The 144,179-nt window shown below is 35.7% G+C and overlaps 1 non-coding gene across 1 annotated transcript; it reads right to left on the bottom strand.

Annotated features, from left to right (window-relative positions):
• Positions 1-35,029: 35,029 nt before the first annotated feature.
• Positions 35,030-35,103, bottom strand: Trnaq-cug (transfer RNA glutamine (anticodon CUG)). Its single transcript has one exon. It is a non-coding gene; the product is annotated as a tRNA-Gln (tRNA).
• Positions 35,104-144,179: the final 109,076 nt, after the last annotated feature.

The following is a 144,179-nucleotide window of genomic DNA, read 5'->3' on the forward strand; positions in this document are numbered from 1 at the left end:
GTCAGGATGTTTTCATCGTCAGGTGGTACTCGTCGTTAAAACATGATACATTCTTGGCATCCGTCCGTCTACGGGAGACGATGGCGTAGCTCCAAAGTAAGCTTTTGTTTATCCTTCTTTCTAGCTCCCTTTTCAGCTTTTTAATTTTTCTCTCTTCCTCTGCGTTTTGAACTCCCTGCCTGACAGCTAGACGCCAGCTGGAACGGTTGTTTGCACAGTTCTCCCATTCGTTGACATTGATGTTTGCCGTCTTCATATCCTTCTTGCAAACATCTTTGTAGCGCAGATGTGGTCGTCCAGCTGGTCGTGCACCTTCTGCTAACTCCCCATATAAGAGGTCCTTGGGAATGCGCCCTGGGTCCATACTCTTGACATGGCCAAGCCAGCGAAGGCGCCTCTCGCTGAGAATGGAGAACATGCTGTTCAGGTTGGTGCGTTCTAGAACCTCTGTGTTGGGTACTTTGTCCTGCCACTGGATGTGCAGAATGCGCCACAGACATCTCAGGTGGAAGCTGTTGAGTTTCCTCTCGTGTCTTGCATAGGTGGTCCATGTTTCGCTGCTGTAGAGAAGTGAGCTGAGCACGCAGGCTTAGTAGACACGCAGTTTGGTCTTCTCGGTGAGGTTGGGGTTGTTCCAGACTCTCTGGTTAAGTCTGGCCATCACTGCTGCTGCCTTGGCAATCCTGCCGTTTACTTCAGAATCAATGGAGAGTGAGCTAGAGATGTTAGACCCGAGGTATGTGAAGTTCTCGACAACTTCCAAGTTGTACCCATCGATGGTGACAGAGGGAGGGGAGTCTGCGTCCTGCGCCATGCGCCATGGCGTTCGTTTTCTTCAAACTGATGGTCAGTCCAAATTCCTTACAAGCATGGGAGAGGCGGCATACCAGCTTCTGCAGTCCATCTTCCGTGTGTGATGTCAAGGCTGCATCGTCGGCGAAGAGCAATTCACGGATGAGTACCTCTGTGACTTTAGTCTTAGCACGGAGACAGGCGATGTTGATCAGCTTGCCGTCAGTCCTGGCATGGATGTACACTCCCTCGCTGCAGTCCTTGAATGCGTACTGGAGAAGCATGGAGAAGAAGATGGCAAAGAGCGTCGGCGCAAAGACACAGCGATGTTTGACTCCGCTGATGACTGGGAATGCTTCAGGGTGGGCTGTGTGTCTAGCTCCTCCATGACAGGCAGGTCTGGAATGGCGTCCAGGGCAGTTCCAGTGACATTGTTTTGGGTTGCATATAGCTCGAGATAGTGCTCAACCTATAGTTGCAGTTGTTTCCCCTGGTCTGTGATGACTTCGCCTGTCTTGGACTTGAGGGGGACGGTCTTGTAGCTGGGGGCCTGTCGCCTTTTTGATACCCTCGTACATTCCTCTTGCATACCCGGTGTCGGCAGCTGTATGTATACTGTTGCAAAGGTTGAGCCAGTAGGTGTTGGCAGAGCGGGCGGTCTTCTGGGCGTTGTTCCTTGCAATCCTGAGGGCTTGTAGTGTTCTGGGGCTAGGTGCAGCTTTGTATGCCAGGAGGGCTTTCCTCTTTGCCTCAGTCACGGGCTCCATCTCCTCCCAGTTTGCCCCATACCAGTCGACATTCTTTCACTCCCTCCTCCCGTAAGCTGTGATGGCTGAATTGTACACAGAGTCACGGATATGGAACCACTTGGAGTCAATGGTGTCATCAGGTGTCACTTTGGTGAGGGCTTCCTTCAGTTTGCTGATGAACTGCTGTGTTTTCTCTGGGGTGCTTGCACAGCAGGTGTTGATGCGTGGGTGACCCTTCTTCTTGGCGTGGTGCAGCTTCTTGGGTAATATTCTCACCTTGCTGGCCACGAGGGAATGGTCCGTGTCGCAATCGGCATCGTGGTAGCTCCGGGTGAGGAGGACACTGGCCAGTTCTGCACGCCTGGTGATGACGAGGTCTAGCTGGTGCCAGTGGCGTGAACGTGGGTATCTCCACGACACCTGGTGGATCTCCTTGCATTTGAAGAAAGTGTTGGTCACACATAGGCTGTGGGAGCATCACATCTCCAGCAGTCGCTAACCATTCTCGTTGATCTTGCCCCTTCCGTAAAAGCCGAGACAGGTGGACCAGGCCTCATGGTCAGCACCCACTCTAGTATTGAAGTCTCCTAGTAAGTAAAGGCTTTCATTGTTGGGGATACTGGATATTGCCTGATCCAGAGCCTCATAAAACTTGTCTTTCTCCTCATAGGTGGAGCAGAGGGTTGGGGCATACACGCTGAAGATGTTGACCTGGCCTAAGGATGTTGACAGCCGGAGGGCAAGGATTCTCTCAGTACCTGATGATGGAGGTTTAATGAAGGCGATTAGCGTTTTCTTTACGGCAAAGGCTACACCATGCTGCCTAGGTTCATCCGAAGGCTTCCCCTGCCAAAAGCACGTGTAATTGGCTTCCCTGATGGTGTCACTGTCAGCCAGTCGGGTCTCCTGGAGGCAGGCAATGTCAATATTCAGTCGGGAGAGTTCTCTGTCAATGACGGCAGTCTTTCGTGCATCGTCGATCTGCTGTAGGTCAGCGGTCAATCCAGGACAAATAGTCCTAATATTCCAGGTTGCAAAACGAAGAGTTGGAGTCTTCTTATTTCTTCTTTTAGTCTTTCCTGGTGCGGAGTTTTGTGGCCCACTTGTCGAGATGTTTCTCTAAGCTCCACGCACCCAGTGAAGCAGGCCTGCCATGGCGGGCAGCACCTTACTGACTGGGGGCTGCCCAGCTTGAGGCGGGCGGTAGGTGTCCAGTGAGACCTGGTGATCTCTCCCACCGTCAGAAGTAACCCCTGGCGCCAAGCTCTACGCCAATCGAGCTTTGACTTAGAACCGGTAAACTGCTACTTCTCGTGTTGTGCCGACGCCGTACGACGACGCTGGAGTGTCCTCTCCAGTGGAGTTATGAAGCCTGGGCAGGGTGGTATGGAGAATCAGCTGTTGTCCATGCAGCAGATCCCCCCTCTCCACGCAGCTGGTGTTCCCCGAGGGAACGACGAATGCCGATACAGTTTGGCACCAACGGCGTCGCAGGAGTTGCCGGAATGACGTTGAATTCAATGCCAGACCGCCTTAGGGACTCCATCTCCGGATTTTCTGTCGGGGTTTACTCCCTTAGCCTTTCCCATGAGTGGGTATAGCCACAAGGCAGCAGAGGTTTGGAATCGGAGTTTTCCTTCTCCTAGATGAGCTACCATCCAAGGTTTACGAGTCCCATCTATCCGAAGCAACTGGTTTTAAGGCGCCAGTGCCCGCCTTCACCCCTTCTCCTGTTAGTGGAAAACGTGGTCTGCCGGATTTCAAATCTAAGCCACTCACGAAGGCCAGGAGCTGGAGTTTAGTTGACAGAGGCAATCAGAGACGCAAGCCGTATGGGGCATTTTTGGAGGATTGGGGCGCTTTTCTGCCACTCCCACCCCGGGCAAGTCAGCCTTAGACCACAAAACATGATATATGATACATTATGTAGATATGTAGATAAAACACGATACATTATGTAGGCTAATTAACAACGACAGGGAGAGAACTTTATTAGGACCCCATGTATGATACCAATCGAGTATCACAACGACAGAGAGTCTTTTGTTAGGAATCTACGACTGTGTATCATGGAAGTATCACAACGACATAGACATTTATTGAGATCCCATGTTTCGATATCAAGGAAGTATCACAGCGACATAGACTTGTATTAGAACCCCATGTATGGATACCAATTAAGTATCACAACGACTGAGAGACCTTTATTAGGAATCTACGGCTGCGTATCATGGAAGTATTACAACGATAGAGAGACCTTTATCAGGACTCTATGTCTCTATATCAAGGAAGTATCACAAAGAGAGAGAGAGAGAGAGAGACCTTTATTAGGTATCCATGATTGGATATCGTGTAAGTAACACGAGAGAGAGAGAGAGAGAGAGAGAGAGAGAGAGAGAGACCTTTAATAGAACTCCATGACTGGGTGTCATGGAAGTATCGCAACGAGAGAGAGAGAGAAAGAAAGAGAGAGAACTTTATTAGGACTCCATGTCTGAATATTATGGAAGTAACACAACGATAGAGACCTTTATTAGGACTATATGACTGGACATCATCGAAGTAAATGATTATACTCAGTTGATTTTTGTTCAGCTACCAGCATATTAACCTGCTATGCAAACTGTTCAAGTGTATATGCTGTGTTACTTCGTTTATTAATTTCAAATAAACTATATCCCTCTTCTTTTTAATATTTCTCAGCATCCTAATTCCATAATTATTTGTATGTAATAAAATTTGAATTTTGTTTCTGATAAAGTTATGTCCTACGATTCCTTTATTACTATTGATGGTTACAAACTTTTAAAATGAAAAATATGAAAACCAGGAAAATAACATTTGCAATAATATTGTATGTGCCATCATGACAGTAACTACGTAGAATTATTTTTATATAAACTCGCACCTTAAATCATGTATGAGAGAGTCAAATTCAGTAGATGCATATTTCTATAATGACTCACGTTTCGTAAGCAATAGAGTAGGTCAGCGGTCTGAAAGAATTTTCAATCTGTTAACACTCGACTGGAAGGTGAGCTCATGTGGAGAATGGTCAATAACACATTTCTGAGCGGGGCCTAGATGACTATATGCATTTGCCCATAACTTATCAATACATGATCTATGAGCAGCGAACAAAAACGAAATACAGATGTGTAGGGTATTATCACATTGTTGCTTAAAGAACAAAACAAAAAATTAAAACAGCAAAAAGGAAAGTATGGAAAATGACTCAGAATTATGTGGGAGTCTCTGCTACTCGTATGAACGATACACTTATCACCTTATCGGTATTCTACGAAATTTTGAGATAACCAAAGAAAAGTGATTTCTTACGTCTGCATGTCACAAAATACGTCACATTTTAAAGGCCAAAAATCACATATTTGCATAATATAATCAGAATAAACTGCTTAAAGGAAGTCTAGTTCGTTCAAGACTGAATTAAAAATGGGTTGTTATTTAAATGAGCAAGGTAAATAACATTTTAAAATGGTTGTTAATGATACAATATCAAGATATATATATGTATATGTGTATGTATTTGACGATGATCAGCTATCTGATTTATAATTGGCAAACATTACTACTGTATTTCAAACCTTTTTTGCATCGGTGATAAATGGAACTGAGTATTCGTTCCATAGGTCTAATAACATGCAAACATATGTGGTATTTCTTAGACTGGGTCACTGTGTCGTCAGTTTGCAGTAGTTATCTCCAAATAATATGCAAAAGACGATAAGTTGAAAAATCGTCAATTTTGTTGTTGTTTTCATTTTTAATTTAATAACATAAGGATAAATTTTCATAAAATGGTGGAATGATTTATAATTAACCATGTTACCTAGTTTTCACGCGAATCGTCATGGTGACGCGGTGCATAAAGGTGGGTTTTCGAATCCTACCATTGAATCAACCTTGATCAGTTTCTACAGTTTGGTACTACTGTCAAAAGAGCATTGCTTAGTTCAACAACGAGAGAGAGAGAGAGTAAGGAAATATATCAATTCGTGAATTGGACGTTTTTTGTATTGTCACTTGTGATTTCGCAAATAAGGACAATACAGTGGGTCATTATATCTACTCAAAAGAGTGGATTCTGGTATTATTATATATTTTAAAGGCCAAGGCCTTCGATAGCCATGGATTCCTTACTACATTCTGTGTAATTGCGACTAACAGCGAAGTTCATTCATTTTACAATAATTTGTGGGCAACAACGTTTTGCAAATTTTGATTGTACATATAATGCTTGAAATTATGTATATTGTAAAATTAGTGATTGTTACCAGATCTTGTGTGCGGACTGAACATTGCTTTGGTGCAACTGTTATAGAAACATGACAGAACGTTCAAACAGATATATCATTATATTACTAAACAAGATGTTTTAAAGTCTCTGAATTGACTTGCAAGGATATTGGCTACTATCTTTGTTTATTTTCGCCTTCCAACGTGAATTTCGCGTGTTGGCTGACTTGCAGTGTATTTTGGGAACAGACGGTACACCCCATCCTGCCCCTACTTTTCTCTCTCTCTCTCTCTCTCTCTCTCTCTCTCTCTCTCTCTCTCTCTCTCTCTCTCTATATATATATATATATATATATATATATATATATATATATATATATATATTCTTTGCCTAACTGTATTTTGACCTTCTCTGTATGATCTATTTAACAACACTTCAGACTTACTAATGAGTAAGGTTCTAGCACCAATTATCTCTAAACTTTGTTGTGAGCCCGTAACTTGATTCCACGTTTTTCGCTACTGATTAGAAAAAATTACCCCCACCATTGTAGACGTACTTTTAACACTTTCGATGTAGGTGTGTAACGTATGGAAAATCTTTCTACATCTAAGTCCCAGATATCAAAATAAGCAACAAAATCTGTATTTGTGTGTGTGTTTTGGATTTTTAACGTAGCTTTATCTATTTGTTAGTCATATCGCTACGATTTCTGCAGCGTGACCGTTTATAGTGATGTCCGAAATCTATTTAACCTAAGATGTATATTTGCCATCCCCCGGACTAGTTCATTTTATTTCCTCACGGCATTCGCTTTATTGGTTAATTTCGTTTACATTCCGAAAACCTTAAGTATGCCATATTAAAAATTTCACTATGAAATTAATTGAATTGAAAGAGTGATAGTGTATATATTGACAAACAATTGACTGATGTGAATCTTTGTAGGTTTAATACAAATAAAACAAATTATTAGTCAACATTTATCAACATATTTATATCAGGTTGTTTCCTTAACTTCAAAAAATACAGATTGTTGGGGAAGGTATTCAATATTTTGAACGTTTGTTTTCTCACTATTATTTGGATGACGAGCATGAAAAGCCATTCTGATCATTACAATTATTTCACTATTATCATTTTTACACGTGTAAAAGCAATGCATCCTGATAAATAAATATTAGAAAAACAAAATGGCAAACCTCGGAAAACATTATTACTCCCAAAGAAAGTAAAGTGGCTGAATTACAGTTATGGGACAGCTTGATTTGAACAAACCTTCATCATGTAAATTAAAAACAAAATTGCATTCCATCATCACATTACACTATAATCCAATAGTGTCCCTGTATATGAACGCAACTATTAGAGGCATTGTATTACATAGTGATTCAGTACACAGATTTAAAATATTTGAATCTCCAGAGCAATTCTTGAGGTTTATTGGATTCGGTGTCAATAACAGAAACATTGTGTACATGTGTTGATAAATGTCTCCGAAAAGAAAAGAAGGAAAAACGCCATACTAGGCTTGACATTGTCCCAGCATTTCATGCTTTACACATTATGAGATCTTTGTACTGTCTCAGCATTAAATTTTGTAGCGTAGAATCTAAAGTCATTTTGAAAAATGGTCCATCTCTCAATTAGATTGTGTAACAGATTAAACGGAGAACCACACGTCACCATGAAACCAGACGGTTAGATGTTTTAAGCTGACTTATCGTGAAACTCAAGTATTTTAGTTTAAAGAAGACAAATCGTCTCTCAGGTAAAATGTGTAATACATGTCATTTGGAAGGAAACGAGGTAAATGCATCTTTATTCCTTCCATGACCCAAGGCAAGATGATTTGTTGTTTTATTGGGTTTAAAGCCATATTTAACACACGACACAAAAGTTATACATAGCGGCCAGTATAACTGGTTGAGAAAATAAAACCCGGATAACCCAGGTAACGAAAGCTGGCCCTTTAAAAGGAAAAGGAAAGTTTCTCACGTACCCACATTGGCCGAGCGCGAGTATTCAAACCCACATGGACACAGGTGAGATGGCAGTGATCCGTAAACGCGAGCTATTTAGACCACTCAGCCACCCAGATCTCCAAGGCAGGATGAAGAAAAACTGATAATACCATACTCGTATGCACCAACCTAATATTTAAACACTTTTTGCTTTAAACGATCTCTGGAAAAGTAAACTCTTGAATGTTTTGATAAATACATACATACATACATACATACATACATACATACATACATACATACATACACACACACACACACACATACATACATACATACATACTGTCACGTTTGCCTGAGTGCGATTACGAAAAGTCAGGAACAAAGGAATGGGTTAGCGCCATGAGTATGTCGACCCTGCACTGTCGTGGCGATTCGTGTTTGTACAAGAGTTCTCTTCGTTGGGTGTCAAAACTAACATGTAGACGTTAGAAGCTTTGTTCTAGAACAAATGACTCTCGATGCTATTATAAATCTCCCCGCGTTGACAGATGGCCTGAGGCTAGTCTGCTAATCTGAACCGACTGGGGTAGAATTGATATCCAGTCAGAACTGAGAAAGGGTGGGCCATCAATTCGAACCAGAATTTAACAGTCATTTGGGCTGAGAACGAATTAGTGATTGTAAGCCATCGTACTGGTCAAGCAGAAATATACTCACTCCGGGAGCCACTCGTGATTTGGCGGGAAAACACTTAGTACATTCAAGGACAGAAAGCTTCGTAAAGGAAGCGTTTAAGGACAGAACTAAGTCCCCACTCTCAGAGAGGGAGACAGGATAGAGCAAGGCCGTAGGAAGAGAACAAGCCTAGTTGTGAGAGAGAGAGAGAGACAGAGAGAGAGAGAGAGAGAGAGAGAAGGTGGAGGAGAAAAAGGAACAAGAAGGGGAAGCGTACAGGAAGAACGTAGTACGGAGAACGCCGGAAGGAGGAAATGAATTAGCGGAGTAAACACAGATGAATAGAACCCAAGTACAGGGGAAAGCTATCTCACACTATAATCACGTAATGAAATAGGGTTACATTGTCGAGAGGAAGAAGATTGGTTGAGAAATTAATATCGTTTAATTTGTATTAAATTGTTAGTCTTTTGAATTTCACCTTTGTGTTCTTCATAATTTAATTGTCGGTATTGCTGACTGGGGGCTCGGAACTTTACCTCTCTCTATCACTAATTTCACTTCCTACAAAAACGAGCCAGGGTGGGAATTCCACAGTAATTCAAATAAATATTGGGAGTATCCCACCCCAACGCATAACAGTGGGTCACATAGAACTTCACACATACATACATACATACATACAGAGAGACAGATAGACATACATATAGACCGACAGACATACTGTGAAACAAGGAAAGAGACCGACACAAAGTCCATAATAAAGTAAGTTCAGATGACCTTTCCAAGAACGCTATTTTACTGAAGGAAACGTATGCGGGTGTAATATTTAGCGGATAAAGGTCGACGGCATGACGCGCTTGATTTGCTTAGGCACAATTCGAAAGTAAGGTTTTATTTCCTGAGGAAGATCTGGGCGAAAAAGGAGAGGCGCCACAGTTAATCTAAATAATATATCGTGCTTTTCGGCAACCAATCTAGTGGCCACTTTATTAGAATCATAAATCAACTCAACATATGCCTAGGCACTTAAAACGTGCGTTGCGCTGATAAAGTGAAGAGCACATGCTGCTGCCAGCAGTTAACGTAATAAAAATAGATCACCATTCACGCCATTTAATTGCTTATATTTAATGCATTATTGAGATACTATTAAATATGTATCGATTTTACAGTCCTCTAATTGTGTGGCTTGAACCATTCTCTTGTTCCGAATGTCAGAGCACAATGTAAATGTACATCTTCCGGCCGAGAAAGCTAAACGAATAAGATGGCTGTATACTGTTGTATACAACTGATGTTTCTGCTTTTATATCCTTAGGTAAAATGTGCATTTAGCTTAATTTTTCTTTTCTGTTTCGCGTGGGGGGGGGGGGACTTGTATATAAGAGTCGATATTTCTTGCTGTCTTTTGTAGGTATGATGTATAACTTAAATTATAAAGGCCTTAAACTAACTGCACATTTTTTGGGCATCCATTTCCTTGTTCTTTTGACTGGCCTGATATACATACATGCATGTATGTGTGCGGTTTCCTCTACTGCCTACAAATTTAACACGGTATGGCTTGAAATAAAGGCTTGTTTCAGAATCTACAGGAAGAGTTTCGTTTATTTTTCTTGCAGTTGTCATGCCACTTGTAAACATTTTCTGTATAACCCGAAAAATGCAGACGCGAGATGTTCATCCTTTTGTCTGCGTTTCGTGAATATCCCGCTGTTCTCTCCTAGGAAAATGTAAATTAAGTGGTAGAAAATGAAATAGCTTAACTAAAACATAATATGCTGATAATCAAGTAATACTTTTGGGTGATTGTAGTGCATATACGTGTACAGATCCAGATTTTAGCAAATAGTATAGTGTTGTTGACCTACTTCAAGATCTTAATTTTACAAAAGACGAAGACATGCATGGCCAGGTTAATCAAGACGTAAGGGAGATAGCTTACCATGGAGGAAAAAAGTTATACAAGATGACGATTAAGAATTGATCAATGTAGCTGTGGATCAAATAATAATCTTGGCATCCGTGCGTCTACGGGAGACGATGGCGTAGCTCCAAAGTAAGCTTTTGTCTATCCTTCTTTCTAGCTCCCTTTTCAGCTTTTCTTATTTTTCTCTCTTCCTCTGCGTTTTGAACTCCCTGCCTGACAGCTAGACGCCAGATGGAACGGTTGTTTGCACAGCTCTCCCAGTCGTTGACATTGATGTTTGCCGTCTTCATATCCTTCTTGCAGACATCTTTGTAGCAGAGATGTGGTCGTGCACCTTCTGCTAACTCCCCATATAAGAGGTCCTTGGGAATGCGCCCTGGGTCCATTCTTTTGACATGGCCAAGCCAGCGTAGGCGCCTCTCGCTCAGAATGGAGAACATGCTGTTCATGTTGGCGCGTTCTAGAACCTCTGTGTTGGGTACTTTGTCCTGCCACTGGATGTGCAGAATGCGCCGCAGACATCTCTCGTGTCTTGCATAGGTGTTCCATGTTTCGCTGCTGTAGAGAAGTGAGCTGAGTACGCAGGCTTGGTAGACACGCAGTTTGGTCTTCTCTGTGAGGTTGGGGTTGTTCCAGACTCTGGTTAAGTCTGGCCATCACTGCTGCTGCCTTGGCAATCCTGCCGTTCACCTCAGAATCAATGGAGAGTGAGCTGGAGATGTTAGACCCGAGGTATGTGAAGTTCTCGACAACTTCCAAGTTGTACCCATCGATGGTGACAGAGGGAGGGGAGTCTGCGTCCTGCGCCATGACGTTCGTTTTCTTCAAACTGATGGTCAGTCCAGATTCCTTACAAGCATGGGAGAGGCGGCATACCAGCTGCTGAAGTCCATCTTCCGTGTGTGATGTCAAGGCTGCATCGTCGTCGAAGAGCAATTCACGGATGAGTACCTCTGTGACTTTAGTCTTAGCACGGAGACGGGCGATGTTGATCAGCTTGCCATCAGCCCTGGTATGGATGTTCACTCCCTCGCTGCAGTCCTTGAATGCATACTGGAGAAGCATGGAGAAGAAGATGGCAAAGAGCGTCTGCGCAAGGACACAGCCTTGTTTGACTCCGCTGATGACTGGGAATGCTTCAGATGTTGCGCCATTGAAGCACACTGTGCTGTGCATTTTCTCGTGGAACGACATGATGACAGCAAGCAGACGTGGGGGGCAGCCGATCTTCTGCAGGAGTCTGAAGAGTCCACTCCGACTAACCAGGTCAAACGCCTTCGTCAGGTCTATGAAGGCAATGTAGTGGGGCATCTGCTGCTCGCGACACTTCTCCTGCAGCTGACGTAGTGAGAAGATCATGTCTACAGTTGACCTGCAGGCTCGAAATCCACACTGGGACTCTGGGTAGACGCGGGAGGCTAGGATCTACAAGCGCGCCAAGGCAACACGGGCGAAAGCCTTTCCAACGATGCTGAGGAGGGAGATGCCCCGATAGTTGTTGCAGTCGCTACGGTCTCCTTTGTTTTTGTACAAAGTGAGGATGTTGGCGTCACGCATGTCCTGTGGGATGTATCCCTGTTTCCAGCAAAGGCAGAGGAGTGTGTGTGTAGGGGCTGGAACAGTGCTGGTTTTCCGCTCCTGAGGACTTCAGGCGGAATGCCGTCGCTTCCAGGAGCCTTCCCACAGGCAAGGCAATCGATGGCTTTTCCGAGCTCTTCCAGGGTGGGCTGTGTGTCTAGCTCCTCCATGACAGGCAGGTCTGGAATGGCGTCCAGGGCAGTTCCAGTGACATTGTTTTGGGTTGCATATAGCTCGAGATAGTGCTCAACCCATCGCTGCAGTTGTTTCCCCTGATCTGTGATGACTTCGCCCGTCTTGGACTAGAGGGGGGCGGTCTTGTAGTTGGGGGGGGGGAGGGGCCTGTCGCCTTTTTGATACCCTCATACATTCCTCTTGTATACCCGGTGTCAGCAACTGTCTGTATACTATTGCAAAGGTTCAGCCAGTAGGTGTTGGCACAGCGGCGGACAGTCTTCTGGGCATTGTTCCTTGCAATCCTGAGGGCTTGTAGTGTTTTGGGGTTAGGTGCAGCTTTGTATGCCAGGAGGGCTTTCCTCTTTGCCTCAGTCACGGGCTCTATCTCCTCCCAGTCTGCCTCATACCAGTCGACATGCTTTCGCTCCCTCTTCCCGTAAGCTGTGATGGCTGAATTGTACACAGAGTCACGGATATGGGACCACTTGGAGTCAATGGTGTCATCAGGTGTCACTTTGGTGAGGGCTTCCTTCAGTTTGCTGATGAACTGCTGTGTTTTCTCTGGGGTGCTTGCACAGCAGGTGTTGATGCGTGGGTGACCCTTCTTCTTGGCGTGGTGCAGCTTCTTGGGTAATATTCTCACCTTGCTGGCCACGAGGGAATCGTCCGTGTCACAATCGGCACCGTGGTAGCTGCGGGTGAGGAGGACTCTGGCCAGTTCTGCACGCCTGGTGATGACGAGGTCTAGCTGGTGCCAGTGGCGTGAACGTGGGTGTCTCCACGACACCTGGTGGATCTCCTTGCATTTGAAGAAAGTGTTGGTCACACATAGGCTGTGGGAGCATCACATCTCCAGCAGTCGCTAACCATTCTCGTTGATCTTGCCCCTTCCGTAAAAGCCGAGACAGGTGGTCCAGGCCTCATGGTCAGCTCCCACTCTAGGATTGAAGTCTCCTAGTAAGTAAAGGCTTTCATTGTTGGGGATACTGGATATTGCCTGATCCAGAGCCTCATAAAACCTGTCTTTCTCCTCGTAGGTGGAGCGCCTTCACCCCTTCTCCTGTTAGTAGGAAACATGGTCTGCCGGGCTTCAAAACTAAGCCACTCGCGAAGGCCAGGAGCTGGATTTTAGTTGACAGAGGCAATGAGAGACGCAACCGTATGGGGCATTTTTTGGAGGATTGCGGCGCTTTTCTCCCACTCCCACGCCGGGAAATGTCAACCTTAGACTATAATCAAATAAAGACATGGAAATGAATATGTATCAACGGCAACTAGGCTCCAGCTGTAGATTATATTGTAGCTGACGTATTTGTTTTAAAAAATGTTTCGTCCTTTGCCATGGATCATAGATTCGAATCGATGTATCTTCCCCATTATGTTTTCCCTTGAATTCATGGTAAAATTAGGACAGAGATCTTTAAGTGACTCTGAAGGTAATCAAATAGATAAATACATATGGAACAAAAAAGAAAGTCTATCTTTTATCAAAATTATAAGGATCTATTTTCTCAAAATATGGATGCGATTTTAAGTTATATCAACAATAACAAACTCAGTGAATCCGTGGAAACAATTACTACTATTCACAATGATGCAGCCAACTTAATGAAGACAGTCAGGAGAAAACGAACCCTAACTGTGATATCTCCAAGAAAACTCCCTAATGGTTAATATTGGGTTTACAGAGATTGCGTAACCGCTCGACGTCTGCAACTTGGTATGCCTATTTTCCAGAATTATTGAATTTTATAGTACTGTTGATATGAAACAGGGAATGAAAATATTTAACATGCTCATGAGCCTCAAGACATAATAATCACTGAAGAGGAGTTTCTTCTATCATTGAACGGACTGAAACATGACACAACTGGGGGAGAAGATGCTTATCCAGCGATTTCTTTATTTGTACGGAAAATATAATTTCACCAATCCTTATAGTATCATTTAAAAAACTATTCGATGTTAGATATTATCAGAATATTTGTCAAGGGCTATCATAATGCCAGTTCTGAAGAAATGGAATGCTGATTAACCCTCCAATTATAGAAGTCTAAGTCTACACATGTATTAAGCAAAGGGTTAACATCTATTTTAAGTAACATGATAAATGAATCGGTGGTCTAAAACAAATTATTGGGCGAGGAACAAGCCGGATTTAGTTTGGGTTAGTCTACTGCAATAATATATTTTTATTATGTACATTAACTTTTAAATATTTAAGTAAACGTATGGGTAGATTCTATACAGTATTTAAAGACTATGAAATAGTCTTGTACAGTGTAGAGACGTTTGCTATAACAAAACGCTAGTTAGTGAAAATATAAGTGGAACAATTTTAAGAATTATTACGGTAATTCATAATGATGTAAAAGCATATGTTAAGTACAACATTTTTATTATCGATATGTTTAATTATCCTCTGAGCGTACACCAAGGTTGTGTTTTATCGTCTTTTTCTTTCTTTATTTTTGAACCGTCTGAGACCCTTTTTATGGGAGTTTCGGTATAAACATTAGAACTATTTTACTGTTGTATGCTGACCATTTAATGGTCTTTGCTGCCACTGTCCACCAGATGCAAAAATGTTCAAAAGACTCAAACCATCTTGCATAAAGTGGAACTTAAAAGTGAATACGGAAAAGAAAAACAAAAGATATTGTATTTCGCTGAGGTGGCTATCTCAAAAGGTACGAAAAATGGTACTATGGCCATATTAGGTAAGAGTGAATAATATTACAAGTATCTAGGATGCATATTTTCGTGAACAAATTCCTGGTATATATATATATATATATATATATATATATATATATATATATATATATATATATATATATGCCAGGAACATCTGCCTTTGCAAGCGCTGAAGGATGAGCATATTTTGGAAGAAAGTCTTTCATAATTTGGTACAAATGCATGTAAGTGGATTGCTTAGCTGGCTGACACAATAATAGCTCCCGCTCTTAATTATGGAGCTCACGTTTGTGTTTTTTTTTTTTCTTAAGCAAACGATATTGTAAAAGTTCATTTGCCAGTTTGTAAGTATATTCTTAATACGTCTCAGTCTACACCAAATGCATTTTTATATAATGAATTACTAAGCATTAGAATGAAAAGTAGAATATATAGAAGTATTTTGAAATATTGGCTTAGAATTAAAAAATGACAGAAGACAGGTATCTTAAACAATGTCAAAATTTACAGCTAAAGTTTGGATTGTTCGACCTGTGCTAGCTATCTTAGAAAGCTTCTATTTACGCATGCATTTGACAAATATTTTGGTATAATCGGGGCGTAAATGATGAAACCATATTTCTTAAATTGTTTAGTCAGATATAAAGACATACATACACGCATGCATGCATGTATGTATGTATGTATGTATGTATGCCTGCCTGCCTGCCTGCCTGCCTGCATGCATGCATGCATGTATGTATGTATGTATGTATGTATGTATGTATGTATGTATGTATGTATGTATGTATGTACGTATGTATGTATCTATGTATGTATGTATACATGTATGTATGTATGTATGTATGTATGTATGTATGTATGTATGTAGTGTATGTATGTATGTGATTTGGATTTTTAACCTAGCTTTAACAATTTTTCAGTCATATCGTAACGATGTATGCATTGTGACAGTTTATAGTGATGACAAGCACTGGGGCATGATGCTGCAGACATCTAGCATGATGTCCCACCCAGTCACATTATCCTGATAGCAGGCCGACCAGTCCTAACACTAACCTCTTAATGCTGAACGCCAAGAGAGGCAGCTGTTAGTACCATTTTTGTAAATCTTTGGTATGACTCGGCCGGGGATCGAGCCTCCGAGGTGGACGCTGTAACCGCTAGGCCACCAGAGTGGTCCGTATGTATGTATGTATGTATGTATGTATGTATGTATGTATGTATGTGTGTGTGTATGTGTATGTGTGTGGGTGTGTATATATGTATGTATGTATGTATGTATGTTTGTGTGTGTATGTATATGTATGTATGTGTGTGTGTGTGGGTATGTATGTATGTGTGTGTATGTATGTATGTGTTTGTATGTATGTGTATGTTTGTGTGTGTATGTATGTATGTGTGTGTGTATGTATGTATGTATGTGTGTGGGGGGGTGGGTGTGGGTATGTATATATGTATGTATGTATGTATGTATGTATGTATGTATGTATGTATTTATCTATGTATGTATGTATGTTCGATTCTAGAAGAGCAACCAGTCTAACAACCTTATCTTTTGGATACAACAAAAACAAATAAGAAGAAATCAGTACATTCTTTCAACACAAAGGGGATTTAAATCCACCTGTATTTGCAAGGAAGAATAAAACATTTAAAGAGAGTCTCTGCAAAGTTCAAAGTGCAAAACCACCTGAATAACTAAATTAATGTATGTTGGAAGACAGTCTAATAAGAATTTGTCAGAAAACAATGAATGCATGTGAACTGAAGATAATTTATGCAGATATCTGAATGAGATTTGGTTTGATTTTTTAGAAAGTGGACATGATAATGCTTTGAAAATTTTGAATGATATGTTTCTTCAGTTGATAGATCTTGCACTGTGAAACATCCGCTGAATTAGCTTCAAACATTCTCAAGCAACCACCTCTACTACAGTTTGCGGCATACTCTACTTTTCCTATATATTTGCATGTACATAGCGACCACCTGCCAAAAGGAGCCACTGACCCCATGCCATATACTGTACAACGTATAGTGACCTACCTCCTTGAAAATTTATCATGTCTTTGCCAATTTTAAAACCTTTCTCTCTCCCCCACCTTCCAAGCTGTCTTTATGACTCGTGTATGTATATAATAGATCACCTATGTATAAAGATCACTCATAGCTGTTACTCGAGTTGTCCTGATATGCAGGTTTGACTTTACTTATGTTCACAAAGATACTGGTTCGACGCTCATAACAAAATATAAAATTATGACAAAGAATAGTAGCTACAATGAGACGGGTAAAGCGATGAAACTTTTTGACGCACCTTAACCTTACTGGTACGATTCATAATGTTCGGCTTTGTTGAAAATGTATTTATTCTGTCAAACAAAAGCAATGAGGACAAAAGCATGCCAAATGGTTAACTATTTAAAGGCATACATATTTTTAAAGTATCTGGATTTAAGGTTTTGTTTTAGGTGTGATGGGGTGACGACTCTGACACATACAAGTAATCTAAAAGAAAACATTATGTTTTCCATGTTTTAACATCAGAACTCGGTAATTTTTTAAACAATCAGTCAATAAACAATGTTTTTTTTTTAAGTCAAAGCTTATTTAAATATTTAATAGTGTTAATATATGAGTTCGCGACACGCTTATGAATTTGATATGTAGAGTTAAATTGATTCAGCTCTGAATAAAAAAGAGTCAATCGAACGATTTAAACAATAATTTAATCAAAGTTGCAAAAACTAGTGGTGATTATTACTTGTGCCTCATTATGTTGTCACATGCTATTTTGTTTTCGTCATTTCATAAGTTAGGATGAATCAGAGTTGTACATTAACGAAGTCAGTATTCTATCCTGTTAATGCCATCTCATAGACGTTCTGCAGCGATAGTGGTTTGATGGGAAATGATTATTTTGAAATTACGCGGATGCACGAGTCTATAAGCGTCCAACAATGCTTTTATCTCACCCCAGTACATGTCAATCACACGGAGTTAATATGATCTTTTCAACTGATTAAGCATTGAATGAATTAAGTAACACGCTGATTCTCGAATACCTCATTATTTAGAACCGTTAGTGTCATCGTTTTTGTGGGGGGCGGGATTTTTTGGAGCTTTTATAAGGAAATTATTAAAGATTACCGGTTGAATTGAAAAAAACTCAGAGAATTATGGATTATCTGTCCTGACAGACATGCGTTAAATGGGTTGCGATTTATGTTATGTTTGAACAATTAAACCCAGCTTATAGAAAGAATTTTCGGTTGAAAAATAGTGAAAATAATATTTTAAATATATTATATGTTATGACATTCATCATCAACTTACGATTGTGCACAATGCCAAGTTAATATCGGAATAGATTAGGTCTGTAAGTATGTGATCTTATTCTTTAGTTGTTTATTTTAAGACAACAAGTGGTTAAGTTCCATTAGAAAATGAAATATATTATTAAATAATAGAAATGATCGTGAGAGTTGATGATAAGAATGAAGAATTATAGACAAAATTAAACATGACTTGGAAATTCATTATGATATCACAATTTAATACTTACATCCACTTGTTATCTTAATATGGCCAACGTGTGTTAAATTTCTTGAAAGCTTTCATTGTTCTTCGTATCAAACTTAAGTGATCTATTAGGTTTAAATTACTAGCGGGCTAAAGCAACCAATACCTTATAGTCTGTTAGTTCTGTTTTTACTGGCAGTTAGCCAGAAGTATTAGTTTGTTAGCCCTAACTTACTGGCAGTAAAGTTACAGTAACGTAATAATCATAAAACTATTATAAAATCTTTCAATATGATTCGAGTTAAAATATGGGTACGAACTCTGGCATATTAAATTTGCTATATTTACTATTTAAATTGAAACATTTTGTTCTTTGTTGTCATCACTTGCAGTTGCACCTATCACAACCGGTTGTCCATACAAAAGAAACAGTCGATAAAAAGAATTGTCCACATGAGGTAGTCATATCCTTACGGTTCCTGTATGTGTAAAAAAGGTACAGTGGTTGCTGCCAACATTTCAGTCCCAAGCACACGAGTTTACCTTGGGCAGCAGCTAATGGCATCTTGTCCCACGTATTGTACTGCACCAAGCGAAAGTCGCGTGGAAATTCCTGGAACTATTCACGACAAGGCAAAATTTTAATCACCAGCCACAATAACATAATGTGAAAACAGTTTTACGGGATATGAGAATGGTTACTTAAAATGTTATGTTGGAATAAAAATACTCTGGAAATTTTAAAACCGACGAAAATTAAAATGTATTGCCAGTCAAGGAACAGCTAAAAACCTAAACAAACTATATTTATGGGCTTCTAAAAGAAGGAAAAAGTATGTGCCTCTAATGTACGCTTTCGGATCTGTAGAAAGTTTGAAGAAAAAAATGTCACTTGTGAAGTGTTTTCTTTTATCCCAAAGATTTGATTGCTTTGGAATTATAACTTGATGAAAAACATTTACCACAGCCAATACAATAAATTTCCCTATTACGTTAACGTATCTAATGCCCTGATAGAAAAGTACTTGACACATCATTCATTTGACTTCCAAGGTCATGTAAGAAGATTTATAACTCAAATTTTCTGGATCAGTTTGGTCAGCAGCATGTAAAATTTACGAATCGGCCCAATAAAATGAAGCGCTAATGACATGCAGTCAGATCTCCCCATCAGTGCTGCTAAATACATAGCAAGAAAGACCCTACAAAGTGTTTGTGATGATGCTAATAATATGTGATCTGGTAATAATTGGCGATATACATTGACGAGCTTTGTAACGCCAAATTATGTTAAATAGAAATTAAATGTATCTGTCACGTTTCAAACCGAGGAAGAGAAGACTAAATACTATTAAGAAATAGCATTTGGATGAGAAAAACTGTATCTTTAATATGTAAAATTTCAGTTATTGCAATCTCGGTAATTAAATAATTGTCTAATATAAAGGTATTCTTAATTTGACATGTCAACGTTTGTGGTTACATTCAAATTGCAAAAGAAAGCTAGAATTTGGCTACCACAAAAATCTACCAGTTTTATGTATATTGTTTCCACGTTTTTCTCGATTGAACAACAACAGCTTTTACAGTGTAACTGGTTTTTTCGCAGATCCAGTATGCCGTTATTACTGTCGTAGAAACAATCATTTTGCGTAAGCATGTAAATTTTGTATAAGTAATTAATAACTAAACTATCGGCAAACAATGAGTTATTAATTTTCTGTCGAAATAAATGGATAAAGATACATTATTTCATTCACTTTCATTGTGTGTTCTTCATGATTTGAATTGTCTGATGGACTGGGTAATAGTTTAGAGATATTCGGAAGAATCTTTATTCACTCCCTGAGATGCACTTAAGCCTTAAATAGTTGAAATCTTGACGAGCAGATATAATGCTTTGAATATTCGATACATAATCCTGTCAGTTTCACTTCGCAAGGCATATTCTCGGTTTCATTTAGTCTCAAGTGTTAATCGATATCCAAGTAAATCATTATAAAATAATGTTCTGTGAAAAGACGCAAAAGCACGTCATACCTCATACATAGTACAAAAGTACATAGAACAAAAGCATGTCGTCCCTCATACATATTATAAAAGTACTTCAAACCTTATACATAGTATACAAGCATGTAATACTTCATACATAGTATCAAAATAAAAACACGCCATATATCATATATGGTACAAAAACATCCCATACCTCACACATAATATAATAGCACGCCATATGACATACATGGTATAAAAGCACGTCATAGAGTATACATAGTATAAAATCATGTCATACCTCACACGTAGTATAATAGCACGCCAAACTTCATACATAGTATAAAAGCATGTCATACCTCACACGTAGTATAATAGCACGCCAAACTTCATACATAGTATAAAAGCATGCCATACCTCGCGCATATTTTAATAGCACACCATACCTCACACGTATGATAAAAGTACATCATATCAAATACATATTGTATTAGCATATCATACTTCCAACATTGTAAACCAGCACGCCTTACATCATACATAGTATAAAATCACGTCAAACCTCATACATTGTATAAAAGCATGTCATACCTTATACATAGTAGGAAAGACAAACATTAACCTTTGTGAGATATTGTCTGTCAAGAAAGATAAAATATGACAAATGTTTGGATGAGCCTTTAAGGAAAAAAAAAACCGGAAAACTATTGAACATATTTTGGTCGAAAGGTTCTTATAGTATTTCTGATGCACTCACTCAGGCATAGATCTGGCAAAATAGTGAGGAAGTAATGACGAGATAATCTAAGAATGTTTAATCAAAATGGTTTTTATCCTGGATCGTGCTGCCTTATCAGTTTTCGCCTTTTTGTCATTCTTTATCATGGTCGTTTTATTTCCCATTCAATGTACGCTTGAGACTACACATAACGCGATGAAGGAAGGGAGATAATGAATCAGTGACAGTTTTGAATTCCAACCAGATCACTGGTTCAGTAAACTGGGAGACTTTAACAATGATTAAGCAATCAGTTCTTCAGACAATGATACAAGTCCTATTTTTAGCTTTCATTAAGAACACGTTTACCTTCTTATTAAGTCAATCAGCAGCATTTCACTGTACCATTGTAATCCAGGTGTACAACTAAATGTTCCGATATATGGCATCTGCATTGACGGAAGTCCTAACAATAAGATATGTTATTGTATATCTATTTAATCTTATACGGTTGATTTTTTGTTCCACACGGATGCTCAGTCCGTACTTGTGTATTGCACTCCCATCTAGTTACATGTCTTCACTGACGTCCGCGTTGATATTCCTATATGCACTGAATTGAGCTTTCGATAAAAGCTCTATCACCACAACCCTAACTCAATCCTTTGTATACCACCATCAAAAGTGAAAACCGAAAGTAAACACAGCGTGACCCAAACATATATAGGGTACCTGACACCGAGCTGATTGAGAACATTTCGGAAAATCAAAAGTACACCATGTACACCAAATTCCAACTTTAATTAAAAATAGTAATGAAATTACACAACTCAAAGGATTAGGAAAATTACACGAGTGGCGTACACACCATTGATTTGATCTTACGCGCTTTGCCGTTTCTGGGCGTACAGATTTCCTGTGGCGTTTCGCGTCCCGCGGGTCCCTTGCCTCTTTACCTCAGCCGGACATGTTCATGAATTAAAAAGTGCAACATACGCAAATAAAAGCGGAACTGTATTGGCTCCATTCCTACAGTCTCGATCAATTGAAAACCTCGACCTTCGAGACTTAACCAGTCGCAAAAGCATTAGTTGCGTAGGACACTTAAATCCTTTAATTGATTGATTGCTTGATTTTAAAAAAGTCCTGCTTGTTTTAAAATCTTACTTAGTAGATTAACACTATTTGGAAAATGTGGACCAAGTTGTTATGTAAAAAATAATAAAAGGCATTTGTGTTTTTCTGAGTCAGGGGAAACAACTCTTCTTATGGTACAGCAATACTTCCTGGTCTGACGACCTAGACATATCCATATCCCACATCAAGCTCGATCTTTCGCAGTCTCGGAACATGTCGTATATATCATTTTATTTATTATCTTTTGAGCTTCGCCTTTGATAACTTTGCTTTGTTATGGTTATCTGGATTTTATTATGTACACGTACTTCACATATGATGTAGGATTTTAAAAAATGCGACTGCTACAGAGGTCTAAGAGGTTAGAGCGTCCGCCTCAGATGTGGGAGATCGCAGGTTCGAACCCCGACCGAGTCAACCAAAGACTTATAAAAGATAGTAGTAACAGCTGCCTCGCTAGACGCTCAGCATAAACATATGAGTATTAGGACTGGAAGGTCGGGTGTCAGGATAATGTGACTGGATGGGACGTGATGCCACATGTCTGCGGCATGATGACCATGTGCTAAACATCACATGAAACTACCACACATCGTAGCGATATGACTCAAATTGTTAAAACTACGTTAAAAATCCACACATACACACACACGTTTTTTGCACAAATATATGAGATCCATTCAAAACACTATCCCAGGTACATTATCAGAGTATTTTTAACGAATTAGAATATATCTTTTGTTTTAAGAAGCACCATTTTCTGTCTTAAACAAAGCTTTTCTCCGCATATCTTACGCCAGTTGCCCAGCTTTAATATGTGCACAGACAACTATAGAGCATAGACCACGTTGTAAACTACCTGAAAAGCTAAATGGAATATATTGACCGTAATCCTGTCATTTTTAACTACTTCACTGCGTAAAGACAATTGTCTTAGATCACATATTAGGTGTCACTTTTCACTTGGACTTTTTTCATCGTTTTATTATAATGAGACAGATATATATCTTTTAATTTGATCGGTAAAATTATTGTAGTATTGTATTTTATATAGACTTTACGCTATTATCACAACTACAAGAAACACTTAATCTAGAATTAAAAAAATTAAAACTAAAGCATATATATATATATAATTATTGTAAACTGAAGTTAAGCTGAAATAAATAATTTGATTCGAAATAAGTATGATAGCGGAGAGAAAGAGATGTTTCATTTTACAGTTATAATCACATGTTCTGTGTATATCAAGATTGCTGAGAATAAATCGAAAATTTGAAAGGCTGAGACTGTTGTAAATATGTTAGCACTTGCCTCGTCATTGCTAGACTAATAACTGATTGAAGAAAGTCTTCCTCTGTAACGAATTCAGGATTGAAACATTTTAGATAAGAATTCTTATTAAAATTCTTCACAGAAAATTAAGATATATTTTACAATCCATCTCCCCTCCAAAAATTAAATTAATACATTCTGATAAAAGTATTGTTAGAGTATGGATGTATTTGCAAACATTTTGATGAGTTTATGTAATCTTATTAGCTTTAGTCAAAATAGATTTCTTCTATGATGTAACTAAATGATTTTACATTAATTATGAAGCTGATCACATTAAAGATGTCGATGTATGCAACAACAGCGATTAGTTGTAGCTAATTTCAAATGATTGTCAAATTTAAAATCATTCATGGGGCGTTTTGTTTACTACAGCGATCAACTTTGGAAAATATGTGAAATTAAATGATTTCATCTGCTTTTTAAATTCAGTCGTAAGGATTTTGAATAATTTTGTCGAATGAGTATCAGTTTGTAATTTGTCTAAATTGTGCATCGATTTCACTTTTGTTTATTGCTCTGCTTCATTCTTTCTGGTAGAAAGAAAGACTCCCGAATATATCGATTGGAATTTGTTAACGAAGGAGATCAAATCAAGGATTCTCCGCCATCAATCAAAATTGACGTTCTATTTAGCTGGAGAGATTGTCATATCGACTTAGTTTAATTTGGCGCGGCATGTCTTTCGTTCCAAAGGACACTTTCTAACGCAACTTTTGCTCTAACGTCAGATGGTCAATTTAGAATCCGATGGATTGTGATACATTTTCAATCAATGGAAGGATAAGCATCCTTACAAAATATATTTCCGCATATTCGTATAAGTTTTTATTTAGTTTCTTACTTATTTCATTGTAATATGCAAATATTTTCTAAGTTAATTAAGCGTTTGACTCATAGTAATGTCCTGAGAGAATCAAAATAATACGAATGAAGTACTGACAATTGGTCTGTTGTATATAATAATTATTTTCTTTTAAATTTAAATATGTGTTTAAACTTAGTTGAAGCATGCCCAGATTGAACATCTTCGTTACAGCTTTCGCAAAATTGATTATATCCCAGATCAAGAGCGTACATGATGTATTATTAGAGATGATGCGTTTGTGACTTAGCTCTTTTCCAGTTGTCATATTGATGGCTAGAACACACGGTAGGTGTCGTGCTTGTTTGGAACCAAAGTATATGGGAACAATCACGCCGAAAAATACCCTACTAGAACAAAGAAAATTGAATGGTATTATAAACTAGATTTTAAAGACGTCAAAGCAAGAATAAAGTGTACTAACTGAATACATTTTGTTCCCAATCGTATTAGATAGCGTATTATTACATCATTGTAAACTATTGTCCTGAGCGGATTCTCAATCAGGCGTATTTCTTTCTGTGTAAATAAGAAAATTGCTTGATAACATCAGAGCATTAGTCAATCAACTACAATGCATCCTCTCTGACGTTTCCTCAAACATTATCAACTGATGAAAACATAATTATTAAGTAAGTGAAACGAAAGTTCCGCTGAATATATTTTCCAGCTGAAAATGTCTGATAATTACGGACTTAACCATTTTGAAGAAAAAAAGTACGAGATTCCGTCATTGTTGTTCCTATGTTCTTTATTCTCTCGGTTAGTCTAATCTCTGATGAAAAACTCAGTAACCAAATTATTAAATCTAGTAACCAATCAACCTACATTTAAAAGAAATGTAATCATATCAACCGCTGCATGTTTGTCTGTTAAGTCATACAATTGGAAATAAATCAGAAATGTTCACTAGCGAACATATTAAAGATGACCTTTGTTTAGGGTAGGTCATAAATATATTTAATATATTTAACTGTTGAAAACATTTTCTAGCAACGCCGGATAAACTGAATCTTAGTTGAGTAATCAACACTCTCTATCCCACAATGCGATACAAGAAACAGCAGCCAAACGACATATCGAGTGACTTGGCTAGGAAGGGCGTGAGGGGGATGGATAACATATACCAAAAATAAAATATAATTGAAGTAGGGTACATTACTTCTGATGTTTGACTGTGTGTAGCTTTAACCTGAAGAAAACCTTCTCGATGTGCTTATAATGTAATTTGCTTGGATAAGTACAAAATCTGCAATATGTTCCTTATTCTTCAATTCAAAAGGCTATCTAATGAAGGTGGCGGTTAGCACAATCCATAGAAAGGCTGTGAAACAGTTTTAATAGGAAAACTTTAAATACGTCTGAATTTTCCCAAGCTGAGCACGAAGACAAAATCTGAAAGCTGATGATCCTGGAAGAAAGTTTGGTTTAAAAAGGAAACACATCATCGTATTTGATCAGCGTCATGAGGTGAATGAGTGATGACTCTTTGCTTCGTGCGTAAGTGTAAATTAATTGATTAGATACTGAGAGGTTACGCCATTTAGACGGACTTGCTAGCGATATATAGAAAATATAGACAAATTATAGCAGCATTAGGTAGACTCTCAAAGATTATGTAAATCTTAAAACGGCTTTGATATTATGATAGATGACGATTTCACTACCTATTTGAGATGAGGTATGTCTTTATTTAAATCAGTGAGGCATTGGGTCACTTAAGTGAGAGATAATCTAACAATAATAGCAACAGAGAAAGCAACAATATCAACATTCTGCCATAAACCCTACGGCGGACATATCCACCAGCAGTAGATGCCAAACGTTCTCGAAGAGATATTTAGGTATAGCAAATATCGTTTCACATGTCTTAGTCAGTCATAATGAACGGTATAAATTGCATACGAGCCAAACCACAAAACTAATTATTAAGCTATTTAAAAACAGACAGAAACATAAAAAAATATTTTTAAAAAACATTTTATCAACCTATTTATAAAGTTTGGTCTTATGGATGCCAATTGCTGAATGCTTGCCACGATATTGCTAACATTTGTGCGTACATGGTCAGTGTCTCTTGCAAATCAAGCAATGCAAGATCAGTTAGAGCACGTGTTGTTTCCAAACTGTTGATAAGACCACATATTCTTGTCAGCATCTAAATCTGCGCAAAACACTATTACAAAATTATTATTATTATTATTATTATTATTATTAAATCTTAAACTACCGCTAAAGTGGCCTAGTGGTTAGAGCGTCCGTATCGGAAGCGAGAGGTTGTGGGTTCGATCCCCGGCCTAATCATACCAAAGACTTACAAAAATGGTACTAACAATTGCCTCGCTCAGCATTAAGAGGTTAGTGTTAAGACTGGTCGGCCTGGTGTCTGGATAATGTGACTGGGTGGGACATCATAATACATGTCTGCGGCATGATGCCCCAGTGCTGGACATCACTATAAACTGCCACACAGCAGATATCGTAGCGATATGACTGAAATGTTTTTAAAGCTATGTTAAAAATCACAATCACCCCACCCCACCCCACAAAATAATCTTAAACTATGTAATATAAATGAAACGAAACAAACAATTTAAGTAAAATTCAACAAACAATAGATTTTCTAGAAATACAAGGTGAAAATTCAAAGAATACTAATAATATTGTGAAAACGATACAAATAAACTTAAATGTGCTATCGCAGATCGAAAAGGATATATCGTTTCAAATGAACGCCAACACAGTCTTGATGCCATGTTGTACAGTCTTGAATGTCCTGATGAACCAAAAGTTTTGAATGTAATGATATAATATGATATGAAACACAATATAGATGTACATAACAATATTAAGTAACTAATTATTATAGGGTTATAATTTTACTTATTGTACTTTATTCTATGAATTAAATGTATATGATTCATTTAAAATACGTAGTAAATTGTCAGTTCTGTACAGACATCGTTGGCCATGATGAATGCTATAGCAGTCGTTTAAGCTGCCTTGTTTAGTCACATATGACTCATAATTTCCTTTCGATTAATAAACGTGCCTTTCCTATCACACATAGGGTAAAGATGAACTACCGACTAAGGCCTGAGTCAACATTTGTGTCTTATTATTGTTGGTGTCATATTGTTTCCTTGCTAAACCCTCCAATGCGTGCAGAACTTTAGTATTAGTCTCTTGAATAATGTCATTTATTCCATAAATATGGCATACAAAACCAAACAAATTAAAACAAAATAAAAGCTAAACATTTCCATAACGATACTGATATCGATATATCTCTCAAAAGACAAATCTTAGAACATATCCAGGCCACAGTCTGATATGTATCTTCCAAAGATTCGAAGCAATAAATAAATCATGCGATGAGCTGGTGATTATTGAGCGGCCCGATATTTTGTAGCCTCCGTTTTGTATGAGTTTTCATGATCTAAGTAGAAAGAATCCAATGGTTGCAACTTTAATACTCCGTAATTGACGTAGAAGATGCCGTATTTAAAGACAACGTATAGGCATATGGTAGCCGCCCCAAACTGAGGGTGGCAAAATGATACGATTTTGTAACCATATCAACCTGCTTAGTATTTCGCAAATGCTACTCTATCCATATGCATTGGGTCCATATTATGATGGAGTTTTCTTATTAATGATTCAAATAAACTGACAACAATGTAGCATTATTTTCAAAGAGGCATAGGTTCTTTTGGTTCCTAATGACCCGTTTCTCCACGGCGAACAAAAAACAAGTGATTAAGTAACAAAAGAGTGCACATAGATTCAAATGAACATATTGAGCTCTGCATAATGTTTTTCCTACGTACATTTATTTACAGAACAAATTTAAATAAATGAGAGAAATAGAAAGGAAAATTTGAAACAAAAATAAACAAATTTTTAATGTTTCTTTATTCTTGTGTAAACGAGTACAGCTCGATGGTCCATAGTATACTTTAGAATAGTTTGGAGCCTCCATTTGAATACTAATAAACATGTTCAACTGTAGCTGAAAAGTATACTTTTGGAAAACATTGTCCGGTAATGAATGAGTCAAAGGAAATTTATCTCAAGCTAACCATCGATTTCTTTGAGGCAGTATAAAAATATAATGGACTCACTATTAAGTAGTTCAAAATTAAAACGTTTCATGCAAAATGTTCCTATCAGCATCATCACCTCTTTATAGGAGGGGTCTTATGAATTTGCTTCAGGATAAAACACAGCATATAGATGCTAAACATTGTTGCTTCATCCAGCGCCAGGGTTAGATATGCTATCTTTGACAGGCTTAAGAATCACACGGTATGTAAGATTCACGTAATTCTGCATATGTTTCTTCTTAGTTTTTGCAATACGAATTAAAAAAATGTCAGGATCAGGCCCACACATTCGGCTTAACATTGCTACAAAATGTATAAGTCGAATAAGGTCATTGTGTTGTTTTCAATTATAGAATGGTGGGTTAGTCCGTCACAATCACCTCTCAGTTACCTTATTTAAAACATTATTCAAATATATAATGAAGCATTCAAAGCTCAAATGTCATCCGACTGGAATAGAGAAGATATCGCTCCAAAACTGTAATCAGTGTTATTTTATAGTTGTTGGCAAGAAACGGAAGGGGTACCACTGAAGTAGTTAATTGAAACCTTTGGAGAAGAGATTGCGATTGAAAGCGTCCTAAATCCGCTAATATAATTGATCCAGCTAATTGGACTGTCCAATACGTGACCCGAGATTTACGGATGGTTATCAAGACTTCGGTACGTCATATCCGGCAATTTTTTTTTCATGATTTGCTAAACAGGCCGATGTTTGTACTGACAGAAGGTCTCCCTTGATACAGTTTATAAGTTTCTCTATTTTTCTGTGGCAGGAAATACTTTTCTGTCATCACGAAGTCTATACTTGTTTACGGTATATATTGGAAGAAGATATCGTTAATTGCTATAAAAAGAATCTTAATAAAATAACCATACAAGCCTGCATACTTTTGTGCCAGCACTCCACCATTTCATTTCTCATTTGTTTAGGAATTAGGAGACATATGAACAGTGGAAAATCATCGTTCATAATAGCCGAAATAATAAAACATTAGGTAATTTTTGTTATCATTAAGGAATTCAGTCACAACTGAATTCATAATAGATTTTTTCCGGTTAATGCACGGTCTCATAAATATCACTTGACAAAGGTACGTATAATGTGCTGGACATTCGTACCATTATGACTATATGATAAAATATTATATGTGTGCATGAATAATATTATTGAATATTATTTACACACAAATGATACAGGTATACATCGTTGAAATATATATGTAAACATGCCAGGACATGATATTAAACAGCTGTGTGGGGTTTTCTTTGCATTTTTCTTTTACCTAAAACTAGTTTCGAAACATTTCATCTCTCGCCAGAAGTCTTACACTCACTTTCTGAGATCACATTTTTGTTTCCTATATAATCGCTACATTCATTTGTGAATACTGAACTATCCATTCCATGCCAATCCTTACAAACCACATGTCAATCTAAGACATCTTCAAAACTGAACTAAGAGTATAACTCTTGTTATATGTTAAGCGGCATTTTTTGAAAGTCTTGACAGTAAACAAAACGTTCAGTGTGCCACATATTTCACTTCCGGACAAGTAACAATGCCGGATTATTCATGGTGTACTGTTGCCAAATATGAACAGACATACGCATTATAATGCTCATATTCTAAAGAATCAACAATTTCCTTTAAATCAATACCAAAAGTTCTTAAATCTAATAGCCACAGAAATAGGAGATGCAAAATACTCTTAAATAGAAGGGACTACATTTGCGGTTACTGAACCTCGTGGGAACAAAATATTTCTGTTTCTTGGCCACAGCGAAAGAAACATTTTTTCCCCTCATCGTTCCAAAATCGTGTCCGACCTGTACGAGGATCTTGTATCCAGTAGTATGTCAGAGGTTTTGTCTTCTTCTACCTCAGACTACTTTCGTCTGTAACGTTCACGCTTGAGTATGTGCATATATATGGAAAAATGCCGGGGATAATCTAGATCAGTAATGAAAATCCAGATCCGTTATTATAATACTATTTATACATTTATGATATGTGCATGTAATTCTGTATTTCGTTATGATAGTATAGCCCTGTACTTTTTATGCCGATGAAACTGGTTGATTGATTAACTGAGTGACATCATTGTCAAGCGAATTAAAGATGGAATTGGTCCTTGCTTACTTTCGCTCCGCAATGCATCTTCCATATTAAAACTGAATATACAGAGCGTACTTGTAACCATTTTGACATACTGTGTATGCATCAAGCTCGAAATCATCTTTAAACGACATTCTTTCTTAAACTGTTACATGCTAAGACAAATAGTATTGGGAGTAAAGTAATTAACATAAATCACACTTGTTTAAATTTAAATGAAGGAAGAATCGTCGAAACTTGTAACGATGCATCTCGATATCATATCCATTTAAACCGTTTGTGCTTGTCTTGAATTACACTTTTAGCACGATTCAGTGACATTGTTCAGTTTCATTTAAGGAAACGTCGTGTACGATAGTAATGTATTGGTTTTTATTAAAAAATGTTTTTTGATGCATTATTTTCTAAAATGAGGGAATAAATAAAACGCAGATGTAGCCTTACACATCACATTGTGTATGGGCGGCTCCCTGGTTGCAAATATAACACTTCTACATTTTATATCAACAAAATGCAAACCAGTCATCGAATAGATTATCCGCTCTTTTGCATAAATTTATTTTTAAAGATGGATATATCATAGAAGCAGATTTAATTGATTTGATGTGCAGTTCCCTATTACTGATTAGATAATTAGCCTGCACTTGTAGCTGCAGAAAACATTCTGGAACAATACGCACTCAATTGTTTTGTAGCCTGTATTAAAGACCAGTTTTCCGGGTACAGTTGATTCATTTTATCGGTCAAACTAGCACGTCTAAACAAATATTTACTTCGAGAAACAAAATAGTTCTCATTTTAAATCAAAATGCAATCTGTTTTACAAAATTTTATAAATTTTGGGATTGAAAACTATAATTTTTCTTGAAGACTTCCACTGAAAATCACCTGTTCAACTGACTTAATTATTATGAGCACATGAATTCAGAGTTCTGACTTACGGTTATAATTAATGAGTAGTTTTTAACCCCTGCTTCAGTTTTAACAGAAGATAAAGAACTGTATTTCGTGACACTATTTCCTGGGCACTAAACATGATAATTTTAAAAAGAATTACATAGTAGTGGCCGATGAAATGACCTCCACAACTGTACAGTAGTGGCCGTTGTCTTGAAGGAAAAAAAAACAGGTTCTAATATACAGTAAAATAGTTTTTGTTTGTATAGGTGTCATGTAATTCACCAAGCGTAACTACCTACCCACTCCTTGAAAATCACTTTTTCGGGGCAAGGCTTTTGTACTCGGATCAATCGATCTTAGTGTATACTTAGAAAATTGACCGCTACTTTTGATTCATTTTAATCTCACATAGTCCTCAGCCTACGAATAAAGTATTACAACTGAGACATTTTCATTAGACTCTCAGTTCGTTTTAATTTTTGCTTAATATACGCATGCAAGACATATGCCAGCCATTTTTATGTATAACTTTTGAGTATTTCTCCATCGTCTCTGAGCCGTTGGCATGCTTTTTCTTTACATTTTAAAGCTTTACACACACGCACTCGCATATATATATATATATATATATATATATATATATATATATATATATATATATATATATATATATATTATAATGGAAAATTAAAATCGTTTCCCTAAAATACAGAGTGTAAAAGTAAAGAGAACACACAGTATTGTGAATAATGTTCTAACGTACTAAATGTTTTATCAATTCCAAAAGTATCGAGTAATCCAAATGATTTCCAGATTTACTCGGAATGATACTAATATATTAACAGTACAGAAGAATCACTATGATAAAACAAGAACAATTCTTTAAATGAATTCACAGTAATCCCGTTAAAGCTATAAAACCAAATAATCTTTATTGAATTCACAGTAATTCGATACAGCTCTAAATCCAGATGTCCTTACATGAATTCACGGTATTTCCGTGATAGATATTAAATATGCAAATGTCTTTGAATGAATACACAATATTTCCGTTTCAGCTATTATTCCAATTAATCTGAAATATCTCGAGCTCCGTAATTCCAACGATTGTATAAACTAGAGCAAATAATCAATCCTTTCAATATAAGTCTTCCAAGACTGGTAATAATACTAGCAATGCCAATTCCATGAAGTAAATCTCTTTTATAGATAACTAACTCGTAATTTAATTAAGAGAAACAAATTCCTTCCAGAATTATATGAACAGGTAGACAAGGTCACTTGGGCTACATTAGCTAATAAAATAAACAAGTAAGCATAGCCTTTTTACATGACCTCCATTGAGATCACATGATGTTTACGTGAATTACAGTACCTATCAACAGTGGAACTTTAGGAATGGACCTACGCACTTGATACATGTATCGCCTTACAGTACAAACCAATTCATAAGAATAATAATGCTTAGAATGTTATCAATTAAATAACCTTTACAACTTTTAATCATAAATGATCATACATATAACACCTTCAAAAACTAACATATCACTATTTTAATCTATACAATTGATGTTTTCCAATAAAGTTAATGGGAAAGAAAGCTGATCTGTACTTCTAAATTTCTCATCATAAAGCAAAGCGGGCCATCTTAGCGTATACTATTTTACAACACATTCATTTTGTTAGAAGGGATACGTTTTTCCAAATTGTTTTGGTTTGTGGTAAACTCTTAATTCGTTCGAGACTGAGCGAACTGTTTGGATGCTATAAGCTGCAGGGCTTGCTGCCTGAAAAGAATATTTATAGTTATTGACTGATTCGAAGGAATACCCATCTTATAATATGAAATAGCTAGCCTGAAACTCATTACAACATAATGTGACATTCGTTATTGGAAGTTTTATAGAATATATAGCACGGTTGTTCCATTTACAGAAGTATGTAGGATTCTTTATAATCAGTCGAGAGCAGAGGCAGGTCAGGACACTTCTAACGTCGCGGTTGTAAATGTAGCGGTATATTCATCATACTGGTGGTACTTTCGACTTTTTCAGAGATCTCGGTGTACCAGGGTTCACTTCATCTTTCGGAACGGTGCAAATTGGGCACTGCCTGGTCCTTATTTCAATCAATCGTAATCGACTAAGCATCATTTTTATCCTTGTTAATCCGGCTTGGAATGTGAAGCTATTCTAGCGATCACTTTATAGTCATCAACTTTCTCAAGCATGATCGATTCTTTTATCGTCAGTTGAAGTAGTGGAAGGAAAAATTATTCCTACATGTTTGCAATATTTTTGAGTAGATTTAAGTAATCATTTTCTTCCATCGAAGTTTTGCGAATTTACTAAACGTTTGATCTATCTCACGACCAGCAATGCAATATGTGTCGTTTAACAGAAAATGTTAAAACATTTAAAGATTATCTTTTTCGACTTTAGTATAAAAAGATCACACAATATTTTAAAAAGACACCACCTGCTTGCAAAAAATCTGGTTAGGAATGGAAAAGTATTCAACCTATGAATGTACATAGCTTTCTCGAACTTAATGCGACTTTATTAACCTATAGAATAATATGCGCATAGATCACGTGCAACATGCTGAGGCATGAAAATGACCAAATGAAAATGTCATATCAAGTTTACATAATCAATCATCTTCTTGTCAAAACTACATATATTTGACACACCTTCATACTTGAATGTGTTTTGGTGAATGGGGACTTATTTTGTAACAAAGACAAATAATATGGAATTAGTACGTTTTAAAGTTAAACCTGTGTCAGTAATATTTGATTCGTGTTTCCTAATGTTTGCTGCTGTTAAATGCTTTTCACAATGACCCTAGTTTAATATAAACGCCACAACTTATAAAACATTCTCACGAGCTCTGATGTATTCTTAAAAAATATCAGGTCTAAAATATTTTATCCAGGTGATAATTAGAGAGTCAGAAATTTAATACGAAGTTTCCATTTTATATCATCTTTAGTTTACATCACGAGCCCCCTCATCGGGGGTAAATCAAATATTTGAATTTCACATTTTGTACGTACTTAAATTGACGATGAAAATATGTTGTACTTGTTTACATCTAAAAGTGCAAATGATGTACTCAAGGATGTGGAAGTAATGGTTTATGCCGACAGTTGTGCTACAAGACTGGTTGACCGACACAGAGACAAAGAGACAGACCAATAAACATGTAGTTATAAATAAATTGGAACGGAGATAGTGTGTGTGTGTGTGTGTGTGTGTGTGTATTTGTGTGTGATTTGAATATTTAACGTAGCTTTAAAAAAATTCAGTCATATCGCTGCGATGTCTACACTGTGACAGTTTATAGTGATGTTCAGCACTGGGGCATCATGCCGCAGACATGTAGCATGATGTCCCACCCAGTCACATTATCCTGACATCAGGCCGACCAGTCCTAACACTAACCTCGTAATGCTGAGCGCCAAGCGAGGCAAATGTTAGAATCATTTTTGTAAGCATTTGGTATGACTCGGCCGGGGATCGAACCCACGACCTTCTGCATCAGAGGCTGACGCTCTAACCACTAGGCCACCGGAGCCACACTGATTACGTTGTACTTCAATTACATGGAGGCTGATGATGCTCTAAAAGACACATTACTTGCGGCGTGTGATAATGGAGAGAAAAGATGTAAATAAATGCCGCTAGGTCGGCTTGAGCAATATATTGAAGAATATAAACACGTATGCGTCAACAAGGGGTTTATTTTTGTTTGAATGGTTTTAAAGGAATTTATAAACAATTGGCTATATTCTGCAGAGAAAAGTGGTACTAAGCACTTTTCCCAAGGACAACCGACCAGGGCATGCCAGGACTGAGAGGGTAACGAATCCGCAACCCTTTGAGTACGATTCAGGCGCTCTACCAATTAAAGTTCAGCCACTTCCCATGAACGAGGGCTACATTAAGTCAGAGATCCAGTCAAGGACATAACAGAGATTGAACATATAACAGTACAAAATCAATATGATTGTAGAGAGTTAATTCTTTACAAAAATAACAAAAATAAATGGGGAGGTTTGAATCTGCTTTCTCTTAGCAGTGCTGCTATCTCAGCTCACTGACGTCGGTCCGAGGAATTGTTTAGCATATATTTTGCTAATTATTTCGTGACAAACAGTTTGCGTTCATGATTATATTGTTTGAGAGCTCAAAAATATTTGGATGTTTCTTTAAAGACTGCTTTTCCCAACATAGAAATCCGGTCATAAAATTGAGAGCAAATAGCAAACTTCTGAAAGTAGCACGATGTTTCCTCTTCATCGGTTTTAAAACACATGTTGGCAGTAATATCTGTGTATAAATGAGCTCACGGGCAAGCCACATATGTGTTGTGGAAACAAAACATTGGTGATATTCCATCCTCTGAAGCCTTTTCCTATTCGCTTTAAAGATACTGATTCCGTAGATTTGGCTCGCTATCTTTAGACCTTTCTCAAATCTGTTTTTCATGATTGCAGCTTCAAAGACGAAAAAAGGTGACCATCTTTCATATAAGAAGTGTTCCACTGACGAGCTTTGGTTATAAAACACTTTTTTTTTATATAGAAGAGCGTCTTCACTTTTCAGTACAGTGTGTTTAAACTCTATATTCTTACATCGGTACTGTCCAGTTCATGGTTGAATGTTTCACATCATATGAAACAATCACATTTACATAATTTTAGTTCCATTAAATCATTACCTAATTCGTTTTTTCTCAGTGACCTCATCAAACTTTTAATCATCAATGCTTACCATTATCTGAATAATAATCATTCCATGTATGATTCACTGAGTGTTTTTGTCAACATTGTGGTTTCTCCTGTGGTGAACATACACATCTTTTTCTCACCCATGAGACAGAGAAATAAAGCTGTTTTGCTACCCTTACTTTTCTCATCTCCGTCTGGTTTTCTAAGTCCGCTCGTCTCATTCATGGTGTCCAAGCGATAGAAACCACTTTGAAAACGAAGAAACACCTGTTGTCTTCTGCTGTGCCTGACATAGTTATTATAAAATCAAACAACAACAAAAAGAACACATGTATAACAAAACCAAATTTAGCTCATAAATCAACTTAAGGTCTCTCCAACTTTGATAACATACCATACCATTCTGAGAGAGATAGACATATAGAATCTATGTTGGGGATTGGGCCGAGACAAGGAAATCACAGTCAAGGGTTTATATTATTTGTCTCCCCACGAGGCTTGCCTCAACGTAGATTATTTTTCTCACCCAATATTTTCCTTTAAAGTAAAAAGAATTCTGCACTAGTGTTCACGTCCAATGTTTACATGCGGCGCAATAATATAAATATGTTAATGAGGGCTTTGGTGTGACCGTTGCGTCCGAAGTACACAGCTTATACGCGAGAGCAAAGAAAAATAACAACATTAAACGTCGCATAATAATGAGGTATTATCACATTTAATATATGGTTGTTATATGAAATCAACAATAAATTGACAATAAATAATTAATATTTATTACAAGAAACTGTTTTATTTTCATCAGTTCCAATTTTGAAAAGTTATATTGTAAATAATAAAAACATATTGGCTACTCAGCTCTACTGTAGTTATACTTAGTATAAGCTGTAACGAAGAGTAACATCTTTCTTTAGATTATTCATGGGTAATTTGAGATCTGTGTCATTATCGTATATAACTATTCTTTTCTTTGGAGGAGGTGAATCTGTGTCTGACATACTTGTATTGTCCTTAATATTGATTGTAAAATTACCCCCGTGTATAATAGACCCTCCAAAAACGGACTCTAGCGGATAACCATGTGCTAAACTTTAAAGTTCACGGATTCTTTGAACATTTGTTTTTCTGTCCTGGAAATATGGCAAGTGCTACAGTGAAATTTGCTTATGGATTAATGTGCTGACGGATAAATTATTCCTTCTGGCTGGTAAGTGTATTATTTGTCATTAAATATTTTTGATTCAACCGGGGCACATTGGAGATACTTAACAAAATTAGAAAAAAGCATGTTTTATATAACACTTTTCTGGCTGTTACTAAGTTTTCCGTAGTTGTTATGAGAGTAGGGAGGCTATGAAGTGTATAGTTCTATAGTATATATGCATGGATAAGTGTTTTCTGTTATATTGTTCATTTCACACAGCATTGAGAATTTTATCCTATCTGTAGCACAGTTATTTTCAGGTCAGCGTCATTAAATGTAGCTAACAGTATATAACTTGTTTCACACGAAGTATTTAAAACTAGTTAGGTAGCTTTAGCTACGTTTAATGACGCGGAGTTAAAAATGTATTGAGCTAGGCCTGCATATTGATAAAATTGACCATGCTGTGTGGAACGAAAAAGCATAATACCAAAAAGCTCGACATCATATGCGTTTGTCTTTGTCTTTCTCGAATTGTTTTTGTATGGTGTGTTCTCAAAGATGGATTTAACTTAAGTTACTATGTTTTTGTTATATATTTGTTGCTGTTGTTGTTGTTTGATTTTAGTACAACTACGTCAGGCACAGCAGAAGACAACAAGGGTTTCATTTTTTAAAAGTAGTTCTGAGCGCGTGGACACCTTGACTGAGACGACTGGTCTGGGATGACTACACTGAGACAAGAAAAGTAAGGTTAGCAAAACAAGTAGATTTCTCTGTCCCATGGGTGAGGAAAACAACGCAGAGCCTCACGGGGACACAAATAACGTAACCCCATGACTGGGATTTCCTTGTCTCAGTGTAAATCCCAATATATGTTTTCTTATTATATGTCGAGAAGAAGCGTACTGTTGGATGCTTTTCTGAGAGCCTGATCTAAACGTGCTACACTTTAACCAAGTTCGCGTTGAAAATACAGCTCGAAAGGTACTTATTTTATCTCTGCAACTGCATGAATTCTACAGAATAATTCTAGATCAGCATTCCGTGCTGTAATCTTCATATTTTTCGTTGTCCTTTTTCTTAGATGAAGCTTGAATGGAGAACAGGGTCCTTTTTATTTAGGCAGTGGATCAAATAATTCAATACTACTCTCATCAGCGGGAATCTCAAAACAAAAAGGGTATCCATATTTACCAGTATCCATTATATTTAGCATTCCATTTGTTTTTGTTTCGTTTTTACAATCAAGCTATTTATAATGTTAATAATATCAAAGTTTTGATCACGGAAATGACTTGCCATTTTCCCCACTATTGTTAGCATGATCGTTTGGATATCATCCACATTTCCTTGTTCCTTTTTTTCGTCCAGCAGGTTTGAACGTGTCACCAGTCTACGTTGAACGTACCGTATCGACTCATTCTAGTAGGTACAGTGCAAATGTATTGGCGGTCATGAACCATACATTCAAAGTTCCAGGCTTCTGGCTAAAACTATATTTGCATTTTGTTCCATTGTCGCCTCAAGTCTCACTTGAGAAAATCTTTCCCTGGAATCTTTACGTGAATAATCATTAAAGACCACATGGGCTGTTTAAGGCAATCTTCGTATGTCATCAGAGTAATCGATGACTCATGGCAAAATGCATCCTTTCAAAGTCAAGGACTTTTTGGATCATTTTAGGCTGAGAGTTTAACGCTGTATTTTCCAAAGTTCTCCTCTCTCTCTCTGCTGGGTTGTAGGATGTGTGTGTGTGTGCGTGCGCGCGCATGTGTGTGTGTGTGTGTGTGTGTGTGTGTAGGTGATTTGGATTTTTAACGTAGCTTTAACAATTTTCCCGTCATATCGCTACGATGTCTGTAGTGTGGCAGTTCACAGTGAAGTCTAGCACTGGGGCGTCATGTCGCAGACATGGAGCATGATGTCTCACCGGTCATTTTATCCTGACACCAGGCCCACCAGTCCTAACACTAACCTCCTAATGCTCAAAGCCAAGTGAGGCACCTGTTAGTACCATTTATAGAAGTCTTTGGTATGACTCAGCCAGGGTTTCTATCCCACGACATTCCGCATCCGTGGCGGACGCATTGTTGTAGGAAAGAAGAATCTAAGCAATATATAGGTATCTTGGCCAGAATCTACCTTTAAGTGACTTTTTGCTCATTTATTCTTTCAAAACGGTTATGGTTGTAAAGAACAGTTGATATGTTTCAGAGCTTCTGTATCGCTAAATGTCACACACACACACACACAGATTATATATATATATATATATATATATATATATATATATATATATATATATATATATATAAACATCATGCTTGCTGACCTTTTAATAAACCATTCAACATTGTCTTTGCTGGTATAGGCTGTCAAGATTTTTGCTATAAAACTCTAATATATATGACTCAACTATACGATATATTTCTTCATCACTGAACTGACCCGCCATTCTCTGAACTGTCTGAATATCTATAATAATATTAATAATAATAATAATAATAATAATGAGGACTTTGTATAGCCCCTATTCTTTAGAAGCTCTAAGCGCTTTACAACATTAGACAACACTTATAAGATTAAAAAAAAAACATATAATGATATGATTACAAAAACAAACACCATGAAATTAAAACAAAAAAACAAAACAAAAGCAAACAAAAAAGAAACAAACATGCTGAGAATATTTAAGGTAGGAAACATTATTAGGTCTTTAAGTTTGTTCTTGCAGTCGAAATAAGTGTTTTCAGAGAACTCTTCAATGTGATCACTGTGTCTTTGTGTTTAAGTTCAGTGGGCAATTCATTCCACGTTGCTGGGCCCTGGTATGCAAAAGAACGCTGTCCATATGACTTTGTTTTCATAGTGGGAATAATGAGTATACGATTGTCTGAAGAGGAGCGTAAGTATCTTGCTGGTGTATACACGTGGGTGAGGTCGGATAGGTATGATGGAGTAGAGTCCGTCAGTGAAACGTAACACAGAGAACAGATTTTGTGTTTGATTCTGGATCGAATGGATAGCCAGTGTAGGGTACAGAACAGCGGGGAGGTGTGCTCTGATTGTGGTACTCTAAGGATGATCCGATCAGCTGTGTTTTGAACTTTTTGAAGTTTCTGGAGCAGATATTGAGATGAACCAGACATAACTGAGTTACACTAGTCCAGCCTTGAAAGTACTAATGAACACACAAGTGTTTTAGGGGCATCAACTGAAAGATATTTGCGAATTGAGCTGATGCGTCTCAACTCAAGCTATGCAATCTTGCATATGTTCATGACATGTTGGTGCATTGTGAGAGTACTGTCCACAGTAACAACTAGGTTTCGTGCTGATTGAGTGAATTTAATGTTGGTGTTACTGATATTTATTGTTTGAGGTAAAGGGTGTGAATGAGAAAGTCTTTGTGTTGTGATCAGAATGGCCTCAGTTGTATCATCATTCATCTGCAGCTTGTTACATGTCATCCATGATTTCACATCAGAAATGCACCTCTCTACACCTTGGATGGTAGCATAAACTTCAGTTGGGTGGCTAGATTTTTATTTGTGGGTGGCATCAGCGTACAATTGGTGAGATACTGCATGATGATCTATGACACTTGAGAGCGGCTGAGTGTATAGAATGAAGAAAAAAGGTCCAAGAACAGACCCCTGTGGAACACCACAACATAGATCAACTGGGCTAGAGTTTATTCCATTTGCAGATACAATTTGTGTCCTGTTGACCAAGTAGGCCTTGAACCACAGTAAGGCTGTATCATGAATGCCAAATACACTGGTGTAGACGGTGAAGTAATATATTATGATCTGTTGTGTCAAATGCTGCAGACAAATCAAACGCAGAGAGAATGTCATTAACTACTTTTAGAAGAGTAGTTTCAGTACTGTGGCAAGGGAGATATACAGATTGTACATTGCTAAAAAGATTGTTTGAATTCAGATGCGATACAAACTGGGATAGAACAACTTTTTCTAAGATTTTGTATATGAATGGGAGATTAGAAACTGGGCATTAGTTCTTTAAATCGTTATGGTTTAGTGTTGGTTTCTTCAGCAGAGGCTTTACAATGGCAGATCTGAAAAAAAGATGGGAATTCCCCTGATGAGAAAGAGGTATTAATAACATCAGTTAGTGAAGGCAATACTGGATCTATGCACTCAAGCAGCAGTGATGTTGGAATTGGTTCAAGTTCACATCACTTTGGTGTGCTCCTCATCAGGATTGTACGTACGAAATCCATAGAGACAATTTCAAATGCTGCTAATAGTTGCCGTTCAAATTCTGTATCCCAACTGTATGGTGACGACGAGTCAATTGAAATTGTGGTGTCAAGCTTATCTCTAATGGTTTGTACTTTGTCACGGAAGAAATTTGCAAACATGTCCGGAAGGTCGACTGAAGAGATGGTAGTTGGAAGTGGTGTAGATTTGTTCCTTGACATTAGCTTGTTAGTAATCTCGAAGAGCTCTTTGCAGCTGGAACTTTCCATGATCTTAGTAGTGTAGTGGGCTGATTTCGCTGCATGGACTATATTTGTGACATTCTTCTTAGCGGCTTCATAGATTTGCTTATGAATAGTGAGTCTGGTGGAAAGCGAAAGACTCTCAGCTTTACGGCGGTCTCTTTTAGCAGTGCGAAGCCGGTCCCTAACACTGCTATACCATGGAGAACACATTTGAATTGATACTCTGCACTTGGTAGCTGGGGCATGTTTTTCGTGCAATGAACGCAGGCAGTTATCGAGTTGTTCTGCTATAGGAGGTAAGCAAGTTGTTAGGTTTGCTTAGATGTCGTGCTTTAGTTTGGTTCTATTGATCATACGGAGGTTTCTCTTAGTAGCATATAAAGGTGGAGGGTTATGGACTGATACGTCAAGATGGCATATAATGCAGAGGTGATCTGATGCAAGGTCATGGGATACCAGGGAGGACCGTAGAATATTATCATCAGGTCTATAAAGAATCCAGTCTAAAATGTGACCATGTTTATGGGTGGGTTGGTTAACTGACTGTTGGAGGTTGAAACCATTAATGGAATCTATGAGTTTTGATATTTTTGGGTTTCCTGGACAGTCAAAGTGAAAGTTGAAATCTCCAAGAATAATCAGGTTGCCACCTATCGAATTTCCATATTCCAGGAGTTTCGGAAACTGCTTCAAAAGAGAGATTCAGCCAGCTTGTTTTTTCTACTAGGAGGAGGGCGGTACAGGCAGAAAAAATGGACTGACCTTTGCTCCAGAGTGAGTGTGGTTTGGACTAGTTCAAACGTTGTGTGGTCGAAATTGAATGTTGTGGTGTGGTTAAGACGCTTGATAATGGAGTTCTTTGTGATGATAGCAATTCCACCTCCGCGAGAGTTACGGGTGAACGACTTGATAGAGTAACCAGAGGGTGTTAGATCCGCACACTTGGGCTCATCGCCTGATGTTTTTAGCCATGTTTCTGTCAGGAAAAAGACGTCAATATTCTGGTCGTTGATAAAATAACTATTTCTGTGTGCTTTTCCGATGGTCCTACTGACTGGGCATTGAATAATGCAATACGCAGAGGTATATCTTGAATAGTTGATACAAAGGTTGACGAATTAATAGGGATTTGAATTAGGTTATCTAAATTAACGGTCGAATTTGTTTTAAATGTTGAGTCGAAATAAGGGAGATAACTGGAATTCTTCTTCCTGTTCTACGCCGGCCAGCTTTGAAACAACGTTTCTTTTTTCGCTTCTGTTTACATTTAGGTATTGATTATTGATGATTGTAGTCCCAGTTCGTTTAGTCTAGAGCAGAATGTAATTTGGAGAGCCAAGGAGTGATCATTTAAAGCAATTAATGAGGGTTCATCATAGCATAAACGGGTGGATTGGCGAGTATCACATGATGACGGTTTGTTCAAAAATAGTGGAGCAAGACAGCTGAGAAGAAGTCTAATTGTTCTCATTTCCAAAACAAGGAGATGAAGAAACACAAACGAATTGAACAGCCAATACATAAGGAACACAATAACGTAGGTGAAGACAGGCAACAAGCACAAATATCATGAAAACGGCACTAAAAAAAAACGGAACAGCTGCTTCAAGCCGGTTAAGCGATAGCGGTCATCTTGTTTCTTCTTATTACCGTGCATAACGTTTCGTTCCATTTCGTTTGACAGATGTTGCAATTTTTTAGTATGTTGGTTGTTTGACTTCCTTGACATGTGCATATTTGACTCTGAGATGTTACTTTCTGTACCTTGCATTTAATATTGTATGGAAGTCACTTACTTTCAGCAAGATTTTCTCTCTCTCTCTCTCTCTACCAATCCGTATATATCAAACAATACAATATCCCACTAAGGTCATGCGCTTAAGATACGGATTGCATACATAAAAGGAATGAGAATCGATGCATGCTATAATGATCACTTTCGTACCATAGAAATGCTGCCTCCCTACGGGTTAAAACCGATTTTATGTACATATCCTTTCTCTGGCCCTTGAACATACATTAATAATGAAAATCCACATTCTACTTTTGATGGAATGAAGATCGGAAAAATTAAGTTTATTTTCACGGGCTGATAGAAAGGATTCCATATGTTAGGATCTTAAAGGATTGATTAAAATTCGAACTAATTAGTCAGCAGAACAGAAACTTCGGAAAATGTCCTGCAGATTCTTGATAATCAAGCAGATTTGTTAAAGCTAATTAGGAATACAAATTATCTACGCTATTTATAACTGAAAACTTTCGATGGCTGACATTACATGTAAAGCAGGAATTTTACCAATCTTCAAGAATACGTTGTATGCTGCAAGTCCTTGTCTGTCCTAATTGAATTCATTTTCGTCGGATACATTAAATTGCCTGCACGGATACATTCAACTACCTGCAATCAGATAAGTAACATTTTACCAAAATATAACTGGCATGAACGTGTTAACGCGGAAAAAGTCTTCGATGATAAATCACATTATTATGCTTCAGAACCAGCTTTTGTTTTCGTGTGTAATCTCATCAGCTCAAATATATCTAATTTGGAGAAAACGTGGAAAAGCAGATGTTAAAGGAAATAACCACCATTAAATTCGATTTCAGGTTTCTGAGTGCATAGCAAAATATAAAACAAGCTTGAATCTGGTCATCAGAAAATAATACGTAATCAATATGGTCTAAGTCTGTACACTGTGGCATCAAATATTAAAAATAAGATTTTTTTGTCGAAGTATCTATTTCTCATAACATCTTTAATTTAAATTTCTTTCTATTTGGATTTCATATATGTATGTATGTGTGTATATATATATATATATATATATATATATATATATATATATATATATATATATATATATATATATATATATATATATATGTGTGTGTGTGTGTGTGTGTGTGTGTGTGTGTATAAAGAATACAACTCGTATGGTAAAGAGCATTCCTTTCAACTGCACTGGAACCAGCAAGAGATCACGTGTGTCAGAGATTAATGAAGATAAATGCAATAAACTGACAACAAATAGTGCAAAACTAGTATCTAACTAGCCTGAGAGCTTTCGACTGTCAAAGGGTCTTTTTCAAAGGCAGATACAAAACATGGACAAGACAAATAAAACAGAAAATTTGTTGTGTTAGCTAAACTTTATATGACCATTTCTACAGGAATAAAACCGTTCAAGTTATTATGTTTCATTTAGTTTACTTCAACGTGATGCCGGTGTTAGAAAATATTTTAAATCGATTAGCCATAATGACATCTGCTATTTTAAGTAAATGTATGTAAGCGCAAATTATATCCCGGATATTGCATTGGTGTAGTGGTAATTATAGGCCATTGGGTGACTAATAAGCAAATTTATAGAATTATTTAAAACAAAATGTGTCGGCTGCAAAAAGATTTTACAAAAATTGTGCATGGCTAGTCTTCTTGGTTTAAACCGCTTGGTTTCAGTGTTCTAAGGCGACGTATCCAGTAAGATTCCTTTTCTTTCCAGTTTTCGGAACTCCAGTTGGGGTTGTTAACAATTGCAATAAGTGTTTTATCACTGAACATGTGGCCAAGGGATGAGATGTGTTCTGCGACTAGGCGTCTGTGCAGCTTCTGTGTCATCCAATCAGATCTATGAAGGTTGATCCTTCTGTACGCTTTTCAGTTTCGCAGACATACGGAAGGCTACAGATCTTACATGTGATGAGATAAATTACATTCTCTGTTTTGCACGTTTTGTTTGGACCATGCATGTCCTCATTTTCTCTAGTCACTGCACTAGAAATGGTGCTGGTCTCTATTCTATGTGGACAGGTTTTGCACCTTTTATTAACACAGATGCCATATTTACTAGGATGGTCTAGGTAAGTGATTGGCTTTCGTTTCTCCGTGACTATGATGTACTTGAGGTTTTTTTGCCTCCGGAAGGCTACTACAGGTTTGTTCGGGTAGATTGACTTTATTGTGTCACACGATTCCACGATGGGCCAGTGTTTCTCGATGATTTTACCTACTTTGGGGTTGTCTGAGTAGTAGGTCAGGATAAATGGTATGCTATCGGCCTTTTCTTTTTCTCCATATGTATGTAGGTCATTATGGTTTGTTTGTTTAGCCCTCTGTGTTGCCTCTGCTATCAGGTCTTTGTCGTAGCCTCGGTAAATCAAATGTTCATACAACTCTTTAGACCATTTTCTGAATGTTTCATCGTTGAAGCAAATTCTGCGTATCCTCAGTGCCTGGATGTTATGTGATGTTCCGAATGCAGTGTTTTGGATGACAGCTGGTTGGGAGGAGATACTGGTGTTTGTCGGATGGTTTTGAGTAGATAGATTTTGCTTTCTACCAGTCTGGTTGTTGTGTCCAGGATAACGCGGTTTGAGTTGAAGAGTACTGCCGTTAATTGCTTTGAAGGATGGAAGATGTTTGCCTTTGATTTGAAATCATCCAGATTTTATCTTCCATGTTGCCACTTCATTTCTCATCGATGAAGTGTACCCACTGGTATGGTAGAAAGTTCACCGATGCTAAAAGTTGACCCTCCAGATTTTCCATAAAAATATTAGCATACAAAGTGTCATTTTTGTACCCATTGCGGTTCCATTGATTTGGAGGTAGTTTTCTTTAATAAGTTCAAAGCTATTGAGTTTTACGACACGCTTCAGGAGCTGGACTCGGAAGTGAGCGAGTGGATTGTCTGTAGGTTTTGTTTTCCGTGCTTCTCTACACGCCTTTATCCCTTCGTTGTGCGGTATATTAGTATACAAAATTGTGACGTCTAAAACAACACGCAATGTATCTGGCAGTATAGTTAGCTTGCTTTGCTTTTTATGGGGTAATCTGTCGTGTCCTGAAGATATGCTGGGAAATTTATGGACACGTGGTCTCATAAAATGAACCAAATATTCTACACAAACACACACACTTGTATATATATATATATATATATATATATATATATATATATATATATATATATATATATATAATTCCTTCGTGGTATCATAAGAATGTGTAGTCAATTCCCTTCGATTCTGAATTTAAAAAAATAACTAATACAATAATCAGTACACACAAGGTTGAAATATAAATACCAAAATATGATAACACATATGGACTAATGCACACAAACAAATCCTCGCAAATAAGTACTGTAAATATATGGTTGTACGTGCTATTTATATAATTTTCGAATTGTCCTGTCAGGTTAATTAGTCTTTATAGGCGGCGAATCTATGATGAGAGAGTGGTAAGTGCTTAAGTTATATCAGCATCATTCACATACGTGATATTTGTAGCCAAAATGTAACACTTATTTTGTTAACTGCTCAACTCTGCTGAAAATGGATATGTGGTTATCTGTTAATCTCATTATATGCTCGCGTACAGATGGGCTCCAACTGTCAAAAGCATATACTTGCATGACACTTCGACCAGTCAGTGTTTCATTTTGATTGTTTAACTTTAGTAGTCTTAACACACTGCACAGACGCATTATGCGACAGCAAATCTGGATCTGTGTGGTGTGCATTGGGATCCGATTTGAATTTGGGCACGTACCAAACTACATGAATCCATACATCTCATGTTTGGACCGAATAACACGCGAGTTCTGCAAAGCTGAGAAATATAACTGTCTTCAGAGAAAAATGCAGATTTTGCAACAGTTCAAACTTTCATCACTGGTTTAAATTTTGTTTGAATTGCTCACAGTTTGATGAAAGTGGCTGTCAATATTCTGGAGTTTTGTACACTCCACTCAAAATCAACTGACCTTTCTCAATCAGAGAATACTTTCGTATTAGACGCAGTGTTTGAAGGAATGACATGTAGTTCATATTTACGCAAGGATGAAAGTAAAACTGACTATGGGTAGGTAAGCAGATACGTTGCTATATGCGGCAAACACAAACATAGATCCTCACTCTTACAGGGTATCTTTTTCAACTTCATAAAAACTATAATGTTAAAGTTCAATGCTGTTTCTCTGCGTTTATCGTCATAGAGGCTCTCATTTACAAAATGGAAAAGGAAATAACACCCGTAGGTTGATATGAAAGCATATTTGCGATTCTAAATAATTTTAACCATGCAATTCTTTATGATTATATTAAATAGTTAATTAAATGTTTTCATTTTGATTTCTATAAACATTTTGTATCAATTTTAAAAACTTATTTCAGCTTATGAATACATGTTGAGGACTTCTGGAAAGTAGCTATTTATAGAACATGGATTATCTATCAACAACGTTATAGATGCATTAGCATCAAACAAGTAATTCTACCAATGATATCCGATTTAAGATTTTGAATATTCAACTGCATGATCTCAATATTTTATCTAGAGAGTCGTATGTATTTTGAGTATACGTTCATTATTTCAAGCAAAGTATGTGGGGTTTTTATTTGTTGAATACAAAAAAGCTTATATGATTTTATACCTTCAACGTAATTTGGCTGATCAATTTTTGTCCAAAACTGCTAGTAACCAATTTCTTTTTCTTTAAACTAGTTTTCCTGATCATTAACATGTATATTAACTACACAGGCTCCTTAAAATGAAATTAAGATTATAGGTAAATGGTTATATCAGTTGGGTCCTTTATGGTCATATGAAGTAAGACATCAACCTTGACATTTACGGTGGTGGAGGGGTTGGATATATTGTACACCTCCACCCCCATCGAAGCTACAGAATAGGTGTCTTACATTGTAGGACTAGGGGTCCAAAAATCATAAATTTAGTATTTGGTCTTCACCTACCCCAATTACTATATCGATGTACAAACAAAACCCGGCGAAAGTGGTGTAGTCATAAAGTTTTTTCTTGGTATTCTCGCTTGCTGATAAATTATTTAAGACCAGCGTTATCAATGCACTCTGAACAAACTTCTGAGTTTTCCAGCTCCGAGATAAGGGGTCCATATAAGATATCTTTCTCTTTTAGAGATTTAAGCTCATTTTGGATTTCTGGTCATCCATCCTCTTTGTGAGATATAAACTGTTTTGGGTAGTAGTCATCCTGGAGATCCTGCTGTTTAAATGGCAAGTGACTGAAGTTTAGCTGACTCATTCGGAATCTTCAACTGGCAAGTGGCTGAAGTTTAATTGACCCATTCGGAATGATCTTCAACCGGCAAGTGACTGAAGTTTAGTTGATTCATTTAGAAAGCTTGATAATTCAGCCAGTGAAATATCGTCCACTTCAGAATGCACGTCAGATAGTGATGGGTCAATGTTTAGTGAATGCATGTATGAAATCTATTTCATATGGCAAATTTATCGAACATCCTAATTCCGACATTTTGGATATAGCAGCTGCAGGCAGAATACCAGTGACACAGGAGTTCTTGACCTAACTGCAACATTATTATCTAGTCCTATATCAATTGTAGTCAAACGAAATAATCATTTTAAAGAAAAATGTACAAAGATTTGTTTTTAATTTCAGAAGAAAACAAGCCACTAATTTTTTTTTTCGTTTTGAGCTGATGCAGTAGATATGCATTCTCTTTCAGTGCTTAAATTGTTGTTTTTATTTTAATTTGCGCGTAAGTTTATTACAGAAGTTAGTATAAAGTAGTTCACCGTGCATATTATATGGAAATAAACGCAGCTCAGCTAGAACACATGGTTGCGTTCTAAGTAACGTAATCTTCATTACTTTTGCTAACTCAAAGACAAATACAATTATGTTTAATTTCAGAATGTTTTATGGATTTACTTCATGGGGCGGCGCAGTGTTCGTTTAAAAAAATCGATTCCATGGTTGTGATATAATTCAGATACAGCCTTTTTCCTATGTTTTGTTCACTCCATTAGAAAAGATGTAAATCGATGAAGATATATAATTTGGCCCAGTTCTACAAGTGAAATATTAAAATCCGCGAAAATTTAGTATTAGATTCATCCCTAAAACTCTTCATCCATGAGTGTACTGGATGGGTCTGTATATGTGCTTGTGAAATAAACCAAAAATATTAGAGAATTTGATTTTTTCAGTCTCTCCAATTTATTCAACGCTTCATATTTCTTGCTTTCTTTTAACCTGGCCCCGCTAATTCACAAGAATCATTTTAAAATGGTTGTAGTAAGTTAAGTAATTTTGAAGTCTTCGATAAGTTATTACAAATCAAAACATTTAACCTTTCTGAATCAGTAATAACGTTTCAGAACAGACACTGTTCAAGTATCCGTTAATAAACACTTCCTCAATACCTGAAATTAATTACCTTCAAAGGTGAATTTGACATCATAAAGCGGCTTCAAAATACTGATGCAGAATTACGGCGTCTTAGCAGATTCACAAATCATGGCCCTTTTTGGCACTCTGACTTAAAGATTATCGAATTATTGAACAGTCACTGTCTTTGAATGATCTATTGTCCCTGACTGGCTCGACCATTAATCTCTCCCTAGACAAATTTGGAACGTAGACGGATATGAAAAGTCGGTAAAATTAACTTACAACTCATCACTGATGACTCAACGAGATAAAAATGTCAATGTTGCCTTATATTTTGTCAGCTTCTTTTCTTTACGTAAGACAATACGTTGTTAAGTAGATGTAAGTGAGGTTTACATGCAAGCACGTCCATTCGACTGACATGCATTTTTCTATCATATTTTGATAACGTTTAAGATCGATTTTCTTTGGTATATTGAGAAGATTCTAAATGTACATTGCTTGCAAATAGCTTATAATTCTTAGTTAACATTGGAATTTGATCTATATATGTGATGTAAATATAAAGCCATTTATTCCCGTATATTCAGAAAGAAACTTTCACTACATAGGACGTTTTAAAACTATTAATTCCCAGGCAAATTTCCCCAACTCGCACTAATGCTGTAAATATACCGCTGACAAATTTCAGTTCCTTTTCTTTCATTGCACTCTGTTGGTATTTCCTTGCGAATTTAAATTGCGCTGTAGACTCACCAGTAACTTTTTCATTGGAATATGTGCAAAAGACAAAACTTCGCTCCACCACTGACCCCTGTTTGTCTCATTTACTCCACGAGGGTCATGACGCGAATGTGTGTCAGAATGGAATATATCCAGAAACCCATTTTTAGCTGCACATATGAATGCGTCGTTATGTGTTCATTATGTTTAAATATGGCTATAGTAAAAGTTATGATCGCAGTACTTTAGAAGTTATGACTCAGGGACAAAGTCCCTGGAGGGCGGGGATTCACTTTAGAGCCCTTGTCTGTTGCAAGTTGACTTGTTGCAGATGCTGGAAGATATTTTAAAGCTATGAGCCATAGCGACATCTGTTATTTTATTTAAATTTATGTACCCACAAATTATATCCCTGATATTTCATTGTTATAGTAGTAATTATATGCTATTCGGTGATGATAAGCAAATTTCAGAGAATTATTTAAAAGATAAAATGTATCGGCTTCAAAAAGATAATTTTATCTTTGGCTCATCGATTTCTAGGTCAATATAAAATATCTTCCAGCATCCGCAACAAGTCATAGTTACGTAAAGGTTTGAAAACACTACGGTTTTTCTGTTTTATTTATTGTATTGTCTATGTTTTGTTTTTGCCTTTGAAAAAGACTCATTAAGAGTCGAAAGCGCACAGGCTAGCTAAATACTAGTTTTGCACTGTTCGTAGTCAGTTCATTGCCGTTATCTTAATCAATCCCTGACAAACATAACCCCTTGCTGGATCCAGTGCACTTGAAAGGACTCTCTCTTTCTACCCCCCCCCCCCCTTTCTCTGTCTCTCACGTCGTAAGGGACAACTTTCTCTGGAGGGAAAGAGGTAAAGTAATCTGAGCTGGATTAAAACCTTAAATTTGAACTTACACCAAATAACCTAGAGGAGCTCAGGTCCTTATAATGACTTGTGTACACTTTCTGTGGATTGTTCTACAGTGTTACACGATGCCAACAATACAAAATTGCAATAGCCATAGGAGATGAGTAGATCGAACGGTAAATTCATTGCCATGCGCATACTATAATCTATTTAATACTTTAATTTGCTCATTTCATATATTAAACATTAAAGCTCTGAATATTTATATCCTTCTGATTGTTTGGTTTTGGCCTGATTCTGTGTTGGTTGCTCAGTCAATATGTGAATTTTACCTCAGTTAAGCCAGATTTCTCTTCATCGTTCGATTGATCGATCGATTTATGATGGCAAAGTGACTAACCAACCAACAGAGAAATAGAAAGACAGGCGATAAAACAGCCTTAGAATAAGCCCACTGTACCCCCACCTCTTCTGTCGATTGATCAATCAGTATATGGCTGGGTTATAACGTCCTCTAAACAACGATCTCGTACACTGTACATTCGCTATTGTGGAGGTATGGCAGTGTGTCCTTTATATACAGATTCAGCAATACATTATAAAAGATATGATGAAGTTTAGCACTAGTCATAATCCAAACACATTGTATCAAATTTCTTATCTGGTGGAAGATATGGTTGACTTTACGGGGGACTGTTGATCCTACCCACAGCAAGGACAATTATTCTATACTACTGTTGATTTGATTAAAATTATGATGTTTATTTCTTAACGGATCATGAAACGAAGTTGCCAACTATGCACCTTTTTTAATTAAAAAAATATAGTTTCAGTTTTATTTGTATGACCGGCTAATTCAGATATAATCTCTGAAGTAGAATAAAATGCACTAAATAGAACAGGTTTTTAACTTCACATATGGATTTCTAGTGCAATAAATTCACGGTTGAACGAAAACGTCTGCTTCTGAAAACACATCTGGATTTTAAAGCAAGAGGAGCTGGGGGGGGGGGGGAATAAATGCATTTCATTTATGGACATTATTATAGCGATGATAAAATAGTCGGCAACATTAGAAATATTAAACATTAATTATCACTATAATCGTTGATAAAAGCAGCTGACATCCTTATCCTTTACACAGAATATCGTGAAAACAAATTTATACATTGGAAACGGAAATAATCGTTATGAAAAATATTCCGTAAATCTAGTATTGCTAGGGCGTATAAAGATCAGATAAAAACAATCAAGCACCTTAATTAAGATCACATTTCCTGTATCGATTGCTTGGCTGTAATTATTGCTCTTCAACCAGAATATGAGATGAAACATGTTGCTACAACAGGAGTCGTCTTTTACGATTTTGGAGATCTCTCTATTCCTCTTGTTTCAAGCCACGGGCAACAATCCGCTACGCTCCTTGAAAGTGCTTTTTTATTGCTTGTTAAGTGACTGCTTACGGAAGAGAAATTTTCATTGGATTATTTACAACAGCTTGAAAGATCAAGATGGGTCAACACCGCGAGAAAAGTTTACTCGTGCTCGCAGGTGATTGTTTAAGTAGGCTTATGCACATTCGCTAGAAACAAGAACATATTATCGCAGCCAGTCACCTGTATAATTTATGCGTGACTTTGCTGTGTACGCCAAAAATGTTAAAGAGCTAATACCGAAGGCCCCTTGCATGCATGGCGTTGCAGGAGTATGTAAATAGCTTAACCATTCAAGGTCGTTAAACGATGATGATAATCTTATTAAATGGATATATCGTATATATAGAAACAAAAAAAAAACCAAACAAGCCAGAGATGATGATTTAGAATACAGAAGTCTTTTTGAAGAAATACAGAGACTTTATAAAGAGAGTGTGAAACAAATAGAACAACAGCAGTAACAGATAGAACAACAACAATCTTCTCCACCGCAGCAAAAGCTGATGTCGGAACTTAAAAAGTCTGAGGAGCTACTTAAAAAAGCAAAGAAGAAAGATCACCCTTAAGACTATTTAAGAAAAGCACGGAAACAACAGAAGAGGGAGCAACCGGAAGTGGTTTGGGAAGTGGTCTTATTGCCTGTCCTAACAACGTCCTTTCTGACGTGCAACGGTTAGAAGTTCTCATAGGAAGAGTACGTGCTGGAAATAATTCTCCGGAAATAATTAAAGAAGCAGCTGATATTTGCCAAGGATTAATTCAAGGTGGAATCATGGATATCAATACTTACCGAAGACTTGTTGATGAAATCGTGGATGAATACTATAGTGACTAATTGTTAGACTAATAACTATCAAATAAGATGTTTGTTCACGACTCTCATCGTAAAGTCCGAAGGGTTAGAGTAATAAGCTCACGATACCCCGTTTACACAACGTATTACGGGGATGGATTCGGTTATGTCATTCAGGAATTGTTTAAAAGGATAGCTCCAAAGGTAGGCCCAATTGCAAAACAATTATCAATGAAAGCCATTAATATTATTCGTGAAAAACTTCCTAGTACAATCAGTGACATTGCTGGTAAGGCTCTCTCGTCAGTCAAAGATAGATTAGTACGATTAATACGCAGACCGAAAGCGGTTCAACCAATGAAAATGTCAAGCACTGAAGTTATACCGGCAAATGTTAGTAAAATAAGATATCAAACCGCATAAATTAGCAGCACTGGCTGGTGAAGAAATATAAAAAAATATAACTTCGAGTTTGATAGCAGGAAGTGGTCTTCATATTAAACCATGGTAACTAATAACAAAATGTTTAATCGGATATATGATACAGCATTTGACATGGACGCACCAGTCAAAGAAGATGAGTCTGTACGTGATATTCAGCAATATTCTTATACCGAGCCTGATCATAACAAGACAGGAAAAATCGAATTACAAGTTCATGGTACAAGTAGATATTTTTTGTCTTGTGAAGCGTTTATTGATGTCGTGGGCCGAATCGTAAAGACGGATGCTACTAATTACGCAGATGATAAAATTGGTTTTGTTAACAACGGTGTGATGGCGTTATTTTCCAAAGCTGCATCTTCTGTTGATGGAAGGGAGATTGAATCATGTCATGATGATGTGGAAGTTGCCACGACAATCCTTGGTCTTGCATGATATTCCGATGACTACACGAGATCGTCTGGGTTAACGTTAATGTTAGCAAAAGACACAACTGATTATCCAGATCACAAATTTGCAACCATGGGTAATGTGAGAAACGCAGCTGGTGCCGCGGAGACATCTGCATTAACAGCAATACATTCTAATTATAATTTAGGTTTTGCAGCACGTAAATCAATGTTAAAATGTAACGAGAGAAAGTTTTCATGCGTAATTCCATTGTCTCATATTTTTGGATTTTGTAGAGATATCAGAAAGGTTATATTTGGTGCTAGGCACGAGGTATCACTTGTTAGGAAAGGTAGTGATAATGATGCACTATGGCGAGATAATGCAGTTGCTGCTGGTAAAGTAGTGATTGCAAAAAATATCCTTGTGGATGCCAGTCTTAACTCCATCAATCATTGAAGAACAGAAAGTACTTGCTTTTATGCAGCGAGATGGCAAATCATCATTATCATGGCTGTCAATGGATACAAATAGTGTAGCTTGTAATACTGAACATTTTATGTGGCAATTATCAGCACAACGAGGAATTTCAGCACCACGACATATATCTGTCGCGTTTCAATCTGATAACAGAAGAGATAATCAAGAAACAAATTCAATGGCATTTGACACATTTGGTGCTACTGAGGTCTCGCTAAGAGTAAACGGACATCAAGAACCTACTGAAGACATAATGCTAAGTTTTGCAGATAATGATGTTTCACGTGTATACAATCGACTGATGTCTTATTTGGGCCGTGATCAAAATATTGACACTGGGTTGCAGATATCTCAACTTGATTTTACAAAGTCGTATCCGATCTATTACTTTTCATTGGAACATTTGGATTTATTCAGACAATCTATCATTGATATAACCTTTCGAGTTCGCGTAACCGCCCCCAACGGCAGGGCAATCGCAGTCATACTTAGTGACCGAGTAATGATACTTGAAGGTGTTGGCGGGCGAATGAAGGTTGTTGACGCGCCGGTGGAAGACATGTAATGTTTTTAAAAACATGTCGACAGTTAGACCAACCGTGTTATTATAAAAATCTCATATTGTCACGTTAGTGTCACTCTGACTCCAGGTCAGGTGAAAAAATTACAATAAAAAAACGCGAGCGCATGCGGGACGAAAATAACATTGAAGCGAGATCAAATTGCTAATGTTGGTCCAAACAAGTTATCGTTAACTAAAACTCATCCAAAACATTTCAATAAAGCGCAAAAAGCAAAAACCGGAGTTCAACTTGATTTCGCTCCAGGTGCCAGCAAAGACATGATTAAAACCGGTGGTATATTTCCACTTCTCGCAGCAATACCAGCATTAATTGCTGCTGCTGACCCAGCTGTTGCAAAAGCAGCCGCGTTAGGTGCTGTTGGAACCGCTGCTGGAATGGCTTTAAAAAAAGCAAGTGGAAAAGGATATGAAAAAAATGAGCGGGTCTAAGACTTCCAGGAACTTCGCCCTCATGGTACCCAAAACGTTTTTAACAGACGCAGCGCGTCTCACACCGATGTCAAATTTTGATTTACTCGATGCTGCTAAGCAACTTAAAATAAAAAAAATTCAGAGGTGTTTTTATGAGGGATCAGTTAGCGAGCCAACCGAATACCAGCGAGACTGGAATTATTAATCTTGATAACAGCGATGGTCCAGGAATTCATTGGGTTGCCTACGCGATGGATCGACGTGGAATTGTTTATTTCGATTCATATGGGTTAGCACCACCAGTTGAATTTCTAAAATACGTGCAAAGTACTCCATTTCAAATTCCAGTTTGGTACTCAACGCTACCAACACAAATATGTGGCCGTGAAGTAATTAATGTACTCGAAACGTTATCAAAATCAACCAAACCACCTCACAAAGTCGTGCACGAGTATACCGAGGATAAATTTAACATTTGAAACAATCCCTAGGATAATAATGGTTGATATTTACGGAAGATCTCTCAGCACAAGTAAAAGTAAAAAACCCGACGACGTAGATTTATCAAAATATGCGACCAAAGATGAAATCGATAATCTTTTAACTCTGTCCGGGATAGACCCAGATGAGGTTGTTATTTTCAGGACCGATATGGCAAGCTAAAAACCAGCAATATCAAATGGAATGACATAATTCGCAGGGTTCTTGGAGCTACCTCATATAACATCCCTGTGTTTACAGACAGCGGAAAAATCAGAGACTCAAGTATATCGTTAACAACCATAGAGATGAAATTGCAAGAAGTGTTGCTAATCGTTTAAAAAATACCGGTGACACAATGACAGGTGAACTCAACATGAACGGAAATAAAATAGTGGTGTTAAGAGATCCAACATCCGACGAAGATGCCGCAACAAAAAATATGTTGACGTTAACTACAGCACCGTTGATGGTAAATTATCCACGTTGCGGGCCGAGTATGATGTTCACGTCAGTATATTTACAAATCACCGTAGAAACTTTAGAAAAATTAATGGAGTCTTTATGAGTTCTTATATCCTTATTGATGACCTTGACAGAGTTGTTATTTTGTATGTCATAATAACGTTATAACTCTCTATACCGTTTAGCACCACAACGCGCGCACATCTGTGTTTTACTTCTAACTCCGACACCACATCTTAAACACGGATGTGGACCAAGACTGCCTCTCTTTACACTTTGAGAATGTTGTCAGCAAAATTCATTTACACAGGATTTGTTACAAGGAGTTGAAGAGCCTACCTTAAACCATTTACACCGATTCATTATATATAATATTTTTTATTTAAATACTTGTCTTAATTATAACATGGATGAGTTTGAGAGATTGTCCATGATCCAGGCTTGGAAAGCTTTAAGATTCGATCTTGATAGACTAACCCCTGACTCGCGGAGACGAGCTCTGACTGATCTGATTAATATTATCAGGGATGCTAAAAAGAATTTTGTGATGATGGTGCATCTCACACGTGGTCGACATTTACAATTATATGCGACGACGTCAGTGATGCTACAATGAACATACACGAGCGAAAACGATTATCGATTACCTCTTTGATAATCAGAAATTTTTTTCAGAATAAAGTTTATTGTATTAGCAGAAGATTCCGATACGTGGATTATCCGTGACAAACATGACCCTGTCCTTGCTGGTGGAAAAACCGTTTTGTTAAGTAAAAATTCCAAGCCAGGAACGCTGAGTGGTATTGACAGACCATATTACTCGCGAGCATATCCTGTAACCGCGGTTATTTATGGAATTTATCAGCTAAATGATAAACGCAACATTAATGATCTTGCACCAATGAAATTTTCAAAGTTGAATTGTGTAGCCGAACGAGTGATGGAACATTTTACAAATGCGAAACGTGGAAATGGTCTGACTGATCAGCGACGTGAAAAAATAGTGAAGTGGGCTGAATCGTTCAAGGATACCGGAGCTACAATAAATGATGTTGCCGAGTTATCAGGTAAATTAAAATGTCCAATGGTAGTAAAAACGTTAACCGGAGAGATTATATATGAATCGCAGAATAAATCGAGAGGAGCTCCTGTTGAAATTATTGATCATAATGCGCACGCGTGGACTAGCGCAGTAACAATATTTTCACGAGATCGAACTGTAAGATTTTACTCGTCGGAAAATTCCGAAAAAAACCATGTTTGATTTTATTCACGCGTTAAGTAAAAACGATCCTGTGTCAATATGGTTATTTAAAAGTCTTCCCGATGGAGAGTATAATCAATTTTTAAGACCCAACGATGATTTATATCGTCAAGAATCTCTTCACGAGGAAATGAAAAACCCGCGCATAAATTTTCAACAGAAAACACCGAGCAATTATTAAAAAATTGTTTCACAGTTCCGTCAGTCGCGCCTCATTTTGCCAGAGAGAAACATTCGTGGAAACCAACACGAACTCGATTTCTCGAGGATGTTCAATCTAGTTGTGTCGAATACGGGCATGGCGGTTTGTGGAATACCAAGTATGATCGTGACGGTATGATATCTGTTGACATAAACGCGTGTTATCCTGGAAGTTTTCTTGGTTACGGAGAATGCGCTAGGTATGTTAAAAGATTTGGACATCCCATGAATATAAATTCGTGGTCACTGATGCAACAGCGAAAGATATACTTTGTGATCGACAAGATGTTTACTTGTCTAATGGAAAAAAGTTAGGCACAATTGTTAGTTACACTGATAGAGAATCTCCTCAGTATACTCATTTAAGATCTTCAATGCTTGCTTATGTTTCTATAAATTTATTGACGATGATAAATAGATTCCCCGACACCGCGGTCAGAGTTGCCACGGATTCATTTTACTTGAATACAAAATATTTAGAATTACTAGATCGTTTTACGAGTACCGATGCATCATGGGGTTCGTGGAGAATAAAAGAAGAAAGGTTACATGATTATGATTTATCCACGGATGTTACGATTAAAGATAGATATCAGAATTGTCGTTGGCGCCATCCGTGTATGATCCAGTATCCTTGCACAAGACAATCTATTTGAACGGACCGGGATGTTCTGGTAAGACGACTCGAGTGATCGAATTATTTCGGCAGAAACACGATGACATGATTGTGTTAACACCAACACATAGACTCACCACGGAGATGAAACAACGAGGAGTTAATTCTTGTACTTATCACAGCTTTTTCAAATACAGCGGTGGCATATGAGCTCCTGACCGAATGGGAGAGAAATATATGCCTGGCATCATTATTTGGGACGAGATATGCACGGTGTCGTTGGAAATATTAAAAACATTTCTTGATTGGTTATTAACAAAAAATACAACTGTGATAATGTGCGGCGATCACGGTCAACCACCTCCGTTTGTTGGATCATCTCCACATCATTGGCTAAAGGATTTTGTAGATTATTACTCGGAGATAACTGATGATCACATATCTCTTGATGAAGAATTAAACAAGTTTAAAAAATTAATCAGACAACAACCGAATAAAATTCAGTGTGAAATAGCGCGTAAAATAATTCCAGAAACTTCTTTGAACGAATTTTGGGAAAGGTGGAGACCAAACGATTTGTTTGTGGCAAGTAGAAAGATAGTCAGAGACACACTTTAACGGGAGTTGTTTGAAATGCATAAAGAAAACTTCTCAGCGTTACGTGTACCGTTGTGTTATAGACCAGCTAATACACGACTACAGAATATCGACGCTGATATACCAGGACAACCCGAGAAACAGAATATTGTATTAAATGATATTGTTTTGGTTCCTGTCAATGTGTTGAGGATGCGATACGCGCTGACGAATCTCCGTGGACGCTAGGATACGCGATGACGATTCACTCTTCTTAAGGATTAACCATCACTGACACAATTGTTTGTATCGTTGATGATTATATCGAATGGTCGAACTTGGTTTATCTTGAAGTATCCCGAGTCAGAAAAATATCGCAGCTACGAAGAATTGTCATAGACGCTTCAGAAACCATTAATAATGATATTGACAACGATATAATAAGAAAAAAGTTAGCCGGTTATAAACAAAGTGACAAAAAAAATAAACGCGATTTTGACCTCGATGTTTAATTTATCAACGCGCTGACACAAAAGCAGAATAATTGCTGTGCGAGCTGTAATTGTGTAATGTTGTGGCGATATTCAAATATAATCCAAGACAATTTACCGTGGATAGAAAAGATAACCGTCGCGATTATACACAAGAAAATGTGATGCTGACCTGTCTTGAATGTAATCGACGTAGGGGTGCTGACACCCTTGGTGCTAGTTAAGTGACCGCGGTGGTAATTGAGTATTCTCGGGAATTACTTGTAACTGTTCACGTGTAAATCCACGTTGAGGAGCAGTTGAATAAAGTCTGTAGATTGCGGGTCTGCCAGTAAATCTTGTTATGTTAGATATCTTGTGCGTCGTGATACTCCAAATAGGATCAGTTGCAATTTTTTTACCACCTTCAAGTTCCCCGGGTTCATATAAATATGTTACAGTCACATTGCCCAGCAATGGTTGTTTTGAAAAATCACGTCTTTGTATTGTTATACGCGCGCTTTTGATTGCATTAATTGATTTCAACGCAGTTGTTCGAGTTATTTCATTATTTAGCGCAGCTATCACACCTGGTAATCTTGCAACCCACTCGCGTTATCTCTTGTCTTGAATGAATTCCTTCGCGTACTGATATCCAAATAACCGCTCAGCAAGTGTTCGATTAAATCGTTCAACAGTTGCCTGATCACGATGAACTGCAGTATGTCCTCGTCGTATTTTGACATTATGTTGCTTCATCAACGATGATACTGCACCCGGAAATTCTTTGCCAGGATCAACTTGTAGCAGCTGTGGCCATTGCAAGGGTCCAATTCGTTTAAACGCAGAAGCAACTTCAGCGGCTGTCTTTGTTGACAACGGCTCTGCTTCTTTGTATCTACTTGCAACATCAAAGACAGTTAACGTGTATTTGTACGTGCTACGACGTATAGTATCGTGTGGTAAAATTAAAATATCAGCTTGATGAACTTCATTAGGAACTCCAACATCACCATGTGCAAAGTGAATTCATTTAGGTGGTGGCAGATAAATTTACCATATTGCTTGTCGTGCAAACCATTTATCAGCAGTGGCACGTGTAACTTTTGCTGCTTCGGCGAGTTTACTAATCGCTGCTCTACCTTTCCAACATCCTCTTGGGGAAGAATAAATAGATTCCATTTATAATTAATTACCAGCACCTAGCGCTAATTTACCTTTCACTGCGGATCTTGCTAAACAATTAGCCAATGATTCCTTGAAAGATTTATTTGTAATGGAATTTAGCGCGTGAATTAATTTTACATCTGCGATATGCCTGTGCTGTAGATCTTTACTTTTGTAAGCTACATCATGAGCATGGCACGCGCTTTCAATAGCGTTTATTGGATACTCACCTGGTTTTGGTTGATCTTGGTTGTTAAGTCTGATATCAAGTCGGGTTCCAGGGCCACAGTAATTATATCCTGTGAGATGTTTTTCTCCTGGGTATTTAGCCCAAGGAGTTCCGGGTAACTTTGTTAATTTTGCTGCAATATCACCTCCTCGTTTTTTTTATATAAATATTATCTGACTTTGACTGTGCGGGAATAAATTTAAATTTCTTTGTACCACACCGCGTACATTTACCCGTAAACGCTGATCTGTTATTTTTTGTTGTAATAGTTGTTAGATCACTTGTTGGGGTACGCGTCCTGCATTTCATACAATATAGATCCATAATTATTTTATATATAACATGGATATAATTGATTTCTCAGCGACAGGAAAACAAGAGCCGGTCAAGCATTATGCAGCGCTACCAAATTCTATCAGAATGATTATCATAGGTCCATCTGGAAGTGGTAAGACTCAAGTGTTACTTAATTTGATAATGAGATGGTTAAAATGGGATGAGTTTTATTTGGTAGCACCATCAGTTGATGATCAACGATAATATGATGTACTCAAGGATTTTAATGAAAACGCAAGATTGTTGGATGACGACATCATTGAATTTATAACCGATATTGATGAAGCGCCGAATGTTGATGATTTAGACGGATTTATTAATAATTTGGTTGTATATGATGATGTGATGCTGGACAAACAATCAAATCCAGCTAGGAATTTTTCTCGAGGTAGGCATAAAAACACTGAAGTGATTTATGTTACTCAGCGATACACACAAATACCAAAAGTGATCAGAGATAACTGTAATATTTTAGTTGTGTTTAATGAAGTCGATACTCATACGTTGCGAAATATTCATCAAACGTGGTGTGGCGGTGACATGGATATAAATAAAGTTAGAAACTTTTTTCACGAGCGCAAGCTACTGCACACGGATTTATAACAATAGATTTACATGATCCCAGGACAAGATATCGAAGCGGACTTGATACAATTTTTGGATAAATTAATAGCAGCAGAGAGGGCGATGCCTTCAACTTGACACCGACGCAATCGCTGCGATTTTTCGCGAACAGAAAAACTTATCAGCGATAGGCTGGGTAAGTGAATTAGAGTTTATTAAGTTCGTTGACAGGGTTGTCTCATACCGGGTACTGAGCCAATTGCGATTTTTTTGCGATTTTCCAGGAAGGCATATTTTGCGAAACGGAGAGTCAACCAATTAGAGTCTGTTCGCCCTCACTGCTGCTATTTAGAACCGATGGATTGGCCTTTTATTTCTTCCAATTCAACCAATAAACATCCCTCTGTCTACATGCTAAGACCATGCTTTTTTATTATCTTTGCGCTGCAGTAAGTATATCGTTTAAGCACGACATCAAACCGCTCTATTTTGTCATATCTGCAGATATGGAGATGTATGGTCTAAGCGTTAACCATTCTTCCCAAACGTTAGAGCTTCAGCTCGAAACATTCTACCAAGAAACGCTCATTGTGTGCACACGGGTTAATTTGAATATTATATACATTTATATCGAATGCAGTAAATGAAGCGGACCATATCGTCATACAGCAGAGAATAGACTACTTAAATGTGATTAATTTCAACCCATAAATTGAATAAAGTTGACTTTTTAAAAAAATTCCGACATTTTCATATCAGTAGTAGATCATCTAGATGAATGGCATAAGTAATTATTACTGTCTCCATAAAGATGGCAGTATATGGCATATATTGTTTGATTACACCTTCTTGTTGGTGTGCTTGTTTGAATTTGTCTTTAATTGTTTTGTGTTGTTTTGTGGGGGGTTGCGGGGGTGTATTTTTATTCATTTTGTTTGTATTTATTTTGTTTGGTTTTCGTTTTGAAATGGTTGTGCTTGATGTTGGTTTTGATGCGACCGGTGCATGAAGAAAACGTAGAATGTAAATAAATCAAGTCGAAGAAAATCAGCATAACACGAAGAATTCTAAAGTTTTAATATGTAAGTCATTCTATAATTGACCGAAGACAAAACAAAATAATAACATAATTTCACACCAAAAGTTTTGGTAAAGACCCCGATTCTAGAGCTAAGTATGTATAAGTTCTATTAAATTCATTTACAAGATGGAATACCAAAAGAAAACATCGTCTTCGCTTTAAAGTAAACACCTATATATCAATACTTTAAAGTGATTTCCTTATTTAATAACCTTCAAAGAACTTTTCTTGTAAGACAAATGATAAGAACACACACTTTAAAATCATTTGGGTTACTTAGGATACTTCGTCAAATTCAATATACAAATAAGAATAAAGTTACATTTACATTAAATTTAAATACATCTAGTTCACCACTAACTTGACCATTACAAGCTCCATTTACTTTAAGACGTCTCTAGAGGACTGCGGAGCAATTACGTATAGTTTTTGTCAAGTGTATATCAATATAGTGGTTGCTGTTTTCATTATACATCAAATCTAAGAATGAATGTGAAGTGAAAGTAGACAGAGATGAGGTTATATATGTATTCGGCCATAAAATCATTTCAATTTCATAAGACAATGTGTTATACTTTTGAAGTGGAGTTGAATTTGAATTGAAAGTACGAAACATTTTTGTAAGTCTGGTAAACAGTGCACATGAGCAGTCGTGATTTACGATTCTCCTAGAATATTATTCTAATAATCAATACCAATGTAAAGCCCGAATTTATCATAAGACTGCATCAAGCCAGTATCGATAGCTATTCACCAAGCTAGTCTGTTATGTTGCCACCCAAATCATTATGATGTTTCTGTTTAATATATTGGTAGACAGTTCGTGAGGCAGCTTTGTCCACTCAGATTAATTCAATCAATATTCCTATTCTGACATCTAAGTAATTAGTTATGGTTTCTAAATAATCGATGACGAGGAAAACAAATGAACTCTGCCATACGTATCATCATGCGCTGTAGCTTAACATCGCTGTTGAGAATCAGAAGACGCTCATTCAGTACATGATTGAAATCTTTTGCAGACGACTGTTTCATTAAATGTATTCAAACATTGTTATTATTAGTTTTACCCAAGACTGGCTTGACCAATACATAGCCACAGGCTTATTCATGTTTATATAGACTTGCGAACTTCATCTCCGGCCAATCAACCCCGTTTCAGGCCATCCCCGATGGAACCTTTCCCGGAAATTTGGTGCGTTTCCTTCGGTTCGGGTAGGAAAGGTTTCCCTTCCTTCTGTAAGATAAAACTATTTGTCTCCATAAATGCCATTTCGTTGTCAGGCATCTGGCTATTTACCATTAAATCGCCGGCAGTAGAATCTGCTTTACGACACTACACTGATGAAAGGCACATCATTTGCTTTACAGGAAATAGCGATAAAAGCTAAGTAGGCATCTGACTCCGTTTTAAAACATGGTTTCTGGGTCTTTGAAACACTTTTTTAGCGATATATTGAGACTTCAGAGTTGTGATCTGCTGAATTAGCTGTCAAACGCCAGACAAACAAAGCAAATATTTGGTACTGGGTACATACTGTTTAATAGAGTGTTTGTGTTTAGTACATAATCTCACGCATAAATTGTACAATTTTTATTGTATCTTTATTTCTTAAGAAGACATGTCAGGCATTTGTTTTTACTTATTGTTTATGATTTAAAAATTAACAAATACATATTTGTATTAACATTTCAATCGATGTCAAAAGCTTGAGCAAACTAAAATCTGGTCACATTACCAAGGTGTCTATAATTTAATTGAAAGACCCATTAAAACACTCAGGTATTGAAGAGATTGGTGGATTGCCCTTATTTGAAATACATACATTAACAAATAGTAGCTTTAAACATTGATCTATATAAATGTAACAAAAAGTTAACTTCTGTTAATTAATGAATTATTAAAATACAAGAACACTGGTTATTGCGCAAAAACAATCAAGGTTAACTATATGTAAATATAATGGACGTGATTATGTTGCAAACATCAGTAAGCAGGCCGATGAACAAAATTACCTGTATAGATAGTGGATCTATTAGATTGATTTCATACAGTTTATTAGTTCTCAGGAAACATAATGGCATCTTGATCTCAGATCGTAGATCGATCTCAACTAGCACACTATTCTAAATCAATCACTGCTAAAGCTTTTTTCTTCTTCAAATAAGCTCAACGTCAGCAAATTATAACGGCCTATGGGGAACAACTAACCTGTCGTATTCAACAAATTGCGATGCCCTGAAAAGACATGGGGTAATTGTAATCTGTAGTTGTAATTATTATTAATTATTATTGTGTAAGTAATATAAAGTAAGTACTGTTTGATACGTTTTTATTAGGTATATTGTAATCAATTGAAGTAAACAAAAATATTTTGTAGTCAAGATTTTCTTTTATCACTACATGACTACGTATTTATGAATATATATGCTTACAAGTTAAACTGAGATTAAGTTCTGTCAAAATTAAAATAAAAGACTCATGTAGATAACGTTTGGTTTATAAAAGAACATTTATAGAGTTATTTTGTGACTAAAACTGTGAGATGATCCGTATTTGTCATTTTTATTCCCGTATCATTTGTGGCTGCGAAGAAAATATTATATGACAATGCGGATCCAGTTTGTGATTTTGACCTTAGTACAGAAACGGAAACTATTATTTACAGATATATGATACATTATCACATGTACCTTGAATGGATTATAATCAATATATATTATTATCAAATTAATGCGATCTTGATTGCTGGACCACATCGTGTTGTCAACAGAAAATCCAAATCATTTTACGTGACGAGAAGCGCCGATTCACATTCCGGACTTTCTGATGCTGGGAAGAAGATGCTATTTAGCAATCCAGATAGAGTTTCTATGATAATTATATTTTTGTTATTTACCGAATCATTTTCAGATAAATTAATAAAGTCGCAAAACGTCCTGAAAAGTAAATTGCTTAACCTTTCATTCTTTCTAGTGTGAACTATTTTTTAAATCGTAAACTGAATTTCCTTGTATTGAGCAGCTGTTATGCGCATGAATATCAGTTGTATGTGCTTAGCGTGTGTAATAAACGTCATTCAGTTTCACTGCTGTCATAGACGTATTTGACGCACAAGGGCAATGGACCCACATATGCGATTTCCAGTTCTTGTTCAACTGTCATAATTTCATTCTGAGGTCGGCATGCTAGGGTCTGAAATGTTTCTAGCGGAACATTGTGAGAGGTCTCAGTGGGGGATCGGCATGGGAATGTCAACATTATTTGATCAATTATTTACAGCGGGAATGGACACATTGTTAGAACACAAAGATACAAATATGCTAAAGAGAAAGTTAGTCATTGCCATTTGTATGTCAACTGAGGCTATGGCATAGTTATTCGCACGTATCGCACTTATTCAGTTGTAACCATGAAGCAACGAGGAAAAGCTAGTTCCAGCCACAATTGAGAGTATAGTAATTCGGAATCAGAAAACAACGGCATCGTTTTCCTATTTGGGTGATTTCACGGCAAATTCTGACTAATTCTTGAGGTATATAATAAAATTCGATATGTGCGAGGTTTAAATTTAATTGTATGAAAGTGATCAATGCCGATTACTAATTGCTTTCAGCTACCTTATTCCTAGCTTAGTTCCACAAAAGGTTTGAAAGTAACAAGTGGTTTTAATCAGGTCTACTCCTATTGGAATAAAAATACTTTCTTAATGCATATTTTCGTCCAATTGTGAAATAGTTTTTGCTAGCAAAAACCTACTGTGGGCATTACTCTCATTATACTAAAGATGTATAATGCTGAGAAATGTCGGCATTTTTATAAAGATATTCTATCAAAATTGATCAAAATGTAAGTGATTACAGTCAGAAAGATAATTACACTACCAAATTTTAATTGAATAGATTACATATTAATGTAATGAAAGACTGAACACATCAATAAGAATTATTTTGGTTTGGGTGTTAAGGCAAGAATTAATCATTCTTAAGTAAACAGGATTATATACCCCTCTACTTGCCTTAGGTCGCAATTACCATTTTCTGACAATACTGTCAACTTGATGAAAATTTCATCTAGAAATTTCTCTGGTCAGAGTCAAGGCAATACACATGTTAGCTATAAAAACTGATCTGAATATTTTGTCCACAATAATAGAGAAATATTTAGATATGCATTATGTTGTTTAAAAGAATATTACTGGTCAAGTACACCATTAATTTGATTTTGGACAAGGACAAACAGAAAATACAGATGTACATAATATATAATTATTGCGAAAAATCAGTAAACGGTACAAATGAAGTACACATAACGTCATACAAATTTACGATTTATGCAATAAAACTATTATTCATATATATATATATATATATATATATATATATATATATATATATATATATATATATATATATATGCATATATGTGTGTGTGTCTGTGTGTGTGTGTGTGTTTTAAATTAAATATGAATGAAGTCTTATGTTTGAACAAAATGTACTTGAAACAGTATGTTACTTCTATACACGTTGAAGTGCATCTGCAACAAGGTTATATTTACTTTTGGTGTTACTGATGTCCGTATTGTATTCCTGCAAAATCACACTCTATCATGATAATCTCTGATATTTGTTTTTCTTCTTGCTAATGAAAGTAATGAGGCTGTGATTACTACAAAAAATCGGAGAAAGAGCTAAACTATTAAACACTTAAAAGTGTTGCAATGCCATTATGAAAGTAAAAAATTCCATCTCAATTGTGGAATAATTTATCTGGTGTATATTGAGTTGTTTTAGAAAAATAGCACGCTGGATGATGTACACCACGTTTCTTCGCTGTGTCAAACTGAACACAACGTCTGCATCACTTTCATCACCAGACACGTTAAATGACTGACTGAAATTTAGAGCTGCCAAAACGAGTGGTCTTCAGTTTCTCACAAGTCTACTGACAATTGTCTGACAAATGAAGCTTGGGTTTCCTACTCAACTAATTGGTCAGGGGTTAAGCAGTTATGGAAATATTGGAACAAAAGTTTCGATAATATACAGGCATACGCGAAAATTGCATCGGATGCACTTTACTGATAGGCACAGATAATTCAGAGATAACATTAACCTTCAGTTCTGTAGGTTTAATTTATGCGTGCCACACGATATATCATATAAATGTAACACAAGCAAGGTACAACTCATGTTTGTTACAATTAATTGCAAATTTGCATCACTGAATCTACCAAGTAATTTTTGTATGGTTTCCATTTGATCTTTCCAGGTGTCGTTGTAGATGGTGTCATCATCTATGTAAGCTAACAATTATCTAGACCAGATGCAATCATGTTCATTAACCTTTGGAAAGTACAGGGCGAACATTTCAGGCAAAACATTGTCAAAGTCTGTCTGGAGTTACGTATGCCGGAAATTCCCTTGAACCTTTGCTAGAATCTTTGCATAAGGTCTTGCTTAGTGACATATTTTGAATTTCCAATTATGCCAATGCATCCATGGACTCTATGCAATGACAATGCTATCTGGTTGTGTCACATATTTCATGTTTCTAATGTTGTTGCACATTCCGAATGTTGTAGTACAAGAATACACAGTTACTTTTAATTTGCTATATGTAATCATTCTCCAGTAATGCTGAATGTCTTTATTCAAACATTCCTGTTTGATACAGTTCATACTGCACCGATGCTGTTTCAACTTCATGGTCTAATTATTTTGTTTGTGTTGGAACATCTGGAAACAAGTGCTCATATTCAAATACTAGTTGTTTTAGTTCATACTTTTCTCGTAATTGCAGATGAAAAGTTTCTGGCACAGATTATTCATACTTTCTGAATTCCGAAGATTGGTTTCACCAAAGACTGTACAGTCCGATTGCTTTTCATCACATAAATCCTCACAGTGTGTGACAGGTAAAACTATATTGACATGATGATTAACAAGGCTACATCTATTAACATATCCCTTTACCGTATTAACATCCCAGGAATATTAATAATGTAATTTAAGTCACTTGTTTTCTTTCAAACTTTATAAGGACAAAGTACTTAGCTTGAAGAGGAATTTTAGTATTGGCAAGATAACCAAAAACAATAAAATTCGTTGGAAACTTGTTTCGTTTATATTTATGCCATAACGTTATTTAATTTTTGACTCGAGTTTAGGTGAAGGACCTACTCAGTCTACCCCTGTTTAGCTAACTGGTTTGTCAAAGGCATCAATATGGTGCAGATGAGCCTTATGCATCTTCTGATTGGGATTTTCACATTTGACAAAAGTGACAATATCTACAGTATTGAGAAACATCACTTTTGCTTTGCGGCTACTGTAAATGATACAAGATCTTTTGATAAGTATTATTGAACCCTAAATGACGAGCTAAGGAGTTACATGTGCTAAACTAAGAATTTCCTGTATATACGTGTTAGGAACGACATTTTGAGAGTTCGCTGACCATTTGTCACCAGTAGATACCTCAGGTGGTCTCCAGTTTCTAACAAGGATCTCATTTATAACAAAATAACAAACATGATCTTGTGTGGTTACAGTTTCGCTAATAACCCTCTTTAGGAAACATGTGTCTTCTGTCACCCTGATTAGAATAAAGGGAATTGTTAGGAAAAAGAGGATCACTGTGATCAATGCCATTGTATAGTTCTATACCAGGAACAAAAGTGACCTCATCAATAGCTTGACCGGGAAATGTGTTAGTTAAAGTAATAATGTCTTAATCAACATCATTATCAAGTGTTTTCCTTCCATAGCTCTAATAACTGCACAAACTAAGTATAAATCAGGGATTTATGTTTCAATAGGATGGATTTTCTGATCTGAACAATGCTTCTCAGCTATAAATGGATTGACCACAACCTTCTATCCAGCTAGCTCATTGTACTGTAAATAATAAATAGCCTGAATACGTAAGGAAATCACTGTTCCGACTGTTACGGGTCGATAAGTCTGTTGACAAATTTACACAATGGAGATAAAAATTAACGAAGTCACACTCTACTCCTTGAATATATTGGAAAGAAAAGATGTACCTCACTTTCTGCTTAAAACAAAATAAAAATAGTCCATAGTTACTACTATAGTTTAAGAAGTCGGTGTCTCATTTTCGGCCATTTGTTTTACTCGGGGATTTTAATGCCCATAACATTTTATGGGGATCAAATCACATAAGTGACAGAGGCCACAAAGTAGAATACTTCATTTCTTGACACGATTTGTGTCTATATAACAATTTGTTCCCCATCGCTGCTTTTGGGTTATGAATGGAAGGTCGCTGATGACCTTCGCTGCAGTGATCACTTTCCAACTGACTAAGCAAATCCACAATGGAATTTAAAGAAGGCCGACTGGGCCAAATTTCAAACACTTTGCACAGCTAGGCCTAACAGGGATACCGTTTTAAACGACAATTACCCTTTTCAATATTGTACTTCTGTTGCAGAAGAATTCTCAAGTCCTCACCAAATTGTAAAAGAACCCAAAAGAATGTAAAGAGGCTATTAGAAAACACTGAGAAGGACTGAACAAATTTAATAATCGTCCAACGCCCGAACATTTAACTAGGTACTGTATTGTTCGAACGAAAGCCCGCCGCACGATTAAAGAAAGTAAAAGGGCATCGTGGAAAAAATATGCTTCAAGTTTAAATTCTCGTTCTTTATAAAGAAAGTTTGAGGCACTATGTACAAAATAAATGGAAAGGAAAAACAATTTATTTCGACATCTCGAACTAAACAACAAGAATTTCAATTTTAAACTTGACATAGTTAATATACTTGATGACAGTTTCCCAAAAAATCCCTCATCGTATAATTATTCAGAAGCCTTCCGAAGATTAAAACCTCAGAAAGAAAAGGCATGGTTTAAATTCACATCGAATAACTCAGAAAATTATAATCAACCGTTTTCACTATTTGAGCTGATAGAATCTCTGAATAAAGCCCACCATACAAGCAATGGGCCTGAAGAAATACGTTACCAGTTTTTAAAACGCCTTCCAGAACCATTATTAACAGTTCTTTTGGAAATCTTCAATGATTTATGGATTACTGGTAATGTTCCAAAACTTTGGAAGGAAGCAACATTAATACCAGTTCCCATACCAGGTAAAGACAGCGCAGATCCTAGCAGCTATCAACCCATTTCTCTGACGAGCTGCATATGTAAAACAATGGAACGAATGATCAATTCCCGGTTTGTATGGTACTTGGAAACTAACAATTTAATATCTCATTTCCAAAGCTGCTTTCGTTATGGCCGTAGCACCAATGATCATCTGGTTAGACTGGAAACATTTATTCGCGACGCATTTATCAAGAAGGAACATTTAGAACCGATTTACAAAAGGCATATGGCACGACATGCAAGTACCGGATACTAAATGACATGCACGATCCGGATCTAAAAGGCCGTCTGCCCTTTTTCATATAAAACTTTCTCTCAGACAGAGAATTCAAGGTACGATTAGGCTTTACCCTCTCAGATCTGCACGAGCAAGAAATGGGTGTTCCCCATGGCAGTATTTTATCTGTGTCGCTTTTCAACATAAAAATCAATAGCATCACCAAGCGTTTGGCTCCTGGTGTAGATTGCATGTTATACGATGATGATTTTCTAATATGTTATCGATCAAAGCACATGCATACGATTGAAAGACAACTACAGCAAAATATAAACAGGATTCAAAATCGGTCTAGTACTAACGGTTTCAGATTATAGAAATCCAAAACGGTATGTATGCATTTCTGTCAGTTACGAAGAGATTATGATGAACCTAAACCCACGCTGGACGGAACACATATTCCAGTTGTTGAGGAAACAAAGTTCTTAGGTATTATCCACACCTAAAGAAATTGAAAGCTAAATGCTTACAATCTCTAGATCTAATTAAAGTGGTAGCACACACTGATTGGGGTCCTGATAGAAAAGTCATCCTCAATTTGTAATGAACGTTTATTCGATCCAAACTAGACTATGGTTGCGTTGTTTATGGTTTCGCCAGAAAGTCATATTTGAAAATGCTTGATCCAATCCATCATCAAGGAATGCGACTCGCTCTGGGAGCCTTTAAGACAACCCTGTGGGACAGCCTCCTCGCTGAAGCGAATGAACCACCTTTATCACATCGTAGAAAAATGATGTCCGCACAGTATGCTCTGAAATTAAGATCAAACCCTCTGAATCCTGCTTTTTTGTCGTTTTTTCAACCTAATTACAAAACCCTATACGAAAATAAACCAAACGCCATGCCTTCACTTGGAATTAGAATATCAACCATCCTTGACAGTACCAAATTTGATCTTTCTAAAATTCAGAAAATGTCCATCTCCGAAACGCCTCCGTGGGCACTTAAAATTTGAAAATTACACAAGAATTTATACTGGTGGATCAAAGGATGAGGAAAAGGCTGCTGCAGCCTTCGTGTGTAGAAAACACAGGACACAAGCGCGCTTGCCAAATGGTACATCAATTTTTTTCTGCCGAAATCAGAACAATAGACATTGCTCTGCATTATATCGAAAACAAACGTATTTTAAACAGCATCATCTTCTCCGACTCACTATCATTATTTCAGTAACTACACAATAAAAAAACTGGAGAACCCATTATTGACCAATATTCTCGTAAAAAATATCGAGCTGAGTATTTGCCACAATATTATATAATGTTATACAGTTGGTTATCTAACCATATTGATATTAAAGGTAATAAAAAAGCAGATCGCGCTGCTAAAATGGCCCTATTATGCGAACCATCTGATTTATAAATACCGTATACTGATCTTAAACCTAGCCAATATGGGTTTTACGTCAGAAGTGGCAGGCATCATGGATTGAGGCAGTGAATAAAAAACTTCATGCAATCAAGCCAACCCTAGGATAATGGACTCCTTCCTACAGAACCATCCGTAAAAAGGAGGTTGTCCTTGCAAGAATTCGAGTAGGTCATACTTATATAACCCACTCCCACATACTGAAAGGTGAAGACCCACCAGAGTGCGTTCCTTGCTATGAACCATTCACTCTTAAGCATATTATGACGGAATGTTTCGACTTGCAACCTACGCTCGTTCAGTACTACAATGTGCATGACATGAAGGAACGTTTTCATACAATAAACGTAAGTTGTATTCTAGAATTCTTAAAAGAAGTAAACATTTATTCTAAACTATAACTGTTATGCCATCACGTTGAGAAGTTTTATGTAATGTATATTCCGTCCATTACATTCAATACCTTTTCATCTGGCATCATTAAGATACACCATTTACATTTCCTGTTGATCGGAAAGCTTTCTTTATTACCATTTCCATCTTGTCGTTTTACATTCAACGTTTTGGTTTTATATCGCTTGTCGATAGGAAACCTTTAACCACTTTTAAATAACCTTACATATAACCTGTTGTATAGCGCTAAATAGCCTAATCGTGTTGATGCGCCGTAAAAACAAAATCAATCAACAAATCAATCAATCTCGTGGAAAAGCGTGTGGAGAAATGAAAGGAGCACTCTTGTTTGTAAATGCAGGAGATTTCATTTGCAATCGCATTATTATATTTGAGTCACCTGTGGCAGATTGTAGGTGTTCGACAAAGTTACAAGAAACCAACTGGAGAACGTCACACATTTCCGAGTTTTTTGCCGTCTTTGCATTAGTACTTGAGAGAGTTTGGTTTGTATGGCCGGTGATGTGTATTGTCTGTGTCTCTGGAGCTCTACCAAATAGTTGGACGTGTGTGTGTGTGTGTGTGTGTGTGTGTGAAATTTTTTTTATATGCGAGATCAAAGTTGGAGAGAACTTAAATTGCTTGCTGAGTGAATTGTTTCCTGTTATATATCTGTTGTTATTGTTGGACAACTGTTTGTTTATGTTCATGACCAGGGACCATATATAACTTCCACAGTAAATAGATTAAATTGCTGTCTTTGGGTAAATATGATAACTTTGAAATTTACAAATGGAATAAAATGTTTTTTATTACTACAAGCTTTGTGTTCTCGACAACTGCGTGAATTGTCAAAAGGTATGAATTTAAAATAATAAAAGTTGAATAAATTGATAGCACTGATAATGCAAAGGATTCTCTTCGAATTAAAATGTCTCAACCAAAAAGTAACTTCAGTTGAAGAAAAAGCTTGCGCAATCTCATTTGAAATATTAAACAGCTTTAATCGTGAGAAACCTTATACTGTATTAGCAAATGAATATTTACGCTTGACGTAAATAATGCTAGAGAATTTCTTTTCCTATATAGTATAACTGTATCACATTAGATCATTATGAACGCTTGTCACATTTTCCTGATATTTTACTATTAAACAGCTGTGATACATTTAAAATTATCGTCTTATGTTTGCGGAAAATATTGTATTGGTCATTTAGCAAACACACGGGAATAAACATTGCGTCGCTAGATGTTCTTTATTACATCCTAATTCAGTAACATTTAACACTCACGGGCGGCCCTAAAATATTTGCTAGCAAATGGCGTTCTACGCGAACTTTCCATTCAGTGCCTCCACCCCCCACCCCCCAATATAATTTTGATACTTTATACTCATATATGGCGCTCCATTTAACTTGGTGCCCTAGGCAACCGCTTTGTTTCTCCTACTTGGACGGACCGTCCCTGTTAACACAAACTACACATTTAAGTCTTTCCATCGTAAAGGATGTCATAATATGAACTCCGTACAACAGATAATAGGACTTATGCGTTGCCTTGGCAATGCCTTAATAAATAAATTCTAGTTTGCCCAGGAACAATCTTCTCGTATGCAATCTTCCTCAACAGTACCTTTTTCAATTTACTTTAAGAAATATTGGAAAATTAAATTTTAGACATAGTAATCATTCCTCAGTGACGCTTTAAACTCATTTCGTACATTGAGCAAACAAACCTTTTCAGAATGTCACTGGTCATTAAATTTAAAATTGCATGACAATATTTTAAGATTGATGTACATGTATGCGCCGTTGCATCGATAATTATATTTTAGATTTTGTAAACATTACATAGCCGAATTCTCTTACGGATTATTATCCCGAGTTAGTATTTTCTTGACGTGTCTATTAATTTGATACAAGGAGAACCGGACTAATTTGTTTGTATTCATCAGGATCCGGAATGTAGCTTAGTGTTTTGGCCAAGAACCGTACATTAATTTAGTTGTATTCACCAAGAACCGTACATTAGTTCAGTTGTATTCACCAAGAACCGTACATTATTATAGTTGTATTCACCAAGAGCCGTACATTAGTATAGTTGTATTTAACAAGAACCGCACATTAGTATAGTTGTGCTCAACAAGAACAGTACATTAGTATAGTTGTATTCACCAAGAACCCTACATTAATTTAGTTGTATTCACCAAGAATAGTACATTAGTATAGCAGTAATCACCAAGAATAGTACAGTAGTTTGGTTGTATTTACCAAGAACCGTACATTAGTATAGTTGTATTCAACAAGAATAGTATATTAGTATAGTTTTATTCACCAAGAATAGTACAGTAGTATAGTTGTATTCACCAAGAACCGTACATTAATTTAATTATATTCACCAAGAATAGTACATTAGTATAGCAGTAGTCACCAATAATAGTACAGTAGTTTAGTTATATTCACCAAGAATAGTACATTAATATAGCAGTAGTCACCAAGAGTAGTACAGTAGTTTGGTTGTATTTACTAAGAACCGTACATTAGTATAGTTGTATTCAACAAGAATAGTATATTAGTATAGTTGTATTCACCAAGAATAGTACAGTAGTTTAGCTGCATTTACAAAGAATGCATGTGATTCATGTTTAGATATAAGCTACATTAAGAAATGTCATATAAAAATTGTTTATAGACGTCTTAAACGTGGATTTCCAAGATACCTCAACTGAAGAAACATACCCACCCACTCCGAATCAACCTAAGTAATCTTTAAATACTTATAATTATTTTAAATATAGCTAAGTTGTAAAATAAATAATTTGCAACATTATATCAAAAACAAAAAAAAACCCAACAAAATGACCAATATATGGACCTTAGTGACGAAAATGTGAGAAATCAATGATCCCTTTTATAATTTGCCAATATTTAACTTTCAAAACTTAATATTTTTTACATAACTTAATATCTTATCAATCCAGTAACACTAAATTTATAAGTTGGTACTCGCATTTTATTGCGCTATTCTTAGTTAAACAGCTTTCCACAAGCAAGGGTCATTGCGTGGAAAAGTCCTTTCGCTAACCGTCCATAACATGTATGCAAAATTTGCACATGATTCAGATCCTCTTGTTCAATACATAAAAAACACCTCAATATCGTGCTACCTTTAACAAATTATGCATTAATTTAAATCATCTAAATGAGGGTCTTGATGCAACATGCTGTTTGTCTAGATGAAATTTCTCTTACAGAGCTATACTTCATTTTTTTATTATTTCACATTGTACATGGCTATCAAACAACGCTATTTTGACAAGTTATTTACATAAAATATCGTGATTTCTAATGAATTTCATTTTTCACCAAATATTATTACATATTCTACTTTATACATGCATGTCATTACGCTGCCTTCCATTGATTTGCAAATGATGATCGTTTCGTACACAGCATTTTTTTTAAAATCAGGCATATTTTATTTATCATAACCGCATAGACGGGATAATCCATTTTCGACTTTCTTTGTATGATTGCATCAGTGGAATATTTTAGAACCATTATATTGTATGAAACGGAATAGGAAAAAGGAAACATCGTTCTAGGTCATCGGAAATTAAAATTTAGAACGTTTATGATTTTATTCTACTGTAGACACAACGTAGACACAGAGCAAACACACGTGACTTAACTGACAAATCGAAATGGAAAACAGCAATATTAACAGCAATAATAATACAACTGCTGCTGCTGCTACTACTAATGATACTGCTGCTATAACTACCACTACTATTACTACTACTACAACAACTAATAATAATAATAATAATAATCATAATAATATAATAATAATAACAGTAATAAAAAACAATAATAAAAAGAGAAGAAGAGACAGAAGAAAAGCAACATCTGGCCCGACATCCTATGCAAGAGTATCAATTGTAAAATTGACGCGCAATCCAGTAATGGCATTACTTGGTTCAAAATAATCTGCAAAAGGTAATTATAGAGTGAACATTTGTCTTTATTAATTTTCTGTGAAATATTACACGGAACATAGGAATCTAATTTCTTCCAATAGAAACGTACTTTATCGCAAAGGAGACAATACCATGAAATTTTTACTAAGACACGTTGGTACTTCTCGAATGTTCAGGGAGGTAACGAAAGGCATATATGTGAATGGAGGCTCGCCAAGAAATAGGTGTGTGTGTGTGTGTGTGTGTGTGTGTTATTTCGATTATCAACGTAGCTTTAACAATCTGAGTCATATCACTACGATGTCTGTAGTGTGAAAGTTTATAGTATGTACAGCAGTGAGGCATCATGCCACAGACATGTACCATCATGTCCCATATATATATATATATATATATATATATATATATATATATATATATATATATATATATATATATATATATATATATATATATATTCCCGATCATGGCCTTGAAATGATTGTAACTCGAACAGATAACCAGTTTCACTACAAAACATGCTTCTAACTCTCAATGTCCACATGTCTACGCGCTTTAAGTCTTTGTACTAGTTCGTTTTGTACGGAAACCCCACGTATATACAAGTCATTGTATCAGTTCCTTTGTCGTTTGGTACGGAAACCCCGAAAACACAAAAGTTATTGTACGAGTGTCCTTGTCATTTTGTGCACGAGTGCACAGCGCGTATTGGACTCTAGACTATTACTTTTCTTCAGCAGTGGATCTTGACAAGTATGTAATATTTCGGAAGAGGCATCGCATAATAATTAAAGAAAAGTAAGAAAGTAGATGAATACTTTTATTGGAAAGAACAAGGTATAGTTTTATTATAAGACACATATCGTTTCACCAAAGACAGACAGACAGATATTACACATGCAATAATAGTTTGTATATCGTTTTATATAGCATAACGGTAGAACGCGACGGAATAAATAGTTGAGATTCTATTCCAGACCACACCATTGTTTACAAAAGCAGGAGTGGCAGCAAGGCACCAAAGCTATAGTACTGGATATGCATAATCAGACAAACGTCAACGTGATAAACGTATATGTCTTCTACTTTCTATTTTTCGGTGGCGCTGTCATTTATTCATGATTTCTTTTATTCATTGTCTTGGACACTCTAGACCTCACTCCCGTCGACATTGAGGAGGTCGGTGTCTTTCTTGCTCAAAAGAAGGACGAAGTTATGACATCCGCGCAGTGACTAACGGGGCATAGGAAATCCATTATGGTGTATTCGTTTGATTGTAATCGCTATTGCACCGTATAATGCGCTGGTCATTCACAATGTTAGGTTTTGCCTGGATCGGCGAATCAGCAATTGTCGACGAAGTCTAGTAGCGTCAGCCATCTTGTCGAAGGAGCAGTTTTGCAATTGCGTGAAAACAGCATGTATATAAGGACGCGATTTCTGGATGCTTCGTTTGAGTGCTGCGAGGAAGTCATCCACCCTGTTGTTTGTACAGTTCGTGAATACAGCAACCAGAATGAGAGGCAGGCCCATTGACGACTTTATTCGTTGTTTTCATCACTTATCTTACCTACTTACCATTAAGTTCAACTTGGGGTTCGGAACGACTGAACCTTGCTGCTCAAGGTCGGACATGGTATTGACGATCTCAAGAGCCACTTATGTACGTTTGCATACTATGTCGTTGTGACGGAATCCACTTGAGAGCCCCAATGAACGTCAATTCTTCATCAGAGCTAGGGCAAAGTGAAACCATTAGCCCTTTGATTTACTCAATCTCAATCCAGATTATGGATTTTACGGACGCTACCTCGTAATCGGCCATTATTGCATATGGAGAAAAATCTAGGAGTATGTGCTTCACCTTTCCGAATAATGCCTCATTAAGACCCACTTTTTCCGGGTCATTAATATGCAGCAGATTGGAAAGGGGTAACCATGAAATATGAGAAACATTGAGAGGAGTTGATAACATGGACGAGAAGCCGTTTGAAATGTCGCATTACTATAAACATCATTAGCTTCCTTCAGCAAAATCAGAATGTATCCATCTTATTCTTTTCTAAAGTAAATTTTAATTGTATAATGTATCATAAGTAAGTTAATTCTGCTTAATCATTCGGTACTGATTTATGGTAATCAGTCGCACCGAAAAGTGTCTAAAAGGTGGTCTGAATTTTCCATCTAAATGCTAATGTGTACATAGATGGATAAGGCGAGCCACGAACACGAATTGGTGGTACCGGTACATGTTACCGTTCGTGTCAAATTTCCCCTAAAATATACAGAGATTAAAAACAAATATAACATTCAGATGTAAAGAATTTCATCCATTAATCTATAATATTTAGAAATGATGTGCAGCCGAGACGAGTGTAAAGTTTTTAAGAAACACGAGTACTTCCTTTGGGTGATCTGAAAGCGTACTTCATGGTCAAAAGGTCACAAAGTTTAGGCAGTGTATACTTTTGTTCTCTCCTAATGACAGTAACAGGTGTAACAAAACAGACAACGTCTATGTAGAAAAGATGAAACCACCGAGAAAATTCTCGGAACAAATCCACGCTGATTTTACAGACAATAGCTTATTTGAAAGTTATAGGCACGGTACCCTGTGTTTTTCCACTTTAAGACTGTGACCAATAAATAATTATAGCTCTGAGTCGATTAATGATGTTCTGTTTCATTTGCTACAGGGTTTATCCTTTGCCATTTTTACGCCTGACTTACAAATATTCTGAGAAGAAATACATTTATCAAATAATGAGCTTAAGAATCGTGTATAAGATATCAGTTTCTTTCTCATGCACAACTTGAGTGTCCACGTCGTCAACAATTAGTGTTATATCGTCAAGCTCAAAAGTTCTCACATATTTTACATTCTGAAAATACATGTTTCATTGTCTGAACTTCTCTGAAGTTCTTCCAAATCTAAGAGTATTCACATGATCAATCTGCGAAAGACAAGCTCTTATTAAAGCGACTTGCACCGTAACATTGATCACTAGAATCAGTCGTTAATCACGTGATCAATGATATTAAATTGTAGGGACTTATGTCGTATTTTAGACATTACACAGGATTTTCCTTTCATATCACCCCATGAAGTACCGAATGATTTCGTGATGCGATGCAAACGAAACGCGTGCTACTGATACACCAGGTTTTACTGTAGGGAATTCCAATACATTTGCATATTATAAAGGTGTGTGTGTGTGATTTGGATTTGTAACTTTGCTTTAACAATTTTCCAGTCATATCGCAACGTTTATATTGATGTCTAGCACTACAGCATCATGCCGCAGACACGTAGCATCATGTCCCACCCAGTCACATTATTCTATCAGCAAGTCGACCAGTCCTAACACTAACCTCTTAATGCGGAGCGTCTAGCAAGGGAGCTGTTAGTACAATTTTTATAAATCTTTGGTATGACTCAACCGGAGTCCGAACCCGTTACCCCCCCCCCCCCATCCGTGGCGTATTATCAAGGTAAAATCAGCTATTCTGGCATCTGTTGAACTGAATTTATATATGTGTCTATTTTAAATGAAGCTCGTTTAATAATTCTAAACTTGCTGATCACGATAATATTAAACTTTGAAACGTCCCTAACTCATGACATAAATTTTATTTGTAATGAGCACTCGTGGAAGATCCTCTATCTCTGTTTTACATCAGATATTACGACATTCTTCTTAGTGGTGATAATCGACAATTGTGACTTTTTACACTGATTCCTTCATTAGGCACTTCTCAGTAGCAGGCCAACCTGGAAACAACAATCTTCTGTAAAAGCATCCGTAGCATCACGCGCCCAAATTCTGTCAAAATACGTATTGATTTCTTTGGCATACTGATGATAAACCGAAACCTATCTAGCTTCCACACACGGTTTGTAAACACAGTTCGTCGTATTTATTATTGATTGCTCCAATTACGCCAAATTGTCGACTAGCTCAGATGCTCACAAGGATTTATATACTCTGTAATTGTTGTCTGGATCTGTTTGTATAAGTACCAATAAACTGGGCCTCACAGAACCCTCCCTGGTACTGGATATGTTGCAGACCATTTTCAATCATTAGTAATAAGAAACAGATATATACCATTACAAACTTATTAACTTGAATTTAAAGGTCTGGATACTTTGACGAAAATCGCTGTCTTAAAAACAAAACAATATGCTAATTCTCATGTATTCGGTCTTATTTCTTAAATTCCTTATTTAGGAAAGGCTAAATAAAAAACAACAAATAAATAAATTAAAAAACAGGACGAATGAATGATTCGCGTTAAAATAAATTATATGTCGCAACCTGTCATGGTGCATTCGTTGCCTTACTCCAAATGGCTTTATATGTATGTATGTATGTATGTATGTATGTATGTATGTATGTATGTATGTATGCCTATATGGATATAGATAGATAAAGGTTTTGTATTCTTTTAAAAGCTATGTTATGGTAGACACAAGAGAGCATTATTTTATTTTCATGTCCTAATTGTTAAACTCCAAAACATATAGTGTTGCAACGACTGGTCGTGCCCAATAGGCAATATTGATTCCACGGAATTGGAATTTGTTCCTCGAGTTTTCCTTAAGGTATTATCTTTACATTACTTGTGAGGAAGAATACGCACGCTTGTAAATTCCAAAGAGCATATCAAGTCTTTTGGTACCAGTAATCACCCAAGGATGCTGATGGTAGGACTCGACCAGTCACACGTCCAGCACGCTAGCTACACACACACAGAGAGAGAGAGAGAGAGAGAGAGAGAGAGAGAGAGAGAACATTCACCTGATAGGCAAAATAAATTATAGCAGAAAATCTATTCACGGGCGGAACAAAATACTGTATTGGTAAAATAATATAAAACTGTTTGTTTCGCAAGCATACAGTGTTCTTAATGTTACTTGTGCATATGCGCAATTAAGATAAAGAGGATATGTTTTTAAAAAAATGTAAATTAAAAAATGTCTGTTAGCAGAGTATTGCTGACAAGATGAAGTTTCGCCTTCAACGGCAACGTAAAAGGAGCAAAACTACGTGAAATAAAACTTGCAAAATGTTACCTGAGTTAATTTATGTGTAATTTAAATACTTGACCTTAGCAGGAAACATTATTGCTGCCCTACTTGAAATATGATTCAAGAGACCTAACAACTTAGGCACTTCTTATCGACACGAATTATTTACTTTTTGTTATCATCACAGTTCGAATCAGCTTAGGTGGTCTAAAGCGTTCGCCTTTACCGATCACTGGCATTTCATATATATCTTCGTAGGTTGGAGTCACAGCTTTAGCCCATGTGAGAAAGCGTGCTTCGGTGCTTCGTGTCAGTGTTCTTCCTCCACCAGTTATACTAGCCGCCATATATAGCCTATCTAGAACTGGGCAATAGCGTTAAACCCCAAAACAACAACAACAACAACATTCCCTTTAACATGGAAAGTATGAAAATAATTGTTAAAATGTGGAGCTTTGTGGAATATGCATCATTTATATAAGCAATATGGATAAACATAAACAAACAAATTAATCTTTTTTATAAAATAAAAAATAACCAAAAGCAGAGTATTTAAAATTTAAAGCTTCTGGCTCTTAGCTCATTTATATTTTGCCAACTGTAATTAAGTTCACGCATTGATAGAAAGCAAATATGCAGTTGCATAGGATGCATTGGATGCCCGTCAAGAGGCTCAAGTGTGGTCTATCTAAATAGGTTTGATTCGAGTTCATTTTCTTTTTCCCTTGATAACATACATTATATTACAGTTGATAACATTGACTTACAGCTCTTGCATAAGTTAAATACTCTTCTTGAACATTCTTTGTACATGAATCGAGACTTATTCTACTCAGTGAATGGTGATATAAGGTCCGATTTATTATACTCGATGAATAGTGTTATACGATACCACTCTATTCTACTCTAGGAATAATGCTATACGGTACCATTTATTCTACTCGATGATTATTGTTATATGGTACTATATACTTTACTCAGTAAATGGTGTCATACGGCTCTATTTATTCTACTCGATAAATGGTGTTATATGGTACCATTTATTCTACTTGAATAGTGTTATATGGCACTCTATATTTTACTAAATAAATAGTGTTATAAGGCTATATATATATATATATATATATATATATATATATATATATATATATATATATATATATATATATTACTGATTAAATTGTGGTATACGGCACTTTATTCTACTCAAAGAATTGTGTTATACGGCATTTTATTTTACTCGAAGAATGGCGTTATACCGCACTACTTCATTCCACTTAGTGAATTGTGTTATATGTCGAAATTTACTTTCTAAATTAATGGTGTTATACGGTGCGATTTATTCTACTAAATGAATGGTGTTATTCGGCGCTATTCATCCCACTCAGTCATGTTATTCAGCGCTATTTATTCTATCTGATAAACGTTATTATTTTGTAATGTTTATTCTACTCGACGAATGGTGCTATTAGTCCCTACTTTATGGATGATTAGACTTTTAATCTGATTAAAATCAGATCCCCATTGTCCTAAGTGATGATCTGACAACGACCACTTAGGGGTTATGTTCTGGTGACCTTTGAATTAGCCAACGGAAATGCAGCTTTCAAACGTCTGGAAAGGAATTGTATCGATCTGTAAACATTCATCATCTTCATCCACACTGCTCAGTTTCCAAAGATATAAGACTTCATCTGATTGGCTGATAAAATTAGCTATTATGGTAATAACATTACCAGAACATTACCCTTAAGCGGTTTCTGTACGATCTTCATGTATTACAGTGGAGATCTGATTTTAATCAGATTGTTTAGACTTTTACAATATTTTAATTTCCACTATCACTAGTCATTATGTTATGATTTGGTAACTTTAATATGACAAAAATTGCATTCGGTTATCGCGGTTATCAGCATCAACATAGACAAATATAATTGATTTTCTTTACAATTTGAATTCATGATATGTAGTGAAAGTGTTCAGAGTTAAGCCTAGGTCTTTCTCGCTTCGGGTGAGGGATTAAGGCGTAAAAATAAGAAATAGTTGACAGGCTAACTTACTGAATAAAATTCCTTGATTTCGCTTAATATGGAGTGTTCTCAAATTTAAGTACGCTGAGTCTGGTTTGGAATCGGCATTAGAAGAAAGGCAATAGAGTGTATAGAGTCGAACCATCCATCCATCCATCCATCCATTGAGTGAAGAAAATTGAGAGAAGGAGAGACTTATATATACATGATGTATGGCAGTGTTGTTGCTGTGCTATATGAAAATAAAAAGATTATTGTAAGTACATTTTTACCCTTGTAATTAACAAATATTCAAAGAGTATTTTTCTGAATTCTTTCTGAGATAGTGAGGGAGAGAGATAAATACTAATGACAATGAAACAGTCCAGAAAGAAAATGAATACAGGCAGTCATATATGTATAATTCCAGATATACAATCAGATTCGTGAGAGAGAGAGAGAGAGAGAGAGAGAGAGTTGTACGTTCATAATATACTTGATGTATCAGTCTTCCATAAATTTTCATATTTGCCACAAACTAAAATTTAGCTCAACTTCTTTTTTAGTATGGAACATATTGGGTTATTCCTTTAACAGTCTGGCTTAGATTGTTACACTGAATTGGGTTATTCCTTTGACAGTCTGGATTACAATGAAACAGTTTATTAAATGATCAGCTTGTCTTGTTCTTTTAAGTCCAGATAATAAACAAATGTCGGAAATATTGTTTTGTCTCCCCTTGCTTAGTTGGATTAGGTTTTTTTTATCGCTCAGTAACACATATAGTTTTGTGTTTTTTTTCGTTATGTAGTTTCGAGGCAGCTTGGGTAAAGGGCATTGAATTGTCGAAAGATACACCAAGGTATCGATCCTGAGCTGGTCCAATTATAGGATTCGAACCCATAGTCTTTCGGTAGCGAGTTTAACACGCTAACCATTGAGCCAGCGCGGTTCCTTCCTTTCCTTTGTTAAAAATCATATATTGCTTTTTAATAACCACGACAAATCCTTTGGACTGAATAAAAAATATCAGAAAGAGAAGAGTGACTGGAAGTATGAAATGAACATTTGGTTTATAGTAAAAGTGAAGGATAACAATATCATTTACCATTCCCGTCATCCTGTAGCAAACACTTTTGCCTCCGGACAAAAAGGGAGTGTCATGGGAGTGTTGGTCTTATTAACTGTGTGCCTTGCCAGCAAGTTTGTGGCGAGAATGAGCGCAGATTCCTCTCAGTCAGATTAGATTAGGAGTGCAAACTCACTACATATCAAATGAGGTTACATCGTCTTGTCGCAAATAAGCTTATGATAAACGGATTACTAAAGCCTTTGTACACATACTTGAGCAAAACCCACAAGATCGATAACTCAATCGTTGCAGATTAGGATTTATATATACTTATAGAGCCTGATTGATTTATTTATTTCTGAAATTGTGCAAACATTCACTTTCAAGGTTAAAACAAGTCAAACTTTGAACAAACTAGTGTGTATATTATAAGGATTAACGTTTGAAATCATGGGGGGGGGGTGAATGGAAAGAAGATAATAATTGCAAGCAAGCAAAATCATGCATCGAAACATTTGTAGAAAATGGGTGAGCTATATGTCTCTGGTGCCATATTATATTGCGAATATTTACGCTACCTTCGTGTTTCCAGAAAGTCGGTCCAGGTTGGTGGCTCCAAAAATGTAGCAAACGATAGTTTCTAAAATAATTCATGTGTAGAACTGGGATTTCTGTAAACGAACAAAACCTACATTCTAATCTTCTTCTGTAGATAGAGTTGAACGCCTTCGTCTATTCTGTTCATAAATTAAAGATTGTATTCATGAACATACCTGAAAAACAAATATGATTTAAACATAATAATTATTACATTATCAATTCCTCTGACTTAGTAATAAAAAAAAACAACTTTTAAAATCCAAGAAACTAGTTTTGTTTAAAATTATGTTGTTACATGTTGCTGTTGATTTACCATTTATACTTGTTAATAAGACGAGACCGACTGCACACTGCACAAAACCAGATCTGCCGTCTCATAACACGTCGGCGTATCTGGTTCTGTGCAGTTTGTTTGGATGAATCAGTAAAACAAACAACATAGACCCTGATCTGCAGGTACATCATGCTATGACAGATCAGGATCTTTGTTGCCTACAATTTGACTCGACTTAAAAGCGAGTATGTATTGTAAGTATTAGTGGTTGCTAAGAGATTTAAAGTAAATGCAGATGCACTGTATGCATTCTTCTACATGTTTGACCATGTTAACGTGTCGTCTTTGATTAGATCTCAAGGAATAAATTGTTAATTTAACTACTATTTTGCTGATTCGAATTCCTCCTGCCTTTAAAGATAGAAATGGCATTGGCATTGAATTCCATGAAATATAATGCCCTTCTTATGTTGCCTAAAACAGTTTCCTTTTTGTGATCAAATTATGTCAGCGGTTTATCTCATTTTACACGTTAAGTAAGTGCCCGTTGTTATTATTGATCTAACTGTAAAAAGACATCAATTTTGGAAGATATAAAGAACTTCCATTCCATTAGTTTGGAAACGTCCTTTGGATGTGTGAGCAGCAAGTCACTGAAGTCAGAAGCACATTACGTGCAGGGTGGAGACTTGATCTACTGAAACTGAATCCCTATTTTGTGCAGAATTATGAGGTCCGTATTTAGCTGTATTAAATTATCAATCAACCTGACTGAATATATTTTGCAGGACGATCAGTTTGCCTGTAATAATGACAAGAACTTTATCTACCAATCACGTATTGCCCCTTTTCGATTGTAAACATAGCAGAGAGATATTTCAAAGAAAATTCGGCTCAGTGTTATCGTTGTCCGAGTTGCTATGTATCTGAATGCACCCATTGCATCCATTTTCAATTACATACAGCTCTCACTATTATGATTTAGATATTGTTCAAAATGCAGACACATTTATTAGTCTAGATAAACCGAATTATTGACAGTCATGACGTGCAAACTGTGGGGAAAATATGGATTCATCAGCAGGAAAAGACAAATGATTTCACAGAAACAATTTTCCTCTACTACGAAATGCTCACAGAGATGTACCCTCGATTTGAGACATATTTGCAATAAAATGCTTATTGAGATCATTGTATATCAGTTAGAGTTTCAAGATGATCATTTTTATGATTCTTGATGAAGGACCTTACCTAGTCCGGGACATGGCGACTAAGGTCAGACAAAGAAGATAACGCTATGTTCAATCATGTAATGAAAGAGGGATGAAAACTATATGCAAAACTATCTAAAGATGTAACTCACAATTCCTTCAAACAACCTTAACTTACAGTAGTGCTATACATACTAGAAACTGACGTTGTTTATTAAACATTATTGTCTATTTAAGGGAAAATGAAATGACCATTTCGAAACGGTTTGTAACACGAAAGCATTTGATATTATATTTTGAATGCAGACAATAACACATATGTACACAAAATGATAAGGGGACCTTGTATTCCCAATGCACAGGTGGGAACAATTAATGCTCCCTCTAAAACATAAAATGTTAAATATTGCATGCATACAAGATCAACATGTACATACATACTCAAGATAACATAACAGAATCAAGAAAGAATGGTGAATTTGCGATTAAGGTTACACTAGAGTAAAAAGTGTCAGAAGTTGAAAACATGCATACAGACGTGACATCTTTCATCAAGAAGGTTTACAATATCTTTAATCGGCAATGTAACTCAAGACACAACTTCACGCAATAAAAGGTTTTCAGTATAATCAATATGCCTTTAACATAGCCGCTCTATGTCTAATACTAACGATTACCGCAAGCGTTGCGACTACTTTTTAGAGATATACGAAAACTGAACAGGTCAGCATCACTCTCTCTCTCTCTCTCACACACACTCACACACACACACACACACACACACACAAAAGAGGAAAATGTATGATACAAAAGTACATAAGTTTGATGCACGCTACAAATGCTGGCATAACGTTGACTGACTCATCTTCAGGAAAAGAACGAAGGTCATCAAAAGTGCTGAATGCTGGACTGACCACATACTCATTGTCTCCAAGTTCAGTATCAAGATTCAGCCTATCAGACGACCGCAAGGCAAAATAAAATACCTAACAAGGTTCATATCTCCTAACTGAAACAAGAGACTATGAAACAGGCATTTGTCAAAGAACTGCGCAGTCAACTAGAAACAATCGATACAAACTCTGAGAAAGTCGAGGAAAACTGAGAATCATTAAGAGACTATATGTACTCACCTGCACTCAACACCACCACACGTGAACATCAAGACTGCTTTTCTGGGAACAATGCTGCCAGTCAAAGACTTCTGATTGAGAAACATCGGTTAAAGAAGGCTTGATTATAAAACAGCACCTCATTAACTAGGAAGACAGCCTTAAGCAACAACAAGAGGCATGTATAATGCAAACTCATAGTGTTAATAGAGTTATGACATGCTTCGGAGACAATTTACTGGTAACGGTAATAAGGAGCTTATTAAATACTAGTACTGACAATACCAAAAATGCTCAATGACAAAGAAAAAATACTAAGCAAAATTGGCATAACACTTGAACAATGTCCTCAAACAACAATCATATATCAGTGAGAAATCAACCGATTTACTGGACCAAGTGAAAAGTAACATATCACTTGCCCATCAGTCAACGGCGACAGAAAGTGGCAAAGTAACTGACCTGTTGTCAAAGGACAAAGCAATGGCGCAGATGCTGTACCAGCAGAAGTCTACAAAGCTGTAGGATCGCAAATGGCAAAGAAACTGACTAAACTGTTCCAGCTCACGTGTGCTTGAGGAGCTATAACCTAGATTGCAAATATGCATCTATTGTCAACTAGTGCAAACGAATAAGCCACAATCAAGCGCTAACCATCGAGGCAGCTCCTTGCTAAAATCCTCGAACAAATTGTGCTGAATTGTCATTTGCATCCTGTCATGGTGGCTTCAGAAAAGGTCGAGAGACCACACACAAGGTGTTGGCAGCTCGCTAACTCCAGGATAAATGCAACGAACAGAATTCCAACCTGCACACGGCATTCGTCGAAATAAGAAAAAGACTTTGACACAAGTGTCATAGGAGCCTTTTGAAGATCATTGCATACTTTGGCTACCCAAGGGAAATTCCTCGTGATGCCTCGGCATTTCAATGATGGCATGCTTGGAGGACAGCGAGTCATCTGTAATATTCACAGTCACTTTTAAGCTGAAGCAAGGCTGTGTGTTTGTCCTGACCATATTCAGTATGACATACTTAATGGTGCCTTTCGTGACTATGACACAGGCATCGATATCAGATACCGGACTAAGAAACTATTCACTTTTAGTAGATTAAGGGTGAAGACGAAATTACAAGAACTGATTATTCCTAATCTTCTTAAGACTGTTTCCTGAATTCAAAATCTGAGTCCAAGATATGGACAGTATATACGTTTGATCTTCAAGTTGTAACAATGTAGGTCTCACAATTAGCATTAAGTTGGCACCGACCTGTGTCGGGAAAGCCCTACGTACAGTGTACTAGCTCAGTAAATGGACAAAACCTCCAGGTAGTGGACAAGTTTACCTATCTCGGCAGCATACGATTACGTGCAATCGACATTGATGATGAAACCACAGTCAGAATAGCTCAAGCAAGTGTTGTTTTGGCAAAATAAGTGTAAAATGTATTTGAACGCATATGCATAAAACTACAGATGTAAATTAAAGGTCTACAAATTCACTTTTATGCGGACGCCACGTCAAGAAACTGAACCAGCTTCATATGGTCTGCCCAATGAAACTGATGACGAGAAGATAGCAGGACAGCGTCCCAAACAAAGAAGTTCTCTCACAAGAAGGCATTTCAAACATCTAAACTCTGCTGATGTAATCACAGATGAAATTGACAGGCCACATCACTGGGATATCAAAAGGTCGACTACCAAAGAAGACCTTCGATAGCGAGCTGAAGAAGTGAATGCGATCTCAGGGTTGTCGAAGAAACGCTTCAAACAGCCCTTCAAGTCATCTTTGACACACTTTGACATTAACCCTGAATCCTGGGAAGATCCCTTGCAAAATGGCTCCACCTGGTGCAGTCTCATTCATACTGGAGCAACAGACCTTGAACTAAAATGAATTGCGGAGGTCGTGCTGAAGCTCTAGCAGTGTAAATCTCAGAACTGCAGCACGTCCCGTATTGATAAAAATAAACAAGTGGCATATCCTGTCAAGTCTAGCTCGGACAGTTCAGAGCATCAGTTGGTCTGATCACCCACTCACATCGTCATATAAACCAAAACAGTTAGTGATGTTGCGGTCATCTTCAAACTCGAAGGACAAAAAATAAATAATGCTCACCCGTAGTACAGAAAGAAGTATAACAGCATTATTTAATGACTCACACAACCCTTTCCTGTTAATATGGAAGACGCACAGTTTTATGAATGATCGTGTAATGAAACCGGTATTACAAACTGACTAAAATGTAACTTAAAACTCCTTGAAAAAGTGGGGTAAATAAAACAAAACGTATAGAGACTTAAAGTCATTTATTATAAATAGTTGTTACATTTAATCAGATAATATACTCTTGTAATGAACTATTTAAAATATGTATTCAAGTAGAGAATTTAGGTGAGATCGTGTAGTCTAATAAACTTTGCTCTCATTACTGAATAAATATTATTGTATGCTGCTATATATTCATATTTAGGCAGACAATTTTTAGGTAGATCGGAAAGTAACAGTATCCCAAGAATGAGCCTTCTCTGTTTCTTAGTTTGCATTAATCTGAAGCTAAAACTGAAACTATGATGATATCGGGCTGATAAAACATGTCATCCACGTTGAAATATAATATAACCGAAAGTAAAAATATAGAAATCACTTGTCATGAGATGCTGCTGAAAATACAGCATTTCTAGTAAATCATTATAATTAGTTCTCGTTAATTTAGCCTGGCAGATATAAAATGTACAATTATAATCATTTTAAATGAAAGCAGTTCTTGAAAATTCCATTCTGTTATAAAAAATCTGGTTGGTGGATGATCAACTCAAATGCATAGTGACTAGCTACAAAATAAGGATTAGTAGTATCTTACAACACACCTTAAGGAATAGTCATGTGTGTGTATAACACAAGATGCTAAAAGAAAACAACAATACAAGCACAGATCTTGCTGCAATCATGTGAACAAAAAACAAAGAACATTAAAATCAAAACTATCAACACATGTAAAGACAAAGAAATGCATGAAAAAGTCCTAGAACATTTCTTTAGAATTGGAATCACACCATACACTCTTTAACAAATATAACTTAAATTTTGTTGGAATCCTCTATTGTTTTGGTGGATAAGTCGCTTATCTGCTATCCACCATCAAATGGTATTTAGCACATGAGAAAAGTCATTCGCAATTATAAATATATTTTTGTAAAAAACACTAACTATAGTGAAAAACACTTGCAATTACAAAGATAATATAATAAATTAACATTAACATTGGATAGGAAATCACTATCAATCATACAAATAATTTTGCAAATAAAATCGCTTTCGAAAAACAAACATATTCACAATTATAATATTGTTGATAAACAATAATTGTAAGAAAAGAACATTCGCAATGATACAAATACTGTTGTAAACACATACAGAAAGTAAAGAAAAGAACAACCTCAGTCAGTTATATGGATTCTATTGTAAAAAACAACAACTGTGTATTAAGTAATGACATCAAACATGGTAGTCTTGGATCTATCATCTAATGAGTTCTCATCTTGGAAATATAGACAACACTATGTAAATAGCAACTAATAAGTAACCAGACTAAAACATTTTACTCTTTTATTTTTCGTAGAAATCTTCATATGCAGACCATGCATTTATCATCACTGTAATTCGAATTGGTTTTCTGCCAAGTAGTATCTAATGCATCCTCCAGTTATACAACTAACCTGATGTATCATCCAGTTATACGACATACCTAATGTATCCCTCAATTATACGACAGACCTAATGTATCCTCGAGCTATACGAGATACCTAATGTATCATCCACGACAGACCTAATGTATCCTCCAGTTATACGACATACATAATGTATCCTCCAGTTAAACGACATACATAATGTATCCTCCAGTTATACGACAGACCTAGTGTATCATCCCGCTATACGACATACCTAATGTATCCTCCAGTTATACGACAGACCTAATGTATCCTCAAATTATACGACATACCTCATGAATATTCTGCGGAAGGGTGGAACAATAAGCACATCCTCCTCCTCCCGAAAACAAATTATCTCGGCAGAACGGGAACGTTTCCATGAGTAAAATAAATTTACACTTACATGGTTCAAAATTATACCCCATGATCGCTTAAAATAAAAAGCATCAGGATAATTTGTTCCCCTGGGCCTCCTCCAAGGTTCAGCGCCACTGACTCCTTGCCTATACGTGTGTGCTCTCCTTTTAAACAACACTTAACCACATTTTTCTGTCATCCTCCAACGTTAATGCAAAGATGAACACCATTGTTAAACTGCATCTTGCAATCATATCCTGGTTCTGTCCTCCAACCCGGCAATACTACAATACAAACTAAGATGAACACACTAGTCTAAATGCATCTTGCAATCTCATCCTAGTGCTTTTTTTGGTAATAATTCACCTTAAATATGGACAAATTCGAAGCAACCTTCTACATTTCATGATTCTGCTCAGCGTGAGCGCTGAGTGATCAATAGTGACCCAATTTTTGTGCGACTGACTTTGTTCCAAAACTTCATTTTTTAAATAATTCGTACATGGAATTAACTTTTTAGGATTTATTTCGATATTCAAGTCCTTATAACTGTAACTGTTTAAAACCTCCATGCAAACTAAATTCACAATGCACGAATCATTTTATTCTATATTTGTGTTTTTCGCTCTATTTTGATTTAATCCATTAAATGCAAATCTTCTATTCTTATTCCGTGTAATGAAAAAGTTTCGGTCAAATTTTGAAGATGACTACAACAATATAGTAGCAATCATATTAGCTAGTAGAATTGATACCCACATGCCTGAAGTGTCTAATACAATACAATATTTATTTATAGGTTTGTGACAAATGAGGATGTAAAAAGTAAATGAAACATTTATAAACACTATTGTAAAATTAATATCATATTCCTACAGATGGCTGACCATCCCAGTGTGATATTAATGTGTCTTAGAAACAGTTTTAAAATCGTGCCAAGTTTTCCTTGGCCCACAACGTTACTCAGGGCATTCAAGTTTAAGATTTTAACTGGTATATTACACAAGATAGAGGCATCTTAAATGTTATATATATATATATATATATATATATATATATATATATATATATATATATATATATATATATATATATATATATATATATCTTGATTAAACTAAAAGCTCAGTGGTGCACACTTTACAAGTCAGCACTTTACATTTTGACAGACAATATCATACTGGTAAAGTATTGTGCTTTTGATGTAGTTTCTAATCAAGTACTCCTACTAAAGAACTTTTTAAGCAAAAAGTTCATTGAGGGGAAGTTTTCATACCGTTGAAAAGTGATTAACTTTCTAAACAATACAATTGATGTTTTATTGTGTTTAGAAAGATCTTTGTAAAGTAGCAATGGTGCGAATGAGTAGTTCTCCGAACATATATTTCGGGAAATACGCGTGTGCTACACTATCGGTGAGGTACAGATTTTTACAAATTGGTATTTTGCACATCAGATCAAACTCACAGGCAAATCGTACTGCATTCCGATCTTAAATAGAATGCCTTCCTACTCTATTCATTCTATGTGACAAATATTAAAGTTCTTGTGAGCATATCGTGTACTCTTATAACTTAGCATTGCCTGACATTTGGTTTTGAATTTCAATACTTTCAATAATTTTTAGAATTGAAAATGAACAATATTAAACAGAATGAACAGATCCATTAATAATGATGCGATTAGTAATTAGCATACCGACTAAAATAAATACCACCTATCGGACTGCAACAAAAATTCAACATTTCTTGTTAATCAGTCAACAACTTTGCAATATTTATCATTAATATTTTTCTAATTGACTTGCTTAATAATTGTTTTTACTGATACACAAGGTTTCACAATAGGCATTAGTATTGATGCATAACATAAAAACCATCATTGGGACTAAAGTAAAGCATTTAACATACTACATTTCCGAAAAACTCACGTGCATCAAATTCCTTTATATTGAAGCAACAAGGATACGAAAAAAATCCAGAAAGTTTATTTCATATATTTTTTTGAGAAAGAGACAATGCAGTCACATGTCAGTCTTTGAAGAACTGAAATATCGGTTTGTTGTTAGTATATACAGAACAAACCCCAATGGTCCAGTTATATAAAAACAAAACAAATCTTGACAAGTTAAGGCTATGTTAAGGAGAAAGTGTTTGAAAATTCAGTGTCTCATCATGCATGTTAAACAAGCCACGCATAACGCAGGAAAGGAATATACTTGTCTATGTATATATGAAGCCTAAGTTGGGGTTATTGGATGATGTTATATTCGTTAAAAAATATTCCATTATTGGTATTCACTTTTCTATGCATAGGTTTGCCTTTTGGCTCAGTAACACACAATGTTATTTTTGATGTTGGTTTCTTTAGCTCTTTTTAGCGGGAAGCCAGAGATATGGCAGTAACATTTCTGACAACAGCTGCGACATCAGTTTGATAAGGTTTTCGTCTTAGTTTCGCATTTGCTATATAGTTCCTAATCACCATGATATATTTTGATACCAAGACTTCATAAGCATGCTAGCGGCTCATCGGTGATATCACGTAAGAGAAAAAACTATTTGCATATTCTATCCTAAATGGAGAGGAAAATAGAAAACAGACGTTTGCTATGAGGATTCTTTTAAGACGTTAAACTTACTCATGTAATTCAGAGAATAGTTCAATATTTATAAACCAACATAAAGCTTATTGCAAAGAGTTTGTTACATATGGACATGGTGGATTAGAGAAAAAATAACAACTATATATATTATGGAGGGTGTAGAAGATACTGATATTGATGTCTTGAGGTCGCCTATTGTTGTTCAAGGAATTTTTGAATTGATATCATTAAATATATAAAATATCTTAATTCCAGTTCCCAATTGTCTTGATGTAATTTTCACAAATTGTCTTTTCCATCGTCCATTTTTATAACGAGTTTATAAGTAAGATATTTGATTATGTTATGGTTCATTGGGGTGGTCGGGGCCCCGAGTGGCCGAGTGGTCTAAAGCGCTCTCCGTTACGGATCACTGCCATCTCACCTCTATCTGCGTAGGTTCGAGTCTTGGATTCGGCCAATGTGGGTATGTGAGAAAGCTTGCTAGTAGCTTCTCGAGGGTCGCTGGTTCTTTCCGGGGTTTTCCCGGGTTCTTCCTTCACCATTAATACTGGCCTCCATGTATAGCCTATCGTGTGCTGAAAAATGGCGTTAAACCCTACAACAACAACAACATCATCATCATAGGGGTGGTCAAGGAGTGTCATATGTCGAACATATCAATGGAAACAGAAAATATCAACTAAATATATCACTGTAAAAAAAGCAACCTAGTAGAACGAATAGCACGGGTTGGACGTTGTATTAAAACTTACAGTACATCTAACCATTTTCTTCACTTTAATTCAAAGTATATTAATGGTTTTCTTTGTTTAAGAAATTAGTACATGGAAAAGTACTCAAAGTTTTGTAAACATGGATGCAAAGTATAAAATGTCGTCTGTGATATCAAAATAGGCCAATTTATCATATTAGATGTGCTATCAGTACTAGGCAAAGATGCATCCTAAGTCAGATTTATTTTCTCTGCTTATAAATCAGGGGTGCACACACACACACACACACACACACACACACCGCTGCGGCTCGCGAACGAGTTCTGTCCGGCCCTCAGGGCAAATTAAAATCACACATAAATTTGGCCCTTGAACAGTAATTATATTAACGAAATGTGTTTTGCGGCCCTCGAGTGGTCTTAGAAAATACAATCTGGCCCTTCGCCGATAAAGGTTTTTCACCCCTGCTATAAATGATTTAGTGACTGTGAAAAAGTTATATTGATTATAGATGATATTTATTATAGATGCTACAGATAATTTAGGTTTTGCCATGTTCTAAACGGATGACGTAGCTAACTGTATAAAAAAATGGACTCATGAGTAGCAGATAAATACAATTGCTACTTTTGATGAATCGTCTGGCATAACAATCAATCTTTGAAAAACATTTTCTAAAGAAGGAAATACTTCTCAACAAAGTAAGAAATTGTATTATCAAGAAGAACCTATTGAAATTGTTACACTGTGTATATACATGGGACTATTTTACATCCTGAAGCTTGTGTTTGGATCATAACTAAGCGATTGTGGCTGTACAAGACAAAATGTCCTTTGCACGAACTTTTAAGTATTACAAGTCAAATGTTGCCATGAAGAATTACTTAAAATTTCGCATGCAGTGATTAAACCAGTACTATGCATTCCGAACTGCGGAAAATAGATATTCGGATTACTTATACGGAAGCTGTGCAAAACAAGTTTTGTAAGAAATATTTAAATGCTTTATTATACTAAAAAACGCAATTGCCTTAGATATTTACAACGTATTACCTCCCTTGTGTTAAATTATGGACTTGATTTATTCAAATTTATCCTGAAACACCTCCTCGTTAATGTTATATATCACGAAAATATTAGAGGAAGTCAATCTAACCATGTGGGAAATGAAACGTAAGAAAATCTACATTTTATTCGTGAATTATGATATGTATGAATATATGAAGTTGTTGATTGTATATTTTACCAGTCCTACTACAACGTGTAAAAGATGCAGCATATTAAAGTACGTCGGGAAAAAGTCGGACACTTATAAAACTAATACAGCCATTACATAATTGAAAAGGGACCTGAGAAATATCTCTCGTCTGATTTATGATATATATTTTTGGTAAGATACTCGCAAATTTCGATTGCTGAAATCATGGTCTTGTGACTGAAATTAAGAGAAAGAGAAGAAACTTGAAAGAAAGATTCGAATATGTCCATAAAATGTTCAAATGATATATTATGCATTTCAGTGTATATTCATTTGCCGTAGTTACCACGAAATATGACCTATATACTCCACCAGTCAACTACTACGATATGCTAACACATACACACACACACACACACACACACACATATATATATATATATATATATATATATATATATATATATATATATATATATATATTCCTTTTTTTTTTTTCCTTTAAAGATATATTAATTGTATAACAACCTGAAGGGCATGCACTGCAATACAGTATTTACGTCTTGTAATGTATGTAACGGTGTACAACATATTAGTGATACGAGAGTTACCTATGGAAATTGTGTACAAATGTAATATATAATATGATTCGATTCGACTGACTAATTTATATTAATCACACATATTATCAGGCGCTTTTGTAAGAGATACCACTGTTTATAATGTTTATTATGTTATTTTATTATGGGCCAGTGCCCTAAATTAGAAATAATTATTTTACAATTGCATGATTATGAAACCTAGACGACTCGTTTCAAAAAAACGCTTTTTAGTCATTTTGACCGCATGTTTAAAGTCATCACAGTCATACACGATTTGCGTTATGGTTTTATTTACAGTTTTTTCACTTGTATTTATTTCCTAAAATATATTATGGATTTTTTCTTACTTTGCATTCAATGTAATAAATGAGCTAATTCATTCAGGATCATATACGCTTGCCATTCAGACCACGGGTCAAGGACACCGCCATAATTTGCTTGAAGGTTTTGGCTAATGTTTTCATATTTTCTTATAATTTCTTCCTCGTTGAAATGATAATTTCTACCATTGTTGAGTTTTGTTCATACTTTGTATGAATCGATATAAAATTAAGAAAAGTGTTTCTGCTATATGATTTTCTCTCCCACTTTATACTTGGGGTCAATGTCAAGTTCTGCACAATTGTTTTTTGTGGATTCGATTGGCAGGCCCTGACGTTTCTCCATTATAATGTGGACTTTAGGATTTGTAATTATTATTTTACATGATAAGAAAAATGCATAGGTTAGATATTATTTACACAAACCTTTTGATGTACATGTTGTGCATTTATTATCAATAATTAACTTCTTATTTTTATATTTTTCATTACAAGAGTTTCCTCATCAAGAAGGCTATCGAAAAATTTGTAAAAAAAAGTCAAATTATCACTTACAATGGTCTTTTACAAATTAGTTTGCACGTGCATGAAAGTTTTTATCTGCAAAGGTACAAGAACTGTAAATAGTGCATCAAATAGGATAAGCACAATGTTGGTATATCAAAATTCAAATGACGAGGGAAATTTAAGTATGCCGCTTAAAAAGGTCATGTTGTATTATATGTTCAAGGTCCTGATCTTGGTTGCCTTAATAATAACGATATAAAACTAATGATGCAATCGTATTTCGTAAGTTAATTGATGCGTTTTGCGTCAACATGCTTGTTCTCAGAGCATTCTAAATGTGCTGGTCTCTGTTTGAATTGGATTATCCTTAAATAATGTTAGTATTTGCTGGTACATTTTATTTGTCAGTGTTTTGCCCATATTCTTTCACACAGTTTACCTCCACATTGCAACATAAATATTCCTATACTTGTTACTCAGAGAAAATTGCTAACACCTTATGTAATATATGGTGGTACTTTTCTGATGTAAAATATATTTGCATTAGTTTCTGCTTTACGTTGTTCTTTTGTATTGAAGATTATATGTTTTTTGCGTCTGATCGCAATGAATCATATCATCCATTACAGATTAAATCCAAAGCACAAAATGAAACGAAAGCCTGATAAACAAAAGATCCGATTATTAATACTGTTTCCTCGGGTTGTTAATAAGAAAAGAATAACTGAAGTGTTACTTTTGCTATTTGCTATTTTATGTATTATATCCTAAAAGAATGGAAAAAGCTTGCATTGCGTGCTGAAATTATGAAATATCTGGCTCTAAAATATCTCGAGTATTATCCAAAACCATCACGTAAGGTATGTGTATGTTATATATATATATATATATATATATATATATATATATATATATATATATATACATTAAAACCATTCTATATCATATTTCGTACATGAACCTAACGTGAAATGTCAAAATATCACGCTGTCATACAAGAAAGATTGAAATATAAAATGTCCCCTGACATATTGCCGCCTGAAGATTGACTTCTCATCTGGAGCCTGGACATAGCCATATATAATTTTATTATCTGCCAATTTATCATAATATAACAGAAGGCCGGTCAATATAGTAATTTAGAAATCTCGATATGGACTGACGATACACTCCAGATCATTACCGACCTGTCTTGGGAAAACCGTAATTCTGCACCCAACTTTTCGCCCTTATCTGTTTCCAGGAATCATTGCAGTTGTGTGAATACATAGTGTCAAATGCAGGATCTTGTAACAGTTTGATATACATGACCCATAATGTTGATGGGGGTGGCAAGTGTGGATACAGAGGACGGGGGACACACGTTTACCTTCCTCCTCTCCCAAACGTTATTTCTGAATCAGACTCAATGAGCTGCTAGTATTGATCTTTCACCGCGTGAAAAGTATTTTATTCATGAGGAAATACAGAATAATTAAATGGACGATAAACTAATAATACCTCATATAAATGGTTTTAAAATCATGCTTAACAGGTTTTGGCTTTAACTAAAAAATGACTCAATAAAGCAATTGCCTTTTCGAAATTTATTATCGTCAATTATTAAATTCTGTCCAAAATCCTTAATACTAGCAAACGTAAAATTTGTATATTTGAATAAATAGTAATGCTGATCAATGAAGTGTATTATCATTCAAAATAATCAAATATCAGTCATTATTAGAAATAATACTTCCTAGAGTCTAGTTTACAATATTACCATATACACACATCCAGCTGAGAAAAAAATACGAAGATCCAGCTCTGTCCTTAAATAATGAGCCGTTAAATATCGCTCTATGCAGGATTAATAATTAGAGCAAACATCAGGTTTGCGGTAGGTCGTAGGTTTGAATCCCGGCCGAGTGATATTAAAGACTTAAAAAAGTGGTACTAACTGCTGCCTCGCTAGTCGCTCAGCATTAAAATGTTAGTGTTAGGACTCGTCGGCCTGACGTCAGGATAGTGTGACTGAGTGGAGCATCATGCTACATGTCTGCGACATGATGCCTAAGTGCTAGACATCACTATAAACTGCCACATTGCAGACATCGTAGCGATACTGAAATTTTGGTAAAGCTAAGTTAAACATTCAAATCACACACACACACACACACACACACACACACACACACACACACATAACAAAGCAGAATCTAGATATTAAACCGATGACTGTAATGTGTGCGATGGCCGTTCAATCTATTCTTAGCCAATACATTTAAGCATATAATAAAATAGTAAATGTTCCGAGTGAATCATGGATATATTTGATATCGTGGGTTAAAAACTCAAGGATTTTCACCCAATCGAAGTGAAATCCCCGGTGGCCGAGTGATCTTAAGCGCTCGACTTGACGGTTCTATAAGTATGTCCTTCCATAGCAGGGCTTTGTCTAATCTGGTCAAATTCGACTAGCTGTTGCTAAATCATTTACAAAACTCTAACGACGTTAATCGCAATCACTAAAATAAAAGATGATCTATTCATATTTTTTCATGAAACATGTGGATCCGTGAAACCCTATCATTTGTTGTCGTCTGCTAATAGTAATGTACTTGATGTAAATCAATGAAAAAACAGCTAGAATAAAAAGAGATCAATCTACTGCGATTTTTATGTGATGTTCCGGATGCGTTTTTGGTAGCAAGATGTACCCACATTAAAATTAATTGACATTTTACAGCTTTCACACATCAGACAACACACTAGGTACCATTTACACAAAAGTGCACAAAATCTAGATGTGATGAAATCAGATTTTTACAGGCATGTTTAAGAAAAGGAAATGTTCGTCGTCTTGAAAATGTGGTTTCATATTTGTTTAACATTTACAATTTATATTGCAGTCTATGAAAGTGCATACCGATCCCAGATATTGTTATCCGTATCTAATACTAAATTGAACAGGTTATTCAATAAATCCCAATTTAGACATTTCACTTGAGCTATTCAACGTTAGCACGTTACCAGATTGTATTATAGTCTTGTGGGTAAACTAGTAAGAAAGTGTCTGTATTGTATAATTTACAGTACCTCTCATACTACGTATATATATACCACGAGATACGCAATTGTTTCATTAAAAGAATACTCGTCAATCCTCGTGTCCTTTACATAAAATGTTTATACAACGAGTGGTATAAGAAACATACAGAGTACAAACGAAGATTCACATATTTGCATTTCAACACAATTAAGGTGAACTAAACCAAAATGTGAATTGAGAGAGTGATTTTGTATTTATAACGGCTGTTCACATTCCTCTTTGCAAATTGCTAAGTTATATTTTTCTTTTTAGCTTGTTTTCATTCATATTTATTAAATAAAAATAAGAAACAGTCATCAGAACAAATCTACACCACTTCCAACTACCTTCTCTCCAGTCGACCTTCCGGACACGTTTGCAAATTTCTTCCGTGACAAAGTACAAACCATTAGAGAAAAAATCACCATCTAGCAATGGAACTGCAGAGGAATCTTTAAAAACCTATCAGAACTGCAGAACAAATTGAATAATACGGCTGTAAAACCAGACGTAATCTGCCTACAGGAAACCCTCATAACACAAGAACACAAACGCCTGTCCAAACTGCAAGGCTATACCCAGGGAATCTTTAAAAACAGACCCAAGGGGCAGAAATGGGGTGGACTAGCAATTTGTTTGATAGATACACTAATCTACTATGAAATAATAGAAGTACCCCCTAGAAATAATAGAAGTACCCCCTAACCTAAACATCAATAATAGCATCGAAATAATATCAGTAATGATAAATATAGGAACCACAAACATTTAGATAATAAATGCATACAACCCAGGGGGTACCTTCTGCCTTACCAACCTAATCTCACTAAGGGCAATCACTAATAACAACAACAACAATCTAATTATCTGTGGCAAATTCAACGCACACAGTGAATTATGGGGAGGTTAAAAGAAAGATCAAAGAGGGAAAATGGTTGAAAAATGGATAACTGAGAACAATCTGGTCATCTTAAATGACGGGTCGAACACCTGATTAAACCCTGAGGATGGCACTCTCTCAGCCATAGACCTAATCATCACTACCCCAAAATTGACTCAAATCACAAATTGGTGGGTGGATCAAGAAGATACGCTAGGAAGTGATCATTTCCCCATCACAATCAATATTCAAACAAAACCTCAACACATTCCAAACGAAACCCCACCTAAATGGAGGTACCAACAGGCAGAATGGGACCAATTCCACTTAATACTAGCTAGAGTAAATCAAGATAACTTAGAAAGTCCAATTATTGACATGTATTATGATAACATAACAGACACAATTATAGAGGCAGCTAACCGATGCATCCCAAAGACAACTAATATCCAAAATAAAAACCCTGTACCATGACGGACTAAACAGTGCACTATAGCACATAAAGACAAAAAAGGGCCTTAAATAAATATAAACGCACCAAAAATTCTATCTACTTCCAGCAATATAAAGATAAAGAAAAAGCACTAAAACAAACTATAAAAACTGCTAAAATTAATCTATGGCAAACCTTTTCAAAACAAATATGGGACAAGATAAAATCCATAAAAGGGAAAGCAACTACCTCAGCCCCAAAACTTAAAAATGCCATAACAAATAAAGATAAGGCAGACCTCCTAGCGAAGCATTTTTTGAACATGAGTAGCAACAATAACCACACCAGACACTTTCAAGAACACAAAAAATAATGGAGGAAACCCAACCTCAAAAGACCAAGGAACAAAAGAATCTCACCTAAATAGCGACATCACAGTACATGAATGGGAGATAACCCTACGATCCAAAAACGAAACATCCCCTGGTAAGGATCAGTTAGGTTACATTATCTATAAAAAAACTACTTATCAATATAACAATAATCATAATCAAACTCTTTAATAGGATATGAGATAAAGGCCAACTACCCACCAAATGGAAACAGGCCATAGTAATACCAATCCCCAAGCTAGGTAATGATCCCAACAACATAAATTCGTACCATCCCATCTCCCTTACGAACAATATTTGCAAAATAATGGAGACAATAATCGCAAATAGGTTAAAACACCACTTAGAAACCAATAACCTATTCTCCATAAATCAATGTGGCTTTCGGAACAAACAGTCCACCACTGACCAACTTCTCAGACCAACTTCTCAGATTGGAAACAGACACCAAAGTCGCTTTTAACGCACATAGGAAAACCGATCGCAACCTCATAGCGGTTTTTCTAGACCTAGAAAAAGCGTTCGACCTAGTATAGACCAATGGACTAATGGCCAAATTAAACCAATTTGGAATAACTGGACGCTTGTTCAACTGGATTGGTGATTTCCTCACAGGCTGGAAAATTACCACAAGAATATGGAACACCGCAAGGCAGTGTAATAAGTCCCCTACTATTTAACCTAATGGTAAAAGACCTTGACCTCAATGCAGCCACCACAAAAATAAACTTGTTACAATTTGCAGATGATAGTGGCATATGGAGGAATGGAAATCCTGCCAGTAAAACAGTAGTTAAAGAAATCCAGCAGAGCCTAGAGAGCATAGGGAAATGGGCGGACAAATGGGGTTTTAAAATATCTCATGAAAAAACTGTGGCAATAATATTGACCCCCAAACGAAATAACAACCTAGTCTATCTTAACTTCTAAATACAAAATCAATTAATCAAATACGTGACATTAGTAAAATTCCTAGTAATGTTCTTTGACAACCACCTCACATGGAAACAGCACATTGAACAACTCACCCAGAATTGTAACAAAGATCTCAATTTACTTAGGAACATCACAGGGACTGACTGGGGATCTAACCAGGAAACCCTCCTCACGATATATAAAACCCTAATTAGATCAAAACTGGGTTACGGTTGCGAAGCATATAACTAAGCTAGCTGCTCCTCCGATACTCCATTCGATTAGATACCCACCCAGACAACCATCCCACCAAAATAACTATAAAGAAGTGTAAAGTTATCTTCAAACCCATAATCATACCCACCACACCAAGTGGCAAACTAATCCTTGAACTAAGAGAAAAGATACCTCTACTTAAAAAACAGGTAACAAACAATACAGACCAGAACAAATCACCATTGTTACAAAAACCACCAAGGATTAACAATGAAGTTACCAAATTAGGCAATAAAGAAGGACAAGAAAACTTATTAAAACCTGTACTGGTAAACGAAATCAACCAAAAATACCCGGACTATGCTAAAATATATACCGATGGATCAAAAAACAAACAACCCACCAAGAACAGCAGCAGCAATAGTCATCCCTAATTCAATATACAAACGGGATCCAGATTACCTGACTATTCCTCCATTTGCACCACTGAATTCTGGACTTTACTTGAATCATTACAATGGATCAAAGACAACCAAATACCTAAAGCAGTCATTATAAGCGATTCCCTAAGCGTTATCAGATCGATCCAAGATCGCAATACACACTCTAGGGAACAATTCCTCGACAGAGCATGCCAATTAATCGACGATATCACCACAGCACATCAATTAGTCGAGCTCATGTGGATATCGTCGCACATTGGAATTTCTGGCAACGAAACAGCAAAGTTGCACAAACCAAACTAGGAGATCAAAACTTTATCAAGCTTAACTATAGCTCTACAGAAGCGTTAAGCTTCGCACAAACATATATAGACCAAAAATGGCAAGATTTTTGGAACTCCTCCACAAAAGGTAAAAAGAACCATGAAACCCCCCAAAAAACGTAGATAGGAACATACAGCTACCTAAGGGTACCTATTTAGAACAGAAAACCATAAACAGGATAATAATTGGAAAAACTAAACTAGCAAGCAGTTTTGGAAGGTTTATAGGACCCAAACCAGCAACCATTAACTGCTTTAACTGCCACACCAAGGAAGATCTACACCACGTATTCAATATATCTCCACAATATCAACCCGCTAGGAAAATATTTATCAAAAACCAAAAAGAGACTGGATCACCACACACATACCCAGAGTTACTTATGGACTCTAATAAAAATAAACAATCAGTACATAAAAATATAAATAAATTTATAGACTCAGCAGGAGCAAAATGTAATTACTATCGTCACAAAACCAAAAGACCCAGTAACTAGCTAAATAAATTTAGAAGCCCCCACATAAACACTCATAACATATAATTCAATTATATAAAAAATATTAATAAATAATTCACTTACGAAGCACCTATAAAAAACTAAGGAAACCGCAAAATCGGATGTCCTAGAAGTCCTTAACGAACCGAGTAATCAGCTAGGACTCCGGTCCTAGATGTCCTTAACGAACTGTGTAATCCGGTCTCTTGCTAAATAAAGTATAAATAACATTAAATCTCTAAAAACATTAAAAATAAATAACTTAAAGAGACAATATCTAAAAGTTTATAAATAACATAACGTAGGAAGCACACCATAAACACCTCGACTAGTAATACGATAATAACGTTGAAAATCTCTCTTCATACATGATTTCTACTAACAACCTCTATAAACAGCATAGAACACCCCTTCTTTAGAAAATTTTGAAGATAAAAAGCACAAAAAAGCAAGAAACACCAGGCAAATGCAACAAGAAACCAGCGATGTGAAGCAACCAGGACCGTTCCCGACATCTCCTTCCCACTAATGACAGCGAACCATTCAACTGTAAGGGACCTTTATGGACCCACAGATTGAGGCCAAACTATCAGGGTTCCGTGAACCCATCAAAGCCTGGGTGAGGTGGCACCATTCCCTTCCCCCAGGAACAACAAGCAGGCTGCGGTGCAGTCAGAAAAAGGTGGCACATGCACAATTCTGCGCATGCCACTATAATTAAACTCAACAACAACAACATTATAGATAAGCTTGACACCACAATTTCAATTGACTCGTCGTCACCATACATTTTAGATACAGAATTTGAGCGGCAACCGTTAGCAGCATTTGAACCTGTCTCTATTGATTTCGTACGTACAATCCTGATGAAGAGTGCACCAAAGTCGTGTGAACTTGATCCAATTCCAACATCACGGACGTTTGAGTACTTAGATCCAGTATTGCCTTCACTAACTGATGTTATTAATACCTCTCTCTCATCAAGAGAAATCCCATCATTTTTCAAAACTACCATTGTAAATCCTCTGTTGAAAAAACCAACACTAGACCATAACGATTTAAAGAACTACCGCCCAGTTTCTAAAATCTTAAGAAAGTTTGTTCTATCCCAGCTTGTATCTCATCTGAATTCAAACAGTCTTTTTAGCAATGTACAATCTGCATATCGCCCTTGCCACAGTACTGAAACTACTCTTCTAAAAGTAGTTAATGAGATTCTCTCTGCTTTGGATAGCGGAAAGATTACAGTCCTCACCCTCCTTGATTTGTCTGCAGCATTTGACACAATAGACCATGATATATTACTTCACCGTCTCCAGGATGCATTTGGCATTCATAATACAGCCTTACTGTGGTTCAAGTCCTACTTGGTCAACAGGACACAAATTGTGTCTGCAACTGGTGTTCCACAGGGGTCTGTTCTTGGACCTGTTCTCTTGATTCTATACACTCAGCCGCACTCAAGTGTCATAGACCATCATCCAGTGTGTCACCAATTGTACGCTGATGACACCCAAATATACAAATCAAGCCACCCAACTGAAGTTATGCATACATTCCAAGGTGTAGAGAGGTGCATTTCTGATGTGAAATCATGGATGACATGTAACAAGCTACAGATGAATGATGATAAAACTGAGGCCATTCGGATTACAACACAAAGACTTTCTCATTCACATCCTTTACCTCGAACAAAAAATATCAGCAACACCAACATTAAATTCACACAATCAGTACGAAACCTAGGTGTTACTCTGGACAGTATTCTCACACTGCACCAACATGTCATGAACATATGCAAGGCTGCATCTCTTGAGCTGAGACGCATCAGCTCCATTCGCAAATATCTTTCAGTTGATGCCACTAAAACACTTGTGTGTTCATTAGTACTTTCAAGACTGGACTGTTGTAACTCAATTCTGTCTGGTTCATCTCAATATCTACTCCAAAAAACTTCAAAAAGTTCAAAACAAGCTGCTCGGAACATACTTAGAGTACCACGATCTGAGCACACCTTCCCGCTGCTCTGTACCCTACAGTGACTATCCATTCGATCCAGAATCAAACACAAAATGTGTTCTCTGTGCTACGTTTCAATGACGGACTTTAGTCCAACATATCCGACCTCACCCTTGTGTACACACCAGCAAGATAATTACGCTCCTCTTCTGACAATCGTATACTCATTATTCCCACTATGAAAACGAAGTCATATGGACAGCGTTCTTTGCATACCATGGCCCAGCAACGTGGAATGAATTGCCCACTGAACTTAGACACAAAGACAAAGTGATCACATTCAAGATCGCTCTCAAAACTCACTTATTTGGACTGCAAGAACAAATTTAAAGACCTAATAATGTTTCCTACATTACATATTCTCAGCATGTTTTTTTTATATTTTCTAATTTCATGGTGTTTGTGTTTGTAATCATATCATTATATATGGTTTTTTATATCTTATACGTGTGTCTAATGTTGTAAAGCGCTTAGAGCTTCTAAACATTAAGCGCTATACAAAGTCCTCATTATTATTCTTATTATTATTCATTAGCATCAATACAGACCATGTGACCATGATATTTAATCTAATCGGTCTCTCTCTCTCGCTGGTCAATGTGTCTGTACATTGCAACATAATTCATCTATTTGTTGATCCAGAGACATCTTTGCTTGAAAGAGGCGAAAATCCTCTACGCTTGTTTTATAACGGATTTCCGGTATAGCTTGCTCAGAATTCTCGGCCATAGCTTGCGACGATAAATCAGAGGGAGTGAGAAAGAGATAGAAAGAGAGACATATAGAGAGAGAGAGAGAGAGAGAGAGAGAGAGAGAGATGCCAATAATCGGATATTTTATATTTAAAAATAATTACTTTTTAGAACCCTAATAAACATTTTAAAAGGCATTATTAAGATTAAATATACCACAGTATGTGTGCGCCTCCTACTTCAATGTACAATCTCGGCAGGCTATTGCAATTTTCAATCATTGGTATTGTGAACACTGTACATAAATCCCATGGAATGTTATTTTTAATGCAAAACAACACCCACAAACATGGGTATTGGATTTGCTAAAAGCGCACAACAAACTCACTTAGTTGGTTACTTTTAACATATTTGTAAAGAAAGACCAAAACTAAAGTAAATATGCGCCTAAAGGAAAAACAAACCAACAAAATTCTTATCTCATAGTCACAGTAATGCTGAAATAAACATACTGATATGCCAATGGTGCAGATCTACAAAAATGCTTTAAGAAGCATAATGTTGTAACTGTCAAATTACTACCTTCATTCGAATGAAGTTAAATACTGAAATGAATTTAATTATCTATTCATGCATCGCAGAGTTTCTAGAGAGTTTGCGAATCGATAAGATATAGGGCTTAATCTATATCTGAATTTTCAGAAGATAATGATCAAATTAGGTTATTCATTGTAACTTGTATATCTTCACTTTTGCAACTTACACTTTTCACCACTAAACCACATTACCTCAGATACTTTGCTATACTTGGATATTACACCTTCATGTCTTATTAGTTTTCTTCTCTTTATAGTATTAAAGACCTTTTAGAAACAAAGTGATATATTGATCTCTTGCTTTTGTTGTTTTGTTTTGATGACACTGTGGATTTATCAAGCAACTATCATGTTTCTTTACTTAATATATAGTTGACAAACTAAAATAGTAAAATTCATTGTAATATGATTTCGATTTATCTGCACTGTAATTGAAGTTTATATATATATATATATATATATATATATATATATATATATATATATATATATATATATATATATATATATATATATATATTGTTATAAAGTACACGTGTCATCAGCTTTCACTTATTTGCTTCCGACAGTACTATTCTTTGTGTCAGGCATGACCATTATTTGCTTCAGACACTACCGTCATTTGCTTCAAACAATACCATTCTTTGCGTCAGACAGTTAATAAAGTTATACATTAGGTATAACTTTCCAATTTTGTTTCATTTTAGTAAAGTATTATTTATGTCATAATAAGTCACATATACCCTGTAAGTGAATACTGGCCCTATATACTGCTTCTAAAGTGCATTTCAACACAACTTAATAGAAATACCATTCCCGTGTTCTTCATAAACTACTTCTTCATCTAAACATTGCTTCTATAAACCTTGCTAATGTCAAAACTCTTTTATTTTGCACGGCTGCATGTTTGTAAATTTCACTTAGCAGTATAATGCATGTTAAACGGCGGTACACGCGGATATCCCTCTACAAATGGGCGATTTAATGTCATTCATTTTAGGTAATTTGTGCAAGGCATGATGACTAGAACGAACTGGAACAATCGTAAGATTTTCTTATTTCACCTCTATGGCGTCTACTATTTTTGCAAATATTAAATCTAATACATGTGAAAGCTTGTTCGACCGATGAAAAAGGAGCTCTGAAGAAACTTCAGTTTGAAAGATGTTGAAAAGATGTCACTGAAGTTAATATATGATTGCAGTTTTGTCTCTATTTGAAACATTCATGTAAGACTGTAGAAGAGTCACAAGGCATCAAAGCCATACTGACTATTTTTAAATTAAGATCAATAGAAGGTCCCTGAAAGACATACAGAGACTGACAGAAAGCTATTAGAAGCGTCAAGAGGATAAAGCATCAAATGCTATCTCTGTCAGTTTCCTTGACACTAATATAACTAGATGGGAAAATACTGACCACTGCACCCGCGACCGACAGTTAATTAGAAAAATATTTTCTTTTACGGCATTAATGTCATTCACTATGAAGAATTAGATCATTGACTTATGCAATCTGTAGTATTTTGAAAGGGCTGGTATATATATATATATATATATATATATATATATATATATATATATATATATATATATATATATATATATATATATATCTGGTGGAGCGAGAATCCTGGAAAACCCCGGGAAGAACCACCAACCTACGAGAAGATACTAGCAATCTTTCTCAATTACCCACGTTAGCCGAGCCTGAGACTCGAACCCACGCGGACAGAGGTGAGATGGCAGTGATCCGTAACAGTATGTTTACTTGAACATAAAGAACATCTCAAAGTTTCTGCTATATTTCTGTTTCCTTTTGAAATAATTAGTAATATATTCTGGGTTTAGAATATCTAAGTTTTCTTATATGATATATCAAAGAATGTATTGATTTAACGGACATAAACCTTTAAAATCTTTCAAATAAGAAAGAAAACTTCTACTGCAGATTGCGTATATATATCCTTTGCTACAATGCTAAATTATTACATTGGAAATTTGATTTGGTCTTTTTCTCATTCTCACGCCTGGATTTTGTGCGTTATACGTCCTTACCTAAATGCAAAAAATTAAATTGAATATCAAGATTTTTATGGGCAGGATAAAGCCTATATCCCATCTCTCTCATCTGTTGGATTTATTTTAAAAAACGTTATCCTGATCATTATACGCTTTTATGAAGATTTACGTACTATTATATTCATCACTAAAATGAATTTGATAAAAGCATTAATGTGAAATACAAACTGCAATCTACAAGAAAAACATAATGTTTCTAAGATACTATTTTATCCAGACTGTGCACCCGTTTGCTAAATCTTTGGAAATTACTGATATGTGATCAAATATGCACAATTCGTGTATGCCTCATGCATGTCTTAGCACACCGTTAAGTTTGTTAGGTGTCTCAGATGATAAACTAATGTATCACACTAAATAATGTGTACACCAGCTGAAATCTTTAAAGTCGAGCTCCAAATTTTTTTTATTCTAATTGGGCAATAGCTCTCTCAAGATTTTATTATATTTTGTTATGTATATATGATTTAATTATTTCTGATTTAATATATATTTATTTCAATTTAATTGTTTGTTTGTACGTTTGAATTTTTTATTTTTCATGCTATTGTAATGTAAATTTATTCACTGGAGATGATACTTTTCCCAAAAAATAGTTTGACCTTAACTGTTCGTTTTTTAAACACCAGACTTTGATCTAGATCCTAACCTTGATTCAAAATTAGTAGAAACCATGTACATAAGTTCTATTTTTTATTTTAAAATGATTTGTTGTTGTCGAGGTCATGATGGGACTACGTGTTTAAGATGTAAACAATTTTAAAAAATTTTATTTCTTAGAGTAAAATGATTGGTTTTGGTCAGGGCCACACTGGGTGTACGTGATCGTTAAGAAGTACATACGATCGACGAGATTCTGGAATATGATCACGTGACCTCTTTTTGCGATTTAGCATACGATATAACCTTTGTTTTGGAGAGGTATTTTCAGTATTAGTTGGGCTCTCACACTGGAAGTTGTATATTGTGCTGTTTGGAGTTATTTCAAATTACTTGGATTCAAAAAGTATTAATTCTTTTTTCCTGGAAAATACGTGTGCTCATATGAAATTCCTGAGCAAAGACAGCTCTTATAAAAAATTATTTGGATGTTAAAAAACGGAGTGATAATTCGTGTTTCACAAGGAACTGTAGACTTCAACACTACAGGTTACAGCATACGTTATCGTCTTCCATCATGGATTCTTCGTCGGGATTCGAACTTGAAATCATTAGAACATTTTATTATTAGGATTACTAAAATTGTATTCGTGGATTATTATTGGATTATTTTTGGATTTGATTCTTAAAACCGTAAGTTCACTTTTTTATTTTTACAGAATTTTCCAGGGAAATAAATTATTATATTTTATTTCAAAGCTTCTTGTGCTCACCCTTCTTGTTTTACTGTTTATTCGAGCCTAAACACGTAACATAAGGATTTTGGGATTGAACCATTTAGCTGAATAAAATGACTTCTGAATTGTATACTTAAAGCTAGCAATTATGTCCGTTTCCACAAACTCCTGTGTAGAAATAATGAGTACCGCACTTTTATATGGATGTTCAAGATGGAAAAACGCTACATTTTATAGAAAAGATGATATTCAGTTTTTATTTTCACTATCTCGAGAATTTCATTTATATTCGTCTTTTGGTAGCAGAATACCTTTACATCGGCAGCTAGTAAACTATCTATATCAGTTTTTAAGTAAGTACTTTTTCATGAATATATTCCTGTCTTGTTTTGGTGGAATGTTAAAGTTATTTGAACTTATTCCCCATTTAAGTTTTTTATTGGATTCATCAAAAGAGTGCTGATCAGGAAAATGTATAGAACATTCAGACACAATGTTCCGTTATCAAAATGTCAACTTGAAACATGTATAAAGGATATTATAACTGTGGCTAACGTTGACATGTTAAATGCCAATAATTATAATTTCAGTCCACCTGTTGCCATATATACAGCCCTCATAAGTTGATTTCGTCAGAATTGCATAGCACACTGTGCTTTTTATCTTTTACTATTGGCTCATCAATGCCAAGTTTCCATGTGTAGTCAGTCATATATCTTCACATTTTGTATGTACATATATTATTGTAAGTATCACAAATATTTTAACTATTTGTTCAATGTCTTGGTAAGCTTGAGCGTTATACATTCGTCGTTTGTTATCAAGCATAGGACCTGTAATGGTGGCCTCGTTGAAATAAAAAAATCATTGGTAACAGATGTCTAACAGATTGATTGATAAGCTTGTTCCTGCTAGACTTTCGAAGGCATAGTTTGTAACATTTTAGTTTTGGTTCACTATTTTGAGTATATTTTCTGTCTCTTTTTTTTCTTTTTTTGTTAGTAAAACTTTTCCGCAGAAACGTCTTCAAACACTGTTGAAAAGACGTTTGTGGAAGCCTTCTGTGGCTATATATCATCACGGAAATATGGCTTAAAAAACCACCCACACTATTTATGTGGTGTTTGTAGCAGATACATGTGGTATTGGGAATATATGTAGCAATACACAAGGTTTGTACGTTATATCGTGTGTTTATTCATTACCAATTTATTTCGGTCAATATCCAAAGGAACTGATAAGAAAGTTTTTCTTTTTTCGTGTTATGGTATAAAATTCAAGGCAATCGGAAAATTATAACAAATACTTTAAGCGTATAACACAGCCGGTGCTTGTACTGACGAGATTCAATTTTCGTGCTGGTGTTACAAATATGGTCTATGTCGTTATATTGTTGTACGTCAAAGTTTATCGCGCATCCTTATCATATTTTGGCAGTGCGGCTATCAATTCCTCTTCAAATATACTGAAGATAAGTTTCGATCTAAGATGACAAACACCATGCCCTTAATCAAGAAGTCCAATATTTGTACTTTGGACTGTTTCAGGGCCGCTTAACTTTACTTTTTCAGAAAAAATAAATAGGAATGCAGATGAGAAAGCAACAGTCGCCACCATAAAAGGTTATAAGAAAACACGAAAGTACTATCAATTCTGTTACAAACAGCAGCAGTGTGAATCAATGGAGAGTGTCATTTGATTTGACAGGATTAGATTATAAATATATATATATATATATATATATATATATATATATATATATATATATATATATATATATATATATATATATATATATATATATATATTTACAACGTAGGTGAAACCTTACCAAATGATATCCTTATGATACATTTATGGACGAAACTACTACGATTTGTAAAACAAAATGCAGGACATTAAGAATACAGGAATGATGCAACAATTACACATCTTCTTTAGTTTGCAACAATAAAGGATGAGTTTATCTTGATAAACATATCAAAGTTTAGAGGAACCCAGAAGTCGTTTAGGATAAAAGTTCATTTTCTTTATGAACACATAAAATCTATAATAACCAGACATCTTAAATTGGAAAGACATCATGGTCAAGAAATCAAATGGATTTATGACGCACTCAAAGATTCAGTGATATGAAGATAATGATACTTGCTCTTTAATTTTTTTTCTAAAGCCTGGAGTAGACAACAAGACAACCTTTTCAAAATATAACCTACGAATACTTATGAGCTACGAGCAGCATATTCATGCATTTTTCCATATCGGCATTATATGATAGGTAAATTAATAGTTTCTCCTACATTTTGGTGAGTAGTTTTGCCACATATATTATCTGGTGAACACCTGACCTGTTTATTCTACCCTGAAGCAAACATTATTTTTGTGATGGTATGATGAAGCACTTAAAGAAAAGTGCAACAATAATTATCTAACACATAGAAATAAAAAGACAAACATCAAAAGATTAAAATATTGAAACCTATTTGTAACACTTTCAAATTTCATCATTGTGGTTCAGACGGACAATTTGACAATTTGAGGCATCTTCCTGTTTTTGAAACCTCTTTTTATAAAACAGTTCTTCGACGTTCTTCTGATAAACGGAGCATGCGCGTACTTGCCCACTGTTCGTCAATATAACACCAACTTTCTAGTCTTTTCCTGCCTTAACATAAACAGTGAACTTAAAGGCTACACAGGAGAGGTTTACGATAAAGGTTTGAAACAAATACTTGTCAGATTATAAAGAGACTTGCCAGATTATATAGCTATTTTCTTGTGATGTGTCATTTCACAATTTGGACAGTCTATAGGGGAGCTTTATCTATCCGAAGTTCTCATCGAACGTTTAGACATAAAATGCATAATAATATTAATCGTGTAAATCACTGCAGATATCCATGGCTGAAATTAATAACCAATATTTATCAGTGTGGACGTGACAATGATCTGTCGTTGTGTTGGTGTGTATGATACACCACAACAACACGCCTCAGAAAATATTGCGTATCAACCGCATACTCAACCCTTGAAACTGCGTGGGTGGTGATGGTGGGGGATATTCAGTGGGGGCCAATAATTCCCCTCAAGCACCTCTTTTATAAGGAGAGAGAGACCCATAATTAAGTCTGCTTTTGTATTTTGTTCTTTTCTCTGGTTGATTGGGGGAGGCGAATTTCCTGTCATACCACTACTCATAATACCATTGCGAATTAATCACATGCAAGGAACACAAAAGACAATTGTTTAAGCATGCTGAGGGACGATGTTAAAAGCGTCATGTCATCTCATTATCAACGTTCAACTTCATGTTTCACGAACACAGTGTCAGCCTTTGCTTTGATATTTATTAAAACTTCACCGTTCATGTCCATTGTGCGTAATGCATGATGGCATTTACCGGTAATCCCTTAAGGGGTTTATAATGTTACTCTCGTTTCTCTTTTGATCTAAGACTGACCTTTTCATTCTAGCTAGCAGAACGTATATGCCACTACAACTGACCTTGTTTCACACCGTAAAGAAATAGGTTGGACTATGGCAGGTAGGGCTGGGACGAACGCTAAGTACTTCAGTACCGATTATATTAGTTTCATGCGTAATTAATCTCCGTATCTATTTTTGCTCAAGCGCATATTTTTGATAATTCATCATTTGGTAGAATTGCAATGAAACGAACGAAACATAGTTTTACCATTTTGGAACAATATCGGAATTATATTGTCAAAACGTTGTTGATGGTCTATTGTAGAGTAGCGTCTGTTTAATGAAGTCCTTGAAATTATAACGTTATATTATTTTGTTTCACAGTTCTGATGATAAAACTTATTTTAGGGGCAGATTTAGGATGAGAATGGGGTATTGGGGTTGTAGGAGGGTGTGAAAGTACCACAAGCATCAATTCCACCTCATCCACGGCCTCTTGTTTTCTATTATTTCTGTTCCCAGCACCCATTTCTTTCTATACGACAACTACATATGTATGTAACTTTGTGTATACTCAGCCTTTCGAAATTAACGGTTGAATTTTGTTTAAACTGTTGAGCCGAAATAAGTGAGATAGCTCTAATTCTTCTTCCTGTTCTTCGCCGGCCAACTTTGAAACAACGTTGTTTTTTTTTTTCGCTTCTTTTTACATTTAGTTAATGATAAATGTAGTCCCAGTTCGTTAGTCTAGAGCACAATGTAGTGTGGAGAGCCAATGAGTGATCATTTAAAGCAATTAATGAGGGTCCATCGTAACATAAACTGGTTGACTGGCGAGTATCACGTGATGTCTTTCTCAGCAAGACAGCTGAGAAAAAAAAGTCTAATTGTTCTCATTTCCAAAACAAGGAGATGAAGAAACACATACGAATTTAACAGCCAATACATAATGAACACAATAACGAAGATGAAAACAGGCAACAAGCACAAATATCATGAAAACGGCACTAAAAAACGGAACAGCTGCTTCAAGCCGGTTAAGCGATAGCGGCCATCTTGTTCCAATACCACTTATTAATACCACTAACCAATTTGAGTACTGACAGTTCTCTACTTTCTAATCGTAAAACGTGATGAAAGTGATTAAGATTAATAAATGCAAATATATTTGCAGTAATCATTATGAATTGTCAAATGCCTAGCTCAAGACTTGCATATACTCCATAAATCTTGTTAGTCAAACGCAGTTTATACAGGAAACAGTCATCGACGAGGACGTATCTTTAATATTATTAAAGCATTCAGTCCGAAAATCCCCGTTTAATTAAGTCAGACAACTGGGGAGCAGTGATGATTTTCGTTGATAGTGCAAATGTGGTTGATATGAAATATGTTAGTACATCGCAAAGTGTCTCCTCTTGTGAATGTAATTGTATCGAATAGTTTCTGTGAAGTATTGGATGACAAGTTTACATTTTCTAAATATTACCAAAGAGTAAGAAAGTTAGATTACTCGTCATGTGAAAAAGAGTTATCACTCACAATGTTATGAATATGTTTGATGAAATAATTTTTTTTAAGTTCATGCAGTTTGATATAAAATTAATGCCTTCTAACAGGCACAGTTTTCTTGTTACGTTGATATCCTTAAGAACAGTTTGATTTCTTAAATCAATTCTAGCGTTTTGGAGATCTGTATCACAGGTTACAATTATATTTGAATAAAGGCGAGGTGCTGGATGATTTGCCATCGATACAATGTGCCAATAAACAAGTCGGGAAAATGGTTCATTGGCAAGAAATATGTTTAATTGTTCTTGGAAAAGTGAGGATATATATATATATAAAGCACCACCATACGGCCTTCTTTGCATTGGGCCTGCTTTCAAGGGACTAGAAATTATATTGTAACTTATTCTGTGCGTACTGATTTGAGGTGTCTAAAATGGACAATCTTCAATACAAGTAATTTCTAACTGTATGTCAGTTCGAGGAAGCGTCTCATATCTTGAACCAATATAAATTGTTCGAAAGCGTAGTAAATATAACATGTTCACCTCTGCTAATGTAAGTATAAGGAATTAAATTACAATCAGACAAGCAGAGGCTTTAACTTAAGCAGTTTTCTTCACCTTTGTCCATCGATGACTCGATGAACTTCAGTTAAATTCAAGTAATAAAACATCAGAGGGGAAGATTGACGTTTTATTTGAAAGTTAGGAACGGTAGGTTAGACTGAAGTCAACATGGAGTCACTTTGTACAACGTATAGTGATTAGTGATTTTGGTAAAAGGATTGGTCACCATAACAGGACCCCGAAGCGGTAGCTTTCAAATCTTCAAACAGGACATTAAAGATCTGATTTTAATCAGATTGTAGTTTCACATGGGATACAATTATTTTAAATATCAAGTGACAATTGTTCAAATCAATGAGAGCAAGAACATTGAAACAGGAGAAACTTAATTCATATCCTAGGTTATCATGAGGATTCAATATATATATATATATATATATATATATATATATATATATATATATATATATATATATATATATATATATATATATATATATATATATATAAAGCACCACCATACGGCCTTCTTTGCATTGGGCCTGCTTTCAAGGGACTAGAAATTATATTGTAACTTATTCTGTGCGTACTGATTTGAGGTGTCTAAAATGGACAATCTTCAAAACAAGTAATTTCTAACTGAATGTCACTTCGAGGAAGCGTCTCATATCTTGAACCAATATAAATTGTTCGAAAGCGTAGTAAATATAACATGTTCACCTCTGCTAATGTAAGTATAAGGAATTAAATTACAATCAGACAAGCAGAGGCTTTAACTTAAGCAGTTTTCTTCACCTTTGTCCATCGATGACTCGATGAACTTCAGTTAAATTCAAGTAATAAAACATCAGAGGGGAAGATTGACGTTTTATTTGAAAGTTAGGAACGGTAGGTTAGACTGAAGTCAATATGGAGTCACTTTGTACAACGTATACTTCTGAACACCTCATAAGTATAGGGGAAAGCAAACAACTATTTTGGCATAAAATAGAGACAAAACAGTTTATTGACTGTAACGAATTAGCACAGAAGAAACAAGGGTTTAGGGTTGTAGATAGTGAATGGAAAAGAAAGCAATACCATAATCAAACTACTCGTATAGCCCAAACGCAACGGATAATATGGCGAGATCTGTAAGTGAGGATGTGACCTGAACAAACATGTTGCATAATATAATGTGTTGGCTATATCAACCTAAACATGCAATCACAATTTTGAACAGTCGATTACACATAAGACCATCATCAACATAGCTTAGACATATTGCAAAGTAAATCTGAATTTAACCTGTATCATTTGCAATGCGATATGTATCAATATTGCTCTCCATGAAAATACGTTACATTACATTACATTACAATATATTATATTACATTATATTATATTACATTATATTATATTATATTATATTATATTATATTATATTATATTATATTATATTACGTTACATTATATTATATTATATTATATTATATTATATTATATTATATTATATTATATTATATTATATTATTTTATATTATATTATATTATATTATAAAAGTCAGCTTGCTTAAGACATGAAGACTGGAACATTAGACTTGTCCTTTTAAACTTTGAGCTTGCCTTAAACATAATCAACCAACATGTGTTAAACAATAAGATACAATAAAGTATGACGTACTATGAGAACATTGCGTTATGTTACTTTTTTTCTTTGTTGTCACCTTGAAAGCATATACCGATAATTATATATATGTGTTTGTGCGTGTGTGTGTGTGTGTTAAATGTAGATAAATATGTAGAAAACAGTGAGAATGTAGACATGGTTCCAAAATCAATATATATATATATATATATATATATATATATATATATATATATATATATATATATATATATATATATATATATATATATCATACAAGATACTTGGATCGGAAGACTTTAACGGGTAAGTGGTTAACTTTTCATACAGTAGTGTTTGATATCAGCAAATAATTTCATGATAAATATTCATATATGCCAGCTGATTAATTGTGGATTAATACTATATTAATTTGTCAGCATGAGCTCTTGCAAAATTATTTGGCGTACTTTCTTTAAAAATCGAACATCGAAATCGTAATCAACTAATTGGTCATTTTAATGAAAGTGACCGATCCTCAGCCAAGTCGATTATAAGGAACAAAACAGGTATGTATATATGTAGACATGTAGGACATATGCACTAGACTGCGAAACATGTTTTCATGACAATTCTTTTATACGCTATTGTTTCGACTGTCAATTATATTGGAATATACGGTTAACACTGATTATTCTCGGTTTTCTTCAGAGGCAAATATTGATGATTTACATGTAGGCTGAAGAGGCTCACGATACTACCGCCATACCGAATGTGTCAGGCAGGTTAAGACTTGAAGTATGATAAATGTACATCCTTTTATCCCGATCGATATTTGTAAGAAATTGACACTAGGAAACGTCATACTCAATCGATTTCACAATGCAATCGTAAGTAGATTTGTTTTAAACCTAAATGGATGACAATGTTCTAAATAATCTAATAATAAATCTGATACCCATGCGTAGGTGTGATACTTACTTCTAACAACAAAACTAAGACATGAACAAGACAATGTTGTTTTTACTGATAGGTAAACATGTATCACTGGTTTTAGCTTATGTTTGAACTCCAGTATTATGAATATCATAACCCTTCCGTGTGATGTAGCTGTGTTTCCCTTATAAGAGTATTACTCTGACAATATTACTAATTTCACTACCAGTGTACATTTTCATACTCTATCCGAAATCATATTGAGACCAATATTAAAAGATGTATCAATGTGGTTATTATATGCAATTGGATGTGCATAGCTTGTGGTTGCTTTTTAGTTGAGATCTGATCAGCTTGATGATAGAAAATCTTTTTAAAAACAAATCAGTGAAATTAGAACACTGATAAATGATTATCTGTCCATTAAAGAAAATTTATGTAAGAATAAATAGAAACGAGAAATACGTTTTAGAATATAAACAGGTATACCGTGTTCCTTCATGTAAATATAATCATGGCCTTTGAACCTTTAAACAGCTTATAAACTACCCATAGTCTAAAATGTAACTTTACGAAACTTTTATGACCAGTTTACTGTACGCTTTACTTGCATTAGTTTTTACGAACCTCATCGTTGTCGAATTATTTGTACTAGGTTTGGGAATTGTCATGTATATTTGATTTAACTATATCTGATTTGATATATATTATTTCAATGTAATTGTTTGTCAGTTTTAAATTAATTTTGCTTTCATTACATGATATTGCAATGTAAATGTGTTCACTACAGATGATAGTTTGTTCAGAAAATAATTTGACCTTTATAAATACCAGGTGTTGATCTAAATCCTGACCTTGTTTCATAATGTGTGGCAACCAAGTAAACAAGTTCTATCTTTATTTTAGAATGATTAGTTGTTGTCGAGTTCATGGGACCTCGTGCTTAAGATGTAAACATTTGTTTTATTTCTTAGAGCAAAATGATTTATTTTTTACAGGGTCACACAGGGTGTACGTGACCTTTAACAGGTACATAGTTTCTATAAGCTTCGAGAAGATGATCACGTGACCCCTTGTTTACATTTTTGAAGACCACATAACCTCTATTTCGGAAATTTATTCTCAGTAGAAGCTGGGCTGTTACGCTAGAAGTTGTATATTGTGCTGTTTGGAGTTATTTCAAATTACTTGGACTGAAATCATTTCAAATTACTTGGATTCAAAAGGATTAATTCTGTTATTTTTCTGGAAATATGTGTGCTTATGTAAAGTTGTTCAACCAGGACAGTTTTTGTATAAAAATGTATTCAGCTATCAGAAACTGGATGATAATTATTGTTTCCACAAGGAACTGTAGACTTCAACACTACAGATTGCAGTATACGCCATCGTCTTCCATCTTGGATTCTTCGTCGGGATTTGAACTTGAAATCAGTAGAACATTTTGTTATTAGGACTTCAAAAATTGTAATCTTGGATTATTCTGGATTTGATTCTATAAAACCGTAATCTCATATTTTTTCATTTTTACAGAATCTTCCAGGGAAATAAATTATAAATTAATTAAGGCTTGTTGTTTTCACTCTTTCTTTTGTTACTGTTTATTCGAGCCTAAACACGTAACGTAAGAGAATGAACTTCATTCTGCATCCTTAATCAGAAACCTAGTAGTCTACTTAGCCCTTCGTGCACTAAACAGACACTTCCTAGTAAGAGTATATAATGTTGTCGCGTGAAATCGAAAAGTTATTATAGGTTTCTGCTTTTTTATTGGAAACTATGAATACGATTGAATGACCTATATTGCACGACGCTAGAAGTGAACCTTAGTTCAGAGTAAACAGATTCATATTTTCCTATACAAATGTAGTGACGTTTTATTAACTCTTAATTTTTCCTAAAAATGAATAATGAAAAGAACGCTACAAGAAACAAAGTAATTGAATTTCTGCTACATTCAAAGTAAATGCACAAGCGTAGTTAAATATATACATAGTAACATTATTCATTGCAACGCCCAGCGACATTTAACCTTAGGAGCGTATCGCGCATTCAAATATAAAAAAATCATTTTGATCCACTTAAAGTTGAAATTTAGAGTCATATTGTGAAAGACTTCAAACTGAAACAACGTTTATCATTGGTCTAGAATGGAGAGAGGATATTGGGGTCTTTCTGCTCTTACTCTCTCTAATATCTGCTTTATTTTTCTACTTGTGATGGGTTGGAGTTATTATCCGAATCAATTCCGTAGGAAGTTCTTGTGGCTGGGAGAAGCATATGTATTTCTGTTCTTTCACTGAAAGCTTGGAATCATTTTATGTATACCTGATTTAATTATATCTAATTTAATATATATTTATTTCAATTTAATTGTTTTTCAGTTTAAAAAATAATTTTTTATTACATGCAATTGTAATGTAAATTTATTCACCAGAGATAATACTTTTTCCAGAAAATCGTTTGACCTTGACTGTTCGATTTTGCAAACACTAGGTTATGACCTAGATCCTGACGTTGTTTCAAAATTAGTAGCAACCACGTGAAAAAGTTGTATTTGCATTTTAAAATGTTAGGTTGTTGTCGAGGTCATGATGGGACTACTGATTTAAGATGTAAACAATTGGTTTTTATGTTTTTATTTCCTAGAGTAAAATGATTGGTTTTCGTCAGGGCCACACTGGGTGTACGTAATCTTTAACAAGTACACAGTTTTGAAGATGTTCTGGAACATGATCACGTCACCCCCTTTTTTGAATTTTTGAATACGATATAACCTTTGTTTTTGGACAGATAATCTCAGTAGCAGTTGGGCTATTATACTGGAGGGTGACTATTTTGCCGTTTGGAATTATTTCAAATTACTTGGATGCAAAAGGATTAATTCTTTTTTCCTGGAAAGTACGTGTGCTCATGTGAAATTCCAGCTTTTATAAAAATGTATTCAGATTTCGAAAATTTGGAGTGATATTTCTTGTTTCTACAAGAAACTGTAGACTTCAACACTACAGATTACAGCGTACGTCATTGTCTTCCATCTTAGATTTTCGTCGGGACTCGAACTTGAAATCATTAGAACATTTTGTTATTAGGACTTCACAAATTTTATTGGTGGATTATTCTTGGATTATCATTTTTGGATTTGATTCTTAAAACCGTAAGTTCATATTTTTTCATTTTACAGACTTTTTCCCGGGAAATAAATTACTGTATTTTTCAAAGCTTGTTGTTTTCACAATTTCTTGTGCTACTGTTTGTTCGAGTTTAAACACGTAACATAAGAATCGTAAGGTGGGAAACATTTCCTTTCAATTGAAATCCTTAAGAAGACGTGTGATTAAATGTTGTTTTCATGGAATATCAAATTAATGTCTGTTTTTGGAGTACACTACATTCTTCTTTTGAATGTGGTTTGTTTGGATAAGTAGTCTAAATTACAGTAGAATTTCGCGCTTTAGAACATTTTTGGAACACACGTAATTTTCATTAGCAAAAATAACTAAGAAAGTAAATATTGAGGAAATGCAACATGCAGGAAGGTAAGTATGTTTACTGCTATTGCTATTACCATCTATATATGCGATATGTTCATGCCTTGTCACTTACATAATCTGAGTCGGAGAAAGCTCATCTATTGACATGACCTGTATGTTCTTGTACTATGAATCTAAATATTTGTCTCAACAGAGTAAAACGGGGAAATTTGCAAAGTAGATCAGGTGTGAACGCCCATTTAGCCAGTGGCAATAATGCTTATTTCTTCGTTCTGGCTTAATGGATCTGACGTTCTTATTTTACTACTAAAACCAGACGTCTTCGGTTGCATTGTTTGAACGTAGTGTTTGGACTGTCTTGTAAAATGGGATGCGTCTGAGAGATACGAGGTAGCCCATGGCTTTAATATTCATTTCTGTGCTATATGTATAGACCCCAGAGGGTAAGGCTCATAGTCTGGACAATATGATATGCTAATAGTTATGAACATTTCTGCTAAATAAGTTTTAAAACGATCAGAATGCTATTTTTAATACTGTATGTCTCACGTTTGTTGTAGACAGTGCCGATATCCCGCTGAGTCGTTTTTTTGCTTAAAAGTTTCTTTTGTGGCTGAGTGACTCGTCTATATAGTCAACATTATCACCTCTGCTTTCAGATTGATTATATTGCATGTTCAGTTCATACACATACAAATCTATAAACCAAACGGATTGGCGTCTGCTTCATAAGCGACATTATTTGTTTACATTCAAAATTAGTTCCCAATATAAGATACTATTTTCACATACACGTGTCGTGCCGTATGAAGCAGTGCAGTATGGACCGATAATTCCCGTTCTCTCACAATACACACTTGATGTATAAAACTTAGCATAAAATAAGGATACATATTCCACGAAAGGTATGCCAATATTGTTTTCCATAGACCTACCTAATATGTTTGATGAACAATACAACAATACATATCTCTATTTGATTCCTATACACCATCATTCTAAAGCTGAAAAGAATCCTAACATGTATTTTACTATTTATTGATCGTTGGAGTTTGCAGACTGCTAAAAATATAAAATATACGTATTATAGACTAGAACATTTCGTAAAACATCTGGCAGTCAAGTAGATACATGTAAATAATAAAGTTGCACTGTTTCACTAAAGAGTAGTTTTCTTATACATAAATAAAGAGCAAATATAAAGTAATAAGGAAATTAGCTTTTGGGAACCTAGTTTTGAAGAATGCGATTTGCTTTGTCCCTTGTTAGGAATTCAGCCGATTCGGCGCCATATTCAGTGAATAAATTATTTTTTACGTTGGCTCTTTTGAAAAACATATTGCCAGTACAAAGTATACTCCTTCACATCATGGTTCGTCTGTGTAGTGCAATGAAAAATAGTTTTGAGAAGTCATATTATACCGTTCTCCTTCGACAACAAGTTGATGAAAATACTCAAACCTGATACGTTATTTAATAATGAATGTATTTTTGGTTTTGGATAACTTGAGACACGAATTTCTAAACAACATACAAATAAATAAATAAATAAATAAATAAATAAATATAAATATATATATATATATATATATATATATATATATATATATATATATATATATATATATATATATATATATATATATATATATATATATATTTATATATATGCGTGTGTGTGGAGAGAGACAGAAAAAAGTGAAATACAGAGAGAGTGACACAGAGAGACACAGATAGAGAAGCTTTGTATAGATTCAGTTTTACGTTCGAGTAAGGTATGATATGACTAAATTTCTTTTATATTGTTACTTAATGACGGTTCTATATCATATAGATTATACCCACCTTCATTATGACTTGTGCTAAAAGCAGTACGGATTCACATGGTAGACAGACTTAAGTAATAAAGAACATGATTTATTTGTGTAAAGCCAATCAAAGGAGATTTAGTCCGTTCTTTTCTGGTTTCCCTTGTCTAGTTCTTCTACAAGACTTGATTGGCATGTATAGTTTTCTGCTGAGTTGGAGTTTATATAAAATTATTCTTAAGTCTCGGATGTATGTATTTGTCGCAATCAATCAGGAATATTGACTGCCAGCTTAAGCTTATACAACCATTTATAAAATTATGTCCTTATCCTGACAACCGAATGTTGCTTATCGACTTGGAACGTTTCATATGAAATGGCAGATGTGAAGCATTTATTCTAATGAAACGAATGTCGGATAATGTTTGAGACTGCGTTAAACTCTAATATCTCTTAGATAAATAAACACCTTTTAGGTCCAAGAATAATCATTGTAGGCAATTCCAAAAACCTGGCTTTTCTATGCTGATTAGGATCAACATTATTTCACTGCCCAGACTAAACCTACAACCGTGGTCACTGTGCCAATAAGAGGACTATAACAAATTCATATAATCTGTAATTCTTCGAAAAGGGTACCTCAAGATTTCGAACGCTAATATTTCCTTAAGTCTAAATATCTGCATAAGTTGGCATAGTTTTAAATAAATAGTATGCAATTTAATATAAAGATTACTGTTTAATAGCTAATCCAAAGCATGCATGTAAACTATTGTCAAATTCAGTGTATGTTCATTATGAAGTCATAAAATGAACTATATATATAATTGCGTGGTCAAAATCATATCTAGTTTCGAAAACCACTGGTAGCACTTAATACACTTGAATTAATGACACACTTCATTGGGTAAATCCTACATTTTATTTTAATAACACGAGATCTTTATTTAGTAATAGAAAGTAACACTATGCAACATTCAATCTAGCACAACCACAGTAGTTTCAGTAAATAATATTATTTGCCTTGAGGTAAATTGGCACTTGCTTTAAAAAGCTGAGGATGCGTAACATTATACCCAGATAATGTTTTTAAAATATAAATGGAGTTTAAATGGCAAAATGAAATGGATTACGCTTTTGAATACATTTGACAAATTAAATGAGGATGAATCGTTAGAATGATTGTGACCGCTCTAGAAGGGAGAAATGTGAGGTTACCAAAAAAAACCTGGCGTAAAGCTGTTCTTATTAAGAAAGATTTTTACAAAAATTCTAGCCCAACGCCCCACTCCCCTTTTAATGGTAAATATTACACTGTACGTCATTATTATTGGTATAATTTTGAGAATTGTGTTTTCTATCAACAAATAATGATATACTTGTTATTCTTTAATCAGAAGAAAACAAGGGTAAATATATAACTGTAACATTAGATGCAATTGTACATCATAGTTTGTCTTCTTAATGGCAAAATATAGCCATGAACCATGAACATGTATTTAACTGGCATTAGAGACATCATTATTTGGATGACCAGCCAGAGTTTTGTTATTATCTCACGGACGTTTGGCTTTGTAGATAAAACATTTTATGCCGACGTCAGCGACGAAACATTCGATGACTATATATCTTTGCTCCCAGTACATTGTGCTTGATATTTCTTTACTTTTGTGATTATTAAATGCCAGTTTTACCCTATTCAGAGAAACTGCTAAAAACTAAGAGTGTACTAAATCAAGCACACAAGAACATAAGTTTTAGTGAAAGTGGACGTTAATGTATTGTCACAAAAGAAACAGATTCCGTGTGAGTCAACGTGATGCTTATTGGTTCAAACCGTTGTGCCTGAACTAAAGCATTCATTTTCTTTCGTAGTAATTGGAGACAGAACAAATATACTTTAACAAATCACCACAGTTCGTCTAAGAATTGCCTTAATAAACATGTTTGTGGTATAGACAGAAAGAAATTACCAACGATGTGATGCCTTCTTTGTGTGGATTTACGATTAATCAATGTCAAGAAATCTAATTAGATAGTTAAATTTATATAAAACTTTTCAGATATAACATCGCTCATCAGGGAAATGTACACTAATCTTTAATCAAGCAAATAAGACGAAAGATGAATTGTAAAATAAATGTTGTCACTTCCATACTTAATGATCATAAAATTGTCTATATGAACTGAGATATGAAGATTTTGTTCATAAATTACTCGAGAATAATGAGAATTTTGTAAAACAAACTAAATCGAACAACACACATTAAAATGTAATTTGCCTCAAGAGACATGGCTCTATCAAAGTAAATTTCAATCTGCTTGACAGCAGTACCTAGCTTTGAACTATATAATAAGGAACCGCTCCGGTGGCCTAGTGGTTAGAGCGTCCGCCTCGGATGCGGGAGGTCGTGGGTTCGATCTCCGGTTGATTCATACCAAAGACTTACAAAACTGGAACTAACAGCTGCCTCGCTTGGCGCTCAGCATTGAGAGGTTAGTGTTAGGACTGGTCGGCCTGGTGTCAGGATAATGTAACAGGGTGGGACATCATGCTACATGTCTGCAGCACAATGCCCCAGTGCTAGACATCACTATATACTAAAACCCAGTTTTTACCTAAAGTCCTAAATCTGTCCAAGATTACAAAAAAAAAAATAAATGAAAAGCTAAGAATTTATGGAGTATTCTAGCGTGAGAATTTCACATTTCAATATCGAAAATGAGCCATAAAGTGGACTTTAACTCTCACGTGTTTCATTTTAAGGAACTTTGTACTACTGGTACTACTACTATCCTTTATTTATCAAGGGCGGCATAACTGTATATAATCTGGTTTTTATGTTCTTCCTGTAATTAAAACAAAATATGCATATAATTACTAAAGGTTTATATTGCAGTATAACATCTACTGCAACAAAAAATCGATTAAATAAACAATCACGGAAAGGATTGTTCGTTAAAATGTTTGCAGAGCTATAAATTCGTATAATTAGTTTTAAGATCCTGAAAGATTCTAAAAAATAGCATGATCCGAAATTGGTGTCTATCTCAGAGTGTTCAAAACAGATGATGCAGATGTTGATATATCTTTGAAATGTAAAATTACCTATTTGTTAAACGATGTACAGTGCTTGCATGCATATATAATTGTCTGCTAAAAGGTCGCAAGCAAATGACAATTTGTACACTTTTAAGACAGATTTGCTCGGTATAAAACCTTTAACCCTTTTCTTAATTCCTATTTTCATAGCTTGTTTGTTAAAGAGTTTTGAAAGTAGTTGGAACATATTAAAGTATAATCAATAATGATACCCCAATGTCTGGTACATTCAACAATTTCAGCAACATCAAGTTTTAAGTGCAATTATCTACACTTGGCTGCCAGTTCTGCTGCGCAAATAAGCATTATGCGTGTACTATGCAAATTTAAGATCACTTTCTTGTAATAAATCCGTTTCGTTACACATTTTGAATTTTAATTTAGTTTTTTCTCAGCAATGCTAAACATCTTTATTTCTGTATCATCTGCATGCATGGACACTGAAGAAGATTTCAAATACTTTGAATATCATAGGATTAAAACCAAAAGCTAATCATGGTTTAGTAACATAGTATGCTGATAGTTTATACAGTAAAACCGTGTGGTTAACATTATGAAAAGCTTGACGTAGGTCTAAGAATAAATCTTCAGTCAATTTCTCGCTATCAATATTCTTAATCTAGAAGAACCAGTGAGTTCTGTCTCGCAGAGATTAGTTGGACGAAAACCTAATTGATACGAGATAACTAAGTTATATTTTGACAGAAAGCAACAAAAATGAAAAGAAGGCACGTATTTCTAAAATGTTCTAACAATAGTTATGATGGATAGAGGTCTATAATTATTGATGTTCGATTTGTCTCGTGACATGAAAATAGTAGGGAGGTGGGAAGGGAGCGAGAGCGGGAGGGAAGAGGTGATTATAGCTATTTTGCAATTATCCAAAGAGATATGTTTTCTTTTCTTCTGATGAACATATACAAACAAGTCAGTAGTTCAAGAATATAGTCGAATGAATGTTAATGTCAGTAACTATCAGGTTAGTTCTCAAGATATTCGGTTTCTAGCACGTGTGATACGCCTATTGATCAAATCACGGATTATTTTGATAAACGTCTCAAACGTGACAAATAAACATAAAAATAAAATATTTGCAGATGAAGTGCTTCTTCACAAGTATGTCATAAGCAAACAGAAGACATATATTTATAGTACAATAATTTCTGACATTTATGATATGATTTGTACATAACATTCTAAGAGACAGTTTTGTTATCCTTATTTTATGACATTCCACCGAATCGGCATGGGGAGGGGAATTTTCTTGTTTTTCTACAATTTTGAAAGCCCCCCCTCCGCGTGCCTTCCAACACGTCCCTCACTAAGAAAGGTAATTTCAGCTGATTCTCTCATTTCACTTGCTTTTTTTTACGTCATTGCCACAGTCCATCTTGGAGAAGAGATAAGGTTGGTAACAAAGATTTAAAGCTAATAAATATTTTTTTTTATATAAAGAGTAATTTTGCACCTTTAGCCTTTGTTAAAAGTTGCATTTCACTGATAGACTACGGCTTATATAAAGACTGAACCATTCATGGCATGACCAGTTTTCTTGTTGATGCTAACAATAAACGGATATTGCGGTATGTTATTATGAAATAATTTACTAATCATAATTTCGAGATGATACTTATCAGGTATACTCACGTCTGGGTCGAAAATAAATGGGTATTATCAAGTATGCACCATCATGATGCCCCTGGAACCTAAATAATGGCTATAAAGTGAAAAATGTTTTTCTCAGAACTTGGGGCTGGTATAATTGGTTTCGATGATTAATCAGAGTGGCAGTAATATGCAGGAGGTATAACAATGTAATCACTTTATAACTGCAAAGTACATTTGACATTTTAGAAATACTTTGTTTTATATTGGTGTTGAAAAAAAGGTAATGTGCAGACGTCCTTAAAGTATTAATCGATACATACAATTGCTCTTGAATTTCAGAATGATGCTCAAATCTGTGGTGGTACATTTTGTCAGTAGGATATGTGTTGTCTGACTGAAGGCCATTAACAGTGTCTACAGTTTATTGCATAATGTCGTTGGAATTCTGGTAATTCTTGGCAAAGCACTTTGATCCGTGCTTCTACCACAACTTTCCATAATTTTTTCGCTGGTTCGCTCTCTGATTAGAGCTGCTTCATGACAACTGTCTGATTAAATAATGACTGTCAATTCTTTCATATTAAATATTGTTAAATCTGTCTCTCACAACCTCGAAATGAACATATTGCACAAGTCTTTCTGAAATTATGGACACTTTCGATTTTTTAAAAATCCAATCTATGTTGCGTAAAGAATGATAAGCTTTGCAAAGTCTTATTGTATTATGTTTAAAATAAAGTTTCAAATGGCCACAAATGCACTCGTATTGCTATATCTGAACACGCAGGACAAATGTGTGCAACTTTTCCTATGCGCAAATTCATACACAATAATCAGAGATGTGTCCGCCAGTGAGACTGGCTTTTGAGATTCTCTCCAAAGAGCATGTCTTTTAACAATCAACCGATTAAAACCAGTTGAATAAGCTAGTATCATTGCGAGAACATACCAATGCTTTTCTAAACATAACTAATGCACTCTGGTTTCTAGAAAAACAGTAAAATCTCTTATTTTAAATGTAGAGCACAAAATAAATTTAATTTAGTTCATATTGATAAAATAAATTGTAACGGAATACGATCTCGTTGTAAAGGTTATGTTTTTGCGAGTTCTTTCCCCTTGTAACTACCAGCTGCATATAACAGGTCTGGAGCAACTAACCATTGGTTACTTTCCTGCATTCGTTTGTGAAAAAGATCAAAAAGCAAACGAGACAACGTAAAGGTGCAGATATTAAAATTACGTATTTTACTGTGTTTCTATTATTTAAGCAAAAAATAAATTTGATTTACTTAATGTAGATAAAATAAATTGTAACGGAATACGATCTTGTTGTAAAGGTTATGCTCTTGCAAGTTCTTTCCCTTAAACTAGAAAAAAGTACATATGCAAACTAACCTAGTCTATGTAAAATTAAACCGTTGAAGCATTTAATGCCCTAAGATATTATATTCCCCTTATAGACTCTTTTTGTAGTCTACGTTGTCCATTGTAATGATTTTTGGTAATTATTGAATGCACTGCAATTTTTATCAGTTGATAATGATTTTGTAATTGTATGACCTCAAGCAGTTCAAAAGATGATACACCTCTAATTAATTTGTTTGTCATCAATACTTTCTGAATACATTTCTGTCCAGGATTCACTGGTTATGTCTTGCTGTATTTTATTTGCAATCGTCATATTAAATTCTTGTTTGTACACTTCGAAATCTGAAAAAAATGAGCTATTATTATATTTTTATTAATTACTTACATTATGTTTCTCTCTGTGACATATCGATATCTTCACAATTTACACAGAGTATGCAAAAGAGGAGCATATTGTGGCAGAACATAGATTTCATTGTGTTGTTCCTTCGCTTTTTTCCGTTATTGTTGGCAAAAACAGAAAGGTGAGGTACCGGAACGTTAGAACACCTCATTAAAGGTGATACTGTCTAGGGCAATTAAATGACAGCAGGTGCCGAAGAAAACACATAAAAGACCAAATGATTATTATTCAGCTGATCACGATGAGTATATAAGATCAAAACAGCCTAAATACCTAGCAGAACCTACAGTACAAACAAAGGACATTATTATAGATACATGATATAATATATAGATATAACAACATCACAAAGAATTGCTGTGTATGGGCATTTTCAGCTTGAACCTACTCCACCCCAACCTCCTCCGGGCCTATAACGTTAAGGCATTGTCGATTGTTACTGTAAACAGCAATACCTAATATAACCATTTTCATCATCGTGCCTCTCAGTAACAAATATATATACTGTCAACCTCCTACAACATATTCTAATTTCAATACTGATTGTTTTATTGATTATTTTATGTATTGCTAGAACTTTGACAAGATGCTTTTTATCTGTGTCACAAGATTGATGTGCTGTTAATAAAAGCTCAGTGTGTATGATATTTTTAATAGACCAAGTAATTGCAATTGTCTTCAATTCTTGGAAACATTAGAATGTATATTTCGTTATACGCATCATAAATGAAGCCTCGATTTACGTACTGTCCTTGCTACAATGCTTCCACATCTCACCCCACCCCAGGACAAGTTAGAACGAATTTTACTCTTCAGCCAGCATCATTCGGACGGTCACTGCAGTCATATATCAATCACCAGAATTAAATCGGACACATTAATGCCACCAGGGTTGCATCGTATCCTTGCCTATTTTAGCTAAGCCTTTGAGTAGCATGTGCGAGAAAGACAAGACAATTACCACGTGATATAAAGCTTGATGCAGAAGGTTCTAAGATAGATATTTTACTCAACCAAATGGATATTGTGTGTTTTTGCTATGAACTGAAACTTTGTTCTTCATGATATCCTAATACCAGTCTCAAACTTGTCTGTCTTTATGTTCTCAGATTCTGTCAACGATCGTTTTATGAACAGAACACCATCAGCAAATTCAGCATGTTATAATATAGGACAAAGAGGTAATTCAATGATAACTTGATTTACAGCCCACTAAAGAAAATGCATTGGTTGGAATGGGTTTCTGATGGATATAAATCAATGTTGCTGTGATATGACCATATATAATGAACACATTTCACCATCTTAGCACTGAGGCTTTTGACATTTATGTTTGTATCGTCACATTGTATCATTCACAATCTTTGCAACATTCGGCCTGTCAATCTGTATGCATGGTGGGTAGTAAAGAACGTCCATACTAATGGGTATGATATATTATTTTATATAATTCGATAATATAGTACAAACATCAATACTATATCGCCGGTACCTTAGAAGTGCAAGAACATGGTGACATTTCATACGGAAATAAAAACAATTATTAAAGTTGCAACTGATTTGTATATTGCAATATAAATATTTATTATGTTTAGTATGTAGCATGAATGTTATAGAAACATCTTTCATGTTTTGTTCAATATTTCATTCACTCTCAATTTATTTGTTTATGAACCCGCATATCGATACATTTATGAATGCGTGTTAAGTAACTATATGAATACTTTTACACCTGTTTATAAATTTGAAAACGACGGAAATCTATGTTCAACTGAATAGCTTTATATTTCTCGATTTTCAAATAAAAGGCTTAAAGTAGACACAACTATTGGTTACCGAAAATTCATTAAACACAGCCAACTTATTCATTAAGTTATATGGCGTTCCTAGAGCGTCCTTAATTATATTACTTTCTGTGCTTTTATAACCAAACAGGAGTTCATATACTAACACAGCGTCCAAATTTGCGCGGGAGAGTCTATTTTGACTAAAGTGTATAATAAAGTTGCAATTCTTCAAGCTATCTAATATGCACTTTTTCAGATTAAATATCATATTTTACCGTTTTAATATTTGTAAATTCTTTTTGAAAATACTAGAAGTATACATTACAGATAATGGACGAAGGACGCGGAGTATTTACCTTCACTAAAAATGAACGGTACAACGAACTGAAAAATGCCCGTTGCTTCGAAAACTTCTGTTTCTTGCACAGAGCCAACAAGACGGTAGTGTTAGGGTCACCCTGGATAAAACTGGGTAAGAAATTTGAAATTAATCGATGAAGTGACACAAAAATTAATTAATGTAATGACAATATATTGTGTTTCTTTTGTAACCTTTTGTAACTTTCATTTTTTTATTATTTTGAAATTCAATTAATACTGCCAGATGATTTAGCATGGTCCCGTAACACTCTTCTCGTGATGGATAATTTTGTTTAAGTTTTCTGTAAAGATATTACAAAGATCTGATGTAAGAAACAGAGTTTAAACGACCTGAACATGAACATGTTTTATAGTACAATTGCTGTGGTTGTTTGCCAGTGGTTAAACAAGCTCCAGCTACCTCCAACCAGCTGTTAGTCAAATTATTGTTTATTCTGCATTCCAATAGGACGTCACCCACTCTCAACTCGGGTGCTGTTTGATAACAATACCTGGGTGTTATGTTTGACGGACTATAAAGCGGTCGGTTTGATTAAAAATGGTCTGTCATTTAATTTTCACTAGGTTTTCAGAATAAGCCAATTATTATATTGTATGAAACTGATGACATTTTCTAAGGAATATCTTTGATTTGATATGTTGAATAGTAGGCGTGGCGGTCTCTGGTCAGACGAGCTGTCTATTGATAGCGTCATGTGACGAATAAGACACATTAGGACATTAAGTAAGGTTAGAGTAGTCAACCCGTGTCACGTGATCATCAAATATTGAGACAAATCTGCATTATATCCCTCATTCGATAGAAATAGATAAAAATGAATTAAGTGGATAATAGAGCAGGAAAACAAACAGGGGTCCAAATTTAAGATTCACAATGGATGTTGTTAAATTAAAAATATATGATTGCTAGAGATGATATAAATTTCGTCAGGGTCCAACAAAAGTCGCACGTGTTATGCAACAGATCAATACCACCCAATCTCCATTGCGATTAGACTGTCCTCCGTCTTCATCCTCAATAAAGATAGCAATACGTGACATTTAGACCCATTACAAGAACTGAAAACAACTCTCTATCCAGTTCTTCCGACAAACGCTGAACAAAACCTTTAGTATAAGTAAAACAGGAAATGGACCGTTTATCATCTAACATTTGGATATATCTGTCTTCCGTGATCTTACGTGTGATAATGTAAACCTTTGTGCTCGAAATAGACCCTACCTTTTCTTAGCGTATGCTTTTCGAATATCGCTGTTTAGCGTCCACGCTCATAAAGATTTTCTTTCAATCAAAGTTTGAGTTACTTTTCGTATCATTCGAAATAAAACTACTTCATTTCAATGTTAATGAGAAAGTTTATTTTAGCAAATGCAACGAAAGTTGATGATATGGTGGGATACGACAAATACCCTTTAAATGAAAAATGTACCAGTCTACTAGTTTTTTTTTATATGATAATGTTTTATTCTGTATAACATAGAGTTGGCTTTTAAATTATGAACGCGCATAATTAAGACTGTGGACTAATTTTAGTTATCACTAATGGCAGGTTTTAAAATTCAAGAACTGTACAAATGACACACGTGGCAACATGGTTTATTGATACCAGCTGTATCATTTTAAAGAGGTGCGTGTTTATGATTCTATGTATATGTCGCACTTATACAAGTTGTTTAAAACAACAACAAAAACAAAGAAACAAAAAGCAATTCAATACTTCTGAAGTTCATGTTACACTTATTTTACCTGCGGGTTTCCGGTCATTTTATCAATCAGGTGATGAACCATATAGGCTACTGAACAGAATTTGACCAATGAATCAATTAATCAGAAACTCATGCTAGAAAGGCAACTAATTGCATATTCAGCCATGGATGTTGTGTGTACAGTCGTTTGTACCGCTGACATTTCTCAGTAAGCCTGACATACGATATAAACAATAATAGCCCAGTTGTATAAACATTTTCAATTGTCATGAAAATTACTCAACAATATACCATAGCCACATATATTACACAGAAGATAAACGAGAGGGATTCTGAAGCAGAAAAATATGAAAGACAAATATAATAGATCCGATTTGCTTGATTAATATCAGTATTAAAGCACGATTAAGGTAAACATCAATTTTAATTCATTTCATTGGTGAACCGATTGTACGTATGTAGGAACTGACCAAGAAGGCTCTGTGAAGCGTGGTCATATGTTGAATGTGAAATACTTCAGAGAAAAGCCAAGTAACTAAAATATCTATAAGCATTCGTCAATAGAAAACAAAGCTTCACTTGGATGATTTTTCCACCTCATAGTGGTTTTCCCCAGAAGTTCAAGTTTAATCGCACGTCGGATTGAACTTAACATTTTTCTATTTAGTGTAATGGAAAACCAGATCTAAGACTATGCTCTAGTTACATAGTACTTAAGAATTAATACTAAATTGTGTTGATATTGTCTTTAAAAAAACCAAAAAACAACTAACATAATGTTAACACTAGAATGAATAACAACAGCAGAAGATCATAGAGAGTTAACGTGCCCATTTATTTATTACTAAATAAATACAATTGTATTCGTTTTCGTCATTTACGGTAAATACACAGAAGTGTGTGTGTGTGTGTGTGTGTGTGTGTGTGTGTTTGTGATTTGGATTTTTATCTTAGCTTTAACAATTTTTCAGCCATATCACTATGATATCTGCAGTGTGGCAGTTTATAGTGACGTCTAGCTCTGGGGAATCATGCCGCAGACTTGTAGCACTATGTCCCATCCAATCATTATTCTGACACCAGGCCGACTATTCCTAACACTAACCTTTTATAATGACGCTGAAACAACAACATAATATTCATTGTGAGAGCTGTAATACAGTGTGTTGTGGAACAATATTCTTAATGATCAAAGACAATTTATCGTAGACAGAATTAATAGTAAGTTTGGTCATACACGCGAAAAGTTGATGCTGACCTGTCTTGAATGTAATCGACGTCGACGTCCTAGTTTACAAATGTGAATGCGGTGGTAATTGTGTGCCTTCAGGAATTACTTGTAATTGTTCACGTACAAATCCACGTTGAGGAGCAGTTGAATCTAATCGTTTGCAGGTCTATCCGTAGATCTTACCACGCTAGATATTTTATGTGTCGTTACACTCCAGATACGATCAGTCGCTCTTTTTTACCGCCTTCAAGCTGACCGGGTTCAAAAAAATACCTGACAGTAACATTATCTAATACTGGTTGTTTTGAAAATTCATCTCGTTGTATTCGTATGTTTTTTTTTGTAATTGCATTAATAGGTTTCATAGAAGTTGCACGAGTAATTTCATTATTTAATGCAGCTATCACACTTGGTAATCTTGCAACCCATTCACGAGATCTCGTATCTTGAATTATTTCCTTTGCGTATTGATATCCAAATAATCGCTCAGCATGTGTTCGATTAAATCGTTCAACAATTGCCTGATCACGATGTATTGCAGTATGTCCTCGTCTAATTTCGACATTATGTTTTTTCATCAGAGATGATACTACACAAAGGAATTCTTTGCCAGGATCAACCTGTAATAGTTGTGGCCATCGTAAGGGTCCTCGTTGATAAATTATTTCAAAAGCAGATACAACTTCAGCAGCTCTTTTAGTTGATAGTCGCTCTGCTTCTTTATACCTCCTTGCAACATCAATGACAGTCAACGCGTATTTGTATGTTAATTGATGTCACCAATTTTGATGGTGTCGTGTGGTAAAAATAAAATATCAGCCTGATGAACTTCATTAGGAGTGCTGACATCAAAATGTGCATGCTGAATTCGTTTAGGTGGTGGTAGTTAAATCTTCCTTATTGCCTGTCGTGCTAAACATTTTTCAGCATTTGAACGTGTAACATTTGCTGCATCAACGAGTTTACTAATTGCTGCTCTACCATTCCAATATTCTCTTGGGCTATAATAAACCAAATCCATTATTTCAATAATTGGTTGATTAATTACTGGCTCCGAACAATAATTTACCTATCATCGCATATTTTATTACCAATATTGCTAATTTTTCTTTAAAAGATAAATCTTTTATGGAATTTAGTGCATGAATTAATTCCACATTTGCAATATGTAGTTGTTGCAGATCTTTACTTTTACAAGCTACATCATGAGCGTGACAAGCTTTATCAATATCATTTAAAGATACTCTCCAGGTCTTGGCTGATCTTGTTTATCAAGTCGAATATCAAGTCCGGTAACAGGATCACAATATTTATATCCAAGAAGATGTTTTTCTCCTAGGTATTTAGTCCATGGTGTTCCTGGAAATTCTGACATTAATGTTGCAATATCACCACCATCCTTATGTTGAATTTTAGGTAGAAAGGAAAATAAAAATATGTTACATATTGCACATATTCCACCCTATGCTGTTTTTCCATATTTTGTTGTAACCGTGGCTAGATCAGTGGTTGGAGTTTTTACTCTGCAACGTAAACAATATAGATTCATGTATATTTATAATATGGATGTAGCTGATTTCTCAGCGACACGAAAGCAAGAGCCAGTAAAACATATCTCAGCAGTACCGAATTCTATCAGAATGACTATAATAGGCCCATCTGGGTCCGGTAAAACGCAATTACTGCTTAATTTGATAATGAGATGGTTTAAGTGGAACAAGTTATATTTAGTTGCACCATCAGTTGATGATCAGAGATGTTACGATGTACTTAAAGATTTTAATGAAAATGTAAGATTGTTAAATGAAGATGGTGACGACATTATTCATTTTATAACTGATATTGATAAATCACCATCTGTAGATGAACTAGATATATTTATTAATAATCTCGTAGTATACGATGACGTGATGCTGGACAAGCAATCAAATGCAGCTTGAATATTTTCTTGAGGTAGTCATAAAATACTGATGTGATTTATGTTACTCATTGATATACACAAATACCTAAAGTGGTCAGAGATAACTGTAATATTTTAGGTGTGTTTAATGGAGTTGATGCACATACTCTGCGAAGTGGAGACATGGACATGATTAAGTTCAAAAGTTTCTTTTCAAAAGCACATTCTGTTCCGCACGGATTTAGAACAATAAATTTACACGATCCCAGAACAAGATATCGTGTAGGTCTTGATAAGATATTTGATTGATCTAATTATAGTAATATACAAATTTAGAAAAAACACAAACGACAAAATTAAAGTAACAAAACAAAAATAACCCAATTAGAGAAACTCTCGGTAAAGTTAAAGGCTTTGGTTCAGCAGTAGTGACCATATTTTTATTTCATTTTGTAGGAAGCTCTTATTGTAAGCAAGTTACGTTTCAGCAAAAGGTCTGTTCACCCTCTCTGCTGCTCCTCCTCACTGACATATGACCGTTGACTAGGACGTTGTTGAAATTTCCTGTCTATCTTTGAAGTATAATTTTGTCAGTTAGCAGCGTGGCACTATCACCACTCATTGTTAGAAATGTTTTTGATGCGTGTGGCCCGTAGATTGTCTTCAAAGCATCACAGAGGTTTTTCATCTGTTTCCTGTCATGACTGAATCTCGTCTGCCTTATTGTTCGGCCACGAATATTGATGCTCTCTGAGATTACATTGGACAGTCGTGCAGATGTTTATGAAGACTACCTGCTTCGGTGATGAACTGTTCTCTTCTTAATAGACCTTGCTTAGCCGATGTTGATCAGTCAGAACTCTCTACATGGTAGCATCGTTCTCATCAAACCAATCTTGAAGATTTCGTGAGGTGCTACCCAGGTTTTGGGTATACAGTTGAATACATAGAATCCTGAAGCATAGCCACTTTTCATCGACATTCTCTGGAATTTGTATCGATTGTATCCAGGTGACTGCACAGATTCAACAAATGCCTGTTTCACATTTCCCTTCTTCAGTTTGGTGACATTTAGCTTTTTGGGCACCTTTTTAACTTACTGACGTGTACTAGATTGTAGTTTGGAGACTATGAACCTGTGGGAAGTCCAGCATTCTGCAATACTCAAGGTTTCCGTCAATCAGATATGATGCATATCTCTTCCACTGACGCTGACCTAGTTAAAAAGATTCCAGTACCTGGAGCGTGGATGCATTCAAAACGTCTACTTCAGATTTGGCAGGTGGAATACTGTATTGTTGATTAGAAGGTCAGCGACGTTTCCCAGTAGAAAGAGTCGGTTGCTGTTGCATTTGATACGTTCAGTTTTGCCAGTGACACCTGGCGATGTCTGGTGTTCTGTGCAAACTGTAACATTCAAGTCATCGAGAATTTGTCTGCCTTTGGAACGTCTGCAATAAGAGACTCCAGGTCTCCATAAACATTCTTCTAGGTCTCATCTGATCTTACTCATCAGATTGTTTTCTTCTCTAGGACAACTCTAGAAACCGAAATTGTCATCCAGATTTCATAATAGAGTGAGTCAGTATCATTAAGCAGCGGTTAGGCGGGGTCGGTATATTTCGTTTTAGACAACACCTTAGTGTAAATTATACATCATATACTTGTATACTTCAAGCACACAAAACTGGATAGACCTGATGGTTTTCCTTTTCTTCTTTCTGTAGACTGCGATTAAGTTCTTATCAACAATTTTCATTGAGACGAAGCTAGGGTGAACACAGGTTATCACGTCACGCTATGTTGTTATGGTTTCTAATATTCTCCATCGTCTTTCCAAATACTGAATAAGTCATCAGTTTCAAACATCTAGCTCAAAAACATTTTTCGTGGCACCTAGCTTTGGAGTTTTAAAATCGATATGAAACTTTAGACAGGCATACTGGAATGAATATCCAACACGGTAAATTCTGATCAGCTGCAGTCCCATGTCAATGTACTATCTCAATTTTTACAGCGAATGACGTAGCGCATTTTGTCAAGCAGATTTGCAATCAATTTGGTCTCTAACGTTTCCTGTGCCTATGTTTATCTTAAGCGCTATCGAATACGGATGCAGCATGTCATCATCAACAGGCATGTTTCTGACGCTTGGGATATGTGGCTATGCGCGTCACTTAGCTTAGCGGGATATGCTAGGTCATCATCTAAACAATATCCTATGCTGACGTCGCCAAGTAACGCTGATGTCAAAAATTGCATGTCCTCATCCTAGAAACATCGCCGACCGGAAACGTATGCGACATGGCCCAGCCATAAAAGTTTGTATTGTCCAAATACGCAATACATTTTGATTCTTGCAATTCATCGTAGCTTGGCATGGAATGTGTTGCTGGCTGTCTCTTTGTGATGACATGATTCCCACCGCGGATTCCTTTCTCAATAAAATTAAGCATATTAATATAAGTAAGCAATTCCAGCGTACGTTTCGTTAGCTTGACCGTAGCATCTCACGACAGTCCTGTCAAGAACAGTACCCAACAGGATCCAAAGTGTAATAGGGGTACGGAGGTCACGACATTCTTCAAATACGTCGGCAAACAACAGGACTTCAGCTTTCAAATAAAGCTTATGATATTTGCAAAGACTTTGATTTGAAATGTTCCAAAAATCTGCATCGAAGCCGAATTTGTTAATTCTTATTTGCTGACTGCGCGGTGTCATGAAATATTTCCCCACGGCTGCAGATAAAAGTCAACTCACGCAAAGAGAATGACCAATGATTCTCTAAATTATCTGGTAATGAAGCTATTTCCTTCTCGAAGTACCCAAAATATATTGCCTTGAGATGTGAGTCGTAGCATCTGAAAATTACTAAATACCATAGCACTATAGTATGACAGCCTCAATCGACCAGTAAACTGACACTGATGTCTGACATTATCATCTTTAAAAGGCTGCTCAAAAAGCCAACACGACGTAGAATAAATACAGATTATCCGCATCATAAATTATATTTGCAGGTGGAATGCGATTCACTTAATGGACTTCTCCTAGCTAGCTTTGTATAAAATTCTCTCCACAGTTAGCACCGCGATACAAATTTATTAGTTGCTCAACTCGTTTTTGACGCAGACGCATTTGTACTCCTAGCCACATGGGAATGATCATAATTGTTTCTTGTCGTGGATATTTCTGTATCGCTGTCTGCAGCTGATATGTGATCAAACAGCGACTCAAAATTAGCGCATATGATAAATGGCACAAGTATTTTACGACTGAATGTTTCAAGTATTGACACGTTATTATTTTGTCTTAGGCACTGTCGTAGTCAGAAGGTCTTCGCCAGAAAATCCGCTAAGGCACTTCCTGCAATATTAGAGTTTCTGAATGTTTGCTGAATTAACAATGTATCAGAGCAGATAAATATCCAATCCAGATATAGTGACCATTCTTTTGTATCATTATGCATATAGATCTAGCTAACTTCAGGCTCACATGTTACAAGAGGAAACATGCAAAGGACAGATACTTGCGTTGTCATATTAAATAGTATTCAGTCATATAAATAATTCACGTCATTCGTTCCAATTGGAAAATGTATCCCAGACAATTTAACGTATTTTGATACTTGCTAACTCGGTTAGAATTCTTCAAACTCAGCCAGTCGGTCTTTTACCATTGATATAGTACTTTCTATAATAAAGAAGCCAACCTTCACGTAACAGATTGTAGGTTTGTGAACATGGGGTGTGTGTGTGTGTGTGTGTTTGTGTGTGTGTGTGTGGGTGTGTGTGTGTGTAAGAAAGCGATTTTAATCCATGTGACGAGGTTCCTAAATTTCTCCCAAGAGTCGTGAGAACTCAGATATAAATTAGGCCGGATATGCGAGTAGGCCTGGGTAGTATTTAGGTCAGAAAAAACCAGCCTATGTGTGGTGGTATGTTAAATACTTAAATAAACCTCGGATATATTCGATTTGGAATTGCGTATCCGTGTATAGTTTTGTTACACTTTAGCGATTATTTGCTGATTATGTTGGGAAGATGTTTGTTAGGGAAACTAATTCACCAATTTCTAGGAACATACGTCATAATGAGTAGTATTCAAGAGGCTTTTTTGCAACATAAATTGGTTTCGTATAATGGACCCAATCTACTTTGTTAATATAGGGAATTCTCTGGATAATTTGGGTATACGTGTTTAGTACCTGGAAATAGGAATACTTCTTTTTATTAGCTGATTGGGTCGTGTTTTGCAATACATGGCGTGAACGAGCAGTATTTGGCTTGAATATATTTGTTCATTAGTCA

The sequence above is a fragment of the Sinohyriopsis cumingii genome, chromosome 16, assembly GCF_028554795.1.
Source record: "Sinohyriopsis cumingii isolate HCF-2022 chromosome 16, ASM2855479v2, whole genome shotgun sequence".
Classification (NCBI taxonomy): Eukaryota; Metazoa; Mollusca; class Bivalvia; order Unionida; family Unionidae; genus Sinohyriopsis; species Sinohyriopsis cumingii.